The sequence below is a fragment of the Biomphalaria glabrata genome, chromosome 6 (assembly GCF_947242115.1).
Source record: "Biomphalaria glabrata chromosome 6, xgBioGlab47.1, whole genome shotgun sequence".
Lineage (NCBI taxonomy): Eukaryota > Metazoa > Mollusca > Gastropoda > Planorbidae > Biomphalaria > Biomphalaria glabrata.
This window is the reverse complement of record NC_074716.1, coordinates 54,274,051-54,416,230: the sequence shown is the minus strand read 5'-3', so window position 1 is coordinate 54,416,230 and position 142,180 is coordinate 54,274,051. Positions and strand designations below refer to the sequence as shown.

Here is a 142,180-nt window from a genome sequence, read left to right as displayed (position 1 = left end):
CACACTCTAAGAAAAGATGTCAACAACAGAGCTAGACAGGTGTTAAATTACAATTCCCTGAGAATAAGAAGCAGAGGAAGCCAAAAAAAACAAAAAAACATTGCGACACAGTTTACTATTGAAGTGATGCCCAAAATGCGGCTCGCGGGCCAGATCCGACCCACGATGTGGTTCTATCAGGCCCGGCGAAACGTCGGCACAAAGTGTAGAAAATCCTCCCTTCATGAAAAAAGAGGTTGAAAAAAATGTATCTTTGCTTACGCTAGGGTCCTCACTATTTCTCTGATGGATTGGTACCATGGCCGTTAAAATTTGGTCGTTAATGACTGGGACTCTGAATGAAGAGTCTACCAGGAAAATGGATCTTTAATTGTTTGTGGAACATGATAATAAGCCAACAAATTTGTTTTATAAAGAAATTTTGGATGCTTAATAAAAAAAACAACAGATAAACGGTATTGTGAAACAAATATGACGTCATTCTTGATTTGAACGGCAAATAAAAGATTTTTAAACTAAGCCTAGAGATTGAAAGATTTTGTAGAATATTTACCAAAAAGAAACAAGAAAATGATTCAGTAATAAAGCTAGCTACAATTTTGCTTACATTTTAAGTAGAGAAATTAAGCCGTTTTCCGTAAAAAAAAAATCAATAACTTCCACTATCCAAATCATGAATGTAAGTCTCCAATCCAAATAGTTTCAGGTTCATTTCATTTCGTTTATTTACCTTTTCTTGGATGTGACCCGCGACAATAGTGTAGGAAATTAAAATGGCCCACAGGCCGAATTAAGATGGGCATCGCTGTACTAGAGGAATCTTGAGAAGACAAGAAAGAGTTGGTAAGACTAACGAGAGACCGTGGAAAATGCAGTGTTTTTACTCAGGCCCTATGTTCCATAAGGAACACAAAGGACAGATCATGCAGATCATAAATGGACTATTGATTTGAACGATGTTCTATTGTATGACCACTTTACCTGTAATTTGAAATAATTTTCAGAACAGAAAGATTACTTTTTCGTGAAAGTAAAAGTTTCTCTTTCAGACATGGCTATCTATGAGACAGATGATGTAAAGGTCATCTGTTTCTGAGGCCGCAGTTAACGGGGATGTCATGTGGCCGGCACAACGACCAACCGTGTTTACGTTTTTTTGTTTTTTTTTTGTTCCTAATATTATTTTACTCAAAGAGTTCCTCAAGATAAGTGAATCTGAAATATTTTTATATAGCGCAGCGTTCATATTTATAACATGCTCAGTACTCTCTTGTCCAACCTCTTTTGTATGTGTGTGTGGGGGGGGGGGAGGGATTATGGGAGAGAGTTTTTAAGCTCCCTTTAGACGCTCAGCAAACACAACTCGAGTTTTGAACTCAAAATTAGTAGGTAGCCGAACGGTTTAAGCCACTCTTCTAAAAAAGCTGATCGACACACAGCCATCGCAATGTAAAAAAGAGGAGAGAGACTTTCCATTGAATCAGGTCAATATGTTCGGCTACCTATTTTCTTTTGAAGAACGTTTTCATGAACGATTCTCAAAGACTTTTGTCTTTTTACAACACAACCTTTAACCCCCAAATGTACAGTTGTACTTAATGTGAAGTATTTAACTGTTTACACTCGTTCGTAATGTTCCGGAACTGTTGTCATCCTTGTGACTGCTATCAAATTACAGTCAATCAACATCAACCTTTGATTACACTTGTTAAGTCTCCTAAAAACAAAACATGTTTGTTCACAAATGTATGCTTCTGGCACCCATTAAACTCGCGTGGAAGAACTGACTGAATCTTTTTTTCTTTTACTTGCCTGGAGAAATTCGAAGGTCTTGTTTGAAAAGATTTAACATGCACTTACATAGCAAATGCAAACAACTCATTGCTATAGCTGCCACGTAAAACATGAAATCTGTCTTCCACTCTTCATTAGAAATAAAGTCACAGTCAATGTCCTTCAAGGAACATAAATATTTCTTCCTTGAGATTTTATATTCATGTGGCCCGCGGGACGTAATTTGCCCACCCCTGATGTAGACAAAACAAGTTGAACTGAGCATTATTATTACTTGAAAAGCGAGACGTTAATGAAGAAACTAACAAATCAAGATACGGAGTGTAAGGCTGTGTTCTGTAATAACTCTCTAAATCCGAACATGTGGTTTTCGCTCGGTGTGTCTGTCGACTGCAAATTCTCGGCTGCACCAATCCAATACCAAGTGTATCTGACAGCAGTCTCGCCTTCCTCAAGATGCCATCCCTTAAGTGTACCTCAGCATGGTCAAGTTGGTTTTTGATAATGTCATCAATGTGACTGCTGATGTGTTGTTGAACTTTGCTAAGTTGGACAGAATGCAACATCAGGGATACTGATTAAAGAACAGATGAATAATTGAGGACAATTAAAAGAAAAATCAGAAACACACGAGAAATAGGCATTGATTACACATATGCAGTTTGTCTGGGTTCACTTACAGCCGTTATTTTGAGACACGCGACACAAAAGTTTTGACTTAAATTGCGAATGAATTCGTATTTCTCAGTCCATCGTGTCTCACACAAAAGAGGTAAATTTAGCACAAACGCTCTCGCTTGGAACTGTTACGGAAGAAATAGATAATCTTCTTCATGACACTGACAGCATACGTATATCTGAAACGTCATTCAGGTCATTGATAACAAAGTTAAGAATGTGAGACGGGCAACGGGCAAAGGCTGCTTTTTATATATTTTTCACCAATCCTTGTCTGAACATAGTACTAAATGCTAGCCATCACGGGCAGCCATCGTAGCCTTGGCCGAGTTGTTTGTTCATGTGTAAAATGTACACAATGTGTTGGCTGACAATGACGTTAGACACAGGCAGTGCGCCCCTCTTAACAATAGTGACAAAAGAAATGAATTCTTCTCGAATACAATCGTCATTAACAAAACCAATGCTCAAACACATCTATTCAGTGCCAGAGATATCTGCAGTTTTATCACCAAAATACCCAGTAAACGCAGTTAATTCATGATGCTTCTGCTCGTATTTTGTTTCTTGCTGCTGCCAGAGCTCCGTCGATACAAATCAACATTTGGACTCAAGACAATGGCAAGTGAAGAACTTTCTTAAGTTTCTTCTATCGTCAACTGGTGGACGTTAACCTGGTATTTTATCGAGCGCTAACACTGACTGCAACTCCGCAAATACATGTACCAAGATGACTGCACTCTTCAAGCTTGTTCAAAGAAACTCTCACATATGTCAAATCGAAAGTTAGCTGGCAAGGACTTTTCCTCCAAGGCAGAAAAAAAAACGTTTATCATATTCTAGGTGTGATGATTGTATTTGTATACAGTATTATATATAGCACTTGATAGAATCTTGGTTGTAAGATATAACGATTTCTATGTTATGATTTCATTGGTCTGTAAGTACAGTTACGACCCTTGGGAGATCGTTATTGTAATCAGAGGCATGAGTTTTGAAGTCTAATCATATAGTTTAAGTACTGTACAAGGCAGTTTGTGTATATTTAATAGTTTAACATTTGATGTATTGTCTATAATCACAGATATTCTGATTGCTTTTTATTAAATTTATATTTCTTTCTTAATCCCTGGAAGAAAAAGGTTATATGTCCATGTCAAAGCCATGCCAGGAGTTCACAACACTAGGTGTTAACTAAATATAATGGTAACTATCAGTGGCGTCACTATGGTGGGTGTCACCCGGTGCGGTCAGCTCAAGGTGTCACCCCCGCCTCCTTTAAAAAATCTTTTTTTTTTCGTTTGTTTGTTGCGCGGTAATACATATAGTTTATAATGGTACGTTCTCTCTCCTAATCGGGCCTTCTGTAAACACTGCTAAACACAGCACATCTAACGCATCAAGAACTTGACAACAAGAGCTCTGGTTAATCTGGTACTTTACTAATGAGTGAATAAGTAGATAACAGCCAATACTAGACAATTGGCAACAAACATATCAACAACTAAAATGTTACTCTGTACATCAACATACAAAACTCTACTGTCTCTATCTCGTACATAACAATTGAGTACTCAACCAGGACCGACTTCATAGCCAGACTAACAGTCCAGGTCTCCTTCGTGTCTTATCTTGAACCGCCGCCTTCTTACACACTGTGTCTCTAGTCGGCGCCTTCGGGGTCACGGAGGTCACGCTCTAGTCCACGCAGGCTTTGGATCACATGACCATAACATTGATCATATTTGCGTGTAACAGTAGTACTGTCCCTTCTCCATCGCCTGAGTTCACGTGTGTCAGCTGAACCGACAGTTAACCCTTTCGCGCCGCCAATATGGTTATAACAATAATTACCTATGTTATTTGATTTGTCAACAGCTATAGAAATACGTGTATATTAAACCTTAAAATTCAGTTGTTTATTACAAGTTATCTACATTTCACTGGGTTTGCGTAGTCATGTGAAATTATGAACGCATCCTTAATCTTTGGAATCGAAAACATTGCCATTAATATATAGTTCAATTTTGCAACAACGCAATCATAAGTAAATGTCACTTTTTTTTCTGGATTTCAAACTTGAAAAATTATCGCTAACTTTAAGTTAATGTCTGTAACGATCTCATTTTTAATAAAATTCCGCTTTGTGAAAGTGTCGTTTGTTCCGTTGTCTCAAAAAGTTCTTAATTTTAATTTTAAAAATCGTTTTTCACATGACGCCATAGATAAGCAGATGGTAAGAAACGGTGGAAGGCTTTGTTCAATGATTTAAAGATATTCTTGAAAGCCTTAGTGGCATATGAAACATGCAAATGTCCACTTTTATTTTCTTTAAGAATAACTTTTGTTGCCTTTATATCCGTTCTCAGTCATTGTATTTCTGATCGAATGTCGCCTTTTGAAAAATCATCATATAGTCATACGCGAATATTTTGAAACTAACATCTACAATACTTTGTTGGTTGTTGAACTATAGAATTTTTTGATTGGATTGCTCCATATTTATCTGCTACATCAATGATTGCTTCCAGTAAGAGTTGAAGCTCAGAAAAAAAAATGGTCAGTGCACATAAGAATGAACCCCTTTTTATCCTCTTAAATCGGCGGTTCTCAACCTTTTTTGCTCGGCGACCCCTTTTTACAATTCCTCACTACGCCGCGACCCCCCCCCCCCCCCAACAGTAAATCTGATTTTCATTGCCAAAACTTTATGTTTAATCATGAAACAATTTGTAATTATATTCTCTTTATAATATCTCTTTAAGATATGCATTTATTTATCTTACTATTTCTAATTCCTATTATTCACATTGCATACACATGTGACGTTTTTCTGTATTTAGACATGATAATGAACAGACTGTTATGCAAATAATGTATTATTGCAAATTGAAGAAGAAAATGCAACACAGACAAATTGGACAAGACTACAAACACTTGATCCAGATGTCTGTAATAGAGAAATTTTTCGCTGCATCTATATTAATGAGTTCAATAAACTATTTGTTTCCTAAACATTTTCACTTTTGACTTTCATTGGAGTTCTGGCATGTGCAAATGGGATGTTAAGTAATTTGGAAAGTTTGATGAAATTTTGTCCGCAAAGCATTAGCAAATGGCATCACTGATAATTCGACACAAATAACTTCGCTACAATTGACATACAAACTGATGGGGCAGGCAGAGGAAACATTGGTGAATGTCTTACGAGAGTGTCCAAATGCTGCGAGGAGACAACTGAAGGGTCACTTGAACTACATGGAGGCTATGAGACACTACGTTCAACAACAGAGTTTCTTACCAGCACTATGGGAGGCCCACAACAGAGTTTCTTACCAGAGCACAACGAGAGGCCCATGCTTTTCTGCCCTACTACCATTAGAAGTTCATCCAAGGTTCATGTTCTCCAATACGTTACGTATTCTATACAAAGTTTACGTATTAAAATTAAAATTTATGGATGCACTGTTCAACCTTTTTCAAAACGTACACATTTTGGTTCACATATTACAGATTTAACAACTTAGTATTTCAATTAGACACCCTATATGAACTTTATAAGTGGCGAACCTTGAAAAAAGATAATGAAAAAGGGCAGACCAAGGCTATACCCCCTGAGGTAGACGGAGAAGGGTTCGAACTAGTAAAAAGCAAAAAATGTATGGACAGTGGGAGGGGTACCCTTTCCCCTCCAAAAAAAGGCGAAAGTAGCACAGGGTCTAACACACACAAAAAAATGAAAACTGCCGGACACGCTAGATCGGAGCCTAGCTCTCCAAACAAAACAAACAGGAAAAGAACTCTTTCTCTGTCCTCTACCTCAGATGACCAGGGGGAAGGCACTGTGGTGAGAAGGGAAAGGGGGAGAACGGGAGAGGAAGTGGAAGATTTGGAAGATATCCCCAACTCTCCTGCACCTCTAGTAATCGACGAGGGGGAGGACCCTGACACACCGCCAAACACATAAACATTTTTAAATAGTAGGCACACACACACACACAACGCAAAAACCCACCAACACACAATCATGGCTGACATTACAATTCTTTCATTTAACATTCGAAGTCTGAAAAATTAACTAAAATACACAGTTCACTCAACTAAAACACGCAAACCGGACTTTTTTTTTCTCTTACAGGTATCCAATATCACTTCAATTTTCTCCAAAACACACATACATCTTAGTTACAAACAAACCCACTTAAATATAAAATCATGGAGGACATCACGGTTTTGTCTCTAAACATTCATGGACTCACAAACAAACAATAATATGTAGTATATTTATCAAGAAAGTATAAACCAGACTTTATTTTTTTACAAGAGACAAATTTAGGTACAGAACACAAAGCACACACATACACAACAGACATGGGTTTTAAGGAAGGGTGTTTTAGTTATGGTAGCGGATGCAGGGGGGTAGCCATTTTTCAGGTATCAGATAGGTTTAAAATAGTCCATAAGTATAGTGACAACAAAGGGAGAGTAGTCATCATTAAAGTAGAAACAAGAAATGAAACAATTACACTGGCTAACATTTATGCACCAACAAAAAGAACAGAGAAACGGGAATTTTTTGAATATTTGAGTGAAAAATTACACGACACATATAGAGGGGATAGTTTGATTTTAGGAGGGGATTTTAATTACATCACGTCCACACTAGACAAGCAGTACACAACAACGGTAAATCTTCCTTCACAGATGAACACTACTATTAATAATTTCTTGAAAGACATTGAGTGTGAATTTAAGTTACAGGATGCATACAGGAGTGTGAATCCCACAGGTCAGGACACTACTTCGGTGAATAAAGCTCATCCCGTAACTTCCAGACTAGATAGAATTTACGTACCAACCGAGTATCATATAAGTAAGGTAGCTCATCTAGAAGAGTCTCTGGAATATTCAGACCATAAGGCAATAATAGTTACGATAAGTACGAAAATTAAAAAAAAGACAAGGAAAACTAGTCATTGGAAATTTAATGATTCTCTTCTAGAAATACCTCTTTTTATAGAATTAATCTCAAACACACTCAATTCTTGCTTACAAGATACAAACAATCCAAACTTTAACCTAACAACAACATGGACACTAGTAAAAAAACTCAATAAAACAACAATGTCAGGTCATATCAACACTAGTACAAACACGTAGAAAACAAGAACTAGAGAAACTGAAGCACACACTATTACACGCTGAGGACGAAATAGATAGAACTCAAGCCTCATTAAAGTTGGAAGAATTAAATAACTACATCTACAAAGGAGCTGAAGTTAGATGCAGGAACTATTTAAGTCAAGAAGGCCCAAACAAACTTTTCTTGTCGATCGAACAAAATGTTCAGTCTAGTAAATGCATAACAAGTGTTCTTGATATACATGGCTCAAAAGTTGAAGACGAAGACAAAATTAAAGATGTTTTCATAAGTCATTTTAAAAATATCTACCAGTTGGAACCTATAAACAAGGAGGCTCAAGAATGTTTTCTAAAATATTGTAAACAGTTGAAGCAGACCGATGAAGAACTTTTGGAGACCCCATTAACTCTAGACGAACTCCAAACTGCACTAGACTCGACACAAAACAACAAATCTCCCGGACCGGACGGTCTGACATTTGAATTCTATAAGACATTTTTTCCCATAATAAGTCCTCTATTACTGCGACTGTATAGTGACGCTGTTAAAACAGGACAACTTCCAAAAAATTTCAACGAAGCATATATTACACTATTAGCCAAAAAAACAACAGATAACAGTTCTCCAAGTGACTACAGGCCCATCTCACTACTCAATACAGACTATAAACAACTGACAAAAATGATTTTTAAACGACTTAAACCCTTCACTCCCCAACTCGTAGGACAAGACCAATACTGCACCCACCCCGACAGGAGTATTGATGGAATGACACATTTCATTCGAGATTTTATCATGTACAGTCATGAAAAAAACTCTAGCGTTGCCTTGTTATCTGTAGACCAAGAGAAAGCATTTGATAGAGTCAGCCATAATTACCTCTTTAAAATATTAGAAAAATGTAAAATCAGCCCTTTTTTAATAAAATGCATTAAACTAATTTACACCAATGCCAGCAGTAGACTAATAATCAACCATTCTTTAAGCCAATCCTTTCCAATTCAAAGATCTGTTAGACAAGGCTGTCCTTTATCCCCCTTTTTATACATCCTTTGTCTAGAACCTTTTCTAGAATCTATTAGGTCAGATCCATCTATCAAAGGAACAAAAATCCCGGGACCCATCCCAGTAGTTAAAGTTAAGGCTTATGCCGATGACACAACATTTTTTCCCTCCTCTGAAAATGATATTAATAACATAGTTGAAAAGTTTACAATTTTTGGCCATGCCAGTGGTTCTAAAATTAACATAAATAAATCCTCAATAATGGGTGTAGGGAGGTGGACATTTAAGGAAAAATATTCTTTTAAACTTGTAAATAAAATCAAAATATGTGGTATAGAATACAATAGTAATCCCTTTTTCTTCTGTGAAGATCAGTGGAAAAATATTATTATTAAGGCATCCAATTTAGTTAACAGGTACAAGCACACAGGTTCTACTATTTTTGGTAGAGCCATCCTTATAAACAATTTGGTCATCCCAAAGATAGTCTATTTAGCCAATATTATAGAACCTCCTACAAAATACATATTTCAATTAAATAACATAATTAGAAGTTTCATCTTCAAAAACACACTTAGAAACATCAAACATACTACAATTATTCAAAACAAAGAGGATGGGGGGATCAATTTACAAGACATCAAAACTAAAATATGTGCACTCAGATTAAAATTCATAGGTCAAGTAGTTAAGAATCCAAATGATTTTCCTTTTACAATATATTATTATGGTTTGAGATTAAGCAATTTAATTCCAATACAAAACAACATTCCACACTATTTTGGCACAAACTTACATCCTTTTTATAGATCCATCTCAAGAACTCTTTCAGGCAATGAACCTTCAATACACAATAAATATAAAGAAATATACACAACATTAAAAAAACAGTTACAAGAAAATTTAGCTATTAGGATTAAATGGGGAAAAGATTTAAATATAACAGATTTTAAAGACACTTTTACTAACCTTCATAACAAACACATTGCAACAAAAGCTAAAGAAATATCTTACAGACTTATCTTTGGGATGACTCCATTTTCAAAGAAAAAACCTGGTGTAAAATATTGTAAATTTTGTCAATCTGTTAATGGTGACAATGAAAAGCATTTATATTTAGAATGTTCTTTATTTAGTAATGTTAGAAATACTGTAAGAGATTCATTAGAAGGAAATTGTGAAACCTATGTGAATATTAATTTATCTATTCTCTTAAACAAGTTGCCTAAAGCTAAACACAAGATGATACATAATTTTAACTTAATAATTTTATCAGAATACAGAAACTTAGTATGGAACAGTAGACTTAAAGCTGTGTATCATAATGTCAATTTTAACCCTAATGATTTGGATAAAATATATAGAAATATAGTTGATTTTAAAATTAAACACTATAAAGGCTAACCCCAAATGTAATTTTATATTGATCCATTGTATGTACATATGTTATATATTAAATCAAGGAATTTTTTATTTTTTTTTTATTTATTTATTTTTTTTTTTTATTTTTTTTTTCTCAAGGATTCCTTTATTTTCTTCCAATGAATTGGAAGGTTCCATTTTTATCATAAATTATCAATTCACAAAGTCTGTTTAAACAATGAAGAAAATAAGTTTTGAATGTAATGGGTGTGTGTGTTTGTATAAGTAATAACTATTAAAAATTTGCATGTGTATGTATTTAATACATCATTTATTTGCTTTAAAATTATAATTACTAAAAATTACCTAAAACTATTTATTAATTTCTTTTTTCAACAAGAGAGACAATTAGGACTGGAAGATGCAAGGTGGAAATTTCTTTTGGTTACATCCCTTTGACCAAATTAATAAATTTTCAAGACAACCCAAACAGGACAGGATTTCATGAAAATGGAGCAAATGGACTACTAAATTGTTAAAAAAAACAAAAACACTATCACAATAAATAATAATAAAAATAAATAATGAATTTAATCTTAAAATGAGTTATATTCCAAAATGAAATAATTTTGTAAGCTCTTCATACACATACTTACTTTGAGCTCTGTACTTTATAGAAACCAAATTGTTTCATAATATGTACATTTTTGTAACTCTAGCAGACCCCAGAGAATTCCTAAGGATATAGGATGGAGGTCCTTTGTCTTAGGTTCTTAAGGGAAAAATTGTTGCAAAAATAATAGAAATAAAAATAAATTTTTAATAACTCATAAGTCACTAAAAAAAAAAAAATAATAATAATTAAAAAAAAAAAAAAAAAAAGTGGCGAACCTTAAATTCACTTATATCTTATTATTATTGACGATTAATAATGACTCATGACCTTACGTACGGCATACCAGAGCTTTACAACACGAACAGGCTTATGCATTAAGCGCATTTACTTAAACTGTTGAAATTTGTTCTGCTGCGACAATTAAAATGTTTGAAATGAATTCTGATTCTGCTGTCTGCTACATCTATCTTCGAATAACAGTAAAAAATAGTAATTTCCGTTGTTACAAAAACATGTATGTGTCAAGTTTTACATTTTAGATTAGGCCATACTTTCGATGGTCTTAAACGACCCCTGACAAATTGTCAATCGACCCCCAAGGGGGTGGCGACCCACAGGTTGAGAACCCCTGTCTTAAATAGTGATATGGTAAGGTTTTCCAAAAAAAGGCCCCTGGTTAAGTTCCACGGTTCCGGTTCTACTTGCGCTGATATGTTGATCTGTTGGTGCTGGCTTCTGTCTTCAGGTCAGGAACAAAGTGACAAATGTCAATACTAAGACAAGCTGGTGGTGCTGTTTCAAGAGAGATAAAAAAAAATGGCTAAGACCAACTCTCTCTTTAAAGAATAAAATAAGCAACCTCACAGGTTGAATAGACGATCACGCAGTGTGGTAGTAGGGCATACCATCACTCGTGTGTAGATCTAGTAGATTCCAAGCTCAGCAACACTGCAACAGTCAATAACACAACAAGGTGACTCTAACGGTCAGCTTGTAAATATTGTTACGTTCTTCTCTCTCTCTCTCCTAATCAGGCGTTCTGTAAAACACTACTAAACACACAACACATCAACACAAGAACCTGACAACAAGAGCTCCAAATAATCTGGTACTTTAATAATGGTCAACTAAATAGATATAGCCAATACTAGACAATTGGCAACACAATCAACAGCTACTAATGGTGCACTGTACATCACCGTACTAAACTATACTGCCTCTATCTCTTCCTGGACTCGTACATAACACTTGAGGACTCCGCCAGGACCGACTTCATGGTCGACTCACAATCCCGGTCTCCTCCGTGTCCTGTCTTGAACTGCACTGCCTTACACACTCTGTCTCTGGTTTGCGCAGGCCTATGATCAGATGACCATAACACTCTAAATCACAAGCACAAATGTTGACCAGATCAAGTAGACACAATGAATAAACAAATGTTAATCCAGTAATCCTACAGTAATCCTCCAGTAGTGTACTTATCCAGATCAGTGGCGTAGCAAGGTACTCGTGGGCCCGGGTTCAAGAATATGTTGATGGGCCCCACCCCCCAAATGAAAGGATCATTTAAGATCATGGTTAAGTACTAGTCAGCACACTGAGCATAATGCGCCCGTGGGTGCTTTTGTTGAAACAATAACTGAAGGCTATTGTACTGTCCACTCATATTGGAAAACCATCATGGCCTTGGTATCGTCAGTAATTTAAAGAAAGATTGAGATATTTTATTACTTTAGAGTATTTGTTCAGTCAAACCTGAAGACTTCTGGTTCGGACAAATATGAAAACCTTAAAATGACTCTCTGATTACAATTTCTTTGGGTAGTTCGTCATTGGAGTTCACAAAACATTTTCAGAAAATGCAATTTTAATAAATTTGTAATTCTCTTTGAGGGCTGTAATCATGATATCAAATTGGATCTCCTTTAGTATTTCTTTTTTAAATTGCATTGCCCAACAGGTCTATTATATCTTTGAATCTGTGAGTCGAGGTAAAGGCTTATGTTTTTGATTTCTTAAGAATTTATTTATTGCTTAGATATTGTCGTTGTTACTTGTGTCACCAAAAACGACACTCTTCGCGATGACCACTAAATGAAAGGTTGTTGCATGCTTAAGTTAAAACTAACATTCACTATGCGATTAATTACTTTCAGCCAGTAATTATCAACTTCTTCAATGTGTTCTTTGTTTGCATCATCCACCGTTCTCAGTCTTTCATGTTGTCTGTATGTTTGGCAAGCTTGTTGCTGAAGTTAAGTCATTATTAGGCCTATCCTTTTTTTTTGACGATACGGTTGAAAAACAAACAACATTGATGCTGTGTCAGGATATAAACCCGAGACCATCCGAACGACTGTCCAGTGCACATACTAGACGACAAGGCAGCCATTCAAGTGAAAGACACTATTCCATGATAAATGTAATTATCGCTCTATCTAAAAAAAAAGTTTTGTTATAAGCCTCCTCCCTAATTGGTAATTAGCTAAAATGTCAACAGCTTTAACGTTTTCGTAAGTAACAGAATATGATATCTCTTTTGTATGTTTTTTTAATATCTAATTGTAAGTCTAGGCCTATATATAGATTTCTGATAATAGAAAAATGAAAACAAAAAGGATGCTTACGTTAAAAAAAAGCACAAAAAAGGTAAAACTATCAACGGTTTAATTAACATAGAGGGGAAAAAAAGAAATAATGGGAGTATAGGACCCAACGGTCACCACCAACGCACCGTCACCTACAATAAACCTGATGAAGAGAGTTCCTTACAATGACTGTAATGTTTTGAAGTTAATATGATGTTTGATACGACGTTTAGGATATTTTAAAGGGAAACTCCAATGGTTTTGACAATTTTTTATATAATATGTGTTTTGATTTACAGATAATGAATATATGTTTCTTTTTTTTTCTCTTTGCAATAATTTAGTATTTGATGTTTTTCCAACGTAATTTTCCTGCGCATCCAAAACAGACTTTCACCGGGTTTCTATGTGACGTCACAAATGTGTTTTAATCTATTGACTTATTGTATAACAGGAGACCATACAGCAAAGTTTACATTCTCGTTAAAGAAATATATCTTGGTCTATGCAGTTAGATATTGGATCTTGTAAGCAAAGAAAAAATGCGTATTAAAAGTAGATTTACATGCTTGACTAACCACGGCAGTATGTATTTTCTCGCCAGACCACTAAAAAAAACAACAAGCACTTTCGCTTGCTTGTCTTCTCATGACCGACTACACGTAGTCTCGACTAGCCTTACACTGACCAGTTTGTTCGAATCAGTCAGACACACGATCTAGTTACTTCTTGGGACAGAGAGAGGCCTAGATGAAAATGTTACTCTTTTTCTCGAGTTGATTATCCTAATGCTTCTAGATCTATCTATACATGTATATATATATAACCCTATCATAGCTCTGGACTAGGTCGTCACTAAGCCTAACAGCTACTGTAAGAATGAAGCGATACGATTGGTCAAATCTAGTTTCTCTTTCAGTATTGTTGAGGGAAGTGACGTATGAACTAGCTTAAATCAAAATCTCATTGAACCCCGTTTTTTTTTTTAGGTGTCAAGAATTTACTGACTAATTTATGAAATATAAATGTTTCTAAGTATTTAAAAAAAAGGTAAAATGTTTACTATTACAACTTTTTACGCAGAATTTAAATATGTCAATAACTCAAATTTGAAAAACCATCGGAGTTTCCATTTAAGGAAACTTTTAAATTTTGAACCAGTTGTTACAAAATTACAGTGTAGGACACGCCACAGTTGATCATTAGTCATGGGACCAAGTGATATGAAACCCCTACGCGCCATGCAGTGCCGTATTTAGAGCTGAAAAAGCCTTAACCTATTTGAGATATGGGACCCCATATAAGTCTAAATATTGTATGTAACTGCTAAATATTTCTTGGAGGCCCTAAGCTAAAGCTTATGTTGCATAGAGGTAAATCCGACCCTGGCCCATGGTTGTTACACCATCGGGTATGGGCCCCTAAATGGTCGTGGGCCCGGGTTCATTGAACCCCTTCGCGCCATGGATGCTACGCCACTGATCCAGATGTAGATCTAGATCTAGCAAACTACGAAGATGACGACCTAGCCTGTAGTCAGAGAAGAGTCTCCATTCCTGTTGATGTGTGGATAAATGTAGATGTTTTATGCGAGTTAGAACTAGACACAATCAACAGAACAGTTAAGAGATAGATTCAATAACTCCAGCTGATAACTTCAACAATTTAATGAATAAAAAGGGCCCACCAAGACGACCGAACAACAGTCCAGACCGCATACCGCACTAACAGACTAGACATATATTGCATATATCAGAAATATTATCGTTCGCGAAGATGTGACCACTGCCTTCACTATGACGTCCACCTATTGATAACTTATTGTACTAAATAACACATAATAAGAGAAGATGCTAGTTTATTTTCTATTTTCTCTTATTATTTATATAAAATAAAATCTGGTTTGATATATACAGCTCCTCTTTCGCGGTTGAAGATGAACACAATGGACTTCATTCACCAATCGTAAACAAACAACATTTAGCCACGTAATAATATTGATAAAACACATCACGTGACAGCCTTTATGGATTACGTATTTTGCATAGAAGAGATAGAGAATCACGTGGCTATATGTTGTTTGTTTACGATTGGTGAATGAGGTCCATTCGCATTTCCTGTTTGAATGTCGCCTTTTGAAAAATCAGCATATAGGCCTACGCCAATATTTTGAGTAGAGCTGAACCATAGGTTCTTGAAACTCTAGGCCAGCAAAAGCGAGCAAGAGCTCCCTCTCACCGGCCTGATTGAACCAAGTGTTCTGTCTGGCTGAGGGTCTTGTGTCAATTTTGACGCTGTCATTTCCAGTGACAGTGTCGCTGCGGACTCGCGGACTAGAGTCTCGGTCGGAGGCCGCGTACACAGGGAACCTCTGCCATTTTCCAATTAACACGAAGATGGCTACAAAGTCCATTGTCACTTTATTTTAAAAAATTCAAAATATACCTCAAGAAAAGAAACATTGTTTTAAACAAAACAAAAGACAATTTAACTTTGGTTAACAGTCTAATGCTGTTTGGAAGAAGAAAAAAATGAACCAAAAAAAAAAACAGAGCTTGAAGCTGAGATGGACCCTCCTTCCCACCACTGTAAGTGGCATCAAGTGACAACGTCGTAACTACAAAATGTGGGTTGATATAGTCCACACCACACTGCAATTATTATGATAGCATTTTATTCCCGCTGTAATGTAGAGTACAATTGTGGTCTGTTTGAAATGGGGTCAGTGGGTGAGAGGAGAATGACCCGCTGGGTCAGACGTGTCAGTTCATGAGTTCCGTCTGCACGTCTCTGATTCTGTGTGCAGCAGGCGTGTCGAGATTGAGATAATGCGTGTCAAATTTGCCGCCTTCAAATTAAGGGGACATAAATATAAGTAGTATAGGAACAAGGACAGCGTGAGAACAGTTATTATTATTATTATAAGACTAAGTAGTTTCAAATTTTATTCTTGCATACAAGCTGCTTACAATCCATTTTGTATCAAAGACTAAACACTGAGGAGTCTTACCAAATTTAAGCATATAATAGGAAGGAATACATTCAAGAACAAAATCAGCTATTATTAGCAGGATGTAGTTGCCAGACTTGTAAATTTTTGGATTTGAGTGGGTGCCATTCCCATGATTTCCATTTATGTTTTACAGGCGGCGATACCGATAATTATTCTTACCAATATTTCAAAATATTATAGGAAGGATCACAGCAGGGACCCTTTTGTAGTGAACACCAGTAATGTCCAAACATTTTTAGAACGTGGGTAAAAAAAAAAAATAATTACCGACTCATGGATCAATCCCCCCCCCCCTCCAAAAAAAAAAAGTAGAAGTCGAATCCAAGGTTAGCGAGCTTCAGCAGACTCATTCACTGTGGGTCAATGTTTCATTGGGTTGGATAGAATGGCAAAGTGGGCCGGAAAAAGCCCCCGGCCCCTATGCTGGAAATCGCTGGCCCACACAATATGACATTGCGTCAATTCATTACACTTAGATCGGAACCACCTATACGAACATCACAAGTCTATAATGACATTGTGTGCAGTAATAGCACTTAGGTCGAGACAAAGTACACCACAATGTGATAGCATGTCAACTCATCACACTTAGGTCAGGACCTTCACGTACGCCACTAAATTTATACAATAAATGTGAACAGTTATCACATCAAAATTTTATTTTAACATTAACACTATGATTGAATTTGTTTAATTTAAAAATATTTAGAAGCAAATTTATATAGCAGCTCTTTTTGCCTTTCTTAAACATTCATCCATAGAAAATACTTCTTAGAATATGTTTTATTAAAGTTAGGTGACATTTCCTATCAAAATAACTTGCAACTTTTAACTGATAGAAATCGACAAATAATGTGTTGGTCAGATGAAATGCACGTGTGATTATAGAAATACATTGTATAGCATTAATGAGACAGACATTGCTTAAGCCAAAACCTAAGCTAAAAAGAGTTGCTAAAGCCAAAATTTTAATTATCTATAATCTAAATAAAAAGTTAGGTTATAATCTAAATAGTACGAGTTGCTAAAATCAAAATTTAAATAAAAGATTTGCTAAAGACCTAATCATAGACTTATATATTATATCTAGACTGGAAACCGGAAACTAATTCTTATCTCTGATTGATCGATTCATAAATTCATATATATATATGGACTATTAATCATATAGGGCTAGGGTTAATCCTATAACTATATATTCAAGCTAATATTTGAAACAAAGCCATTTTCTGTTAGTTTCCATTGAGATAATGTTTCAAAAATGCTAGCTTGAAATAGTTCATTGTCTATTGATTTTAATCATCTATGTTCATTACCTAGATCTTTCTATATTATTTATCCAAAAATTGTAAAATAATAATTATGACACGAGAGTGCTCTTATTTTTAATGTTCAATTGCTAGATCTAAATATAAAAATTAAATTATATGTATATAATAAATAATGAAACTAAAGTGAAAACGTGAGAATTTGAACACAAACAAAAAAAAAAGAGAACAAAAGGAAAAAAAAAAGAAACATGCAGAAGAGAACATAAAAATCGGGGTAAGGTTATTAGAGATACATGGGCATTAAAAGTTTACTTCTATATTAGACTATATTGTGGTGTTGTATGTGCAATGATTGCTTGAAACTTTTGATGCAGCAAAAACTGTTGTGAATGCCTGAGAGTTTCACTTACCTTACGGCTAATTGGACTGCTCTTTCCAATCTTACAGTGGCAGACGTCAATTGCAGAACGATTAAGGAGATTAAGCATCATAGTGCGTGCGTGTGTGTGCGTGCGTGCATTATGTGTGTACGTGTGTGTCCAGGGCCGGCCTTAGATAATTGCAGGCCCTATTCAAAGTGAATTTGGTTACATTTGGTATCCCCATATCAAATCGAATAATAAAAAATAAACAGCGAAAAAGAAAATTAAGCAATTTATTTAAAACCTAGTCAGGCTAGTGTAGGCCTACACCAACAATAACATTGGGCACAAGTTTTGCTATTTTTCTTTTTAAAAAATGTTTTAAGTCCTGTGCGATGCCCACGCCAATTGAAGCCCCCTAGCCCTAGCCCTAGGCCTTGGCAGCTGTCTTGTTTGCCTATGCCAAAGGCCGACCCTGATGTGTGTTTTAAGTGCATGCGTATAATAATTAGTCATTTAAATAATTAAAAGTTCTTGGGACGGGTAAGATGCATTAGATTATATTTAAAAAAAATAGAAGAAAAAAATCTGCCTTTTAGCTATAAATAAGATCTAGAGAATGAAGAAGATCTAGATTCTAGTAGATAGACTAATAGTAAATGTATATATATATAGATCTAGACCATTAATTAGATCTATATTTCATTGAGCATCAAACGAAAACTGGAAAATGCTAAAAAGATCTATATATCTAAATAGATCTATAAACAATAAATCTACATCTAGAATCTATAGATAGATCTAGAGTCTGTAATGAGTCAGTAGATCTATATAATTTCTTCTTTATTTGTAAGATTTCAATACTTAATGTTATAGACAAATCATTTAGATCTAGAAGCTAGCAGACTCTATGTATCTTGCCTACTCTACATTTAGATAATAGATCTAGAATCTATAAAGATAGTCATGCAAATGAATTTTAAACTTACGAGGTTCAATGCTAGTTTTTTCTTCTATTTTTTATTCTAAAAAAAAGAGTCCTACCTTTGAGTAATAAATAATCCAATCTGCTCCAATAATCCGTGCTATTTCAATAATCCAAGTTGTAAGGAATATCCAATAGTTGAATCACATTAAATTATCCAAAAATGTAGATGATTGAACAAGAAATATTTGTATCCAGGAACATCAATAACAACACGTCTGCTTCCACTCAAAGTAGGTCTAGATCTAGATCTAGGTCAAACTTTTTCCGTGTCTCAAACAATATGTCTATCTCTAGAGTCTAGGCCTACATGAGAAAAAAAAAAGTTATCACAAAAATTAACTTCCGGTCAATGCAATGTTTTGCTTCGCTTGAATGAACAGAGTAACTAGGCATTCTGATCGCATGACGTTACGGGCTGGCTGTGTTCATTAATGAGCTGACCAGTGACGCGTTAACACCGCCTTTCACCCACTTGTGAAGCGCGACCTCATGATTGAAGATGACCTTGACTCAAGCAAGCATTTCACCTAGCAGCGTAGAAATGGTTGTTTCCTTTCTTTGTTACTACTGAAGGCGCGATAGATCTAGTCTGTAGTGACTATTGTCTATAAATAGAGCAATTACCAGCCTAATGTGTGGACAACACCCCTCTGGGCTCTCCCTCAGCCCTCACCTAAAATCTTCTTATTCTAACTGTAAGAGTGACTTCGCGTGGAAAGTCCGTAAATCATCTAGCTAGAAATAGTATCTAGATTTAGATCTACGTTAGATCTAGTGAATCTAGTGAAGACGATTCACACCTAACCTGAAAACTCCGTAAATTTTAGTCAATTCAATTATCTCTATGCATCTAATGTCTAGATTACTCTAGAAATACGATAGTTCTAGATTTACGCTAAATCACTAAAATGTAATGAACATAATTCGCTAAGTCCGCGAATTTTAGCGACTTACATCTTGAGTCTAGATCTACTGTATATGTAACTGTATCTTACGAGATTGAAGGATTTTAGTCTTTCCTGAGTATATTTCTTTATATTTAGAAAAATACACAATTGCCCCTCAAAATACACATTTCCAGGTCTGGGAAAACACATTTCTATTTTGGCATGTCGGCATCTCTTGAGTCTTTATAATTCGTCCTATTGCGACGGCCTAGTTCTATTGTGAGATGGTATTACTACTTCTAATCTTTAAAATAAGTAAAGCATCTTTAAATTGTAATTTATTTCTCAAGGGTGGCCAGTCTTCAGAGACGACTTTAGCATTGGATGAGGCCCTGATCGAGTGTCTTTAGGGGTACGAATATTTGTTTGATGAGCTGAAGAGGACGAAAGATTCTCTTTGTGGCGGGGCTCCGATCTCTCTCTTGCTCTCTATTTATCTCTTTCCCTTTCTATCTTTCTCTTTCTATGTCTATTTTTCTCTTTCCCTCTCTTGTTATCTTAAAATAATGATACACTCATTAGCCTAATATAACACTAAAGAACACTGCACGCTAGATACACGAGACTCTTTCATAACACACTCTCTAAAACACAGGTTACACACAACACACTTTCTTACCAAGGGGAACAACTACATACAAACACATACACATAAATAAAATGTCAACATGTCTATCTTTTTTCTCTCTTTCTTTCTCTCTGTCTCTCGTTCTCTATGCCTCTCTCGTCTGGTATGCTTTGAGTCTAGTATCCTCCTTTGGTTTCTAATAAAATTTATTTAAAAAAAATGAGGATAGCATTACTACAATAACACATTGGACGGGGCGCTGGGCGAGTATCATCGGGGCTCCAATCTCTCTCTTTTTCTCTCTCTCTCTCTTTTTCTCTTTCCCTCTCATGTTAGCTTAAATAATAATAAGGATTGTCTTCGAGTCCAAAGATTAATGAGGAATGCAATATTTCTCATGGCTACGCAGTCCAATCTGTGACCTACATATAGACATATTTTCACGGCCACGTTCAACATCTAGCCACGACTAATCCTCTCCTTTTAGTGGGAGTGCGTGGAAAAGGGGGGGGGGGGGGGCTAAAGGACATTACGCGCGTTACTTCGAGGTTTAAACAAGACCAATCGTTGTTATCGCTATAACACTAGGCAATATGTCTCGGTTTTTATGTTAATAAACTAATACAAGTATTTAGTTTATATACAATATACAATAGTAATCCAAATATCTATAGGTCTCTCTTTTTATATTAATTAAAAATGAACAATTCTACTTGGAAGATCTAATTTTGTGAGTATAAGTGTGTGTTAAAAATTTCTTTATCAATGTTTTGAGAAAAATGGTCTCATATGAATACTTATTCAGCGCTTATTCAGCGGTAGAGTTCTTACAATGAGTCAGGCTCCCTTACACAGGCGACTATCTCACAAGAAATAAAGGTTTATGTGCCGATCATCATCCACATCTTTACCGCCCCTCCCCGTTTCAAAAGTACTACCCCCCCCCCTTTTCCCTTTTCAGGAGCACTTCTTAAGGGTTAAAGTAGATGAGGAGAGAGCGATTATATTTATCACCAACACTCTCCGACATAATATACAATAAATATTTTATAATATTATTTAAACTAACGTATTTACATTGGTAACTAAACATGTACACAAATCGCGTAATTATCAATTTCAAAAACTCATCCGACAACCATAGGGGTTGGTGATGGAGGTGAAGCAATGAGCGGAGAATCATCTCTACCTCCCCTCCCCTGAATCATGTGATGTCTATATTATATAATAACTCTTAATCCGGAGTGTTTTGTTGTTTTTTTTGCCACACATTCTCATGATTATATTTTTTCCCCCGTTTTGTTTCAGGTTTTCTTTTGTAACACTCGATGCTGGGTACATCAAACTCTTTAATAACACATAACACACAATAGGAGCTTGCTTACCGAGGGGAATAGCTCTATATACAAACACATAAACACAATGTCAACATCTCTATATTTTTCTTTCTCTTATTCTCTCTCTTTGTGTGTCTCTCTCTCTCTCTCTCTCTCTCTCTCGTCGTTCGGTATGCTTTGATTCTACTATCCTCCCTTTGTTTCTACAAAACTTTATTTTTAAAAAAAAACGAAGATAGCTACAAGAGCAATTAATCAATGGCGTCTCAGCATTGCACGGGACCCTGGGCGAGTACCAAAAGGGACACGAATATTTGTACGATGGACTAAAGGTGTCGAAAGATTCTCTTTGTGGTGGGGCTCCAATCTCTCTCTTTCGTTTTCCCTCTAAGCCTTAATCTCTCTCTTATTCTCTATCTCTTCCCCCCTTTCTATCTCATTCCTTCGCTCTATCTCTTTTCTCTATCTCTTTTCCTCTATTTCTCTCCTTTTTCCTCTCTTTGACCCCCTCTCTCTCTCTCCCTCTTTCTCTCTCTCTCTCGTTGTAGTCTTGACCTGGTACGCTTTTCGCGCCATTTGTCACGTGAGCCATTTGTCGATAAACTCTTTGTCCAGTGAACTAATTATTGTTTTCAAAGAATTGTCATTGAATCTTCTTCAGAGTTAACATACGTTTTATATTTGACGGACAGGCGTGGGAGCTCCAGTTGCACACGTTCACAGACCACGGGGAATTTCAGACAGACACAAAGGACCGCCACTCCAGCCAAGGGTCTCTGATGGCGGCCCCATTTGTGGAACGGCGTGTCGGACTTTTTGAACTGGGACTGGGGTGTGTGTGTGTGTCAGGTGTACCTTTCATTCTCAACATGGAGAATAAAAAAAAAACATAAACAAAACACATAACAAAAACAAAACAAAAAACGGACAGAAGCGAGGCTCACTACCCGATGTTCGCCTATCTGCTTCCACTAACATTTCTACCGAGGCGCCACCTTAAGGTCAGGGGGATCTGGAATTAACTCGGTGTCATTGAACCAGCTGTCTCTGCACCATTTGTCGTGGCGCCTTTATTGACCTCAACCTATCCCTTGGTTTGTTAGCCCGTTGGGGCACCACTCATGATCGGTCAACCGTCTTCCTCCTTCCCTCTCTGCGATGTAAAGTTTTACCAAAAATTCTTCCAAAGACAGGCACGTCCATTCTTTTTGTTGTTTTCTAATCGCTTTCTCTGTCTGCCATAATATTTTATTTTTTTTACAGTGGTAGCAGGCCTTTATTAAACGATTATAATGTCTTGAATTACTTTCCTTATTTCCGACCCAGTGCAGTCTTGCCAATGTTGGCATTATTTTGACGAGAAACTCGTGCGCTAATGGACACACGCGATGGCTGTGTTGAAGCACGGAGATACTTTTGGGCTGTATGACACGTTGCGGGGTTGACTGCAGACGCTTGGTACTAGACTGACACGTGATATGACGTAATTATCTTCCTTTTTGAAGTAAAGTTTGTAATATGTAAATAACTTTATTGATCCAATCAAATGGAAATTCAGTTTGTCTACAATTGACACCCTCAACGTAACTACTGTACAATAACAATATAGATGCACGATATAGATGCACATACGAACAACATTCACACACGAAAAACACATACACATGCATAACCAGCGCTTTATAAATAGACTTCTATGAATTCTCAATGACAGAATGTTTTTTTTTTTTTTTATGTTAGTCATCCAGGGTTTATTATTACTGAATGTTTTAATTTTCTTCTTTGATATAATTATGTTTTCACAGAACTGGATGTACAAATTAACAGTTGTGGTAAGTTCGTCTGTCTGGGCAGTTGTTTACAAACATATCCCTATCTGTTTGCTCCAGACAACTTTGTGGCTGTAAAACAGCGTCGTCAGACCATGACTGGATGGACTGTACTTCGGGTTTTGTTGTTTTTAAAACCGGTTTGTACACGGGTGTAAGTGTGGTCCGACTCTCCGAGGGGAAATAACAATCGAGATGTGTAGGCCATTTTTATGTTGCTATAACACATGTAAAAGGTTTTATCGTGCCTTGTGGGACAATTGACATATTGACTATATGTTGGCAAGTGTTGAGCTAACGATAGATGATTGAAATCTCCCATAACTAGTCGGACAGCATCAGAACTATTTGTCCCACGCATATGTACAATGTTTAGTACCGGTTATATGTTTTGCTGCTTTCTCTGTGTTGGCTGTGGGTTTTATATACACAAGTATGATGTAAAATTGTGTAGTTCAATATCGGTCGTGCACACTTTAGTTTTGATTGAGATATTGAGATATAAGATAATATAAGGTTGCGCAACAAGATCCACTTTATTTAGAATCTTATAATGGCAAGCGATTATAGATCTAATTGTTATAACAATAAGCTACATATTAGAAATTTAGTTTTCGGTTTTTCAACACCGGGAAATATAGATCTATTTAAAATAGGAAATTTTTACAATTTATTGTAGTAGCGGTATCGTAATATTATTGGGTTGGAAAGATTCCATGTCTCTTGCAAAGAAACACCAAGTATGCAACGACATCTCCAACCATTAATAACCTTGACCTTGTGCTAGTACACGTAGGGAAAAGAATTAGGCCACCAGACGTCTGCACATCCACGCAGACAACTCTTACTACCTGTCATGTCTGAGTGTCAAGTTTTAGTCTCGCCGCATAGGGGAAGGGGGGGGGTAGAATATCTAATCAGAGACAAGATAAAAAGTTTATAATAGATTTTTAAAAAATCGGCTCATTGTAAATAGCCTACTTGGTAATGTACCGATCAATAATTCGTATCTTTCTTATCTTATCTAATACAGACTTTACTTCAAAAAAGAGGATGATTACACTATTGTAGATAATCAGTAGTGTAGCAATCAATCAGTGTTGGTAATTAACAATATACCAGTCAGTGATTGTAGGTAAAAGATTATTTGTTTTATGTTTGATAACAAAAAGCCAAGATTTGATTTGGAATAGTTTATTTTGGGAAAGGGGGCGATATGGTATGACCATTACTTTTTTTTGACGGTACGCACCGCTACGGCATACCGGCACCTTTTTCAATGTGGGCAAAAAAATTACTTTTCTTGTATTTTAACGTTTATTATTAATTTATAAATAGTTAAAAGTAAGACAACCCATCACTGAGTGCCGGCATCTAGTTTCTTTTTACAAAAATAAAAAGCAGTGGGTCAGACCATTAACTTATTGGCACGAGTTGCATGATGTTTTGCACTGAGCCGACTTCTGCACTGATCGCGAAGGACCCGCTCGGGAAAGACAGCCTTATGAACTCTCCGTGACATACGCCTTCTTCGATGTCGCGCAGCGGTTCTCAACCTTTTATGCTCGGCGACCCCTTTTTACAATCCCCCACTTAGCCGCGACCCCCCCCCTTTCGCACACACACAGCAATAGAAGAATAGACAATAACAATCAATTTTTTCAATGGTCTTTGGCTACCCCTGGCAAATCGTCAATCGACTCTCAAGGGAGTCGCGACCCACAGGCTGAGAACACCTGATGTAGCGCAACCAGAAAAAAAATCTCAAGCATAGAAGATTACTTCATAGACGGTTGTGATGGTAGACTGGCAGACGTCTGTGGCGCGGGAAGACCTGTAAGACTAAGACGGAATTGTTCGATGGGTCAACCGTACTGGACACTTCGTAACAGTATAAATGTCAGTTGGTCGACACAGGGGAACGTGGGTGGGTGCACTATGAGCTACAACCCCAGCTCCATTTTGTTTTATCCGCTCTAAAAACTCCAAGGGGGGGGGGGATAAGTACCTGTGTGGTGAAGCACTTGGCTTCCTAGGGTTCTCAGCAAGAATTTCTGAAGACTGGTAATTTTAATTTCGTGATAATTATGACGCCTGTGTCTACACAACTTTAATGGGTACCTGGCATAAAAGGGGCGGGTAAAGGAGGTTGGTCGTTGTGCTGGCCACATGACACTATCGTTAAGCGTTGGCTTTTTAAACAGACAGGGCCGGATTAAATTGCGTGCAGGCCCCGGGGCAGGATATTGTTAAGCCCCATACACTTTTTCTACAAACTTTAAAAAGACTTATATGATTATTATGAATAACAATACCGGTATTTAAATTATATCCAAAAGGATGCCATATTTTAGAAGAAATTAATTTAATCTCATTTTAAAAACAATATTTAAAATGTATATTTTAGTTTTAAAGAGTGTTAGCCTACAGTCTTGATTTTGTGGATGGTAAGGTTTTTGGTAGTCACACTGCCGTAAATCCGGAGCTACATTTACATATTATTATTATTAATGACTCATGAGCATGCAACAAGCTGGCACTTAATCACGACAATCTTGCCAGCCGACGTAAGATTGTGGTGACAAAAATACAAATAGAATGTTTGACCAAAAAAAAAAAAGTTCAGACCCGTCATAATTCGGTTATATTTTTTGTATAGAGGCTGTAGCCCGGCTGATTTCCCTTAAATCCGGCCCTGAAAACAATGGCCTTTACATCATCTGACCTACAAATGGTGAGGTCTGAGATGATACTTTTTATAATAATAAAAACAAGGGAGAGAAAGCATGTTTGCTTTCATTGAGTAGTTCCACAAATTCAGTTTTTTTAAAAAGTCTAATTATGCTTCCTAACGATTTTCTACATGTTTTACTTTTGTTCATTTCCCCATTATTATAACATGTAGTTGATACAAGTTTAGACCTGACCTTGAATTCTGAGATCCAGCTAGGCGCCCACAATCTCGGGGACTTTAAACCAGTCATGCAGACCGACCTCCGTCTCTATTTCGTAGTGTTGACTCGCACCCTCTTTTTTTCCAACACACACAAATGAAGAGATGGGGCGAGAATGGATAAGTAGGCCTATTGCAACAGTGGGCATCTGTTCATTAACAGCACATCAATCTCTGGTCAGGTGTGTTGTGGGGTCACGGAGGTCACGGTTGTGGCAGCGAGCAGTGAGAAAAGGTTACATCATACGAGATCACCAGCTGCTTGCTTCATAGTAACTTTATACATACTCATCTCTTTGCCTTTGATTCCGAAGATTGTGTGACTAAAGATGAATGCCCCATTTAACGTGGCAAAGCAGACCCAGTTGCGACCTGCATATTTTGCCACAACTTATGCATAAAAAGCAGGTTCTCTGAGGCCTACGTTCTTTTTTTTTTTTCGTCGACTGCGCTTGTCTTATCTGATGAATTACAGACGTTACTTCAAAGGAAAATTGCGGCCTTTGAGAATCCAGTTATCTAGTTAATTAGTGATATAGTATTTTCCAAGTCATTGCTTTTCCTGGCTGATTCAGACAACCCATTCCATGCTCTAATAGCACCATTGAAGAAGGAGCACTTGTACACATTTGTCCTAGCACGTGGAACAAGTAATGTGCTTTACCCTGCTGTCTTTCTGAGTATTTTATTTTGTTTTCAGAAAACTTTCAGACAATTTTTATTGATCCAATCAAATGGAAATTGTTTGTCTAGAACTGTCTTTGTCTTTGACCACCTCAAGTAACTACTGTAACAATAACAATATAGATGCAAATACGAACACCATTCACACACGGAACACATACACCCTAACAACCAGCGCTTTAGAAGTTAGACTTCTATAGACTTCACAGCCAGCGTTTTCTAAATTAGACTTCTATTGACTTCACAACCAGCGTTTTAAAAGTTAGACTTGTATGGACTTCTCGATTGAGACAGATGACCTTTCGTGTTTGTAAATTATGGTACAGCTAGTGTTATGTAGTATTGCTACTTTACTTTTTAACCTTCTGAGTGATTTTGATCATTGTGCTAACTCTAATCAAATGTATTCTTTTCTGGCAGTTGTTTTTCTCTGTCACCTCGATCAAAATGGCGCCTCATTTGATCTTTATAGCGCATGGGGGAGGGGGAGGGGGTCTCTGTTACGCCATCCTTCATTACGCTTAATTTAAAGATTGCATTTGGCATGCAATCATTCCAATACACAATACTCATATATAATATAATAATTTTGGGATTAATTTCCAATTGAATGAATAATACGTGAGGTAGATTTAGCAAATTTTATAACTAAGTGCTTAAAGAAAATAATTCCATTAGGAAAATAAGAGTTTAGATCTCAACAGTAGAAAGGTGGAAGAAATTGGTGTTAATATAAAGGCCTATAGGTCTGTGATTTGTCTCAATTTTGAAAGAAAAAAATATATCACGAGATTTTTTAATTAGGAATCACTAAGTGCGCAAACAATTCCCGAAATTCGCAAAGTAGGCCTACTTGAATTTTATCTAGTGATCTTTATCTTCGCACATTTTAAGAATTTTTAATTGAAGTAGAGCGAGAGAGAGTGTGTGTGTATCTATGATGCAGATATTCTGCTCTATGACAAAGTTCGTTGGTTATAGAGAGAAACATTTTAAGCTTCAATTTTTACCGATTAAAAAAAAAACATCTTATTATTCACTATTCACTGTGCAGAGATAACGAACGATCTGTAGATGACAGCTCTTTTATTTTTATTACGAACATGTAATGCTAATTTTAAAAAGATCAACAACGTCATAAACATAGTCAATATTTGATGAAATGGTTATTAATTATTTACGATGGGGGATTATTTACGAGGATGGTCGTGCGGTATGCGCGCTGGACTGTCGTTCGCGATGGTCCCGGGTTCAAACCCAGCCCGCTCCCCTCTCCCGTCGTCCTGAGGAAGGTTTGGACTAGGAAGTAAATTATCTTCAACTCTGAATGAACATCCGAAACATGTAAAACATTTTACAAACAAACATAATAATTTAGTGAAAAAAAGGACATGTGTAATCTAACCATCGAATTTGTCGGCACATCTGGGAAGCGTGGTCGAGAGACTAAGAACGCTTGAACTTAACTTTGCTTGGCTACCTATAAAAGGGGCTCGAGGTTCGACACCCGACTCGAGCAGTTAACAAACAAAAATGTAGGCTCAAGGCGCTGTGATAACATTACAAACATAAACAGGAGAGCTAAAATGACACAAACTAATCTAAATAAAAAGTTTTAAACAGATATGTCTTATTAATGTTCTTCTTGAATTTAGTGTAGCATGCCTGTCTGAGATCAATGGGGAGTGAGTTCCAAACCTTTGATCCGTGCACAGAAATTGCCCGCAGACCGTAGCTTGTGAGGAAGTTATAGTTCTAACATGTGTTGCCTATAGGTAAATCCTTATCTTATATAATACAGACGTTACTTCAAAAAAGAAGATGATTACGTCCTACGCGTCATGCATTTAGTCATGCATATTAACCAATGACTTAAATTCTGCCAAGTTACTGGTTTTCCTGGCTAGCTCAGGCAACCCATTCCATGCTCTAATAGCACTAGGGAAGAATCTAATCCGGCCCTGGTATAACACTAAGTTTAATTTGATGTAGGCCCCCCAACCTAAGACAAAGGTAACGGTAGTCGCGAGATTGTACTTTAAATCCTAATTATTTCAAATACTTTAAATCCTAATTATTTCAAATAAAAGTGTCCCCAGGGCTACTAACTCTGGTCAAACTTCAATTTTGTATTGTTTATATTTCTCTCTTTTGGATGACGAGTTTGCCGACCACTGGTTAGTATATTGTGTGTATGTGTATATGTCCCTTGTGTCTAATCTACGGTTCCAGGTATGTTTGCAGTGTCTTCTAGATCTAATTTAAATTTAGTAATGCCATCTTATTAGATCTATCTAGTCAATATTTACTTGCTTTGGCAACTAACTCTATATCAACTTTATGGTAATTCTGTCAAAGATTAAATAACTTTTATAAGATTCTAGAGATGTATAGGCTATAGACTATTCACTCTTATAGGGAATATAGGCCTTTAAGATAAAGTAAATTTGCTTACGTCACGATAACCGGCTCATCTAGATCTAGAGACTCTTAGAATCTAGAAGTCTAGTAAGATAAATCTAGATCTAATCTAGATTGAGATTCTAGTGGTCTATAAGCCTATCATTGGAAAGCATTTCTCAGGCTCTATCTAACTAAATAGGTTCCATTGCATTGTGATCATTTTGAAATTTTTATCGAAGTACCTATCTACATATTTATTACTATATATTTCTAGCTAAAGATCTATATATATAGTATATTATATATATATATATATATATATGTGTGGAGGCACGGTGGCTGAGCGGTAAAGCGCTTGGCTTCTGCACCTGGGGTCCCGGGTTCGAATCCCTGTGAAGGCTGGTTATATCAATTTCTGGGGTATCTCAAGTGTCCTATCAATTTTTGGTGCACCTTCATGGTCATATGTTGGGTACCTCAAGTGTGTCCTATCAGGTGTTGGGGCACCACAAGCTTTCTAACAAATGTTTGGTCACCTCAAATGCCCTTTTAATTGTTGGGGCACCTCAAATCTCTTATCAATTGTTGGGGCACCTCATTCTTCATACAAGTGTGCTCTATCAGCTGTTAGGGCACCACAAGTTTCCTAACAAATGTTTGGTCACCTCAAATAAACTGTTGGGGCACCTCAAATCTCCTATCAATTGTTGGGGCACCTCATTCTTCATACAAGTGTGCTCATCAGCTGTTAGGGCACCACAAGTTTCCTAACAAATGTTTGGTCACCTCAAATGCCCTTTTAACTGTTGGGGCACCTCAAATCTCCTATCAATTGTTGGGGCACTTCAAGTATCCTATCAATTGTTGGGCACTTCAAGTGTCCTATCAATGGTTGGTCCACCTCATCCATCATACAAACTGTTGTTCACCTCATGTGTGTCCTATCAGCTGTTGGAGCACCACAAGTGTCCTAATAACTGTTTAGGTTTCTCAAATGTCCTTTTAACTGTTGGGGCACCTCAAATGTCCTATCATTTAGTAAGGCTCATTTTCTCTCCTACCAACTGTTGGGGCACATCATGTCCAGTCATCAGTGTGAACACCTCAGGTGTCCTATCAATTTTTGGGGCTGCAACTATTAGGCTTCATAATACTTTTAGGATATATCAAATGTTGTAACCAAGATATCTCTGTGTATCTCTATGTATATTTATTTATTTATTAGTTATAATTACCATTATTCTTTTATAATCCATAGAATTTTTTAAAATTATTGTGAAGTCCTGTTCATTGCTCCCAGAACCACTTTTTTTTTTCAGTTTCATTAACAACATGTTTAATCACACTTCTTTTTACTGAAGGTTAGTTTCATTTTGTTTACAGATATCAAGCTACAAAATTAGATTCCAATTTTTTGGGGTTCTTGTCAATATCTGCAATTTAAATCCATATATAAAGTTTTGTTAACTTGGACTTGTAAAATGTTTTGTAAAATGTTTTACATAATTCGGATGTTCCTTCAGAGTTGAAGATAGTTTACTTCCTAGTCCAAACCTCCCGCAGGACGACGGGGGATGGGAGCGGGCAGGGTTTGAACCCTCGACCGTCGATAAATCCGAACGACAGTCCAGCGCACAAACCGCACGACCAGGCAGCCATCTTTTTTTTTATACAACTTTATATTTCATATTTTTTTCTTCCTGAGGTTCAAATGTATCAATTGTTTTTGTTGGCAGATATCATGGTAGAGAAATAGGAATCTACTTAAGTTTTTTAATGTTTGATTAGTCAAAATATTTCCACTATTCCTATTTCCAATATCTGCCAGTGTCTGCTAAGTGTAACTAGTTAAGATTAGGAAAATGGTGATTGCAAAGTCTTACATATGGACAAAAAGAATGCTAAAGATTGGTCTCTTGGGGCTTGATTCAGTGAAAGAATGTTGGACTAGCAGAAGTGTTATGGAGTGTGTGTGTGTTTCTATGGTGACAGTGGGAAGAGGTTAGCGATTGGTTGTGAATGATGCTAAATATGTGGCATTGTTGTCATTTTGTCTAAAATGCAGAAGACTCCAAAACGTAAAACCAAAAGGTTGTGTTTTTTTAGTGAGTTACATTTTGTTATGAAATGTTATTACTGAAGTCTACTACAGTGATTTCATTTTATCACAAGTTATTTTGTCTATGTTATAAATTTTATATTTAGTTTTGTTCACAGGGAAGTTATTCAAGTTATTTGGAGTTTCATTAGTTAAGATATACCATGCCCACAGCAGTTTAGTTGTCTACCAGCAGTTTGATGCTACAAGTCAATGACTGTCAACACCTTAGAAGACTAAATTAAATAAAGCCATGTCTATTTCTACATCATTTTGTTGCTACTAACTTAATAACAACTAACGTGAAATGGGAGAAGTAAATTATTATCTGATTCATACTCAACTCTTCAAATTCCATATCATTGTAGAGAACTGACATAAAATAAAACATTAACAAAATGTGTATTATTTTTGTAACTTTTCCTCCACTTTGCATAAATTTCCTCCTAGATTTTCATCATTTTTTCCTAAAGTCATTTCAGTTGTAAATTATTTTGTGCAACAAGTTACTGGAAAAAAGTCAAGCAAGAGAGGTCACTACACTAAGACTTTGTCTTCTCATAAGAATGGATTGTTTTCTCAAAAGAATGGATGGCTGCCTGGTCATGTGGTATGTGCACTGGACTGTTGTGGGGTCATCTTGATGCTCATATCTTGCCTGATGCCATTTATTCTGCTGGACGTTTGGTCAAGGAAGTAGATTCTCTTCAACTCTCAAGGAACATTCAAAACATGTCAAACATTTGACAAGAATATCAAGCAAGTGCAGTGTATATGTAAGTAATATTGAAACATTATCTGATCTCATTTATGCATTCTTGAAGACAATCTGCAGCCACTAAACCAGTTACATCAGATCTGGATAAAGTTGTCGCCTCCTCTTCATTAAGGCTAGAACAGAAATATTTTATTATTCTTTTACTCTACTTTCTGTCAGTGTGTTTCATAGTCATTTGTCACACCACTAAGAAACTTAGTTCATTAAGCACTGGCTGTATAAGACTGTCTGTTTATATGTTTTGTGTGTGAATGTTGTTCCTGTTTGCATCTATATTGTCATTGCTATAGTGGTAATCCTATGAACATAAAGATGTAGACCAACATGAAGATGTAGACCAACATGATGAAGATGTAGACCAACATGATGAAGATGTAGACCAACATGAAGATGTAGACCAACATGAAGAATGAAGACCAACATGAAGATGTAGACCAGGATGGCTGCCTGGTCGTGCGGTTTGCGTGCTGGATTGTCGTTTGGATTTATCGATGGTCCCGGGTTCAAACACTGCCCGCTCCCATCCCCCGTCGTCCTGCGGGAGGTTTGGACTAGGAAGAAAACTATCTTCAACTCTGAAGGAACATCCGAAATATGTAAAACATTTGACAAACATTTGAGATGTAGACCAGCATGATGAAGATGTAGACCAACATGATGAAGATGTAGACCAACATGAAGAAGATGTAGACCAGCATGATGAAGATGTAGAGCAACATGAAGATGTAGACCAGCATGATGAAGATGTAGACCAACATGAAGATGTAGGCTGACATGATGAAGAATGAAGACCAACATGAAGATGTAGACCAACAAGAAGATGTAGACCAACATCAAGATGTAGACCAACATAAAGATGTAAACCAACATGATGAAGATGTAGACCAACATGAAGAATGAAGACCAACATGAAGAATGAAGACCAACATGATGAAGATGTAGACCAACATGAAGATGTAGACCAACATGAAGATGTAGACCAACATGATGAAGATGTAGACCAACATGATGAAGATGTAGACCAACATGAAGATGTAGACCAACATAAAGATGTAGACCAACATGAAGATGTAGACCAACATGAAGATGTAGACCAACATAAAGATGTAGACCAACATGAAGATGTAGACCAACATGATGAAGATGTAGACCAACATGATGAAGATGTAGACCAACATGAAGATGTAGACCGACATGAAGAATGAAGACCAACATGAAGAATGAAGACCAACATGAAGATGTAGACCAACATGAAGAATGAAGACCAACATGAAGAATGAAGACCAACATGAAGATGTAGGCTGACATGAAGATGTAGACCAACATGAAGAATGAAGACCAACATGAAGATGTAGACCAACATGAAGATGTAGACCAACATGAAGATGTAGACCAACATGATGAAGATGTAGACCAACATGATGAAGATGTAGACCAACATGAAGATGTAGACCAGCATGATGAAGATGTAGACCAACATGATGAAGATGTAGACCAACATGAAGATGTAGACCAACATGAAGAATGAAGACCAACATGAAGATGTAGACCAATTTGAAGATGTAGACCAATTTGAAGATGTAGACCAACATGAAGATGTAGACCAACATGAAGAATGAAGACCAACATGAAGAATGTAGACCAACATGAAGATGTAGACCAACATGAAGATGTAGACCAACCTGATGAAGATGTAGACCAACATGATGAAGATGTAGACCAACATGAAAATGTAGACCAGCATGATGAAGATGTAGACCAACATGAAGATGAAATGTAAACCAAAATATTTATCAAGAGATGTATGGAATAAAAAGGTAAGCAAAGCTATGTATATCAATTAATTTTTTTTTATACTAAACCTCTAAGTAAAGCTTTGCCAAGTTTTGTGTTTTACTGACTATGAAAATGTTTTGATTGATTTTTGTTCTCTTTACAGTGAACATCTTGAGAGGGAAAACAATTCCTAGAGGCAAAGACACAGACACATTAGATACATTAGAGATTGTTTCCTTTTCTACCATCATTTAGAGCCTTTTTTGTGAGGGAACCTGCATCTGTAAAGAAATGAACATTTCCCTAATGCTACTTCAAATTCAGATCTCCTCCCAACCTCAGGCTGAGTACCTGTGTTCACCTACTTTATGTTACATTACCATAGCACTACAGACAGTGGAAAACAAATTATATGAAGGAATTCAACCACCATCAGATATTGTTGTCTTTACAGACTCCCAATCTACTCTGCTAGAACTTAACAGCAGCACCTCAAACAGCCCAAGAGAGTTGACAACACTCATTGTGATAATCCATCAGATGATATCAAAATTAAATATCAATATCACACTACAGTGGATCCCTGGACACATTGTCATCATGGGAAATGAAAAGGCAGATAGGCTATCAAAGGCAGGTTCATCTATGGAACAACCAGATAGACCTGTTAACTACCTCACCCTAAGGTCAATGTTAGTCAACAATCACAAAGAGGAGTGGCTCAACCAATGGGCATCAGGAAACACAGGCAGAGCCATGTACAAAGAAATGACTACGCCTAACAAACTGGACAGTATTAACTTCCTCCCCTGCAAAGAACATTCTACAACCTTCCAACTAAGAACAGGACACACTCCACTATTAATTACCACCTGAACAAAATAAACTCCACACAACTCCTCTTTTGCAGACACTGCGCCCACCCCTTTGAAGCCGTAAACCATATCCTCTTTGAATGCCCCTCCCTAATCCACCTTAGGCAGACCCTACTTCCACTACAGCCCAACATAACCAACACCCTGTACGGCAATGCTGAACAACTGAAGAAAACAGCACACTTTTTTCCTTGGCACAGTCTGCAAAAGAGCTTACAGCTCAGCAGCAATAAAGCTGGCTAGAGGAAGAAGAAGAAAAAGAGGTTACATTACAAGAAGTGGTCGCAAAGTCAGAAAACCTAACAGATGACAATGAATAGAACAATCATTTCTAATATAGGTACAAGTGATGTACTTTGTAATAACTATTTGGGTGGAATCACTATAATTGACTTGTATCTTCTATATTATAAAGTAGAATGTGAGGGGTATGTATGTATGTATGTTACTTATAGACATCAAAACCGCTTGACCAATCTTGATAAAACTAGGCAGGAATGTTCCTTGGGTACCAACTTAGACCGTAGTGTATGTATTGTAGCCCTAAAACAAACTTAAGACCCTCAAAAAAAAATAAAGTTGTCCGACTCTATTACAGCTATAGTATTTTATGGATCTAGGCCATGTCTACAATGTTGACATGAGAAAAGATAGAAAGGATTTAGACCTAGATCTAATTTTAAGAAATACACTTTGCGCAGATAGTTTTTTACTTTGACACATGAAAAGACAAAAGAAGATCCATTGATTTCATTATATAATAAAATTAACCTTCAATTTTGTGTTTCAAAAGCATTTTTTACATTAATTAGTTCCTTATATCTGTGGCTACAGATTCCTGACGAACATTCTTTCATTAGACAATACCGTAATGAATCGCGTACTAAAAATTAATTCGTTTAATTGTTTACTTTATAATCCCATCCCTAGATCTAAAACTCTAATTCAACTCTAAGATGATAAAACTTCTCTTCGCACAGATAGTTTTATACTTTAACACATAAACATATTAATTAAAGTCCATTCATTTCATATTTTGATCAAATAAACATTCAAATTTGGTTTTCTAAAGCTACATTCGTTTACGACAGCTGCGAAGCCAAGTTGAGATAGGCCTAGATCTATATTCATTCATGAATCGCGTACTAAAAATTATTTCGTTTAATTGTTCACTTTATAGTTTATAATACCATCCCTAGATCTAAAACTCTAATCCAACTCTAAGATGATAAAACTTCTCTTCGCACAGATAGTTTTATACTTTAACACAAAATATATTAATTAAAGTCCATTCATTTCATATTTTGATCAAATAAACATTAAAATTTGGTTTTCTAAAGCTACATTCGCTTACGAAAGCTGCGAAGCCGAGTTGAGATAGGCCTAGATCTATATTCATTCATGAATCGCGTACTAAAAATTATTTCGTTTAATTGTTCACTTTATAATCCCATTTATTTAACAAAGCTATCGCTCTTTTCGTTTTTAATAGATAAGAATGTATCGACTTCGGGTAAACCATTTTCGCAAAACTAATTTTATTTTCGTAGCGAAAGAGAAATAACGTGAAAGGATCATTAGCTACGTTTAACATACATCTAAATCCAATCCACTAGATTATTCAAAAGCAAATGTTTTAATTTTAAAAAATGGATTTAAGCCTATTAGCTATTTTGATTTGATAGCTTCATTCACAGTATTTTTACATTGACACATTCGCTTTACTCATTACATTATTATTTCGTTTAATTGTTTACAAAACACTCTCAGTGACTATATCGACAGTAATGCGCAAATAAAGACCCGCGGGTCGCGGGTAACATATGTCTAGTGTTCTATATTTAGGTAAATCTTGTCATTCAGTCCAGTCATTGTTCTTTTTCATATTCCTTTTTTTCCCCTCAATCTTCTTGTTGTTTCAGTGAAATGTTTTTATCTTTTTTGTTTTGGAGGAGGGAGTGGCTGTGGTATATTATCATTATTATTATTGGAGTCACAACACCAAAGCCTTGCTACATTATGCTTTTAATTCAATTTATTATCTCCCCTGCTTTTGTGTGCTATCATATTAATGTTCATTAGTGTCACATCCATGCACAATTTGTTCTATGCTTTTTATAGTGTAAATAGTGACTTGACATTATTTAGATCAATTATAATATATTATATTATATTTAACATAAAACTGTTAACATTTTCTATGCTATTATTAATATGAATGTTTTTTGTGTGTTGCTATGAATGCATTTTAAGTTTTAGTCTGAAATCATAAATAAGAAATTGTTTCATAAATAAAGATTATATTAATATTTAATATTGTCAGACTTCACTATAGCATTGAGTTCATCCCCATAATCTATTTAAAACTTTCAAATACTAATTCACTTTGTCTTATCTAATGGTGATCATGGGGGTATCCACTATCCATAGTCTCTGGTATGAACACTCACTGTCCTGGTTAGGGCTAGGATGTAATCTCTATTTCTGATGGAACACATGTAAAACCAAGAAAACAAACAATAGACCTAGACTTTATTAACAGGTCATGCAAGCATTTTTTTATAATTGTGAACTGATGCTCTCAGAGCTATTTTTATGTATTTTTATTTTTGCAACTTTTGTAGACTAGTGCTAAGCTGTATGCTTATACTTCCGTGTATTATTATATGGGTTAGGGCGATGCTGTTTCCTGTACTGTTGACCAGAGTGGTGACAGTTTTAATTATTCTGTACTTGGAACTGCCTTTAAGTTTCAGAATTTGTTGTTTTTTTTCTATATGTAAAGCTACTTTATATATATAGTTATATATTATGGTACATTATTTTTCTAATTGAAACAAGTCAAAATAATTGGCGGTTTTTTGTTTTAAAGTTTGTTTTAAAATGATGGCCACTTCTAATGTTTATGTACTAGATCTTTTCCTAATTTTTTTGTTTTTTTATCTGCAGTGTTTTGTAACTGCTGCTTTGCTCATTTGAATTAAAGTATCATTTTGTTATTTCTTCTCTTTCTTGATTTCTTTGGTCACAGACTGAGGTGCACAGATACAACCCACCCAGTTGACCTTCTGGCAACTGTAACTTCTTGTTAGTGCAGGCTAGACATGACCTGGGGGCCCTGCCATGCTAACATAATACTAATATTCTCTTGAATCATTCCAGACAGCATTGAGACCACCCCTGTCCCTAACAATACATAATTACCTTGCTTTAGTTGTAGAATGAAAGTTGAGCAAACAGTGAAAAGCTTCTATATAATTCACTTGGAGGTGAGGTGACTGAGCGGTGAAATACTTGGCTTCCAAACATGGGTCCAGGGTTTGAAGACTGGGATTTTTAATTTTAGGACTATTAGGCACCTTTGAGTACACCTGGTTCTAATGGGTTCCTGGCATTTCTTAGGGAAAGGTAAAGACAGTTGGTCATAGTGCCGACCATGGGACGCAAAAACAGATGACCTTTATATCATCTGCCCTACAGATTGCAAAGTCTGCAGCTAAAACCAACATGGGAAAGCCTTTTGAGCAAAAATCAGGAGTCAACCATTCAGTTAGCAGCATACAGTGCTACTCCCAGGCAGAGCCTACCATGCCATTGATCCCAAACTGTATTGGCATATTCCATTCCTTCAAATATATAGCTGTGTGGGTGACATCATTGCAACCACAACTAATGTCAGGAAAATGATTCATAGCTAATGTTTGGAAAATGAGATGATCCATCAGAATCAGATCAAAGTGAGATTTGCTAAAAATTTGCTCAAAAACAAATATTGTTACAAAGCAATTAGCTAAAGAAACCTGTTAACTTTTAACATAACTTTTTAATGACATATGGAAAAGCACTATTAAACTACTAGAAATTTATAAAAACTAGATCTAAGGGTTGCTGGAAGGGGAGGATAAAAGCGGCAATTTTTTTAGTACCAGTACCTGGTAACTATGTCAATCAACACATTGGACTAGGATAAGTTATGTAGCTTAAAGACATCCATACAACTTTTAAAGAATAAAATCACATCAGACTTCATTTAAGTTGCAGCCTGAGAGACTGAAATCCTCTCTAGCCAATGCAGTGGACTGAAACCCAGCTGTAGTGCTTCCTAGATCAGTTGAGATAGAGAGAAGCAAGTCTGGAGCAGCAAACATTAATGAGGCAAGGTTTCCTCTTTCTACCTGCATTGGGGCACTGTATCAAATTTGGCATACAAACTGCATGAAATGCTGGATATCTGGCACAAACCACTGTCAAGGGGGCTTGAGTTCAAATCCTGATTTGTTTTTGCTGAGCAAAGAAACACCAGAAATACCATTTCCCCATATAGGCAATACAAAGTAATTTGAAAAAAAAAAAAGAAAAAAAAAATGAAATTGTAAAATGAATGCCACTTTTATTACAAGGTATACATAAATATCAAAATGAGTTATTCAATTATTTAAAGTTAGCAACTTTTTGTTCAAAACTAATGTACATTGGTAGTCCTGTAGATTGTGTAGAATCAAAGTAGCATGATTCATTTAGATATTTGATTTTAAAAGGGAGACAATTTGATTAGAAGTTATTATAATTTTTAAAAATTTCTATTTAGTATGACAGTGCATCTACTGTAGAAAGATACAAAGGGATAAAACTAAATATCAGTTGTTATTCCACAAAAAAAAGAAAAATGTACATTTAACACATTAGCATATTCTGTTCCAAAAATATAAACTTGATCAAAATATTTTATTGTCAAAGATATTATTCATCGAGTTGTATACCTTAAACCTCTTACAACAGATATTCATTCATGGTATAAAACACTGCCTGGTCACTAGAAAATGAATAATATAGTAACACCAAGAACTAAAAAACTTAATAACATTGACACTACCAACAATGTTCAAATTGCAATGATTTTGATGGAATTCAGTAATTATTCCTTATGTTATTCAACCACAGAATTCCATCAAAAGCTCTTAATTTCTTTAAGACATCATCTTGTTGAAAAGTAAAATGAGGTGTCAACTCTCTTAATGCCTAAGGTCATTGACAAATATAGCTCAAAGAAATCTTTCCTTAATTTCTAACTTAAAGTCAACGGTCAAAGTAAATGAATAGTAGGCACCTGGTAAATTAAAAAACAACAACACTAAGTTGTTTTTTTTCTCTACAAGTTCTACAATTTCAGATTCAAAGACAAAGTTTATTGTTTGTCCAATAAACCTTTGACCTTATCTTTCTTGGACACTCTCAGCATAAAGAAAAATAAACCATTCATGAACAGTATTGTCTTGAGCAGCAAAATGTTAAGTGTTATGTGGTGACTACTAAAAGTTGTGTACACTTAATCTTTTATCACTCAATCGATGGAAGTCTTTCTAGACAAGTAAGCAATGGATTTCAGATATCCCTCACAGCTTCTGTGGTTGAATAATTTCCAGAGAAAAAAGCTGCTTAGAATAGTATCTGTCATGCTTGAAAAGGGCCACAGGGACTGTATAAAAAAAAGAATAAATAAAAACTAAACAGACTTGACAGGCAATGTGGCATTCAAAAACAACAACACTTTCTAACTTTAGAACCTACAAACATTAGAGATAGTAGAAAAAACAACACTTGATTTATTACCAAAACAGCTGACATATCCAAACACAAGTGAGTAGCCTTCTTTTGTAAGGTACTTGTGTAGTCAAGGAAGATCTCATATTTGTAAACAGGCTAACATTTTAGGCTCCTTAGCTGACTAATCTTTCGGACATTCTGGAAGAAATAAATGCAAGAAGGGCTTAATATAAATATCATCACCTCTTGAAATTCTATTTGCAAAAGCTAAGAGAGATCTCAAATATGAAAATAATGATCTCATAAAAAGATAATATAGATCAAAAATTAGATCATTTAGATCTCAAACAAGATAGATCACAAATTAGATCAGATAGATCTTAAACAAGATAATATAGATCAACAATATAAGATAAAATGTGTAAATAAAAAAAACAGCATAGCAGAGGAAAGCAAAATTACAAGATAGATATCATATAGTATGAATCAATTATCCTATATGCCGGTTAATAAATTTCACCAAATTTCACTGTTGATTCCCAAATGAGTATTTAAAAAATTCTGTTCAAATTTTTTTAACAAAAGAGAAAAAATAATTACAAAACTAAACAAAATAAATGTAAAGGCTTTCTTTTAGTGACTTTAGAGTAGAACAAGTTTCCTGTTCCTGTAAATACTTCATCTCCTCAACACTCCATCTCAACACTCCATCTCCTCAACACTCCATCTCTCAACACTCCATCTCCTCAACGCTCCATCTCCTCAACGCTCCATCTCCTCAACGCTCTATCTCCTCAACACTCCATCTCCTCAACGCTCCATCTCCTCAACACTCCATCTCCTCAACGCTCTATCTCCTCAACGCTCCATCTCCTCAACGCTCCATCTCCTCAACACTTCATCTCCTCAACGCTCCATCTCCTCAATGCTCCATCTCCTCAACGCTCCATCTCCTCAACGTTCTATCTCCTCAACACTCCATCTCCTCAATGCTCCATCTCCTCAATGCTCCATCTCCTCAACACTCCATCTCCTCAACACTTTATTCTGTCGTTATATGTGTCGTTAAGGTATTGCCAGGAATTGGGTACATTTAGTAATCAGCATTGAAGTACACATACATATATTAGAGAAGAAAAAGAGCCTTGACACTGTAGATCGCAAGGTCTGAAAGGGGAACTTTGCCATTATATTCCAGTTATTTCTGCTGGTTAAGTTTGTATTGCTGAACTCACTGACCTACATCAGTTCTATTCACATCAAGTTAACACTGCATGGTATCACAATGTAAGTTAAATACAAAATTAAATTAACTTTCAGAAATGGTGGTCAACTTGATAGTCCCAGATTCAGACTCAGCTCTTCTTATCCTAAAAACTTTTAAGCCAAACAGTAAAAAATTAACAGAATAAGGATTTTTTGTTCAGGAAAGATAATATCCCAAAATGATGTTAATGTTTTTGTAAAATGTTTTACATTGTTTTGGATGTTCCTTCAGAGTTGAAGATAGTTTACTTCCTAGTCCAAACCTCCCGCAGGACGACAGGGGATGGGAGTGGGCAGGGTTTGAACCATCGACAAATCCGAACGACAGTTCAGCGCGCAAACCGCACGACCAGACAGCCATCCATGTATCCATAACTCATGGTTGGAAACATCCTGAAGCCCTAAATAAAAATTGCATTCTATACTGTGATTTGAACTCAAGGCTGCAGTAGTAGCACTGTAACTTCTTCAGTATCCAATGTTAGCAAGTGCCCTATTTAAGAACGAGGCCATTTTTAAAATAGAGATGATAGTTTGTAAAATGTTTTACATGTTTCAAATGTTCCTTCAAAGTTGAAGATAATTTATTTCCTCATCCAAACATCTCAGAGGACGATAGGGAAGGGCAAGGTATGAATCCAGGACCATCAACAAGTCCAAACAACAGTCCAGCGTGCATTCTGCACATCCAGGCAGCCACCCATAGTCATAGTAAAAAGTATTTTCTAAAAGAGTTTCTATAATAACATTGTCAGATGCAGGTTCCATTTTCCCATTTTCATTCACAAAATTTGTGGCAAGTGTGGCTGAGAGGCGGGCCTACACTGCTTGGCTACAGCTTAGCCACTTACCATGGGGGCTCGATTTTGATTCCTGACTCGAGCAGAGTTGTTTTCTGAAAGCCCAAAGACAGCATGTAAACCTCCCATGTGTTCCCAATAGTCAACAAAAGGAGATTGGGCCATAGCAAAATAAGTATGCTCTAAGCATGAACTATGCACTATATCAAAAGCATTAAAAAAAAAAGATTTACATGTTTTTTTCAACTCTTTCATACCTTAACAAATGAATTTGAATAAGTAACTATTCTATTTGAAAGTGAAACAAAACTAAACACTATTTGTGAAACAAAACTGAACACTATTAAGTACAAATACTTTTTACTATGACTAAGTAATAGTAGGTATATAGAACTAATCATTATCAGGCCCAAATACTTCTTACTTTGACTATTGATGAAATAAACATGACATCAAACATAATAGCAGCACCCAGAGAGAAGAAGGTGAAGAAACTGTAGTAATACATAGATAAGTCTTAAGGAGGACTCAAACCTTGGACCTAGCTGTGACCAGATGCAAGTTAGACTTCCTGAATAACACCCCAAAAGAAGATCTACAAATCTTGTAAGATGCCCCAACATACTAAGAGATAGGTGAAGAATATTACAGACAATATCAAAGTGAGAAATCATCAAGTTAAAACAGAAAATTCAACAAAATCAAAATAATAACAACCAGTTTGATACAAATATAAACCAATCTAAACAATTAAACCCATGTTTTTTAATTCAGACTGTGTTTCCACTGATTTGGACTCCTTCACTCTTTCTTAGACTGTTCATTGGCAAATGAAATAAACTAAGAGCTTTCACAGCCCCCAGTCTATTGCCATCTTTTTGCAGTATCTCATCTTCTTATCCAAGATTATTACATCCTATGGGTGTCTCAAGGGTCAATCTAGTCATGCAAGTTAATCAATGACTTAAACTCTGCCAATTCACATGTTTTTTCTAGCTGACTCAGGCAACCCATTACATGCTCTAATAGCACTAGGGCAGAAGGAGTATAAATTTCTTCTCGCATATGGGATGAGGAATGTTCCTTTATCTTTGTGTCTTTCTAAGTATTTTTTTAAGTTTTGTTTTTGTATTTGAAGTTTATAGTTTAATGTTTTTTGTATAATTGCTACTTTACTTTTGAAGTCTTCTGTCCTGAAGGATCTCTAAATTTAATAATTTTACTAGAAGTCTAACTATAATCAAATGTGAATATTTGTTAGTTCGGAATCTCACTGCTCTATCTTGTGTATTCTAGTTTCTTAATAATGTTTTTTTTGAGTTGAGGGTTCATAAATAGAGGACTCATTATCTATTGTTCAGTTGCATCACTGCATCATCTCTACTGTTGGTTCTCTTTACTCCCCTTTGGTCTTATTCACATTTCTTTCTAGGCTCATCAAATACAGAGTACATCTTCCATGAACATTTCCAGCAGAATAAAACTTTTTGGTCTAATAACAAAGTCACTAAGTTTTGAGAATCCTCAAAAGCTGTCTATGACGATTCTCCGAGTCCAGTGTTTTCTCTGCCAAGTTGCAATTCTCTAGTTCTTAATAGAAAATCATTTTTCCACAACTGCTTATCCATGTGAAAGTGGAATCACTGGCCTACCAATTTTCCAAATATGTTTCAATTTTTTTGTTGTTTATAAATATAAAGTACCCAGTTTATCTTTTCTTTTGAAAAGGATGAAAGAGCCATTTTTGCAAACCTGGTTGTTGACATCAAAACCATGTATTTGGTGAAGTCAATACAGAGCAATGGTTTTAGCACATCCACAGATATTCCATCTTTAGTTCTTCTTTTTTTAGGGTCCCCATTTGTGTTGGATGAAAAACTAAAATGAATGGCTCTTTGGTCCATCCTAACAAGGCCTCATATCTTATAGATTACTGATGTTGCTTCAAAAAAGAATATAATTATGTTCTATGCATTTCATGTGTCAATCTAGTCATGCATGTTAATTAGTGAATTAAACTCTGCTAAGTCACTGGTTTTCCTGGCTGATTCAGGCAGCCCATTCTATATTCAAACTAGGGAAGAAAGAGCACTTGTAGGAATTTGGCCTAGCATATGGAATAAGAATATTGCCTGGATTGTGGTGTGAACAGATGAATGGGTCATTTCTCCATCCAGAATAAGACTTACTCTATTGCCATGATAGATCAATTCATATTGACTTCTCTGCTTTTTCTTCAACTTTGTCAGTTTTTTAAAGCCATTGCAGTTCCATCAGCAAATATTCCATAATCATTGGCTAAAGTGTCAAACAGTTGGACTGTTATAAAATCTGTCCATGTACACAATATTATTTTTGTTTATCAAGTGGCTAACAGCCTTAGAACAAAACTAAGAACGACATATCAATTCTGGAATCACATTCTTTGTTTTGCCTGTGTTGAATTTCTATGCTGATATAGCAATGACATTGCCATTATTATTATTTGCTTCATAAGCCATAGTTTTCATTACCAATTTGATAGGTTTGGATTTTTATATATTGCTTTGTAACAAATCAGCCTTGCCAAGGAATCATTCCTTCATCCAAAGTTGGCATGTTGAGATAGTTAGAAATAGTGCTGAGATGTTGAGATAGTTAGAAGTAGTGCTGAAATGTTGAGATAGTTAGAAGTAGTGCTGAAATGTTGAGATAGTTAGAAGTAAAGGGTGACCCAAGGCTCTCCTGACTTCTAATTGATCACCATACAAAATGTCTTGAGGAAGTCAACCTTGTGGCATTCCATGAACATGTCCAAGCTAGCCAAGATTTCTACTGCTGATAACAGTGCAAAGGTTCAGAGGAATCTTTTTTTTTTCATAAATGCACTGAACACTTCTAAAGGAAATAGATAGATGATGTTATATTTAATCATCAGAGACTTTCACCCCACAACTTTGGATGATTTTCTATTAATGAAGCATACACTCTATACTGTCCTACTGATATGTTCAAACCCTGCCTCCTGCAGGAGGTTTGGACTAGGATGTAATAATCATCAAACCTGAATTAACATGTAAAACAAACTACAAAAAGGTCCTCTCCGATGAATTGATAGGTAAAGAGTATTTGAATGAAATGGGATATATAAATAGTTTTAACTTAATGATTAACATAACATGAAACAAACCTAAATGTCTTCAAATTCATCATAGCAATGAACAAGTTGATCAGGACCACGACAGCATCAAGAATGTAAACTCCATACAAAACGTAGCCAACCACCTCAATGACTTTCAGCAGCACACTGTCTGTTATCTCTGAGTCACCATTAACCTGACTGCTATTTGCTTCTTCTTAAATAGCTGGTGCCTGAGAGTTCCCCATACCAAAGGCAGCCCAGAACAATGTCCCAGTGGTCTCTAAGAGGCTGAAAAAAAAGTCTTTGGTCAGTAAATAAAATATTTTTAAGTACATTTGGGAATAAATTAATTCCTGTAAAATCTAGTAAATTTAATATCATCTAGCTAATTTAATATATCATCTTGTAAACTTAAACATCTTAACTAGTGATCAGCTTTCAAAGTATTCAACTTAAAACACTACCAATAAAAGCCATAATTTATTTATTTTAAGTTTTAAGGTCACTTGCAGAAAAAATTTCTTTCTTTTGAGTATGTCTATACAACCTGAAGTTATTTTGCTTTGCAAAAAAAACATCCATAAATTAAATATAAAAAACCTTCACCTTGTAAGTCAAATGACTCTACCCTGCAAAGTTCTCATTCTTGGAAATACTGTATAGGCTTATTTGTCCACATATAAAGGCAATCATGACTGAAATAGATGAAGGTAAACTTGCCAACATCCTATGGAATAATAACTAGATTAAGATACTTTTCGCATAATTTCATTAAGTTGGCTATAGTAAACTTGACTTACACTAATGTTGTTATTATAATAACCTGTGTTCAAATCCTTCATATCATCATGATTAAAATATTATGCCTTGGCCAAGAATCCTTAGCCCTTCATGCAATATGAAGGAAATTGGTGGCCTACTTCTGTTTCTAACCAGGTGCAAGTAAGTTGATTTGTTTAATAGCTAAAAGTGTCATGAAATGCTTCACTGAATTGGTTGAATCTAGTGGATTTTTTTCCTAAATAGACCTACTCAATAATGAATAATCTACAGAAGATAATAAACAAAGTGAAATTGAAACACTTTAATTAACTAATTAAACAAGTAAACAAGTATAGTTATATCTTTGAATCACCAAGTTTTCAGTTCCAATGAAGAAATTTTTAAAGCCTAACTAATAATATGAGAGGCACAGTGGGGAGTGGTAAAGCACTTGGCTTATGAACACAGGTCCCAGGTTCAAATCCTAGAAGACTGAAATTTTTACTTTCAGGATCTTTAAGGCCCCTCTTAGTCAACCCAGATCTAATGCGTATCTGACATTAGTTGGGGAAAAGTAATGACGGCTATTGTGCTGGTCACATGACTTTAGCTAACCATAGGCCACAGAAACAGATGACCTTTACATCATTTGCACTATAGACATCATGGTCTGAAAGGGGAACTTACTTTTTTAATAATATGAGCTAAAATAAACCTTTGCTCTAATATTGTAATTCTTCTTATAATTATTATAATTTCCTAGAGCCTCAAGTTTCAAGAGATTCTAGACAAGTATATGTTCATCCCTGGTGATTCATCACAGCATACATTTGTTCATCCCTGGTGATTCATTACAGCATGCATTTGTTCATCCCAGGTGATCCATCACAACATGCATTTGTTCATCCCTGGTGATCATCCAATTATATCATAGAATTATAAAAGACAAATACTAATGAGCAACACATACATCTTCTTACTTTTCTGGTTGAAGGCAAGTTAAACATGGTAGAAAGGAACTCATACACATTAGGACAGTAAAAGTGCAATGTTATTGTGAAGGATATTTTTTCATCTGTATAATTTGCATTTCCTGTAGGCTCCTCAAACAGATGTAAAGATAAATCTGAAAAGCATAAATATATTTTTAAAAATCATATATTAAATGTTAAATTGGAATCCATCTTAGACCAGTTGATCTAAATGTTATCTATAACTATTGCCAAACAAATAAAAAGAGTGCCACATGGACATGAATAATTTATCAATGATTGTTATGCTAATTATTATATATTCTTATCACTAAACTATCGAGTAAATTTTACATTTACCATCATAACTGTTTTAGGTGAGGTTGGCTTTTCTATAACTCCTCTCATAAACATTGAACTTTCTTTTTATAATATATCAGAAGTCTCTTTGAATTGTACAATTTCTTCTTTCACCTTAAGACTTTATTTTTCCTTCTTTTTAACTGGCCAGGAAGCTGCATCATTATGACACTGAAAAATAATAATTGTTAGCAATACAAAATCCTTTCAGGCATAACAGTAAATTCTGGAGTATATATTTAAATTAGATAAGCAAGCTTTCATTCAGATACCATAAGTATATCTCTAATTCTATAGCATTGACAGAAAAATTACAGATAGTGATTTAATTAATAATGAAAATATGACAAAAAATAAAATATCACATATACAATTGGAATTCATTTTGTTGTTTAGTTGAAGTCCAAGATATGAATATCAATATCACTAAATGTATAAAATATACATAAGTACAATAATATATTAAATCTAACAGTGCATTTTGATTTACCATATTGAATGCCTCTTAGGGGTTTGCAAAGACCAGAGAACAGTACCAGGAAAAAGAAGAAGAGGCAGACAGAGAAAGCGATGGGAGGACAACATAAAAGAATGGACGGTACTTCCATTGAAAGAGGCTCTAACTAAGGCAAAAGACAGAGAGGAATGGAGAAAGATGATTGACAAATCTTGCATGCATGGTGCCCCATCGGTCTTACAAACTAAGGGATAGGTAAAAGTAACTCAGTTGTAAGTTAAAGTCAGTTTAGATCAGTTCATGTCAGTTGTTATTTCATTATACTAGTCAAACATTTACTTAGACAATACTGAAAATACTTGCTGTTATTTCTACTTTGCTTCAAATACTATACTGGGATACATGAGCAGTCATTTTTTTAAAATAGTTAAATGTAAAACCAATTCAAACTCACATAGAAGTCTAAAATTAACATTTTCTACATTAAGTATCACCTGAAATATTGTAGGAATAGCTGAGGGTTTCAGATTTTTCATTATATCATCAAAGTTTGCATCAATAAAATGTGTGCTGTCCACAAAGTCATACCCATCAGGGGTCCATCCTTTCCCTCTTTTCATTGCTTCAACCATTTATCTCACATGTTGGCTTATTTAAGGAATCTGCAACATAAAGAAATAATAAATAATGAATAACATACCGGTACAAAAAATGGTGACCGATAATTTCATCCCTAATTAAATATTTTTTTGTTATTCATTGTTTAATTGTGCAGTTAAGGCTTTGGCTTTAAGCCCTCATTTCATCTAATATATAAATATGATTATTTTAAATGCTTTTAAATATTTTTTTGACATGTTATAAATGTGTTTATAGTGTTTCCTCTTCCACTTCACATTCTTGATGAGTTGTACAGCTGGGAGTGTACTTAGCTACAGGGTTTCTTGTGGTTGTAAGGGATATACATGACATAATGATCAAAGGCAAAAGTGTGGTGGAAGTAGTGGAAATCTTTTGAGAGAGGAGAACGATTAGAATAATTATGACCATGGCGCTGATAACTTATCATCAAAGGCCAAGGTGTGGTGGAAGTAGGCTACCGGTAGTGGAAATCATTTAAGAGATGAGAACGATTACAAGACTAGACTAAAGAAAGTAATATCTCTCTGTCTTTGGAAAGTTTAGTTTGAGACTAGCCTCTATTTTATTTGGGGCCACCAAATCACATCGCCTAGGGACTCTACTTATCTAAGACAGGCCCAGCTATGGTGGATTATTATCATCATTGTGTTTTATTTATTCAAGGATAATACTTAAATGTAAGTCGCTATTCTATTCGAACAAGTCATTTATTTTTGTGTTTATCGCTGGATCATTTAAGTATTGAATTGGGTTTGAAAACATTAAACGCAAGGTAAATCGATTCTAACTATCCTTACTTCAGAATAAAACATGGCTGCGGAGAGAACCAAGTAGTTCGAAAACTGTAAGGCCGACGAATTGTTCTGTTTTACGACAATACCTGGGCTCAGATCTGTTAATAAAACTCTCAAAAACAACCTGGTGTTTCCATCAGACAAGGTTGTTTATCTCTGTGTAAACTTCTGCCCTGATCTTTTCCATAAAATTTCAGTTGATTGCATCAATGCCGAAGAACCTTTAAAATAAAAATAAAAAAAAAGATTGTAAAGTCAGCTGAATTATTTTTTTTTAAATAGTTTTTCTAAATAAAAATATATAAGTTAGTTTTAATAATATCAAAGAAATACAATGTGATTTCTTTTTTTATTTTTCTATATCCAGAAATTTAAGTAGTGTATTGTATAATATAGTCTAGAATTAGCCCAGCCCTATGTACAGTAAAAAAAAAAATAGATCCATTGTTGATGTTTGTTTTTTCTACAATAGTGATAACATTTATATCGAAAGTTAGAATAGTTAGATCTAGATCTATTTCAATAATAAAAATTATTTTACCTGGGTAGTTGAGTCTTGTTTCCAAAGTGAATGTCAAAGTGGTAACTAGACTAGAACTTGTAGAGAAGAAAATTAGTATTAGTTATTATCTAGTCTAGGTCTAAGTCTAGATCAGATCTTGTAGTAGTGAAACTGTTGATAATCCAGCTAGATCTAGATCACATGTGTATTTGTCCTTATCTTATATAATTGCAAGCTTTGATAGGCTTTAGGCCTACTTGATTGAGAGGCACCAGTTATCTTGTGGTAAGGATGTTTTTGTTTAGATCTAGACCTAGATCTAGTTGATGGGAATATGAATGAATAATCAAATTATCAATAATAGCGATGTCGATAGGGCCTCATCTCAGGCTCAGCCTAGCCTGCCGGCTAATAGTCTTATAATGTCTAGATCTAGAATGAGGAATCTAGACTAAGGTCTATTCTTTTTAGTTTTCATGCTAGATCTAGATTTAGAAGTTGAATAATAAGTCGACAGGTAGAGCATCTAAAACTATATCATCAATGAAACGTAAACAACCATGTTTTGTTTATGTTCAAACTAATGTCGATAGGGGCGGAAGCCCAATGCCGACCAATCATTTTGTCGGAAATAATAAGATACTAGAATCTATAAATAAATATATTTTACACTCTCGGTGACCACGGGTTTCCGTTCAAAGCCGAAACGCTATTTATATTATTTCGGAGATACGGTTATTTTAGGAAAGTGTAGGAAACGACGGTTTCATTGATGCCAAATATGCCTATGTCGAATATGACTACTCAAAAGTATTCGATGCGTTACCAAGGGTATTATTTACATGTAGATTCGGAATTAGATGAAATAAACATTATACATGCCCTAGAAAAATGACTAAAAACAATATTTAAAGTTAAAAATTACATATTTCAATGTTCAAAACTTGTAGATAAATGGATAAACTTTCAAATAATGAAATAAAAAAAAGTTCGATTTTTTAATTTTAAATATCGATATTTTGCTCCCTAGTGGTGGTCCTCCTCCCCTTAGATAGAGACTCCTCCGAATCCACACATGCTGTTCTGGCTAGTATCTTGGGTGTTATGCAAATCCACTACTATTTCATCAACTATTGTACATTAGCCAAAGAACATTACAATTAATAAGATGAACGTACTCAAGACTTTCTACTACTATAAATGATGCATTCATTAACACTTGGGATGCCTGTCTTGTCTACTTATCCGTCGTTATTTAAATATCACTAATTCTAATCAACCATGTTCTAAGCTATCGCCACATCGTTCTTCCTTGTTCGCCTATTCTCCTGCGTTATTCGTCTGTCTGACTACGTCACTGTCACTCCTTTAACCGTCGCTAAAAACAATACACAATATAATCTACCAAAGCTAACATACTCTCTAACTCAACTAGGACACAACAATGCCACGTAATTTAGGAGACAATATTACTTTCCAAAAACATATCATTGAAAACGTTCATTCTACAGGCTTATAGTTGGTTAGCCTATGCAATAATTAATTAGTGTAAATATCTTTTAACTAGTATTACACACCGACCTGTGACTGTCTAGTTATGCCGGAACATTCTCTCCTTTTAAACTTCTAATAAACTGGACGCATTTCAACCATCCACCTATTTTTGGCAGTCAATACCAGTATCTGTTACACCAGTGATGCCCAACCTAATTCGACCTGCGGGCCATTTTATTTCCGACACTCGCGTCGCGGGCCACAAAAAAAAGTAAAAAAAGAAATGAAATTGACCTGAAACTATTTGATTAGAAACCAGTGTATCTAGTACTTACATTCATCTATAGCACATTTGAAGTTTATCCCTTTTTTTTTTTTAACAAGAATGCCGGAATATTTGTTTCATAATGCCGACTTTATGGTGTTAGTTTAAATAGCTAAACTTTTTGTATAAAACAAATATGTAAGCGTATTATCATGTTCCGAAAAAAAAAAAAAGGGAAGTTCACCTTTTCTGGTAGATTTTACATACAGAGTCCCATTTCATAAAAGAACAATTGACATGATAGCAACCAATCAGATAAAAAGTGAGGGCCATAGTGTAGGTAAAGATACATTTCTGCACTTTATGTCGACTTTTCGGCGGGCCGGATGGAACCAGGTCGCGGGCCGAATCTGGCCCGCGGGCCGTATTTTGGGCATCACTGTGTTACACTGAACCGGAACGGATCGCTATCATTCTCTTTCCTTTCTTCTCTCTCTCTCTCTGGAACCCACTTTTATTTTCACCCCCAGCATTGATCACTGACCTAGACTTTTGACTTGCAATGGAACAACTCGATTGTAGTAACCTAAGCTAAGACCAAAACGTTATTGCAAGTGAAAACAAAAAGTCCGATATCGAGTAGGCAATTCTCTTTGTCAGATGTGAACAACACATACCACCGCGGGATCATAGTGACCTTAAGTTACACAATTTCAACACGACGACATAACTTGTGCATAGCTTGTTAAAGTAAGAGCCACACAGAATTAAAATGGAATTAAATGTAATGATGATTTGATGTGATAAATACATATGCATGTAAATTATTAATTAATGACAGATTTCATGGACACACTCAAAGTTAAAATGTTACAATCTCATTTCAAGTGCAAGAGATAAAAAGGTCTATTTCTGATGGCCAATCTTCTTTTTTCAGCTTAGGAGCCATATAAATCTTTATGATGACTGAACTTACTGGAGCAGGTCTTCGCCAGTGATGGCTCCTCATGTCGGCTAAGTTCTACATTTTGTCGCTGATGCGTAGGCTGTATTCTGTGAGAACGAATTTTGTGTATGTGTGTGTGTGCACGCAATTTGGTGACCCCTCTTGGTTGCTGTGTGTTTGATGACGTCCTTCTTTTTCCCGTCTTTGGGGCTTGGTGTTGAACTTCGTTGTTTAACTGCTCGCCTCGGCTCGTCGCTGTGTAAATAATTCATTCCGTTTGCAAGAACTGCTAGGTGCTGGTTCAGAGAGCCAGAGTGGAAATATCGCTCAGCTAGCAATGTTGAGGCTTGACCAACAGGCGACGTAATACGGGTCCATGTTAATTAAGTGATAGTATTACTGAGATACGCACGACTCGCACTTGTACTATAAATGATATGAATGTGTGTTGCAATCTCTTGTCACAATATTTACAGATCATTCTTCACTTTGAACAGTCATCGTATTAAATGTTCAGTGGAATCTTTCTGCCCCCTCATTCATTCATAACTAATTCAACATTATCCTTTTGTCTTCCTCATGGAACATATGGCCTCAGTAAAATTACGCCCTCTCCAAGGTCTCTTGTTTAGCTGTTAGCAGCAAAGCAGCTTAGTCGGAATGTCATTGTGAGCCAAAATATTTACACGGAATCCTGACATATACCGCGAACAAATACCAAGAGCGGAGTTGCTATGCTATATTCGTCAATTTTAAAGCGATACCCTCCCCCCCCCCTCCCTTTTTTTTTCAAACTCGCCCTGTCATTGTTTTAACTGCATTCTTACTTCAAGCCACATTTTCCCCACTGCCAGCAAACACTTTAACCCATTCGCCGGAAAATGGCTCTTATCGTGAATTGCTCGGTAGCACATAATATCGCCGCTCGTATTTTCTTGTTGCTATAAAAATTCCCAAAATCTCCGATTTATGAACCTAGAAATCTTTTCCTTGCGGCCTGAACCAAGAAAAACCTAGACACCTGTCTTTTTAAAAAAGTTTTGTTTCATATTGTCGTTAAATGTTTTGCACCTTAGAGACACACTTTCTTTGCAAATCTAAAACGTCGGGTCAACACACACATGCTAAGAGCAGGGTTCCACTTGAGTGGCTAAGAAGACTGCCCACAAAGGCGATGAAAGTTGACTGTCACATTTGATGTCAAGGACACAAGGCTGGAGCGAAAATTTCCGAAACTTAAAATAGTTGACAACTGATTGTGTAACTTATTGGAAACGTCATTACCACAGTCTACGGAATCAAAACCACGAAGATTGACACGCCCGAATGTTCAAAAAGAAATGTAGATTGTACAGCGTTGACTATTTTAAATTGGGATTCATTCCTTCTTTATCAAACAAGAGGTTGCCTAAGTGGCTTTTTATGATGATATGAAACCAATTACGTTGGAGGATCATTTGAGATGATGTCACCCTGATAAAAAGATAAAGGTTTGAAAAAAAAAAGATTCTCACAGAAAAAGTTCAAAATAGACTCACAACATATCTCTTCAACATGAGACAGAGAGAGAAGATGACGGTTTGTGAGCGTCTTACAAGATTTGTTTACTTATAGCCTAATAGCGAAAACATTAAAGATAAAACACTGATTTTACCTACTGTTAAAGTAGTTTTAAAAACTTGTTTTAACACAAACCTAAATTTGATAGTATTGAATTTATTCAAGCAACAATACAGTTTAAGGGCACATTAGTGGTGTGAGTTATAACATTAAAAGCCTATAATGTAATTCTTTGCAAACGAGATAAACAGTTTGGGATTAGCGGCCTCGCAGGCTCTGGCAAGATGTAGCGCTGTGTGCAGCAAACTGCCAAAAGGTCACCGGCTTGACGAAACATTTCCCATGTTTGGGTAGGCCTATATCTGCTAGGCAAGTTTGAATTCAGTTTTCCTTCTGCTAGGTGGGTTGCAAGCCCAGGCTAATGAGACCCTCCCGCCCAACGCTTACTGATTTAGACGACAGTTTCTCACCTTCGCCCCTTCTCCTGATTGTGAAAATAGTTCCGTATTTGAGCCAGACTTGAAAGATGAAATACACGAGAAACTGCTCCTTACGAAAACTTTTTCTGTGACACTTTAAGACCAATTAATTAATATTTAATGTTTGAAGGACTACTTCATAGTACAACAAATTCCTTTATGAAACATAATATCCGTAGCAACGGATGATGAACCTGCGACAAACAATAACACACGTTTCCAACATGCTTGGAGGTTCCAGTAATACATATCAATTGTTATTTTGGTTTATTTTAATTTGAATTGTATCAATATAAAAGATATACTAACTAGCGTTAAATTACGTATTTACCCTTCGACTTACAACTGTTAGAAATTACTAATAAAAAATGTTGTTGGTGAATTGCAAAATTGCAGTATAAGTTAAGCAGGGGGTCTACCGAAAACCAGAAAACATGGCAAGGGGTCTACGAGACAAAAAAAGTTTGGGAACCACTGATCTAGTTTAAGCCGGATTGAACGGCGCCTTCGACACGGAGGTCATGGATTGAACACGCTAAGCCAGTGGTCTTGTCAGTTCAGCAACTCTTACAAGCCTTACGGTGTTAGATGACCCCGACCACTTCCGGGGCGCTGCACAGCAGGCGACCTAATTATACTAGTCTTAGTCTTAGAATGGCCAAACAGTATATTTCTAAAGCTGCTGATATATCAAACTTTCGTTCGATAACGCACCGAGACACAGGACACATTGCGGCTGTTGCCTTTGTACGGTAGAAATCCAACGTGAAAATATTCAGATGCATATTTACGTCATTTTGCCCTAGGCTGTATGGCCTCTCTTACGTCATCGTGTCTCAGCTGACTGTCACTATTTCCATTACACTCTTGCTCTTCTTCAAATGTCAGCTTACGCTTCAAATATGTATCCATAATCTAACGGTTAGATGGGCGTGCGAAAAACAATGTAACAAACACGAAATGCTAATGTTAAACGTAATAATTAATCATAAAATGTGAGCGATTAATAACAAGACTGATATCTGTGTGTTGTGGAGTCTACTTCTTTGAATGGCGATGTAAAGCAGAGATGCTGATAGAACGATTGATTCGTTTGTAAAATAATCTAATACTCATGCGCAAAATATAATTCTATCACAGGACTGTTATTAATCATTATTGTTTTGCCACGTTGCGTCAACGATTGTCATAGAATAATTCGTAATAGACATATTAAACAGTAGTGAGGGACCAGTTGATTATTATTCAAAATATCTGGTCGGATTAAACTAGCTCAGGGGTGGGCAAATTACAATCTGCGGGCCACAAGCGGCCCGAGGAGTCTTTTAAGCGGCCCGCGGACACCTAAAGAAATCAAGTGGGCCACCTATAAATGTAAATATATTTAAAAATAAATAATTCTACATATCTATATGCATTTTAGAAAGTTCTGATTCTTATAAATTATGAGGAAGGGGCTAATGAAACATTGTCTCTATATGTCATTCTAAAAAGTTCAAATTAAACGAAGATTATTCTTATTGGCAATATTTCAAAATATAATTTTACTACATTTTTTTTGCACACATCTCCAGCAATGGTTGCTTTTTATCTTACTTATTTTCTGCTACTTTTTTTTTTTTCATTTTGATTCCAATCAACGCATCGCTACACTGTTCAAGATAATAATGTCTGTGATTTATAAAGGACTTCGTAGCGGGGCCAACTCGAGAGCATGCGACACCTCCACCAAACCAATGTTAATTCGTATGTGATTGGACATGTCATCTACTGGTCTTAGAACGCTGTTGTTGGTCTCTTTATTAACTCATCTGAATATATTCACTATACATACATTAATATCAATCACTGTAACAAATAATGGCCTTAAGTTTCTCTTTGTATGGTAATTTACTTAAAAAGAATGGGCAGTCTTCCCAACCAAGTTTATTTTAAATAAAAGAGTTTAGCTAACCGTGAGCTCCATGAGATTCAGATACACACCCGAAATCCCAGGGACCTTGGATTGTTGTCCCGCTTCCTCCCCCCCCCCCCGCCCGCCCCCTCCACAAATGAAGAGAAGGGGCACGTATGGATAAGTAGGCTTATTACAATAGAGAGGCGAGGTTCACTACCCGTTGTTCGCATAAATGCTACCAAAACAGACATTTTCACCGGCATGCAACATTGAGGCCATGGGAAGCTGGAGTTACCTCGATGTCATCGAACCAGTTGTCGGCGCCCCTTTTGTCGTGGCGCCTTAAGAAATGTCTTTATAATTACTTCCCCTTATTTCTGACCCATTGCACTCTTGCCAATGTTGACATTATTTGGACACGTCGTGCGTTAATGGACACACGTGACGTGACACCCAGAAAGCCAAGCGCTTAACCACTCAGCCGTCGCGCCCCCTCTTTGCTTATTATTCAATTTTCTTTAAGCTCAATTTTTTTCTTTTTTTTTTCCTGTATTTAAAATAAAATTTAAAAAAGCACTTACACATCAAATAGTTGAAAGATCTTAACTGACTTTCAGATGTGTTTGATAAATAAAGAACTGTACTTAACGAGCTGCAGCACTTTGAGGACAACAAGAAACATTCTATAATATTGTTCTGCCTATTGTCTAGTACAATATTGTAAGAGCAATCAATGTTGTGTCAAAAATGTTGGATAGCGAGCAGCGAGAAATACATACATCAGATAGTCAACTCAATAGGCTCTTGACTGAAGTAAATTATTAAAAAATGACTTTCAGAGTGTAAAAAAAAAAGAGGCTGCTGAAGTAGCTGGGCTGTTAATATTTTTTTTTTGCTTTACAGTGCAGTGATTCCCAAAGTGGTCTATATAGACCCCCAGGGGTCTACGAGGACTTCCAGGGGGTCTACGGAAGTGAAAAAATAAATTGGGGGTCTATGGCCTGTAAATGGGGGTCTACGATAGTGGATCTCATTGAAGCACGTCGAGACTTTTAAATTTCATTGCCCACTAATGATTTGTACCTTAAGTAATACTTTGAATTGTAAACTTGTTAGTCGAATGATTTTATTTTAAAATTTTAACATTTTTTATTAATTAACGTAATTGTGTCTACAAGAAAGTAATATTACCATGACCGTGTCTGAAAAGAACTGCAGAAAGTCCAGTGTTGGTTATTACAAATTAGGCTTCATTTCGTCCTTGTAAAACAAGCAAATACATTTGGGCTTTTTATGCAATATAGTTTAAAGTTATGTCGGTATGAAAGCGTTAAGTCTGAAACTTCTTTTGAGACAACGCCAACATGATAAAATAGATTGAGATTTGAAATACTTTTGAATACTGTAAGTTCAGAATAGAGCCACAGTAGAAAATATGTTTGATTAAACATCACAAAAGAGAAGAGGTTTGTGAACATTTTACAATACTTTAGTTTATCAAATTCTGGAAAAATGCACACTATAGGCAAAAAATAGACTTTGCCAACCATTTTACAACCTGTTTTACACAATACTTTATCTGATATCATGATAAAAATAATTACTCTATGAAACAATATTATACAGTTCAAACTAGTTCAAAGGTGTAATGGTAAGATGAGTTAGGACACTGAAAGGTTCTTATGTAATTACTTGCAAACGACATACTTCTTTAAAAAAAGCTGGACTATTTAAACATGCCCGATAATATAGTGTTATTACTATCATATTATTTGTTTTGTTATGAATCAAGATATCCATAAAGAACTTTTTGATCAATGGCTCTTCCACACTGAAGTATGATAGTTGTCGAAAAGCTTATGTGTGACTTAAACAGTGTGACTTAAACATTGTGACAATATTCTGAGTTTTTAGGTGCTAAAGATCCAATTAAAAAAATAAATAAATAAAGGACATAGTCTATTTAACAGACTTGTTTCATAAATTTAATGTGGCTAATTTGCTGCTATAAATTTTGTCAAAACCAAGTCATAATCTCAGTGTTTCTTGTGAGGATTCAATGAATGTAGCATGCATTAGACTTATTTTCCAAAATTTAACTTAGTCAAACATTATCTAGTCGAGAAGATATAACGTTAAACCTAAATTGAATCTCAATCTGGAAATTTTAGTATCAAACATTTCCACCAATAGTTTTTTTTTTTATTAGTCACATGTCATGAATATTATTTTTTCCCCTTCATTTTAATTTGAATATCATCAATGTATATATATGACCTAGCATCTGCAAGAAAAACACATTTGAAGTTAATGAATTTTCAAAAATATTCAGGGGGTCTACCGAAAACTAAAAAACTTGGCAAGGGGTCTACGAGACAAAAAAGTTTGGGAACCACTGCTTTACACAATTGCAGAAGGTTAAAAGACAATTTGATGAGCCTGCCACTAATTACAAGAAGAAAAAATTCCAAGATTCGAGAGAAGACTCTCAACATCAACGTATCCAAACGAACTATTGATGTCATTGTTTCTGAAATACGCGACAGATTTCATGGGCATCAAAAATGTCAAAACGTTTTCGTCGTTAAAAGCCCAGTTTCATTTCAATTGAACAAAAGTTATTTACAAATTTGTATGACAAAGAGCAGGTTGGCTTAATAATAATAATAATCTTTATTATCCGTAAGGAAATTTGTCTTACAATTTGTGCATTACACCAAACAAAAAACATTCTCACTTGGTGAGAAACAGACAAAAGCACTAGTTACTGACATTTCTTCTAAGAAGGCCAGATAAATATTATTAGATTAATGTTAGATTTAATTACTGTTAAAATAATGAACGTCGAATCAGATACTAGTTTGTAGCAATGTTTAATAGTTTTACACCTAGAAGTGTTTTAGGAATGTAAATGTGTATACTGGGAAATAGAACTCATAAAACATTTCTTTATTCATTTGAAACATTTCATTTTTTAAGTCGTTTAATTCTGTTAAGAAATTGTACAAACATGACTTTAAAGACACTATTACTGGAATCCTAATTGAAACAAACGTAATTGATATAATTAGCCCTACTTATTTTAAAGTACATAGAAGTCAAACTCATAAAGCGCTGGTTGTGAATGTGTATGTGTTTCATGAGTGAATGTTGTTCGAATTTTTCATCCATTTTGTTTTTGTAAAGTAGTTACGCTGAGGTTGTCAATTGTAGTCAAACTGAATTTACATTTACATTTGATTGGATCAATAAAATTATCTTACCTTATCTTAAAAAAGGGGCTACACTGCTACTGCATTAAAATGTCTTTTGGTAAATGCACCAATACATTCAATTTTTTTGTCACACACTACATTCGTCTTATTGGGGGAGGCGGTGACAACCAAGATATTCTTATACCTGGGCCCACTCGTAGGCTACCTTGCAACGCTACTAAACCTCTTTGTGGTCTTCCTCTATTAGGCTATATATCTACCCCCGCTCTTTTATGTACACATTTAACCGAATACTCTAACTAAAGTTAACATCTTAAATAGCACTTGAATAGACTAGATCCTCTAGACTCTAGACCAAGCATGTCAAACTCGTTAAGGTGTATGGGCCGCATAAAACTTACTATGACCTGAGGGGCCACAGCCAAAAACAAAACAGCAAAACAGCCTACTAGTTTTATGTAAATTAGAAACAATACAATGGAATACAATAATTAATGGCATACCTGTCCCTTAGACAGCTAAATGTGTAGTACTATTTGGTAATTAAAAATATGATTACGCATTATTTTCTATGTTCTGATGCTTGACATCTTTTATAGGATACAAGCTTATTAATGTCATGTTGAATTTTTTTTTTTACTGATAATTTCATCACTGATGACAAATATTGATGAGATAATCTCAAACGGTGAGGTGCTTTTGTAGCTTTCATTATGGCAAAGAACTGCTCACAGAGATAAGTGCTTGCAAACAGCAAGAATTCTGGCTGCAAATTTCCGCAATTCAACATACCGTTCAGGGTAAATAACTGTAAAAGTTTGGCACAGCCAATTCTATATACTTCGATTTCAACAAAGAATCTGCTATTCTATCAGCTCTAGTTGCACATTACCAGCAGCAATTTCAGAATCAAATGAAAATGGAGATACAAACAACGAAAATTCTTGCTCGTACGGAACGAAGTCACGAAAACGGTCATTGAAAGCATCTACTAACGATTCCAGGTGTAAGACATATTTACCAAATGTTGTAGCCGTATTTAATCTGTTTAGTTCCTGACACGTTGAGAAGTGAACACGATTTCCTCTTCATATTTGGTTTATCCACAGTCGTAATTTTGCTAGTAAGCACTTCACATGATTACACGCAGTTGTGACCCATTAGTCAGTTTGAAAATGTTCAACAGGTTCACCTTTCATGTTCAGAAACTATACAATTTCCTCACGCAGTGCAAAAAAGATCTCTTCAATACTTTATGACATGAGAGCCAGTGGACTTCTGTGTAGTAGAGAACACAATCCAATTCGTGTCCCATGCCATCCAGAAACATTGAAAATCGGCGATGATTTAAACTACGGGCATGAATAAAATTAAGAGTGACTGAAACCGGTCTTATGACATGTTGGAACTTTAATTTCTTTGCGCTGAATGTTTTTTGGTGAATGATGCACTGAAAATGAGGACATTTAAACTTAGCACCAGTCTCTCTTTTTTTTTTTTTTTTGCAAGTAACTTTGCATCGAAACCATTTCATTTCATGTTTGGTGCCCCATTCGTTGTTAGACTAGCTAGCAAGTAAATTGTACTGTCATATCAATCCCTGTTATTTCTCAAAACATCCGCGCTTGTTGTGGTGTTATGCATAGAACAGAGCTAAAGTAGCACCTCATGTATCTCAAAATTCCTGTCTTATCTTATATAATACAGACGTTACTTCAAAAAAGAAGATGATTGCGTCTTACGCTGTCACAGGCCTTATGAATATAACCAACTGTGCTACACCCGTTACATCAGATGACTCATGGAGAGCCAATAAAAATAATTCAAAATCTTTAATTGTTCACGCAATCTGACTGACATGTCATTTATTCTTTCTGCCACAGTGTTCCTAGTTAACGCTATTTCTGTGAATGCTTTCACCTTTTCTGGACAAATTACTTCGGCTTTAACGACACTCCTTCATACAATCACATTCACTAAATGTTGTACTATGGCTTGCAATTAAATTTGACAAATCGTAGCTTAAATTGCTTTCACTGCAACTCACTCTCGTTGTTCAGTTTAACAAATACTATTTTTCAATTCAAGTAGCTTGTCATCTCTTATTTTCCAGCGTAACAGTTTAACATTATTTCGATAATTTTTAGGTGGCTAAGCGGGCCGCACGCAAAGTGGTATGCGGCCTCCGAACGCCGAGTTTGACATGCCTGCTCTAGACAGAAGAGGCGACTCTGTGAGTAATAAACGTTATCGGATAAAGAATAGATTTTTGTTGGTTTTATTGGTTCCGGGTTCAAGCGGCACGGAGGTCACGGTTCAAGCCCAGCCTGTCTCCATTCCCAACCATCCTGCGTTACACTGCGTAAGGATGGAAACGATGTTTAGGCAGCCAGTGCTGAGTAATAATCTAGATCTATTGTCATTTCGCTACATTCAAATGGGGTTAAATAAACGATTACAATGAATAAAACCGAATTGATATTGCTTTTTGAATGGCTGCCTGGTCGTGCGGTTTGCGCGCTGGACTGTCGTTCGGATTTATCGATGGTCGAGGGTTCAAATCCGCTCCCAATCTCCGTCGTCCTGAGGGAGGTTTGGACTAGGAAGTAAACTATCTTCAACTCTGAAGGAACATCCGAAACATGTAAAACATTTTACAAACAAACATTTTATTTAGAAAACAAAATATCAAGTGAAATAAAGAAATGGGAAAGGGAATGTGTACGAAGGACCAACATTTTGTTGGTGGTGGGGGTGAGCAGCAGATAAGTAGGCCTAAATAAGTGCTACTAAAATTAACAGGCCCAAAATATGAGAGCGTGTATGTGTCGGAGGCCCATTATATATGAAACTGATCTTTCCAAATCAAGTCAAAAGTTTAATGAGTGGGAGAAATTACAATGCGCAGGTAAAAAAAAAATTGTTCCATTGAGCAAAACAGAGAGAGAGAGGGTCATGCACTTTCAATCTAAGAGAGGCTGACGGGCTTTAAAAAAAAAGTGTTAGATTGTTCGTTAAAATGAGGTACGTTTATTATAATTTTAAAAAACACAGAAAAGAAGGGGTATTCTGATCATGATAACATGGAATGGGAACATATCAACGTAGTCAGTGTACACTGACATTCACTGCCATACTCATATTACTAATACTAGTAATACTAAACTAATGGTACATCTCTTAGAATCTTAGATCTATTCATCTATCATTTATTATGTTACTAAATTAAAGTACTATCAGTATCATCATCAGATTATCATGTATCATTTTGTCGGGTAATCTATTTTCTTCTTTTAAAAAAAAAAGTGCCTTACCTTTGCGTATTAAATAATCCAAACTGTTCCAAAAAATCCATGTTATTAAGGTAGGCATATAAAGTATAATGGCTAGAATCGGCTAGATCTAGATCTATATCAACAAAAATCCAATATTTTTGAAGTATCCAAAATACGAAGCACGCTAATTTTTTATTTTTTTTAGAAGCACGCTAATTTATAGGCCTACACACACAAAATTAATTGATTGAAACAGCAAAATGAGCCGCTCTATATTAAGTATCTAGATTTAGATCTAGGTACATGTTTGCTTTCACTAAAAGTAGATCTAGGTCAAACTTTTTCCCCGTGTCTCCAACAAATCACGTGCATTTTAAGTTATAATTAGATTCTAGATCTAGAATCTAAATATGGCTCCTCATGTCTCGGAAGACAATGAGTCGGGAGGACAGGTGAGTCACTGGCTTTGATTTCGTTTTGAGATGGGGCAGAATTTTGTGTGACTGATTAAGCCTTATATTCTGGAGTGACAGAGTTTGACACAGTTCGTGCATGTATAGATCTATATATGTGTAGTGGAGTGGATATCTTATCAGGAAACACCGGCCACCCCGATATCCACGTGACCCTTCCCCCTAAATGGCACCTTGTGTCCGCGCATGACAAGGCAGACCAACATGGTCACTGTTGATTCGACCGGCATCTCCCGTATGTTACTGGACCTACGTCGTCTCCACTCCCTGTTTGTGTCTGGTTCTACACCATGTGTTTATGTATGGCTGCAGGTAATTACATTTTACTTTTTTATGTTATATTGTAATTTTATTTAGTAGTCTACATAGAATATGATCAATATCGCTACCCCCAGATTTCGTCCATGTTGTTGGACTATCGTTATTTTTAGAAAACCAGCATGTAAATGTTTCCATTTGTTAGGGTTAGGGGACCTTTAGACTTAAGTATACCATACGAATTAGATCCCATATAGAATGTTAACTCAATGAGTGCGGAGCGTCTATCCCATAGACGGTCTGTCCGCCCTAAACGCACGGAACGTCTATCCCATAATAGACGTTCTTACCCTACCTTTGTTTTGTTGCATTTTTAAATTAAAATTTTTAACTAACAACAGTGGAACTAGATCTATTTTTACTTTATAAAAGAGTTCTTCATCCTTTGTTTACATAGAAATGAGAAGCTTTCGGCTTTATTTAGACATTTATTTATTACTTTTTTTACAATGTAAAAAAACGTCGCCATGACTACGCTATTCCAAGACACACCCACAATGTTGACTACCGAAGAAACTTTATAATTATTCTAAAATTTATCACAAATAAATAGTAATAATGAAGAATTTGATCTAGATATATAGATTAGATCCAGGTAGGTCTAAATTTAGCGTATTTATATTTTTATATCTATATTATTAGTATTTAGATCTAGATACTAGATCTAAATCTATTATTGTCAGTAGGTCAGGTGTAGTCTGTAGATCGAGATTGACTAGATCTAAGCTTTTATGATACTTTTATCTATAGACTTGGACTCTAGATCTAGTCAATCTAGATATATCTCTAGATCTAAGCCAATCTAAGCTTATGGTAAATAAAAAGAAAGGAAATGGTAGATCTACATCAAATAATCATCCACTGTGGGCATTTTTTCCCCATTTTCTTTTTTTTTTTTTTAGTATTCTTTATCTGTAAAAATCTACAACATCATGGCTATGCTTGTCCAAGACACACCCACAATGTTTACTACTGAAGAAGCTTTATTGTTTTATTTATACTTCTATGAATTGTAATAATGAAGATCTTGATCAAGATTTAGCATAGGATGAAGCAGACTTGGACATTATTAGCATTTAGACTTAGATCTAGTATTGCCTTGCTTAGGCCTTAGCCTTAGACTATAGGGCTAGGTCCTGAATGTAGATCAAGGTTGACTAGATCTATGCTTTTATCTTTACACCTTTGTAGATTCCTATAGAACTAAGCCTAAGATAAATGAAAACAACAGAAATGGCAGATCTAAATCCAATATTCATCCACCATGCTAGGCCTTTTCTTGGTATATTTTCTAGCAATTTTTTTTAGTATTGCTTTTTGGTAAAAATCATCACCATCACAATACTGGTTCAAGTTGCACTCCAAAAGGTTTACTACTAAATAAAAGTAAAGTATAAAACTATTCTAAATCCATAATTTATCACAAAGGAACAGTAATAATGATCTATTAGATGTCTATATCTTAGGTAAAATGAATTAGGATTTTTATTGTCCTTCATCTAGTTAGAGATTTAGGCTTTGATCTCTCGCTAGCCTATGTCTTGCACTGGTCTAGTATTAGAATAAAAGATGTTCTAGGCAAATAAAAAGAAGACAAATCTAGATCTATATCCCATTGATTCAAATGTACATAATATTTGAGTGCATTTGGTTGATAGATTTAGTACTGGTATCTATTGTTATTGGTAGTAATGAAAAGCGCAATAATTTTCACTTTTTTTCAGACTAAAAAAAACAGGTAAAAATAATAATATAATCAATGATTCATCATCTTTTATTGACTGTTTTATCAGATTTCTTTTTGAAAATGCTGTAAATAGTCTAAATATGCTGTTTCAACAGTAATACAAAGAACAAAATCTAAATTTAGGTCTCAAAAGTTCTAAAGTTGGCATCCATTTTTTTTTCTGAGTGTCATATTATTTAGATTATAATTTGTATCTTATATTTAAATAGAAAGATGTTTACATTTTCACATTCTCCATTCATTTACCTTTACTTTGATACCAAATATGTTACTATAGCATTATTGGTACTTAAACAATAAATTTTTGTTTTAGCCATGTTTGGAACATTTTCTTATTTTTTTTTAAAAAGTAGCATTTTTATGAAAAAAAAAACACAGCAGTCAAAGAGTTAAATGTCCATCTAGTCCAACCAGTGTGTAGATACTGGCTTTTATGAACCAGTTGTTCTATTTAATTGTTAATGTCTTTTTTTTTTTGTAATGTTTCGGGTGTTCCATATAATCTCTCTTGTGTTTGTATAAGACGAGATGGTTGGTTTACACTATATGATTTTCTTTTCGTTTTTTGTTAAGATTTAGTATTTAGACTTTGATGTTGTGTCTACAACTTGGTCTAACCATTTACTGCTTATTAATTATTTTTAGTTAATGCTCATTATTGTTATTATGTTTTATGTTTGCCTTTGGCAGGTCTTAAATGTATAATAAACAGTTAGGAATCGTCCTACGAGTTCCTTTCATCATTAGAATTTAGTTGTCTTCTGTGCCAAACCCACCACATATGCATCTGTCCTACATTAGCTTTCTTCTTCTTTCTCTCGACTGATGCGATGCAGCTTCGTTTCTTTTGCACTCGGCGAAGTTCAAGATAACACAATAATCAATAATAAACCAGGTCATTACCATGTTTTGGCATCTCAAATCTCAATTGATCTAAAATATAGCCTAAATATAGCCATAGCAGATCATGTTGTTACTCGTTAAATTTGATAGTAGACCTACAATCATAGATCTATCATCATGACACATGCTGCCATGCATGATGTAGATATTTATCCTTGCATGGTTCGTGATGGGGCTAATAAATTACCGTGGTAGGTGGTGAAAAATGCTCTAGATGTCTACAGACATAATTTGATTAATTTTGATGTGCAATTAAAAATGCAGTTGAGATTCTTACCAAAAGATAAGATACATAGATTATAGTGTGTAGATCTACAAATAGTGGTAAAATGAAGTAGCTACCACTTTCTGTTCCCCACCTACCAGACTGCATTTGTTTTGAATAGTTTGAAAAGCAGATTTTAATTTTTGTCTAATTTTGTAATCAAACACTTGAGATAATTGTTCAACTTTAAATTATTTCATATCAATATGCATTACTTAGGGGGGTGTGGTGACTGAGTGGTTAAGCGCATGGCTTCCAAACCTGAGGTCCTGGGTTTGAATCTCTGTTAAAACTGGTATTTTGAGCTTCATGATTTTTAGGGTGCCCCTACTCTAATGGGCATCTGACTTTAGTTGGGGAAAGTAAAGGCGGTTTGTTGTTGTGCTGGCCACATGACACCCTGCTTGTTAACCATTGGCCAAAGAAACAGATGATCTTAACATCATCTACCCTATGCCTATGGTCTGAAAGAGGAACTTTACTTTCTCTTTACTATGCATTACTTACACTTTGAAATTCTCATTTTCTCATATTTCAACTCAATAAATAGTTATTGGATTAAATATTCTGACAGTTGTCACAAAGGGTGGGGACATAGACATTTAATTCATACATCATACTGCTTGTGCGCAACAAAGGACACATAACTAACAATTACAAAGGAATGTAACTCAAATATAACAAGTATTAACAACATTGAGTCCCAATCATGTTAAAGCATACATGATTTAAACAAATACTTTCATTCATTAATAATTATTTTGTTTTTGTTCAATTTTATGAATACTGTTAACTTTATAGTGTAAAATTAATCATCTTTCTGCTTAAAAAAATATTATTTACAAACATGATGATGACATCATTAACAGATGAAAATCTTTGTCCTCTGAGCACAACATTTAGTTTAGGAAAAATGAGCTCACAAATATATGTTACAGCTTTCTATTAAATCTAGTTCTTTAGAAACTACATTGGTTTCTCATCAAGTTTAATTGTCCCTGGGTTCAGCTTTTATATAAAAACACTAAATAACTCGGTCAAGATGAACAGTGGACTTTATTACACTTGATAGCGTATATCATATATTTCATTTTCTTTTGTTGTCTGGATGTTTAAGTTGCAACATGTGAAGTTTGTAAAAATAATGAATTCTTATGTTTGTATAGACATTGTGACTTTAAGCACCACTGAGATGGAGATATCAATTATTTAATTTGGCAACATTTACTTTTTTTTCCTTAGAAATTTTGTTTTTGATAAAATGTTTTTTAATAAGTTTTAGAATTAATTATCTTGTTTTAACTGTAGGGGATTAAACGGTGAACCTTACCAACATTCATGTGTTTAGAAAATTCATTAAAAAAATAGAGAAAAAGATAAATGCAGCTCTTTTTTTTAATATTCTATTATTTTACTGTTTACACAACCATGAATAAGATGGATATCATTTGTATTTACTTTAACTAATAGTCACATTTCAGGGTTTCAAGACATGATCTTGAATATTGAAATGCCATTTCCTTTCATTAGACTTATTCTTTTCTACAGATTGTTGAACCAGTCATTCATTGACAGTTGTTTATAGTAAACAAAGGAACAAAATGAAGACACAATGTCCAGATGCATGAATTGGAGATTTAGTAACAAAAGAAAAAGAACCTCATATGCTGAACATAAAACTTAATGGTTTTTATATGCTCTGTAAGTTCTTTATTTACAAAACCTCCATACAATAACGTTGCGTTAATCATTAAAAAAAACATCTCCATAACTCACTAACAAAACATCACTGTAATCTAGTAATAAAAGTTTGCTCTAGCCCAATGAGAAAATAGCATTTTTTTAAATATACATATGTTATAAACTTGACTTTTTTTTCTTAGCTAAATCACTTTTTAACTTGTCTTTCTGTCTGTGCCCCTAAAATTTTGCTATGAAAAAGTGCTACTAACCCATAGCCAATACGTTATGTCTGGTACTTTTCTATTCCTCTAATATTAAATCTGCCGCTGTTGGGAAACAGGTCATGTCCCACAGGACATGCGTGACGCAACTATAGTCACAATATACAAGAACAAAGGGGATCGGAGTGACTGCAACAACTATAGGGGTATCTTTCTCCTCAGTATAGTGGGCAAAATCTTTGCTAGAGTGGCACTATCCAGGCTGCAGGTGATAGCTTCTAGAGTCTACCCAGAGTCTCAGTGTGGATTCAGGAGCGGTAGATCCACTATAGACATGATATCTTCTCTACGACTACTGCAGGAGAAATTCAGAGAGAGAGACAGACCCCTTTACATTGTTTTTGTTGATTTGACTAAAGCTTTTGACATGGTCAGCAGAAGTGGCCTTTTCAAACTCCTGAGGAAAATAGGTTGCCCTCCCAAACTACTGAAGTTAATTGAGTGTTTTCACGAGGAAACTAAATGTACTGTCAAATTCAATGGAGCCCAATCAGCACCTTTTGAGGTTTGCAGTGGTGTCAAGCAGGGATGTGTGCTCGCACCTACTCTGTTTGGCATATTCTTCTCCTGTCTACTGCATTATGCGTACAGCGACATAAACGAAGGTGTGTTTCTCCATACAAGATCCTCTGGAAAACTAATGTATCAAGGCTGCGGGCAAAAACCAAGGTTAGGAAGCTACTCGTCAGGGAACTCCTGTTGATGCAGGATGATGCAGCTATTGTGGCTGATTCTGATATTCAGCTACAGTCCATGGTTGACAAACTATCTGCTGCTTGCCAGAAGTTCGGCTTAAACATCAGTCAAAGCAAGACTAAGATACTTGTCCAAAACACAAACACTGCACCTCAAGTAAGCATTAATGGCCAACCACTAGAAATTGTTGATCACTTTTGTTACCTTGGCTCCATCATATCCAACAACACTCTACTGGATAAAGACATAAACAACAGGATAGCCAAGGCAATGGCCACCATGTCACGGTTGCAGAAAAGAGTCTGGGACAACATATTGCTGACTAGCAGTACTAAAGCCCTAGTCTACCGGACCTGTGTGTTGAGCACCTTGCTGTACGGAAGTGAAACATGGTCAACCTACTCATGACAGGAAAAAAAGCTGAATGTCTTCCACCTCCGATGCCTAAGGCGGATCTTTAAAATAAGGTGGCAAGATAAGATAACCAATGAGGAAGTGCTACATAGAGCAGGATGCCAGGACATCCGCTCTGTTATCAGCAGCAGACGCCTTGGCTGGCTTGGCCACGTTCGTAGAATGCCAGTAGGTCGACTTCCACAGGACATCCTGTATGGCGATCTAATAGAAGGCAGGAGAGCCGCTGGTCGCCCACTTCAAAATCGACACTGGGAAGAGGTGGCACTGGACAGATCCACATGGAGAGAGAGCATAAAGAAAGGGTCACAGATTGCAGATGTCATACACAACAGAAGCAGAAAGAAGGGTGAAAATGCAATGGCGCCTGGTGATTATATATGCCCAACCTGCGATCGCAGCTGTGTATCAAGGATTGGCCTCTTTAGTCACACAAGAAGTTGCAAAGGGAAAAGATCGTCTCTCGAGACGTAAAATGCCACAGACAATATTAAATTTAGTAGTTATCAATATCACTAATACAGTCGACATGATTGATTCAGTCAACAACCAGATCAACAGTCCAGAGCACAAACATCAAAGTGGAAAGGAAAAACTAATAAAACATCAAAAGTTGTGTATACAAGAAAGCTACTGTAATAAAGAAATCAAAATGAACACTTGCTGGTATTAGCAAAGCTCAAGACAATTAAAAAATGCCCATGATATATTATAGTTCAAGCAGAATAAAAAATGATTTTCAATTAAAAAAAAACAACATTTGGGCATTCCTTCAATATTATTACATCCTACCCCAAATCTCCTTTAGGATGGCAGGGTATGAAACTCTGGACAATCATGGTAACATTTCACCCATCATTTTTTAACTCTTTTTGTTAATTTATTTTGTAATTCAGTATTTGATGATTTAATATATTTTATCTCAAAAATGTATGTATTGATTACAAATGTTCCTAATTTGAATCTTATTGTATCACCAGCAAAACATCAAATCTTGCGAAACCAGAGTCCTATCAATGGTCTTTTTCCTTCTATTGGATCTGACAAGAATACAAATAGAATAGCTCATGTTCAGGATTCTATTTACTGTGCAGTTGCTGTTTGGTCACTGGCTCAAGTTTATAAGTATTTCAGCTTTATCATTTCATGTTTGGTATTTTTAGCTGCTGCCTTTTTTTTTTCAAAGTCTGCCACTTTTATATTAATAGAAACTCACCTAGCACTAGTAGGGATAGAGATTTCTAAATTGAAAACCTCAAGTGGCATTAACTCCATTTGTTAGCGTTTCATAAGGAAAGATTTATGTGTCAAAAAAATTAATAGGTATTGAAGCATTTGGGATACATGTGGTATAGGGTTAAAACAGTTTATAATTATGTTTCTTTTTTTTCCAATATCAGGGTTGTATATTTCTTTTTTGACTTGAAGTGTGTATAATTCCTAATTCTAAACTGGTTTTAGTTAGTTATTATCCTCTGGTATCTACTTTTGGTCAAAGTGTCTTCCAAGTAAAGATACTGCAATGGTTACAAATAAATTGGTTCTCAAACACCAAACAAAAATCTACCCAGAAATAAGTTTCTTTATTAAACTATGAAACATAATTTCATTTCAGTCAGATTTTCATCAGAATAGATAGCAATCCTTTGTTAGTCAATGTCTCACTGTAAGTCAGATGCCAGGAGTGTTTAGTTGTTTATGATAATAAATATTTCAGCTAACAAAATAACTTGGAAAAAATTAAACCTTAAGATTGTGTTACAAAGATTTATTTTAAAGGTTAGGGTCCATTTTTTGGTCATAATTAATATTTAATTGGTGCATGTTGACTTGAAAATTAGTACAGTTTTGATGACTAATTGAAAATTAGTATCTTTGTATGCACATAATTAATTACTTGATTATTTCTATCCAGAAAGATTGATGATGACCAGGGCAGTATCATTAGTTGGGCCAAGCTGATGATAGGTATGTTGCAATGTTGGATATTCAAGTTGGCCTCCTTCAGTCTTAGAGCGACTATGGTTCATCTCAAACACTTTTCCATGTGCAATGTTGGATATGACAGGCAGATAAAGTGAGTAGTTTGTTTACAACCAAGCATAGAATATCATTGCATATCAATATTAAAATCATATTGTTTTGGTCAGTGCATAAAATAACTAGGTTTGGATTACTCCTGGGTCCCAGGGTCTGCACGTAAATTACTTAACAATATGCTTTCTTAGTTTGGAAATCCAAGACATGTGCAGCTCTAAAAAAATATTTATTGGTGGTATAAAATTTCTCTACAAATCAATAGTTGGCTCTTGGGGGAGTTACCACCTTCTACCAAGCGCGTCCCCAGGTTGCAGATAGGGGAAAGACCCTTAGATATAAGGGTTAGCTGTGAATAGCAAATAAACAGCCATGGACCAACTGGTTTGCAGTCATGGAGGATGAGATGAAGTATTCCAGTGGTTAGAATATTTACTAAAAACATCTCAGAAATCCAGGGAAATGATTGCAAAAAGCGAGTATAGGGTGCTTTAACTCTAAACCCGGGTAGATGAAACTTGTTAGCTGGGGATAGGAGTTCATCTAGGAGAGAAAACTGCCTTGCAGATGATCTTGGATGATCAAAGGCTATGGGAGCACACCCAGAAAGAAAAGCAGGCTGAAGTCGGAGTCAATGGGCCTCCTGGCGCATAACACATTGACACTAACCTCATCTATGTTGGAGTTCAGTAACCATTCTAATAGATGTGGTGTCCTGCCTGTGGAATCCCGCCGCGCAGGTAGAGGGCCCAGCTCTCCGCCTTGAAGGAGCCCACACAAGCGAGCTGGTGGTTCTTCTGTCTCTGCCTGTGGAGCCAGGAGCAGGGACAAGAAAGTAAAAACTACTGGCCAACACTCCAAGACCAAAAGTCTAAAAATCTTACAATGGAACGCAGAGGGCATCCAAAAGAAAAAAGAAGCTCTAAAAATATTTCTGCATGAGAAAGAAATTGATGTAGCTTGCATCCAAGAAACTCATTTGAACAGTAATCTTCGTTTCTCCATTAGAGGCTACACCTGCATCAGACAAGATAGAGAAATCAGACCCAAAGGAGGAATCCTAACCCTCATTAAAAATGACATCCCTACCACAGACATAACTATGCCCAACTCCTCAGAATCAGAAATAATGGGAACTAAGCTAATTCTCCCAGATGGAAATATTAATCTATTTAACTGCTACTTCCCACCAGACAAGGAAATAGAGATTGACCACATACAAATACCTGACCAAGAAGACTGTCTAATCTTAGGAGATATGAATAGTCACTCTCAGAGCTGGGGATACCCAGACCTAAATGCCAGGGGAGAAGAAATTGAAGAATGGCAAGCAGAGAACAGACTTATCTTGCTTAATAAACCTGAGGATAAACCAACCTTTTTCTCAAGAGCCTGGCTAACATCAACCACTCCAGATCTAGCCTTTGCAACTGACAACTTATCCAAAAAGTGCACCAGAGAAGTTGCAGACCAGCTATCCACCAGTGACCACAGACCCATATTGATCAGTATCGATACCTCCTTCAAAATATCAGAAAACTCCACCATCCCCAGATGGAACTACAAAAAAGCCAACTGGCACCTATTCTCAAAGCTCACAGACCTATACACAACTTCAATAAACTGCAAATCAAATCAGGTTAATAAGTCATTCTCAGCTTTCTCCAAAGCAATCCTCCTAGCAGCTAAGGAATCAATTCCTAGAGGAGCAAGAAAAGATTATATCCCCAACTGGTCTGATCACCTTCAACAACTCCACAATGCCACTATTGAAGCCAGAAACACAGTAGAAAATAACCCTTGTATAGAAAATAACATAAATCTAAAAGCAGCTAACGCAGTTTTCAGGAAAAATTACCTTTCCGCCATGAGGAAAAGTTGGCATGAAAAAACAGAACAACTAAACGTAGATAGAGACGGCCACAAACTCTGGCGTATAGCCTAATGTCTCAACCAGGAAGAAAACAGAACAACTCCTATAGTAATAGAAAAGGACAACAAACCCCTGAAAGGCCAAGAAGCAGCAAATGAATTCATTAAGTTTTTCCAAAGCATAGGACAAATACAAATTAATGAAAGTAGAAATAAAGATGTAAACTCAGAAATACAAGATAAAATTAAAGAAAACAATCCAGCTTACTCCTTGGGAATGACCACTAATCTTAAAATGAAGGAACTAGATGAATCCCTAAAAGTCCTCAAACCAAAACAAGCCCCGGGCCCAGACAAAATATCTAATGACATGCTTCTTCACTTGGGTCCTCAAGCCAAAAGAAAACTGCTACAAATATTCAATGCTAGCTGGAAATCTGGCAGAATTCCAAACAGCTGGAAATAAGCCATTATGATCCCTATACTAAAGCACGGCAAACCAAGAAATAAACTGGATAGCTACTGTCACATCAGCCTCACTAGCTGTACTTGCAAACTGATGGAAAGAGTGATAAATAGAAGGCTGACATGGATCCTTGAGTCAAATAACCTACTCACTGAAGCCCAGGCTGGCTTTAGAAAAGGCAGATCAACAGAAGATCAAATTGCCTTCATCACACAAGAAATAGAAGACGGCTTTCAAGAAAAGAAACCAACAACAATTGTGTGGGTTGACTTAGAAAAAGCATTTGACAAAGTCTGGGAACAAGGTCTCTTGCTCAAGTTAATCCAGCATCACATATCCCACAGAATGTACAACTGGATAAAGGAATATCTAAATAATAGAAAAGCCTTAGTTTGCATGCAAGGACAAAGAAGCCACACAGTGGGTATAAAAAATGGCGTCCCCCAAGGAGGAGTCCTATCCCCAACACTGTTCCTAATATTCATAAACGATCTAAATTAAAACCTACCAAGAAAAGTTAAAAGCAGCATGTATGCAGATGACCTTGCCTTAATTAGCACAGAAGAATATGTAGGAACATCGAAATTTCGATTACAGGATGCTCTCGATATACTCAATAATTGGTCCAAAGACTGGGGCATGTCCATTAACACAAAAAAGACAACATATACCATATTCTCACTGTCAACAAAACAACAAACAATAATATTAACATTAGATAAGGAAGCTTTAGAAAAAAATGACAGCCATACATATCTTGGAGTCACCTATGACCTGAGACTAACCTGGAAAAACCAAATAGATAAAACACAGAGTAAAGGTATCCAGAGACTATCCCTCTTGAAAAAAATAGCTGGCACAGATTGGGGAGCTAATCACAACATCCTGAAAAAGACCTATACCAGTTATGTAAGACCTGTACTAGAATATGGTGCCTCAGCATGGGGCTCAGCAGCCCAAACCAACCTAAGAAAAATAGACAAGGTTCAAAATATTGGTTTAAGGATTATGACAGGAGCAATCAAAACAACACCCATAAGAGCTATGGAGGAAACCGCTGCCCTGATCTCTCTGGATGAAAGAAGAGATAAAAATCCTTTCCCAATTCACTAAATTGGAAACCTTGGAAAGGCACCCACTCAGAACAAAAATCCACAAAACTGGCACAAAAAACCGTCTCAAAAGGACCAATTTCTTACAGGAATCTCTAAACCTAAAAAAGAAACACCAACTTGAAAAAATAACTCTGGAATCCTCGATACACTATAACGAATCTCTACCCTGGGACGAAAGCCCTCTTCCTACTATAAGGGACCATATTGAAAATATAAAAAGAAAATCTGATTACAGACCAACAGAGCTCAAGGAAATAGTGAACTGTTTTCTACATACCAATTACCCTAGCAATCAGTGGATCAGAGTTTACACAGATGGCTCATCCCATAAAGCCACCACAAATGGAGGAGCTGGAATACTTATCGAATGGCCAGATGGAGGAAAACTAGAAAAATCCATTGCAACTGGAGAGCTCTCTGACAGTCACAGAGCAGAAAGGGAAGCACTAGCACTAGCAGCTACCATGCTAGCAAATCATCCAAGTTCCCCTCACAGTCATATTGTCTTGCTAACCGATGCAAAAACAACCCTCCAAAGCTTGCAAAACTCTTCTTATTCCTCTTATATTAAAAACCTCAGAACAGCACTTACAAAGCTCAATAACAACAGCAAAAAAACTGTTATTCAATGGATACCAGCCCATATACAACTAGAAGGAAATGAGAAGGCTGACACACTCGCCAAGAGTGAGAGAACTAACTCTCAAATAAACTCTGCACTCTATCCAGAAGAAATGAAGAAATTAATTGTAAACAAAATAAATGAGAAATGGACGATCTCTCATCCAAATCACAAGAAAGATGACGCTTACTATAAGCTATCCCGACAAGACCAACGTCTAATCTTTCGACTCAGGACCGGACACAACAGAATGCGACAACACATGCACCAGAAGCTCAAAATTGGAACCAGTGAAATCTGCCCATGTGGAGTATCACCAGAGAATGCCGACCACGTCCTCCAAAACTGCTCTCTTTACCAAGAGGCCCGTATAAGACATTGGCCCCAAATCAGCCCAATAGAAAGAAAACTATATGGAGAGCTCCCTGATTTGGAAACCACTGCGCAGTTCATCTCATGTATTGGTCTAGTCATATGAACACTCCAACATAACAATGAGAACGATGAAGAAGAAGAAGAAGTAGTTGGCTGCATTATTAAGTTATCTTTCATTAGATATTTCTCAATCAAATAGCATTATTAACTTATGTGTCTTTAAATAAAAAGCACATTCATCATTGTTCTCAATTAAATGTCAAGTAAAAAGTTTCTCCATGGTAACAAAAAGCATATAATGTTTTCTAGTAGACTTCAAATTTAAAATGTTTCCAGTTGACATGAAATAGAAAATCGTACAAACATAACCTTAACTATTTGACAATAATGAAGATAATAAATTGAATGAATAATTTTGTCTGAATATTTTAGTGTGTTAAGTAAATATCAAATTTAAACTAGATTTGAGTACAAATGTTTTTTCTTTTTCAAAGGTAGAAAAGTTCAAATCCAATTAAGTCCAGCATATGCCCTGCACTCTACATTGGATCTTGTCACTGGTTACCCAGCATACAGAGGCAAAGTATAAGAACATTTGCAAGTAAGTTGTTTCTTGGTCATCAGGAATCTGTAGCCAAAGACACAGCCATGTAGAAAGATAAAACTATTAGTAACCTAATGTAAAAAGCAAAAGTTACATGGATAGTGCATGAGTGCTTGGACATTGATTCTAATCTAAAAATGAATAATCCTAAAACGAGTCAGTAAATTAGTTATGTTACGAGCAGATGAGACTCTTAATCTTGATTAACAAACAATAATATGTCAATTAAATTACTCCATTTTTCGGTTTCTTCTCTTCCTATTTCAACACAAATTTGCACCTTTCCACATTCACACTATGCTGCACGCATAACAAATTACCTTACAAGTGAACAATTCAGCAATATACAGAGCATATAGGATAAATGCCTGATGGAGGATGTCTTACATCCCTGAGTAGATAATAGATCATGTGCCACCAAGCAGACATAAGACCTGTTTGATCAAAATGGATTTTTTTTGTATGCCATTTGTCAGGAGTTTTAAAAAAACACCACCACAATGTTTTTCCAATTTAATAAGAACAAAAATAGAAATGCTATTTAACCTATATTTCAGATAATAAATGAACACCTTTGATTTGGATTCCTCAACTCAAGGAAACATACCAATACTAGAACAGTCTTAAAAAAACAGCAGTGAGGCCAACAACTAGGTCAGTGAAACACTAGGTTTAGAGACTTCAGGATCAAAAGACATTTAGCATTGCAACAAAAGTACATAAACTAAACAGTAGATTAACAATTAAAAAACAAAACTTGATAGAATGCTCAGAGAGACAAATAAATGATTTCTAGTTCTTTAAATTCTCAATTAATCTTTTTCAATCATGAAATGAGTCTGCCAAAGTTAGCCAATTTCATAATACAATTATGCTAACTGTACACCTGCTTTGGACTGATGGCTCTGGGTTTAAAATCTGTCTGCCACAATCCTCTCCCATCCTCCATGAGGTTTGGGATGAGAGGAAATAGTCTTCAATTTTCTTAAGTCATTAAGTGACTAATTAACATGAGCAATTCAATATATCATTTTTAAAAAGTCTGCTGGTGTGTTTGACTGATGCAAACATTTATATACTTTAAGTGTCATTAACATGATCAGTGCTTCCCTCTAACAATCTCTATTTATAACGTTTTTGAAGTAAGGTCTGTATAGTATAAGATAAGAAGATAAGATATAAAAAAGAAAAGCTTATAGCTTTAAATGTTAAAATTATCAACCAAAATCTTAAATCTACAACAAAAAAAATAATAAGTTTAGTGTTTTACAGTGTAAGAATAATACAAAACAAATCTTTAGCTTGTGATTAATTTGTGAAAGATTGTCCCATACTAAAGAACTGTGAAATGAAATTAGCATTGCTCTTCTATAATATTAGTGCAACTCTGAAAGACACTTCAGAGAGTCTAGTTGACTAGATTAAAACTGTTGTGAGAGACAACATGACCTTTCTTTTCACTGGGAAAGATCATGACAGATGGAAAACCTTTTCATAGTTATTTCAGGTTGACAAAGGGTGGGAATCTACTGGAATGGTTGAACAATAACAATATCACGCTAACCCCCACTCTATACTTATGCAGTCATTAGTCAAATCATTGTTTTATGAATGTAGAGCCTTGACACTTTAAGCTGATTCACAAATATGGATGTAAGTCTCAAGATTATTTTTTTGTTTACATATCTAAATATTTCATACACTATGCATGACACAGATTTAGAAAATAAATATAATTAGCTTTAGGAACTAAAGATCACTAAAAACAGCAGAAGACTGATACAAATGGCTCCCGGTCATTTCATTCACAGTCACTTCATCGCAGTCAATTCATCTTCGGTCACTTCATCCCCTGGTCATTTCATCTCCTGTTCATTTCATCCCCTGGTTATTTCATCCGCTAGTCATTTCATCCTCTTATCCACCAAATAATAATTGTAAAAAGTTTGAAATTAACAGTATTTCATTTTATTTCATTTACAAGACAAAAAGTGTGACACATTAAATAAGAACAGAATATAATGTCATTAAAAATATACAAATTTAACATTTATAGATATAGAGCTAATGTAAAGATTATTTTGCATGTTAATTGAAATCATTTATAGATAAAGAGCTAACGTTTATAGAGCTAAATTGTTTTTGCATGTTAATTGAAAGATAAGATAGGCTATTGAAAGTTGGTACAGAAAACAATCCATTGATTCGTATTGCTGTACATTGTTGATGGTCTATTTTGTTGATGAGTATATATATGTTAATGGTGCATGCGAGTCCATATGACACAACAACAGAATGAATCAAGAATATACTTAATAACGCAGGCTGATAACTTCAACAATTTAATGAACAATAAAAAGGGCACAGTCCTCTGTCGTCGCTAGCCTAGCGTCGTCCTCCTAGGCGTCTTGTCCGTTTTCTTCTTGTTCGTCATCCTACTCTGTTCTTACTCGTCACATTACTTAGGAAAAACCCGATTCACATCAACTTCTACGCATCTTGTGTCATTACATATTTCCTCCCCCCTTTATCAAAAAAAAAAATTTGTCAATTTTTTTTTTCAGTCTAAAACACTATCCCTACTGTCATGTCTGTACAATATACATGGCCAAAATTTTGGGGAAAGACAAAACAAACATATATCTTGATCTTGATGGACATCATCATGTTTCCCATCTTCATCAGTTCCTGGTGTCCATGTTCCTATGTCACAAAGTTCACACTGTAGTTGAATGTTGACACCAAGAAAACAATATGTACAGTTCCAATACAGTTATTAGTAAGAAAGCATCTGGTATACGGTGTTCTAATCATCACTCATGTCATTGACGATAAAATAGTATAGTCCAGTGTAATAGTTTCACCAACCAATAGTACTAAGTCCATCAAGACATGTATACAGTCCCCATACGACGATGCCTTTGTAGATTCCACAGACATAAAACAGAGTTTTTCAGAGTAAATACACATGTATATAGTCCACATACGAAGATGCCTTTGCTGAATCCATAGTCATAAAACAGAGTTTTTCAGAGTAAATACTGTCATTGGCTATACGTACATTGATCGCCTCACATCACACCAAACCTTTCCTGTCAGACAAAATGTAATATTTGTGTCAAAACAGCTTTCCAAATTATTCTACCTAACTTTTTTGTTGGGTACCAATAAGTATATTTTCTCTCCACTTACCATTTCCAAACTGACCTAGCCTTTTACTAATGAATGATAATGATTATATAAAAAAAAATAATGACTGTAAATGATCATACTTACTTTAATTTACACCTTTGACTTTAATTATTGAAAATTTTTTATATATATAATTATCTCCCTTGATTTAATAAAATTCCCAATTTATATTTTACTGAGTTATCTCCCTTTAAAGGAAAAAAATATAGTATCCATATATAAACAACTTATTCATACCCATTGACTAGAACATATACATATATATACATGCATAAACAAATCAAAATGAATAATCATTATTTACACCAGTTTATCTCACTGTAACTCTTGACAACATGTCAGCTACAATATTGATTTCTCCCCTAATAGCCTCTAATTGAAAATTATATTCTTGTTAAATTAGAAACCACCTGTATAATCTACCATTTTTAATACTTTTTTCTTGCATAAACTTTAGAGGCCTGTGATCAGATAACAATATGAATTTGTTTCCCAGTAAATAGCTTTCCAACTTAGTTACAACCCAAACAACAGCTAAAGCCTCCTTCTCTATGACACTGTATCTCTTCTCAGTATCAGATAATTTCCTACTTACATAAATTATTGGGTGTAATTTATCATACTGTTGCATCAAACAACCTCCTATAACACTACCAGAAGCATCAGTAGTGACATAGAATATTTTAGAAACATCTGGTAATCTCAATATCAAATTTGTAGAAAAAATATGCTTAACTTTCTCTATAGCTTCTACACACTTTCTATTACAAGTCACTTTTCTAGGCTGTCCTTTCTTTAATAACTGGTTTAATGGATCAACTATCTCTGCTAAATTTGGTATGTATTTTCTATAATAGTTTATCATCCCTAGTATTGATTTAATCTGTTTTTGTGTTGTTGGTATTTCTATTTCTAATATCTTCTTTACATTATCTTCAATGGGACTGATAGTATTATTTTTAACTCTATGCCCTAAAAATGTGATTTCTTCTAAGCCTATCTCTACCTTTTCTGCTTGAACTGTTAGACCATTTTGTTTAATTAACTCAAAAATCTCCCTAATTCCTTTTAAATGTTCTTTCCAATCCTCATGAAAAATGCATATATCATCTAAGTAACAGATTACATTTTTTCTATGACCTATAACCGACATCATCATCCTATTAAAGGTAGCTGGAGCATTTATAAGCCCAAAGCTCATAAAGTTCCATTGGAATATTCCATAAGGAGTGATAAATGCAGTATAAGGTTTAGCTCTATTGGTTAAAGGAATTTGCCAATATCCTTTTGTCAGATCCAATTTTGTAAATACTTTAGCATTGGACAATTTGTGTAATATGTCATCAATGTTAGGCATAGGGTAAGGATCAAATTCAGTTATCTTATTTAACTGTCTATAATCTATGCATAACCTTATATCCCCATTCTTTTTCTTTGCTATAACTATTGGTGAAGCATAAGCTGAATTGGATGGTTCTATTATTCCTAGTTTTAATAAGTTGTCTATTTCATCTTTAACTTTTCCCTGTAAGTGTAATGGAATCCTATAAGGCTTCATGAAAATAGGTTTGTCACTAGTTAATTTTATGTCATGCTTTATGATATTTGTTTTTCCTGGCAAACTGGAAAACATTTCTTTAAAATCACTGATTACATTTATTACGTCTTTTGTTTTTTCTGGAGATAAATTTTCTAAATTCAGTTTTTCCCATGTTTGATTATCTTTAGTTTCTAGTATAGGAATATTTTTAATATCATTTTCATTAGTTTCCTCATTGATTAAAACAATTAAACATTCATCTACTTGATTTTCATTTTCCACAGTTTCTGTATCTAACTTTTGAGTTTGATTTTCATTGTTTACTTCTGTATCCAAATTTTGAAATTGATTTTCATTTCTCTCATTGTATAACTTCAAATTATTTATATGATATGTTTTTATTTTTCCATTCATATTAATCTTATAGTTTACTTCACTTGTTTTATTTGTAACAACAAATGGACCCTTCCACTGTGTTCCTAATTTGTTTTTTAAGTCAATTACCAAAAGTAATACCTTGTCTCCTACCTCCAATGTTCTTAATTTTCTTTTTTCATTTAAGTTCTCATGTACTGTTTCTTTATATTTCATGTTATTCTCAAAAGCTTCCGCCCATATTTGTTTTAAATCTAATGCTGTTTCATTGTCATTTTCCTTTTCTATTTTATTTAAGATCAAACTTTCTTTAAAAATTTGTATTTCATCCCTAGGTTTCCTTCCATGTACTAACTCATATGGTGAAAATTGAGTTGCCTTATGAATATTATTTCTAAGAGAAAATAGAACAAAATTAATATATTGATCCCAGTTTTTCTGATTATTTTCTACAATTTTAGCTAAGGATCTTTTTATAACACTGTTTAGGCGTTCACAAAGCTCGTTGGCTTCCGGGTGGAATGGCGATGATTTAATGTGTTCAATACCATATTTTAATGTCCATCTTTTAAATAACTCAGATGTAAACATAGAAGCATTGTCTGATAGTAATGTTTTTGGTATCCCATGTCTGACTATGAACTTTTGATCTAAAGCATTAATAATATTTTCTGTGTCTATATTGGATAATACCACTGCTTCAGGATATCTACTGAACATGTCTACTATTGTCAATATGTACTTATTATTATGTTCTGTTTTAGTTAAAGGTCCTATGATGTCTATTGCTATCTTTTGAAATGGTTTATTTGGTTCATCCATTGACTGTAATGGAGCTTTACCTAATTTACCCTTAAGTCCCCTTCTTTGACACATATCACATGATCTTATGTATTTTGATATAGTTCCTTTCATTTTAGGCCAAAATACTTGAGTTTCTAAATTTCTAAAACATTTCTTTATACCCCTATGTCCACTTAAATTACTGTCATGTGACAAAATCATGACATCCTTCCAATACTTTTGTGGTAAGACTAATTGTTTTATTTCTCTATCATTTATTTTTGTTTTCCTAAATAGTATTCCTTCTTCTATGACATATTTCTCCATTGGGTTATTATTTCTCCTGTCACTAATTCTGTCATATGTTTTCCCAATGATATTATCTTGTTTTTGTTCTTGAGCCAATTTGTTTATTCCTTTCAATTCTTCTGTTTTCATTTCTTCAGTTCCATCTTTCTGTTTTTCTGCTTGCGTTTCGTCTTGTTTTTGACCTTGTATTTCAACTTCTTTTGTCTTTGTCTTCTTCACCATTAACTATTTCATCATTCATATCACTGAGTTTCTTGTTTTGGCTTATCCTTAGATCTGGTTATTACCATATTACTAATGTCATTTTCTGTTTTAGTATTCCTATTCTGCTGTAACCTTTCATATTTCTTTTCCCATGCTTCAATTTCCTGTCTTGAACATTCCTTCAAACCTGTTAAGTTTCCAATTAACATATCATGTCTCATGTTAGGCATGGCTACTCCCTCACAATGGCCAGTGTAAAAAGGTGTCTCAATAAACACTTTAATTCCTTTATACTGCCATCTGCCAACTCCACTTTCCTTGTATATCCCCTATAATACTGCGCCTCAATGAGATCAGCCCGAACCACGAGTGTGTTACAGCCACTATCTCGGATTGCCTTTATTGGAACATTGTTAATAAAAGCTGGGTAGAAAGCAAAATTGTTTTTATTTTCCCTAACAAAAAACACTCTGTCAGAATCTCTATTTTTATATTCCCTGCTTTTACTCCTATTGTATGTGTTATTATTGTAATTGTTGTTGTAATTGCTGTACCTATTCCTACTGTCTGCTCTGTAATTATTTCTACTATCTGTCCTATTGTAATTATGTGTACTACTTGATCTATTATAATTATTCCTACTGTTTGACCTGTTTTGTGTTCCCCTGCATCTCATAGCCATATGTCCTTTTTTTCCCACATCTATAACATGTAACATCCCTGTTGTTTGACCTATCTCTACTATTGCTATATCTAAAATGTTGGCTATCCCTACTTCTATTTCTACTTCTTTCATTGTTTTCCTGTGTATATCCCATGAGATCAATATTCTTTTTATCTTTACATGAAAAAAGGTTGTTGGGATAGGCATTTTTATATGTTCTTATTATCTCAGTAACATCATCCAAAACTTTGGGATTCCTTTCTTTGATAAATGATTGTAATTGCGGGTCACACTTAGCTACAAAATTATCAAGCAATATAAAAATTTTTAATCCCTCAAAGGTACTGTCAATCTTCTCAAATTCCAGCCATTTATTAAAATAGTCTTTTTCCAAATTTATAGTGGTTTGTGGTTCTATCTGATTGGAAGGTGTGTTTTCAAAATATTTTTTTCTGAATGTGCTGGCATTGTGTCCATATGCATTCAGCAATTCCTTTTTTAAAATTTGGTAGCTATTTTGTACAGTATGATTATGGTTTTGACAAATTGTAAGAGCTTGCCCTTGTACAAAGTCTAACAAAATTTGAGACCACTCTTCCTCCCTTATATTACAATTAACCATTTTAATTTCATATCTCTTTAGGTAATCTGAAATACAATCTCTAGCCTCCTGAAAGGGTTGTAGTTTTTTCCTCAACCTATGGTTGTTATCACTTGAAATATTAGTGTTGTATGTATGATTATTACTATTATTTGTTTCAATGTGATTGTCTGGGGCACTGGTAGTATTAGTATTAGATCTATCATTAGTACTATTGCTATTAACTTTTTGTTTATTTTGTTCAGCTTCAATTCTCAATTTCTCAAGTTCATATTGTAATTTCCTATCTGCTTCTTCTTTTATTAATTGTGCTTCCCTATCATATTGTAATTTCCTATCTGCTTCTTCTTTTATTAATTGTGCTTCCCTATCTTTTTCTTTCTCCCTTATCTGATCTATTCTATCTCTCTCTATTGTCACCATTTGCTGTACATAGCTAGTTAGGTCCTTCCCTTTAAGTTCTAATTGTTTAGCCTCAGCAATAATTTGCTGGCGAAAAGTCTCCATATAATCAAAGTTTGTAGCTGTTGCCATTATGCTTATTTTATTTTAAACAATGTCTCAATATAGTTTTGATATGGCCTTCCTATTGGCCTAAATATCACAATTTAGTTTTCACAAAAACTCACTTTCAAATACTTCTTGTAATATATAAATATTTATATATTTAAATACCTTTGCTCAATGTTATATCAACAAATATTACCTCAGTGGACTTACTCACAGCCACAATACTTGAATACAACTCCAAATTTTATATCACCTTAATTCAGTGGACTTACTTTAGGCCACATAAACAAATATCATATACTTTTATCAATACCTCAATACTTAATTCAATGGACTTACTTCTTGCCAATAAATACCCCTAGGACTATTCTAGTCACTAGTCTAGATTCAATACAACTTCAAATAGATAAATCAATATTATACCTCCAACAGTAAATCACAATCCAGTGATACTGACAAAAATTTTTTTTATTCTGACCAATTAGACGGTGTTTAAACACATCTATAAAATAATGTCAACCGATTAATCAGGACAAAAGATTTATATATATAAATACTTACTCCTTAGACTCAGTTGTCTTCAGGATAAAATAGATCTAAGGCTCTAAGGTATAACAATTTAGTTAATACCTGGAAACAATCTAGAATTTATAATCTAGATTAAACGTGGCTTACCTTATCTACTTAAGATAAAATTACTAATATATAATAAGAATAATGTAAAATAAACATAATAAGACACAAAAAAATAAATCTATTGAGATGAATCTTTTTAGAGGAAGTATACACTGAAAGAGACAAATAAAGATAACTTCACCTGACTTCTAAAAAAAAAAAATGTATGTGGATACGAACAAAACAAGACAATCTAAACAATTATCGAGACTTTATTAAATGGAGCAGGTCCACTTTCTAATGTGTCCTATAATGACGCCCTTATCAGGCAACCTGCTCTTAACAAAGATCTACTGTCCCTAATAGACTTTAATAATAATGGAGAGAAAAAATAAACTTATCTTTAGTTAGATCCCCTTTGTTCAGTCCACGGAGCTACAACGGTCAGTTCCACACAAGTTCCCCACTATCTTAGTCTTAGGCAAGGCAAGGTGTGCTCCCACAAAGGCTATTCGACAGGCAGTACTGAGTTAGGCCAATCTCTCCTGGTGCTGCCACAGTATGGTACGGTTCTCAGATAAAGTCCTCTGGTCAGGTTCCAAGGTTCCGGTTCCACTTGATGATCTGTTGGTATGGTGCTGGCTTCTGTCTTCAGGTCAGGAACATAAGTCAATACTGAGACAAGCTGGTGGTGCTGTCTCAAGAGAGGTAAAAAAAATGACTAAGTCCAACTCTCTCTTTTGATGAATATAAATTAGTCAACTTTACAAGTTGAATAGATGGTCACGCAGTGTGGTAGTAGGGTATACCATCACTCGTGTGTAGATTAGATTGCAAGCTCAGCAACACTGCAACAGTCAATAGCTTGAAAAACAAACCTGACAAGGTGACTCCAACGGTCAGCTTGTAGATACTAGATATGTAGACTCAGGTGACTTTCCGTACTCACAATAAACAGATAAACCTGACTAAATGAGGTATCTTCACTCTTGAGGTATATAGGTAGAGGTATACTGACGACGGACTGCCCTAGATCACTTCAACGGACGAAATAGTTCTGGATTCAGACACAATAGATATAGTCAATATAGATCTATATATAGATCCAGGTTCAATCTAAAAATATCCAACCTGGCTGACAAAGCTAGACGCTGGTAACGGTTTCGAATTTTCTCTAATAGAAAGTCTAGATCCACTGGAACAAAGATGCCAAAATCCAGCTGCAGTCCAGATAATTAGCACAGACGTAGGGTAGATCTAGTAGATCTAGTAGAAATAAACGAATGTTAATCCAGTACTTCTCCAGTGTACTTCGCCAAGTGTAGAACTGTAGATATATCCAGAACACGAAGTTAACTAGATTGTAGATCAAAATGACGCCCTGGCCGTCGGGGTCGCCACTTCTGTTGATGGTCTATTTTGTTGATGAGTATATATATGTTAATGGTGCATGCGAGTCCATATGACACAACAACAGAATGAATCAAGAATATACTTAATAACGCAGGCTGATAACTTCAACAATTTAATGAACAATAAAAAGGGCACAGTCCTCTGTCGTCGCTAGCCCAGCGTCGTCCTCCTAGGCGTCTTGTCCGTTATTCTTCTTGTTCGTCATCCTACTCTGTTCTTACTCGTCACATTACTTAGGAAAAACCCGATTCACATCAACTTCTACGCATCTTGTGTCATTACAACATCATTCTTAATTTCTTAGCCAGTGCTATGTATTTTTGCAGTCAGCATTTATTAGAAATTAGAAAAAATAAAATGTTATATCTGGGTTTGAAGTTGCATGCTCATATTCAAGAAAGAATGATTGACAATTAAAGATAAAATAAAAAAAGATGGCCGTCAGGAGAAAAGTTATCAGCAGCATGATCATAAGTATTTTAATTGTTTTTATCTCTCAAAAGATTTCCATCACTTTCACATTTACCTCTTTTGATAAGTAATCAGCCTAGAGCGGCATGATCATAATTATTCTAATTGTACTTGTATCTCTCAAGAGATTTCCCCTACTTCCACCACACCTTGGCATTTGTTCATAACATTAACACAAAATGTGCAGGATAATATTGGCATCCCTATAGCAAACAGAAACAATAGAACTAAATACAAAGCCTGCATTTCAATATATCTACTTATTTACATATATTATTTCACTTCTCAAAAATTATGAAGAGTGGAAGGAACACTATAATAACTGTCAAAATATCAAAAAGTGTTCTAAATAAACATATTTATATATTAGATAAACAAGGGCTTAAAGGCGAAGCCTTAACAGCACAGTTACACAACTAGAAAAAAATATTTAAATGGGGACGAAGTGACCAAGGATGAATTGATTGGGGATGATGTGACCAGGGATGAAATGATCAGTCACCAGTACAAATGTCTTGAAGTTGTGAAAAAGTTATTAGTTATTTAAAGCATAGAGAGACATGGGGAAAACTTTTAAAGGATTTTATTTCACCTGAAACTGTTTCTTAATATTCTTAATATTTTTAGATGTTATTTCATTTAGCACACTTTAGATGTAACAAATATACTTACCTAGCATAGCTCAAGATATACAACATTTTATAGGAACTTGAACTTGCTGAACCTTTGTGTGTCTTACAAGAATAAAAAAATGATATTTCTATTGTATTACAGAGTTGCACTATATCTCCTGGAATACCAGTAAATAAAAATACTATTTCAGCAAGTAATATTTTCATTTCTAATTATAGAAAAAAAAAAAGTAAAGTTCACCTTTCAGACCTTGCAGTCTATAGGGCAGATGATGAAAAGGTCATCTTTTTCTGTGGCCCACAGTTAACAAGGGTGTCATGAGGCCAGCACAATGACCAACCGCCTTTACTTTTCCCAACCAATGTCAGGTACCCATTAGAGCTGCATGGACTCAAAGGCCCCCAAAGATCCTGAAATTAAAAATTGCAGCCTTTACCAGGATTCGAACTTGGGACACCCAGCTCAGAGGCCAAGGGCTTACTGCTCATCCATTGCACCTCCATTTCTAATTATACAATTATGAATATGTCAAAGAATGAGGGAAAAAGAACTATAACCTTTTTTTTCTCCCACAATAACAATGACCTTATCAGTCACCTGCAACTAGGGATCATCTCATGGAAATTAGAGGATGGCCTGGACATTAGCTATGGTCAGAACAATGTTGTCCACATAAGTTCCCCTTGCTCCAAAAAAAGTTGTTTTTTTCCTAGGGAACACAGGTGCTGATACTGCTTGGTATTAATGACTTCACAGTTTCTGCCAGGATGTAGCATTTGTGCTGCAAGCTGCCCAAAGGTCACAAGTTCCTGATTTTTTCCACAGGTTTGACTGGTGACCGGTCACTTCATCCCCGGTCATTTCATCCCCGGTCACTTCATCCCCAGTCATTTCATCCCCTGGTCACTTCATCCCCTGGTCACTTCATCCCCCGGTCACTTCATCCCCGGTCATTTCATCCCCAATTAAATATTTTGTATATAAATATGATTATGTAGAATGCTTTTTGACATTTTATGACTTGTTACTAATGTGTTTATAGTGTTTCCTCTTCCACTTTGTATTCTTAAAGAGAAATCTTATATTATATTGTAAATCTGGGTGTGTACTTAGCTATAGCGCTTCTATTGGATGTGGGGGTTGTAATATCATAATATTATCTGGATCGAAGGCCAAGGTTTGGTGGAAGTAGTAAAAAATCATTTGAGAGATAGAAGTGCGATTACAATAATTATGACCGTGCCGCTGATAACTTATCATCAAAGGCCAAGGTGTGGTGAAAGTACGACCATGTTTCACTTTATTTTATTTTTAAATCGCTCTTTCTTGAAAATGGGTGCGTCATTTTTAGCCTTGAAATAAGGTTTTATTTTTTTCTAATAAAGGCTGAGTTCACCCATCCTCGGGATATCATGTCGCCTGTAGAAGTTTTGCTTCAATTCCTTTTAAACATTAACATCTTACAATTTTGTCATTTAAATAAAAAATAAATACATTAAATATTGCTAATTTCATGATTTTTAAAATTACAATTTGTTAGATAAAAATGATCAGATGATGAAAATATCAGAGGATGAAATGACCGGGGATGAAGTGACCAGGGTATGAAATGACCGGGGACGAAGTGACCGGGGGATGAAGTGACCAGGGGATGAAATGACCGGGGATGAAGTGACCGGGGGATGAAGTGACCAGGGGATGAAATGACCGGGGATGAAGTGACCGGGGATGAAATGACCGGGAACCAGTTTGACTACCAAAGCTATTCCCATGTTGGGCACAGCCGCAAGGCAGCAGAGTTTGGATTCTGTTTTTTCCTTCTAGGTGGATGGCAAGCTAATGAGCCTTTCCTACCTGATGATTACCTGGCTTAGTTGCCAGTTGTTCAACTTTGCCCCTTCTCTGCCAGACACAGTATCTCCTACATCATGGCACTTTCATTATTACCTGTACTTGTTGCTTGTACTCATATTGTTATTTAAATAACCAATAACAAAATCTTTCTTTTTATTGTTATTCTTGGTATTTATTGAAAAGGATTTTTTTTTTCAGTTCTCCCAATTAACAATGGTACAGTATCATGAAAGGCAACATTGATTTTAAAAAAATGTGTTGTGCCGCTCTTATCATATTTATAAGTTGAATTTGTATTTGATGATTGCAGAAATGATGCTTAAAATGAATTAATTTTTTCCTACTTTTATTTCAGGGGATTCATTCAACAGATGAAGTCAACTTCATACAGAATCTAGTTTTTTATGTGGTGAGAGCTTATAGAACACCTGACTCTGGGATGTGGGAAAGAGGAAATATAACAATGGAAGCACAGAGATTCATGCCAGGTAAATATAACACTGGAAGCATAGAGATTCATGCCAGGTAAATATAATAATAAGGACAGAGAGCCTGATAATTATAACAATGGAGATACATGCTGGTAACATAAACAATGGAAGAATAGAGATGCATGCTTACTAGATATAACAATGGTAAAAAAACATAAAAATGGAAACAGATATCCCCCAAAAAATAAATATAATACTGGATATCTAATTTTTTATTCATTGACATCTAATTTAATGAAATAGAACACATAATCTTATCTTATCATAAGCAAGAAATGCAAGATGTTTAAGAAATATATTATTGTATTTGACATCATTTCAGTTGGCATGGCTAGAGCAGCAGTAAGGCAGTCAATGAATGTAACTTATTTGGTGAGCATGGAGCCGCCTGGTCTGGGATTTTTGTTAATATTGATGCCCACCACAGGAACAGAACAATATTTGAAACTATCTTACCCTGGGAATCAAACTCTGAGGTAAGCAAAGAACAAAGCCTCTTTGTAAAAAAAAAATGACAATGGAAAGATAACAAAAGTAAAAAAAAAAGTATGTGGGCAGACTCTTGGCAAAGTGCAAAACTATGAGTCCTAATAACGTAACTAACTTGAAAGGTTCTTTTTGGGGACTTGATGGTCGAAGATATTAGCATAGTACATGGGCTCTGGTGCTGTGGCCAGTTTGGAGATCTGTTTGTATCCTTTTAAGATCTTATCTATATTTAACCATATTTTATTCACCTCTTTATAATCATTTTACCATTGTAATATGAGGCCAAAGAAAAAATAATTTATGTACTAGGTACCAGGCAGCCAGGAGGCACGGTGGCTGAGCAGTAAAGCGCTTGGCTTCTGAACCGGGGACCGGGGTTCGAATCCTGGTGAAGACGGATTTTTAATTTCAGGATCTTCGGGCGCCTCTGAGTCCACCCAGCTCTAATGGGTACCTGACATTAGTTAGGGAAAAGTAAAGGCGGTTGGTCGTTGTGCTGGCCACATGACACCCTTGTTAACCGTAGGCCACAGAAACAGATGACCTTTACATCATCTGCCCTATAGACCACAAGGTCTGAAAGGGGAACTTTACTTTACTTTTACTAGGCAGCCTAGCAGAGAGACTACATTTTTGTAGATCACTCAGTCTACAACTGCTATTAGTCTTACATCTCCTATTCTCAACCACAGCAACTCTTTCTATTTTCAGTTTGTATTCATGTTTAATAGGAACTGACATTTATTTTGAATATCCCATTATTTAGTCTCTGCACAGTCCACTACATGGTTTTCATTTTGCATGATTAACCTGGCTAATTCAGACAAACTGTTCAATGCTCTAATGACACCGGGGAAGGAATACTTGGACAAACTTGTCCTAGCATATGGAAAAAGAAATGTGCCTTTATCTTTGTGTCTTTCTTAGTTTATTATTAGGTGTGTTTTGTATTTGCAAATTATTGTTCAGTGTTTAATGTTTTATTACTACTTTACTTTTTAGTCTTTAGTTCAGAAGCATCTCTAAGTTAAGTGACTTTACCAATGGTGTTACTCAAATGTGAATAATTGTTTTTTATAAATCTCATGGCTCTATTTTGCATCATGTATTTTAATTTTATGTTTATGTTAGGTTGTTTTCATTTATTGGGGGGGGGGGGGGTGGAGTAATTGGAGTAATTACTTATACCAATTATTAAATCATACCATTTGATGAGCTATCAAAAAAATTGTTACTTGCTTTGAAAATAAGAAATATGCAGTACATATGCATTGCAAATAAATGAATCTACAGATGTAGTTGAAAATAAAGCACTTTTATGGCATAATGTGAGATCTAGTCAGTTTCATCAGGAAACCAAGCACTTTACTACTCTGCTGCCATGTATATTCCTCAAAACCTAATCTTGTGAACTTATAATGTGTAAGAATCCTGGATCTTGATATTTGCATACTCTTGTATCCTTGAACTTTTCTAAATGACTTTTTTTTTTGTATCGCAGAACACTGATGCCTCTCTTCTATTGAGTGTAAGTTGGCCTGCATTAGTCATAAATGAAGATGAGGTTAGAATGAAAACAATTGAGAAGGTCATTCGCAAGTTAAAAGGCAACTTTGGTATCAAACATTTTCCTAAAGAAAGGTACAAAACAGCTATAGAGGACAAAAATAGAAAGTATTACCGCTCTGCTGAAATAAAGGTATGAGTTTAAAAAAATAGTTCTTACTTTACACGCTATGTTTTGAGTTTGTACATTTTGTTTCAAGTTCCTCAGTACTGTTTTTTTAACTCTTCAAATGAAACACAAATATATTGTTATAAACCAGGTGGTGGCACAGATGGGGGTAGTGGTGTGAGTGTAGTCAGCCGACGCAAATCGCCCCAGGCCAGCGCTAGACGAGCGGTCAACCGTGACGAGTTACGACGGTCAGCCGAGACGAGTGTCAACAAGGCGGTTCGGGAAGGATCGACGGCGGTTCGGGAAGGATCGACGTCATGAACAGAGCTCAGGAGCGTCACGAGAGTTGTAGTCATCTGACCACCTGGAAATGTCGAGCGGCGTTCTGTCCGGTTCGAGAAGGCCAGTAGGGACCCTATATAAGAGAGGAGGTGTCGCAGTCAAGACGGTCGAGAAAAGGGGCTCATTACAGCAAGGTTCACGGCAGGGGTTCAGAGCCCGGTTCACTACAGTCCGGTCGACTACAGCACAGTTCAGCGGTGTGGTTCTGTACGGAGCATTACGACGGTTCAGTGCGGAGTACTGGCAAGTACAGTTGAGACGGCTGGCGTCTTGATCTTGGTCTGCGATCGAGTCCGACACAACGAGCCTAGTGTGTGAAGTCAGTCCTGAACTGTTGAACCCAGTGCAAGCCCGGAATGAGACGGAGAGGCCAGTGCAAGAGTTGATACGGCGGAACAGTGTTATCGAAGAGATATTTGTACAGTCTTGTGTTACGTGCTGCCAATTGTACAGTATTGGATGTTATTTATTCAACCATTAAAGTGTTACGTTACTTTGGAGCCCTGAGTTGTCAAGTTCTTTAAGTTGGTGGTGTATGGTGCAGTTTGCAGAGAGCTTGGATAGTGAGATTCGTAACAATATCAAAACGACTGTTACAATTATTATTCTCCCATTTTTTTTATAGAATTCCAAGCATTGAAATGGAAAGTAAATTATTTAAAAAGAAAAGATGATTGATTTGTCTGTATAGTCTCACTTCCCTTTATCTTAATCAGATCAAATGCATTTTTAAAACACTGGGGTTTTAAAATACTTTGTGTCTTTTATGTTGGAATTACAAAGTTGTCTTAGAATATTAAACATTTAGACAAGTATTTTTTTATTACTACTATTAGAGTTTACAGATATTGGATTAAAACCAAATTGTTATTTTTTTTTCTATCAACAGTTTTTATTAGGGGACAAAAGTTTTTTTTTCTTATAAAAAAAAATGAGTGTTTTATCAAATTATCAAAAAGTGTTTGATCAAATAAACATTTGTATTGGTCAATGAGATTATATTGTTCTATTAGCTGCTCCAATAACTTAATAATTGTGAAACATCTCTCTTCTACAGTTTTGATGGGATTGAATTTGAGGGACCAAAGGTGTCATTTTAATTTATTTACAGTAAGTTTTTTTTTCTTTTAATTAAGTTTAAAAAAAAAAAAGAGGTTGTTTCTCATTTGCCTTAATTGTTAGCACACTGATGACAAAATAATTAATCAATGTGTCATTTACTACACCATAAAGTAATAGTACATCTCCCACAATTCGAATTAATCTACCCAAAGAACCCAACTATGTTTAAAAAAAAAAGATTATATTTATGAAAAGTACTAAAAAAAAAACATTTTTGTTTAATTGGTTTTAAAAATTGTTATTTGTTCTGGTACAGGTACATTTCAACTAAGCACAAAGCCTCCCTATCTTATCTTATATAATACAGACGTTACTTCAAAAAAGAACATGATTACGTCCTACTCGTCATGCATTTCCATCCATCCCAGTGGCGCTACAGCCCATGGAGGGCTCTGGCCTGCTTTAACACATCCTTCCATTCAGATCTCTCCTGGGCCTTTCGTCTCCACGCCCTAACCCCAAGCTGCTTCAGATCTGCTTCCACGTCATCTATCCATCGCATTCGGGGTCTGCCTTTGAGTCGCCTGCCTTTTGGTTTTTGCCTGTATACGATTTTCGCCCCTCTGTTGTCTGACATTCTTTCAAGGTGACCTGCCCAACGTAGTCTGTTCTTTTTTATTTCGTTCACTATTGGTGGGTCTTCATATAATTGATATAACTCATGGTTAGTGCGTGTCCTCCACCCTGTTTCATCCTGTATGGCACCATAGATTTTCCTAAGGATTTTTCTTTCCCAAGTGTTAAGTAAATTTTCAGATGTCTTTGTCAGTGTCCAGGTCTCACTTCCATACATTGCTGCTGGTCTTATTATAGTTTTGTATATTATTTTCTTGGTTTTACTTGAAATCATTTTGCTCTTAAGTAGATGGTGGGTGCTATAAAATGCCCTGTTGCCTGCTGCTATTCTTTCCTTTATTTCTGTTAGTAGGTCATTTTTGAAATTAATAGTACTTCCTAGATATTTGAAAGTTTGGACGTTTTCAAATTCGTGGTCTTTGATTTTGATATTTTGTCCCTCTGTTTGATTGTCTCTTGTCATTGTGATGTACTTGGTTTTACTGTCATTGACCTCAAGTCCTGCTGGTCGAGATGCTTCTTCTAGTTGTATGAAGGCTCTAGCGATGTCAGAGGTTTCTTTACCCAATAAGGCAATGTCATCGGCATAAGCAAGGTATTGTAGAGGTTGGCTGTATATCGTCCCTGTTGGTTGTGGACCCATGTTTTCTCTCCTGAAGTAGTTAGTAATAGTTCCCCTTGTGTTTATGTGTATATTTCTTATAACTCTCTCCAGGGTTAAGTTGAAAAGCATGCAGGAAAGTGCGTCTCCTTGTCTTAATCCTCGTTTAATCCTAAATTCCCGTGAGTGTTCTCCTTGTATTATGACTTTGCTTTTTGAGTTGTTTAATGTCATATGTATAAGTCTTGTCAGCTTATTGGGTATTCCAAAATCCTGTAGTGTGTCATATAGGTATTTCCTTCTGATACTGTCATAAGCCATTTTATAGTCTATAAAGAGTTGGTGGATTGGTATGTTGTATTCATGACATTTTTCTAGTATACATCTTAGTGTGAAGATGTGGTCGGTTGTGGATTTGTTGGGTCTGAAACCACATTGGTAGTCACCTAAGATTTCTTCTGAATATTTTCCAAGTCTCTTAGTTATAAGCCTAGACAGTATCTTATAAGTCACATTTAGTAGAGAGATTCCTCTGTAATTACAGCACTTTAACTTGGATCCTTTTTTGTGTATTGGGGTTATAAGAGCCGTTTCCCATTCTGTTGGTATTACTTCTTCTTCCCAAATTCTTGATATTAGTCTGTGTATTTGGGAATGTAAGTCTTTCCCTCCATATTTAATTAGTTCTGCTGTGATTTGGTCCTCTCCTGGTGCTTTGTGATTCTTCATGGTCCTAATTATTTCTGATGTTTCAATGAGTGTTGGAGGGTTCACTAAGGGATCTGGTCCCCCATGCGGCAGTTCATATTCTCCATCGTCTCCATCTTCAGTGGTATTTAGGATCTCCTCAAAGTATTCAGCCCATCTCTCAATGACCCTGCTGTTTTCTGTAATAAGCTGACCATCTTTGTTCTCACACATGTGTGATCTAGGTTGAAATCCGTTCTTTTCATCTTTAGTCATGCAAATTAACCAATGACTTAAATTCTGCCAAGTCACTGGTTTTCCTGGCTAGCTCAGGAAAGGCTAGCTCCCTATTTCAGATAAATAAGTTTCTTTTATAATGTGCTTCAACAGAGCCCTGATGTTCACCTGTCCAATTCATGATGGGTTTTGAAAAAGGAAAAAACAAATATTCTTAGAATAATTGAAAATGATAGAGCCTAGCCTACTGAATGAAACCTGTCCCACATCTCTAGTGTCATTTCAACCCATACTTAAACAAAGTCAATTGCTACATTTAAGATTATCTTAAAATATTTGTTTGATTTTCAGTTTATAAGCACAGTAAGACTTTTTGATCTTTTGGCATCATTTTACATAGCTCAGGTAAGGCTCATTTTTCTTGTTTGTTTTACTTTACTACCTTAATGTAAAAGTATTTGATCAGTAGTTGTTTTTTTTAAAGGCTTAAAAATCTTTCAAAACCTTCCTTGGCTTTTTTGAAGGATCATCTGAATCATCTTCTTCTTCCTCGTTCTTATTTTTATGCTGGAGCATTCAGATGACTTAACCAATATTTTTATATCAACTGAGCAGTGGTTTTAATCAGGGATCTCTCCATATAGTTTTCTTTCTTTTGGGGTGTTTTGAGGTCAGTGTCTTGTACAGGCCTCATGGTAAAGAGAACAGTTTTGAAGGACATTCTCTGGTGACACTCCACATAGGCAGATTTCACTGGTTCCAATTTTGAGCTTCCGGTACATATGTTGTCTCATTCTGTTGTGTCCAGTCCTGAGTCGAAAGATTAGGCATTGATCTTGTCAGGATAGCTTATAATAGGCATCATCTTTCTTGTCTGAATCATCTAAAATAAAACATCTATTAACAGCTCACATCATATTTAATGTATAGTTCGTTCATTATAATTCATAGGACACATCTGTCCTCTAGGTGGCACATTCCATTTTTTTGTGCCTTTCTGATGAGCTTGGAATGTTTGGCTGCATACTGGGTAAATGTAAGGCTGTGTGGATTTCTATTTTTCTTCTTTCAAGGCTGATTTTTTTTTATCCTTTGCAGTTTGTGCTTCTATTCTCATAGTGTGGTGTCCATATGCTCTATCATTTAGAGCTAAGCTTCATGGCATGCCTTCTATACACTGTCCATGATTCAAAGTATAGAGAATTGTTGAGAGGAAAAGTCAGACTGACCTCTAGTTAAGTTTGTATGGTGATGGCTTCTCTGTGCCAGACACTTTTGGTCATTCTGTCTTAGCTATTTGGGAGTCTATGTCTAGGTATCATTATGTGTCAGAACCAAGTTTAAGCTTGACATTTTAAGTTCCTAAGTTAATTGATCAGCAAACTTCTCTACTATATCATGTAATGTATGCTAAAAATGGTTGTTGTTTTTTTTTTCAATATGTAAACAAATATTTAGTGAGGATAAGACAGTTCAAATGTTTTTTTTTTGTTTTGAAGAAGACAGAAACTGCCACACAGTCTGCTCTGAACTCCCAAGAGTACTCCAAATTACCAGGTAAAAGTTTGTGATAGGATCTAGTAACTGTTGATTATTATGAACGAATAATAAAAGACTGGATATAACTTATAAGACATGAAATCAGCTGTTTAATCTAACGCCATATTGGTTGACAACAACAGTTACAAGGGATGTTACTCCCAAACACTGATTGGTGCAACCTATATAAAACACACATCAACATCCTTCCCTTTCTATTGCTAACAAAATACATATCAGAAATATTTGCAATTAAAATAACAAACATTAATAACTCATCATATTTTATAAATATTATAACAACTAAAAAAATAAAAATAAATTTCAATTGAGAGTTTGACACATATAGAATAAATATTTCAACATGCATATTAATATTGTCATAAAAATTCTTAGTACATATCATAATCCCTATGCCACACATGTCTATTTGTTTCTCGAGTGCTAGTTCTTGTTGGCATATTTCTATCACAATTATTGTCTGGTACATGAGAAACTACTTCAGACTGTGATGCATGTTGAGAACAGTTATCAGAGAAATCTGGCTTTTCATTATCTTCATCATCATCATCCAAGACATTCCCATCATAGACATCAGTGTCTTTCAAAATAGTTTTCCTTGGCCTAATATGAAATCTGTTGCGTATGTAGAGTCCTCCATTATCTCCCTTGATCTTATAAGATCTTGGAGATGGATGTTCCCTGATCATTCCAGGATACCATCCAGTTTGACCTGGGTTTTGGTAATAAATAGTTTGCCCTAGATGGAGTTTTGGTAAATCCCGAGCTTGCTTATCATATTGTCTTTTTACTTGTCGTTTGTAATTCTTTTTCTTCTCAGCTACAACATGTTCACTTAAACACTTTGACGTGCTGGGAATCAATGTCTGAGGACTTCTTTTGAGGCACATTTCAGCTGGGCTAAATCCAGTACATTTCCGAGGTGTATTTCTGAGTTCCAGTAAAGCTTCATATGGATCATCACCATTATGTTTAGTTTTCAGTATTAAATTCTTCATTATCTTTACAGCAGCTTCTGCCTTCCCATTTGTTCTCGGATAACCAGGATCTGATCTGATGTGATTGATGTTCCATCGCCTTGTGAATCTCAAAAACTCATTTGAACTAAATTGTGGACCTCCATCTGTTATTAACATTTTTGGAGCACCAAAACGAGCAAATTGTTGTCACAGTCCAGTTTTAGAACCTCTGTGACATGATGTGACACTCAGTCACCCATTGTAATATTCCGTGCTGAGAACACATGAATAAGTTAAAGGACTCTAAAATAAGGGTCAATGTTAACTAGTTAGTGAAGAACTCCAGCAGAGAGTGGATGTACGATTTTCTCTGTCTGTAATATGTCATCATCATCATCATTCCTTTGAGTTCCTCATGGAACATAGGGCCTCGACATAAACACGCCACTCTCCACGGTCTCTTGCTAGCTTTTTGATGGTATCCCAGCTCTTCCCGGTCTTCTCTGCTTCTTCAAGTACACTGCGTCGCCATGTTCTTTTTGGTCTTCCTCTGCATCTTGTTCCCTGGGGGTTCCACTCTATGGCCTGCCTAGCTCTGTTGCTGGTATCTTTTCTAAGGGTGTGACCAATCCATCTCCACTTCCTCTCTAAGATCTGCACTTCTATATTTTTCTGTCCACTCATCTCCCACAGTTTGGTGTTTTCTACTTTGTCATACCAGTGTATTTTTAGGATATTTCTCAGGCATCTGTTGATGAAGGTCTATATTTTTTTGTTGTGGCTTCAGTTGTTCTCCATGTTTCAGAACCATACAGTAGGACAGCCTTGACATTAGAATTAAAGATTCTTAGTTTAGTCTTGTTTGAGATGTAAGGAGATTTCCAGGTTGGTTTTAGCTGTGTAAATGTCTGACGTGCTAGATTTATACGGCGTTTAATGTCTTCATCTGTTCCACCTGATATACTGACTACATAAACTAGTTAGACATCAACACCAGTCACGCCATTACATGCAGACCGAATCATTCAAGTAACCTAAATAGCTTTGCCAAAGCTATTCTACATCTGCATGCTGAGATCCATTCAACTTAATCAACTCTGTTCCTAGATCTACCTGTGACACCTGTGTGAAACCGAAAGCAGAAGACGACTCTATTCCTAACTAGAGCTACAGGTGTCGTCTGAAAGAAAGAGCATTCAAGACATCGTTTGATGACAGATACACCGCTTCATCACTAGTGCTCGCCACTATTCATCATTGGCACACTCGCACCTTGACATGGTCGTACCATTCAGGTCTTGTAGAGAAATAGCTCTCAGCTGAGACATTCTCTTACTTATGGTCAATATTTTTTTTTCAGCATACTGATTGATATCCTGATTTGATGTTATTTATTTGGGCTACTTAGGAGTAATACATAGCCTAATATACAAGTAACTGTACAAGTTCTATCTTTCCAAGAACTGGATTATATTAATTTGAACTAACAGAAGCCCCTAGTAAGTAATTATCTTGGATTACCTAGTTGTGAACTTCCTAACCACTGTGGATTATTATTTTGGAGTGCTTGACAGAACTTGTATTAATTGTAAATTTGAGCATTTGAGCCATCTTATGGCATTGAACTGGATTATTTTTCTACTACCACTTTAATGCTCATAGTGACGTGTATTCTTAAATTGGATTACTTATACATGGATTATTGAACCACTCAAGCTGTAATTGCATTTGACAAGCTACAAGAGAGAAGAGGATTAAACTACACTAGTCAACAAGAAAAGAGTCTGTAAGTCATTATTAACTAATTAAATACATGCATATGATTATAAAGTACATGGATTTTGCTTTGATATAGCAGTAATTAAACTTGATTGTTAGTAGAGTTAGTAATTGATAACTCTTGGCATTCTTGGAGCCATATTTTGATTTCATTTCTCTACGTGTTTTTTTGAGGGTGGCTGGAGAGGGACTATTTTATGAACTATCATAACAATAGGATCTATTAGGGTCTATCCTATTTGTTCTTTAACCTCTATAAGGCCCAATGCGATTGAGGCTCTCCTTGTTGGTACGGAGGTCATAGAATATAGTGGGAAAATATTTATTTAGCTGTTGAGTCTTGTTTGTATTTCTGTCAGTGTACTTAATCTGTATCTATATTGTTGTTTGTTTAAAAGTCCTGTATCCATATATCTGTATTTCTCCTGTCACATTTCTACTTTTTATTAATTTCCTTAAAAGCAGACTGTGTTGTTCTCTATATTGTTTCTGTGTTTGTCCTTTTACTTATACTGTACATATATTTCTTTCTTTTACTAATTTACATTTTTTACTATTTTACTTTGGCACGACAGCACACATGTATAACATATGTTGATATTTATGACTATTGAATTTGAATAGTTTATAATTGAGTAACTAATGAGTAAATTTTGATCTAGATCGATACATTTGTTTGACAATTCTCATTACATTCTAAGACTAAGACTAAGACTAAGACTGCTTTATTGATCCTTACGGAAATTTGTTGTGATTACAAGGACTCGTTTCTCATATAAAGACAACACAACAGAAAAATACACATAAATACAACATGTCATTACATTATAACCATTGATTGAAATTTTTTATTATTGTATAATACACACATGTAAAATAATTGACACACACTGTATTAATAAGCATAACACAGTACATTCTTCCTCACTTAATTAACTAATTATTTTGAGCACACAAAGCATTAAACATGTCTTCCTATGACAAAATTTTAGAACTAGTGAAAGTCATGGAACTAGAAGGGGATGAGAAAAAGGAATTTATCAAAAAAGAATTAGAAAAGGCTGAAAAGAGAGAAAGGGAGGAAAGAGATAGGGCTGATAAAGAAAAAGATAGAATAGAAAAGGATAAAGATAGGGAAGAAAGAGCTGCTGAAAGAGCTCATCAAAAAGAATTAAAAGAACTAGAAACTAAACAAAGAGAAAGCCAGGACAAATAGAGTTAGCCAAACTAGAAGCTGCCAAAACAAATCCCAACATTATAACCCAACAGTCTACAACAAAGCCATTCATCTCTAAATTCCATAAATACAATTCAAAAGATGAAACACTTGAAAACTATTTACTCCAATTTGAGCATATTGCCTCAACTTATAATCTTAACAATGAGGACATGGCCAAACACCTACTAGCAAACTTGTCGGGAGAACCCCTCAACATCATTTCCACTTTAACTGTAGACCAAAAGAAAGACTATGCGGCAGTAAAGACTAGATTACTAGAGCACTTCGGGAAAAATTCAGACTTCTATCGTAGGCTGTTCAGGGACACTAAATTGAAAAAAGATGGGGACTTTAATAGAATAATATTCGACATGAGGACTAATATGATAAAATGGTTAGAGCTAGCAAAATGTGACATCAAGGACCCGACACAAATCCTAGACATGCTACTTATTGACAATGTCCTCAACAACGTGACAGACTTGGTATTTACTTTCCTTAAAGAAAAAAAAGATCAAGACAGAGACTGAACTGATAACGAATCTAAATCTAAAGATAGTCACCCTGGACACACCATTGACAAAAGAGACCTATACCAACTTGCAGCCACAGCAACAACATCCAACAACAACAACAATGATAAATACAAATGGTCTAACACCAAGACTTGTTTCAATTGTGGGAGAAGAGGTCACGTGAAAAACCAATGCAAAGCTCCCATAAACTACAATAACAATTATAGGTACAGAAGCTACACTAATTTCTACAACCCAAACAGCTATAAGCACAATAATAATTACAATAATAGACCATATAGACCACACCAGAGTGCAAGTCCCAATGAAAGAAGAAATTTTACAAACAGTTACCAACACAATAACTATAATAGAAACAACAGACAATCTAGAAGGGACCAATTTAACTACCACACAAACAACCACCCAAACAACTACAATAGCGGAAATAGAAACAATAGAAACAACAATGGCAATAACACCAACACCCATAGAGAGGAAAATGTAGCCTATATGCAATCAAATAAGTCCAAAATAAAAGTCTTTCCATCCTATGTCAATTCTAAAGAAGTAGGATCAATTCGTGACAGTGGAGCCACGGCAATAATAGTTAAAGCCTCTTTAGTTGAACCAGGACAGTATCTGGAAGTTACAGTAAAAGTGACCTATGCAAACATACAAAAATTTGATATTTGCAAGACCGCTAAAGTCCTAATAGAATCACCCTGGATTACAGGAGAACTAGAAGCCATAGTCATGGACACCCCAGCACAAGATCTAATAATAGGCAATGTAGAAGGTGTAAAAGATCCAACACTAGAAGAAGTTATGCAATGGGCGGAAGATAGACAAAAGTATTCCCTATTCAAACATGAGGCATTATTAGTTGAAACCAGATCACACAAAAAAATAACACCAGAAATAGAATGCCCCACTGTATTACTTAATGAAATAGGCATAACTAGGGAGGAACTAATAGCTATGCAGAAAAATGACACCACAATACAAGACCTCTTAAGCAAAGATTATAACAAGATAAATTTAAATAATCACCATATAGAAATTAACAACTTAGCCATTAGATATAACAGGAAAGAAAACTGTACTAGACTTCAAATCCTGATCCCTAAAACTTTAAGAGCTAAAATATTAAATATGGCACATGACGACCCCACAGCAGGACACCTAGGAAAAAAAAAAGTATATGCTAAGATAGCCAACAAATTCTTCTGGCCAAAGATGGGAAAGGACATTAAGAACTATGTAAACAGTTGCACAGAATGTGCCAAACAAAAAACAGTGACTAGAGCCCCATTAGAAAAATCAGATAAATCTCACTATTTTTGGGACAAAATTGCCATGGACATAATGGGACCCCTAACTACCAGCAGTAAAGGGAATAAATATATTTTGGGTATCATTGACATGTCCACTAGATGGGCAGAGGCATTTCCTCTAAAAGATATAAAGGCTATTGACATATGTAATTGTTTAAAAACGTTTTTTCTTAAATTTGGATTCCCTAATAAGTTACTGTCAGATAATGCATCAAACTTTAAGTCCAACCTTAACCAGGCATTTGCAGAAATGACTAACATCCGCCTAGTCCATAGTACTATCTACTCACCACAGGGAAATGGAGTCATAGAGAAATGGAACAGAACTGTAAAACAGATGATATATAAGCTAGAAAGAGACTCAATGAGCACCTGGGACCAGACTCTTAGTTATGCTATATTTGCCTACAACACAAGCATCCATGAAACCACCAAATTCAGCCCCTATGAGCTTGTATTTAACAGAAAACCTAAAGGACCGTTAGAGTTATGGGCCGACAACATGTTAAACTTAGAGAACATAGAACAGTACCATCCTTGGATAATTCAGACCAAACAACAGCTTAGACAAGGAATAAAACTAGCAGAGATAAACATGGACAAAAATCTAGAAAGGCATAGGAAAATAAAAAACAGAAATAGAAAACTAAGAACACTAAATGTAGGTGACCAAGTTTTTGTTAAGATAGAAAACAAACACTGTAAAGATAAGAATGAGGGACCATTTAAAGTTGTAGAGAGAATTAATAACAAAGTGTACATCATTGATAAAGATGGTAGAGAATGCAAACTCAATATTGACAAACTTGTTAAATTGGATAAGAGACAAATAACTGACACAGATATAATTGAACCTGATGTAGAAACCAAACACAACATACAAGAACATATAGTAAGCACCATAAACACCACACACAACAGTAGTCCAAACATTGAAAATGATATGTTACAGAATTTGACAGTTAATATAGTGATGTAATTACACAAAAGCTAGGATGTACCAATCTGATAGAACACACAATAAAACTCAACAAAGCACTACCAACTAAGACGAAAGCCTATAGTATCCCCAAAGCATATGAGGACTTAGTTAGGACAGAAATGACCAACTTAATTAAAGATGGGAAGATAGAGAGATCTGAAACATGTAAATATGCATCACCCATGGTCATTGTAAAAAAGAAAGACAGTGGAGTAAGAATCTGCTGTGACTTTAGAGAAATAAACAAATGCACAATCATAGACCCAGAACCCCTACCAGACACTGACAGCATAATTACAACTTTAAGTAAATCATCCCTATTCACAACAATGGACTTAAACAGAGGTTTCTGGCAGATTAAAATGGACCCTGACTCTAAGGAATATACAGCATTCAAATGCACTATGCCAGGCCTGGAAGGTATCTATGTCTGGAATGTCATGCCATTCGGCTTAATAAATAGTACAGCCACATTTCAGAAATGCATGTCAAAACTATTAGAAGGCATAAATAATGTATTGTCTTATGTAGATGACATTTGTGTTTTCACCAACTCACAACAGGAACACATTCATGTACTAGAGCAAATATTTTCAAGACTAAGAACACACAACATGACATTAGCCCCCAAGAAATTAAACCTAGCCAAGCCTGAAATCTTAGGATATTGCATTACCAATGACAAAATTACACCCACTGAAACAAACCTAACAAAGATTAAAAACATAAAAGAACCTAGGACTAAGAAAGACATGAGATCATTATTAGGACTTTGCAACTTTTATAGAAAGTTCATTCCAAATTATGCACAGATAATTGAACCCCTTGTTGAATTTACTAAAAAGAAGCATGTAAACACAATTTGTATGGATGAAAAAAGTAGACTAGCATTAAGCAACTTAAAAGACAAATTTAATGAGAAACTAGAATTAGCCAGTATTGACCCAACATCAACACTATCACTATACACATGCCTCCAACACTGGTATTGGGGCATGCTTACTACAGCAAAGAGAGTCATTTTTTAAGCCAATAATACACATCAGTAGAACACTGACTGAAACAGAAAGAAAATACTCAGTGATTGAGAAAGAATTATTAGCCATTGTATGGTCAGTTGTAAAACTCAAGAATTACTTGCTAGGAAGATTTTTTAGCATCAAGTGTGATCATAAACCATTACTGGCACTAAAAAGAAAAGAGCTAAAAAATGACAGGATAAACAGATGGACACTCATTCTCTCAGATTACAAATTTGATTTACAAAGCATTCCAGGACATGAAAATGTAATAGCTGACTTTCTATCCAGATACATAATACATGAAAATGAAGCAAGTTGAAATAATGACATTAAACACATCAGCCAGGACATTCTGATAGAGTAAATAAGCGGTACAAATCACTTAGAAACAAGTAGCAGTAGTCAACTAAGTCAAATTAACATTCTACACATTTTTCAAACAAGTCATGACACTTTATTGTTACACTTTTCTTTTGGGTCATGATGACATTTATGCTTATGATCAATAACAGATCATCTATTTGCTCATTGTATTTTATTGTCAACTTGTAATACCAGATGTGTTTATTTTGTGTGTATATATTGTATTTTATTATTGATCATGCACAGCAATGTAAACAATGAGATGTAAACAACAGTGAACTACTTGAACTGTTGACCTATATTTTTTTTTCAAAACAACTCACAGATGTAAATATTTAAAATTTTTTACACACCTGAATACTACAATGAATGTTTATAAACATGGAAATTTGTTTACTATGGTACTTCAATACTACACTCAAGACTATTTATAGTAGTCTTATGCAAGGTCAACCTTGAACTGGATTGACATGTCTCTGAATTTTTTTTCCTTTTGATGATGGCAAAACTTAGTATGATATATTGACACAACACATCAGTATTGTAAATAAATATGAAATTTTTTTCTGTATTCATTTTAAGTAAATTTACTCAGTGTGTCAAATGATACACATTGATAATGTTGTACATCTATAATTATAGTAAAACATTGGATGTGGAATAACTTGTATATTTTTTCCTTTTTTATATTGATTAGCATGTGATTGTTTGTACAAAAAAATTTTTTCTTTCAGTACAAATGTATGCATAAAGCTTGTAAACACTTGATGGAGGTACTTTTCATTACAATTAGTGTGACATTTCAGTGATTTTGCTCTCAGTGAATTAAGTATATAAATGATTATACATTTTGGACTCAGTAATTTATATGATGTTATACATAATTACTAAGATTATATAAGATGATATGAGCAATTGAAGTGAACTTACAGCACTTCATGGAATAAGGTACTAAGCTCATATATATATTTTTACAGTGATATTGATGTAAAATATACTTGTCAAAGATTTTTGGACAAAAATCTTTTTGGAGTGTGGGGCGTATGTCACAGTCCAGTTTTAGAACCTCTGTGACATGAAGTGACACTCAGTCACCTATTGTAATATTCCGTGCGGGCAAGCACGAGGTTATGTGAATAAGTTAAAGGACTCTGAAATAAGGGTCAATGTTAGACAGTTAGTAAAGAACTCCAGCAGAGAGTGGATGTACGATTTTCTCTGTCTGTAATATGTACCTTAATGAATTTGATCTTATGTTAACTTGAGAGATTTCTTCGGACTTATATTGTGAACATTTTATTGATGTGATTGCTTGTTCTACATGGCATGAGCAGCCAGTATTTATTGGTCTATATTTTGTGACGGCTGAAGTCGCCAATATCTTTTGTAATTTATCTATATATATAATAAATTTCACGTCTGCTACCAGTGTGTTTATCAGTAATTCTAAATGTTGTCGTTGGAGACTTTAGTATACTAGTATTGTTGCGCACTTGCAAATCCAGTGCGTCTAATAAAGTACATCGTTAAGAGGAGTATTATAGCCGTACCAGAAGAGGTACCTACAACACACGGACACATCCACGTCGCCACGCCTACAGCCAAAACCAGGTAGCGACAGTCAGGCTTTATGCCTTGTGCACTAATGCAGTGTCCCATGAAACTTATCTGGTCTTGTTTCTATACTGTTTTCGTTTCATTTGATTTAATGTGTTTCTCTCTTAATCTCTTCAGTTTGTCAGAGTGATCTTTTTCTGCTTCTTCTTTGAACTGACCACATCCCACAATCACGATATCATCAGCCACATTAATGCATCCTTCTAATCCTAACAATGCTGTTAACTTCTTCTGGAATATTTCTCCACTTACACTTAGTCCAAAAGGAAGTCTTGACCATCTGTACCGCCCATATGGTGTGATCATGGTTGTTAGTAGACTAGACTTTTCATCTAGACGTACATGCCAGTAAGCCTCCTTTACGTCCAATTTAGAAAATATTTTAGCATTTAGGAACTGTGGCATTACAGCTTCCAAAGTTGGTAACTTAAAATGTTCTCTTTTTAAAGCAGTGTTTAGATGTCTTGGGTCAATGCAGATCCTTAAATCCCCATTTGGCTTTTGAACCACAGCCATCTGGCTGACCCAATCTGTTGGCTCATTTACAGGAATTAATATTTTCCTTTTTACTAATGTCTCTATTTCTGCTTCCACTTTCTTTTGAAATGCAAATGGTATATTACGACAAGGTGATACCACCGGAGCTATGTTCTCATTGATAGTTAATGATGTTTCACCTAAATCTCCCAGATGACGATCCATTGTAATAGTCGTGTAATTTCTTTAGTAAAATTTGCGGGTCATTTACGTCTTCATTCTCATCATGCTGCAACTGCTCACAAATCTCTTGGGCCTGAGGTCCAGCACAATGTAATATTATTGCTTTTTGTCTGATTTTAGGTTTTTCTTCAGCTTCTATTGCTAACAGTAACAGTTCCACTTGTCTTCTCCATTGGCGAAAGTTTTCACTGACATTACCTTCAGTCACTTTTAACTCTGTTGGTGGTTTAAGTAGACCTTCTGCCATCTTCCACGAAAACTTCACTATAGTATATCTACCGTAACTGAATAACCCCGAGCCTCTCTATATATATTTAATAATATTCTAGACTGAGACTCTGGAATCTACTAGATTCTAGATCTACACTTTAGATCTATTTTTTTTTTTTTTAAATTTAACTAGATTTATATCACTGATATAAATCTAAATATAGTTCTTGTTACCGCTGCCACCATGTTGATTATTATGAACAAATAATAACAAGACTCTGGATATAACTTATAAGACTTGAAATCAGCTGTTTAATCTAATGCCATATTGGTTGACAACAACAGTTACAAAGGATGTTACTCCCAAACACCGATTGGTGCAACCTATATAAAACACACATCAACAGTAACTATAATATATTTGTAAAGTTAACAATAGCTCTAATATAAGTGTTTGTATAAAATTATGCAATGACATTTTAACATGAGTTGTAAATTGTTTTTTTTTAAGGCCCCTTCATATGTTGACCTAACAAAGTCAAAATTGCCAAGGAGAGTTGAGTAAATAGAAGGTTTGTGAATAAACATTTATATAAGTTGTTTATAGACATATTTTACTATCTTGCCCTGGATGTGGCAAAATATGTAGGACACAGCTGGGGCTGTGTAGCCACGGGAAATACTGCATTCCTCGCTAATCTTCGGACTCTTAAGACAAGCCTTATTATTACTGGCTTACAAAAATGGAAGAGCTGCTATTAGTTTTGTGTGGTAGTATGACCATCTGACTGTCATGTTTAGATCTCAAAAACTAGAAAAACTGATTTTATGGTATTTTGCAACTTGCTAAGTTTATATTCAACAACTAATAATTGCCTTGTCATAAGGAGTCCTTTTTTTAATCTTAAGTATCTAATCAGTTTTCTGTAAAAACTTTTCTTTTTTTTCTGTTATCTTTGAAAGATTCTAATTTGTTGAATCTGGGAAGAAATGGGCATATTGAATGGTTATCATTATGATAGTGTCAAGATGTATTTAATAATTATATACAATTCAAATAGCTAGTAACTAATTACATATTTGTATCATTATTTTTCAGCGCAAAAGTTTCATTTATTAACTTTTAAAGCAATAACACAGTTGAATGTTCAAGTATCCACCTGACTGATGAATGTTCAAGTATCCACCAGACTGATGAATGTTCAAGTATCCACCAGACAGATGAATGTTCAAGTATCCACCAGATAGATGAATGTTCAAGTATCCACCAGACAGTTGAATGTTCACGTATCCACTAGACAGATGAATGTTCAAGTATCCACCAGACAGTTGAATGTGCAAGTATCCACTAGACAGATGAATGTTCAAGTATCCACCATTTCATTAATTATCATATTTCTCTTTTAGGAAAATGTTTCTGTTTTCACTTTATTTTATTTTGTACCAGTCTAGTATTTTGTACCATTAAAAATTTATATTTCATGTTAGTAAAAAAGATGTTTGAAATTTTGTTTCAAAATTTATAAAAAAAATCTATATATATATATTAAAATAGTAATTTACTCAACCTTGGAATCCTATCACTGAACTGGGAAAGCTAGCTTTGATTGTTTTTGTTGTTGTAAATATATATGGCTCCTTTTGTCTCGAAAGGCAATGGATGCGCCCAAGTGAGTCACTGGTTTTGGCTTAATCTTGAGACGGGGCAGAATCTGGTGTGGCTAATCAAGCCAATTCTAGAACGGCAGACTTTGCCACAATTCGTACATTTGTATGCCTCTGATTTAGGGCTAGCAGACAGGGCAGCTTTCTTTTTTTCCCTCTTGATTAAAGCCGCTTCAATTCTTTTGTTCTCAGCAAGGGTTGTCCCAGCACGCACAGTCTGTCTCCATGCACTCCGGTCTTTGGCTATGTTTTCCCACATACTTTCACTGATGCCTGAGGCTCTCATGTCTCGCTTGCAGACATCTCTATATGTTAGTCTTGGGCGGCCCTTGGGTCTGACTCCTTCCACAAGTAAATATCCATATGGATAGTGTGTATATTATGCAAAGGTTGATTATTTATTAGCTGTTAAGGTTGGAGTTTTCCTTTTTTTTTATTTTTACATGATTTCAATGTTAAATACCACTGTAGTTGTCTTTCTGATAATGATGCTATGATGTGGTCTTGGTATATTTTTTCTGTGATTAGATGTTGTAACATATAGATATTGACAATGTAAAAAAGTTTATATACAACCAAGTTCATACATTAATCTATTTCACAATCATACAAACTATAAACTGCGTAAAGCTTTTTGTTATTATTAAAAATATAAACTGTAAAGTATTGGATACTAAAATGCATTTTAATTGATTCTTCCCGAGCTATAGTTTATTGCATCTTCATTTTGTGTGTGCACAATCTATTGAATTAATAATGTAATTTTTTGTGAGATGATTTGTGTTGGTCACATGTATATGTCATTAGTTTCTATCATGATTTTTTTAAAAGTATTTGTGTAAAACCAGAGAGGTTTCATTAAATTTGTACTTTATTAATTTTTTATTTTACATTTTTGTTTAGTTTTAATTTTACTTACAAGCTGAATTTGTATACATAGCTATGATTTGATGGAATTCTTCTTTTTATAAAATTTTACATGGTCTAAGGTTTTTGAGTTCATTGAAGCTTTTTTTCAAAACTCTGAAGAGTTGAACTGAAGGCTTGTAAAACTATAGGCCAGCAAAAAATAAAAGCTTCCTCTCACCAGCCTGACTGAAATGATTGTTCTGTCTGGAAGAGATCCTAATTGATGTCTGTATCACACTACTATTTCCAATGCTTCAGAAGCTCCAGACACGGGGGCTAGAGATTGGCAGACTGCTAAGCACACCAAGAACTCCTGCCATCTTCCTGCTCTTTACCACACTCAACAATCCCCATTCCATTTGTGAAACAGAATGTTGGGATTGTTGACATGGTCATAAAGACTCTCTTCCCAACCAAGACTTGAGCAATGCTTTTCCATTCCTAATGAAGTCTTGTTTTCTTACTTCCTTGAAGCCTAATTGTTTTGACCCAGGGGTGGGGGGGCACTATGTTGTAGACTGGGATGTTTGCTTTCTGACAGCATTGTAGAATAATTATATTGTAATAAAATATTTTTCAAATAAAAAAATTAAATGAAACAAAACCTACATCTTGGCTATTAAAATCCAGGTTAATACTGCTATTTGTTATATAATGTATGTGTCACTGTCATGAGATGTATACATTGGATGCTTACATAAACATTGGTTTTGTGAAACATCAGTCAATTGTATTTATGACCCTACTCTAAATGGCCTAGAATGTTGAACATAAGAGTACCAGTTCAATGTTAGAGAAAATAATAGTAAGTAGGGGAGACAATAAAAGAGTTTTAATATGTTCCATCTTCTTGTTTAGTCCACTTTTGTGAATTATAGTTGAAGTTTAATTGTGTTTAATCAGATTAGCCACCCAACTCTATTGTAAAAATCGTATTATACAATGCAACTTTTATCTACAGATAATGACCCTGTAAGAAGGTAAAGTACCACAATGACCAACCAGCGTTACTTTCCCCAACTACTGTCTGGTGCCCAATAGATTTGGTTGGACTCTCAGGCATCATTCTATGGCCTCCTATGGATCATCTCAGTGAGATGAATGCCTGGGCATTAGCTGTGGTCAAAACAATGTTGCCCACACATCAGTTCCCCCCTCTCCATGCAGCTGATGTATCCAAAGGAACGGCAGTGCCGATACAGTTTGGGGTTAGCGGCGTCGCAGGTTCTGCCAGAGTGTAGCACTGGGTGCTGCAAACTGCCTAAGGGTCGCCAGCTCCTGATTTTTCCTCAGGGTTGACTCCCGAAGCCTTTTCCATGATTGGGTATAGCTGCAAAGCAACAGAGGTTTGAATTCAGAGTTTTCCTTCTCCTAGGTGGGTAGCCAGTAAGGTTGTCATAGCCGGAAGTGGTAATGGATGAAAGCACTCCACTACCTATAAAATTCTTCCAAATGGCATGCATCTCGAATAGCCTCTGACAACCAGTCCAACTCATGGCCTTCATGTGTGGCTCAGATATTGAGTCCGGCGGAACTGTTCTCACTAACAGGAGAAGGGGCAAAGGCGAGTAACTGGCGCCTTAACCAGTAAGCTTCGGGCAGGAGGGGCTCAGGCATCATAAGAATCAAAGATCCCATTCTTCAGCAACATTTGAACCCTTAGATCCCCTCAGTTTGGAAGACAAGCACTTAACCTCTCACCCACAGCATCCCAAAGTTAAAATTTATTTAGCATAAATATTTAAATGTCTAGATCCTCTGTTACTATTTGCAGCACGTTTTTCAGCATTATTACATTTTCAACTAACTGTTAACTGTTACACAAGAAATGCTCAAATCTTATTGATTTAAGCAAGTACTTATATATATACAATGCAGCCATTGTAATAGTAATTAGAAGCCTAATTTTACAAACTTGAATGACAGCAATTTGGTTTGGAACCTAATTGTCTAAATTTTTAAAAATATATTTTTATGTTTTAAATAAGCTCAAGACATGCCAACCTATTTACCCAAAAAATTATTTCTGTACACTTGATTTTTGAAGAATTATTTTCATAATGCCTTCTAGTGTCTTTATCAATTGATATTAAGCCACATCTGGGTACTGTTCATGCATTGCTTTTTAATGCCCTGAGTATCAAGCACACTGATCTAGTTCATTCATGTTCAGATTCTATTAGCTACCCTACTAGATGAAATGCCCATACTCATTCCCAGCTATCCTGCAGGAGGTTTGGGATGCAATAATCTTAAATTGCAAAGGAACATCCAGATGTAACAAATTACTGACAAAAGTAAAAACCACACTGACAACATATTTAATAAGAAAGATACCATGATTTAATAAGTTGAAATAAAACATCATTAATACAAACAATGATTCACTTAAGTTTAAAATCAGATCAGTGAGTAAACACAAGTTCTGTACTGATTCTCTAGTAGACATTTCTATCAAGCTACAATTGATTTCATTGTAAGTCATGTAGCAAGGAGTTGCACTAGATTTGGCGTAGGCTTTGATGACTTTATTTACTGCTTCCAGAAAATCTTTCTCTGTAGCCATCTTCCTATGAACCCTGATAGCAAACATTCCAGCTTCTGTGCCAACACTACGAATTTCCGCTCCTATTGATAAAAGCAAATAAAAAAGTAAAAATAAAAAAAACAACAATAGACCTCTTTTGTTTTTTAACCAATGCATTAACAAACAAATGATTAATTCAAAACTTAGAAAAAAAAGCATAAAAACACAGACAATATGGAGTCACTATCAAAATAATCAGTATGACAAGATTCTAAATAAATACTATTCAGATTTATTTCTCTTATAACCAAGGCATGGGGGGGCTCAGCAGCCCAAACCAACCTAAGAAAAATAGACAAGGTTCAAAATATTGGTCTAAGGATAATGATAGGAGCAATGAAAACAACACCCATAAGAGCTATGGAGAAAACCGCTGCACAAAACTGGCACAAAAACCATCTCAAAAGGACCAATTTCATACAGCAATCTCTAAGCCTAAAAAAGAAACACCAACTTGAAAAAATTACTCTGGAATCTTCAATAAGCTATAATGAATCTCCACCCTGGGACGAAAGCCCTCTTCCTACTATAAGGGACCACATTGAAAACATAAAAAGAAAATCTGTTAACAGACCAACAGAGCTCAAGGAAATAGTGAACTGTTTTCTACATACCAATTACCCTAGCAATCAGTGGATCAGATTTTACACGGATGGCTCATCCCATAAAGCCACCACAAATGGAGGAGCTGGAATACTTATCAAATGGCCAGATGGAGGAAAACTAGAAAAATCCATTGCAACTGGAGAGCTCTCGGACAGTCACCGAGCAGAAAGGGAAGCACTAGCTGCTACCATGCTAGCAAATCATCCAAGTTCCCCACAAAGTCCGATTGTCTTTCTAACCGATGCGAAAACAACCCTCCAAAGGTTGCAAAACTCTGATTCCTCTTATATTAAACACCTCAGAACAGCACTTACAAAGCTCAACAACAACAGCAAAAAAACTGTTATCAATGGATACCAGCTCATATACAACTAGAAGAAAATGAGAAGGCTGACACACTCGCCAAGAGTGGGAGAACCAACTCACAAATAAACTCTGCACTCTATCCAGAAGAAATGAAGAAATTAATTGTAAATAAAATAAATGAGAAATGGACGAGCTCTCATCCAAATCACAAGAAAGATGACGCTTACTATAAGCTATCCCGACAAGACCAACGTCTTTTGACTCAGGACTGGACACAACAGAATGCGACAACACATATAACGCAAGCTCAAAATTGGAACTAGTCATATGAACACTCCAACATAACAATGAGAACGAAGAAGAAGAAGAATTTCTCTTTTAAAGTAAGTTGATTCAAATGGAAATCTAGGTTTACTTCTGTATACCATTATCAAGAGTAGATGAGAAGACATTAACATTAAGAGTGTTTGTTGAGAGGAAAGAACATAGTTTGTGAGAGAATTAAATTTGTAAACAATAACGATCATTGTGGTAACTACATTATGATGAATACACAGTTTCTAAAGCTAATGTACATTAAAATGAAGTAATTGCTATCATACATGAATTTGTCAATAATAGAAATAGTATCAAGTATTAGATTGCAGAGTGAAAGTATAAACTTGAATGGAAGAAAGAGAAAGTAGTCAAGTCTAAACATCAAAGTATAACTAGGAAAATCTCAATGTAATGTCTCAACACCAAATATGACTAGCAAAGTCTCATCTCAACATCAAATAGGATTAGGAAAGTCTCACTGTAATATCTCAACATTAAATTTGAGTACTTCTTTGAACCCAGCTTGGTAAAATAGTTTCAATAGCTCTAATAACTTTATGGAGTCTTATGTTCTAAGCAAGTTGCAATCAGGCAACTGATTGTTGGCTTAAAAGGCTAAAAGGCAGCCATAAATGTTTTGTAGTCATTGATTGTCATATGGTTAGGGTTAGTGAATGTTTTATGTAGTGGCTGATTATAAGCTTTCAATAAAGTTTCGCTACTTTGCATTTTAAGGGTTCTTATTTAGGATTTTAATGTATTAATCTGGAGTCATTTAATTTTTTACCAAATAAATACCCTTGCTCTTTCCATTCACTACAAGGTATTCCTTTATTTTTTTAATTATTTTTTTATAGAGCGCATCTTTCATGCTTATAACATGCTCATGGTCTAATCTCATTTAGTGGAAACTTGGAGTAAAAAGGTTTCTGTACTGCATTTAGAGGCTCAGCAAACACAACTAAGCTCAAGTAAGATTTGAGCTCAAGCCCCATTGATAGGGAGCCAAGAGATTTTATCCAAAACAGCTACACATCCCACTTCTTTTAACATTGTTAATTACCCCATAAATATAAACATAATAATGTGAATACATACCTGTACTGTTTGGGCATAATCTAGCCAGCAGCTCATAACGAATATCTTTCTCTTCACTCATAGATCTAGCATGTATTTTACATATATGTGTACGGCCCTGCAAAATGATAAGTGTTATGTAATAATTCATGAAATGTTAATATTCAATGAAAAAAAAGTTATAACAAATAAAAAGTTGTAGTAACATAAAGAAAAACTAAACATTTTATTTTCTGAAGACAGGTATTTTAATTTCGGGATCTTTAGCATACCTCAGAGTCCACCCAGCTCTAATGGGTACCTAATATAAGTTAGGGAAAAGGAAAGGCGGTTGGTCATTGTGCTGGCAACATGACAACCTTGTTAACCATGGGCCACAGAAACAGACCTTCATCATCTGCCAATAGACTTTATTTTACTTTTTAGAAAGCAAATGCTTCCAATTAATGCAGTTTAGTTCATAGCCAATTGATAAATCTAAAAAAAATATTGGTGGGGCACTGACCATTTGACCCTAATGCTGAGGTTCCAATGTCTATAACATTGAAACAATAAAGCAATTGTTGGCAACATAAATATCAGACATTTTTAATACAATTGTGTGTCTTTGGACATTTTGTGTATTAAATTATTGTTAATTATTATTATTAATTGTTATTATTAATTATATATCAGTTATAAGCATTCTTGGCTACCAAGTGAAAGTACATTTTTACACCAACAATGTTGCCAACAATACACTAACATTCCTTACATATTTCAAAAAGAATAAAAATTAAAATCCTTAAGTTTCTTTCTTTAAATCATAAAAAAAAATCACACATATAAACATAACACATTATACAATTTATAAATGCTAAGCTATAAACTGCTTGAGTATGTATGTGAGGAGAGCTTCAATTGAAATCACATTGTAGACAAGGTATTTTTGATTTGATTCCACGTTGTGCTTGCTGAGAGCCTAAAGGAAGGACTCACCAATATCCTCCCCCCCCCCCCCCCCAATATGTCAACAAAAGTTATTGAACCAGAATGCACTGTGCTTGCTATAGGAGCATGGAAGTTGTGCTAATCAAAAGCAATAATAAACTACTGGCCAGAGATGAAGGCTTCAATTCAGCTTTCATCACTAAATTTTGAAAAGCATGAACTAAAAATGTAAGTCATTCAGTGTTGCCAGACATAAGCACTGTAATGAACATCTTCACCATCACTTGTTCCACAAGTTTGATGGATCACTGGGTCAACAGAGATGCTGCCCATCAAAGCTTTTCTGCTTTTCTCTTAGTGATAAATCTGAAATGTTGACAAATTACCTTTCTATGTTTCTCTGCTGGCTCAAAACCAAGGACTTTACCAACAAAATAAAACTCTCCATCTAATGAGGTTTGTATCGTCTCTGCTTTTTGATAGCCATGTTGCTTCCCTAAAAATGCAAAATATTTAAAATTTCTTTAGAAAATGTTATGTACTCTTGTTTTCACTATTTTTGTCTAACAGCCTATAAGCATAACTGACACAACTAGAATGACAATTTAAAGTCAAAACTAGGAAAGTTTATATCATACAAAGCAAGATAGAAAAAGGTTCATCATGGTCCACTAGCAGGTTACTAGAGACAGTTATCTATCTTAGAAATAATTTTTTTAGAGTGATTATATGTGTACCAAAAAAAAACAAATTATGTTTCATATCACATTAACAAGCAGTTTGTGACACTTATGCATCAATGAAGTTGCAAGCATAAAAAAAAGATTCTACTTCTATAGTATACTAGCATTACCCTTGGTTCTTCCGCCTGATTTGTTCTCAGGCTATACATTGTTTATTTTGGCTAAAAACTCTTTTTTTTTTCTGCACTTCCAATAAAATTTCCTGCATTTTATTTTCAGCCCAAAAAGCCTAGTATCAATTACATTGAATTCATAAAGACACATACTTTTGGTGTTTGAATTCTAAGAACACTTTTCTCCCCATCCTCAAAGAAACAAAAATGGTACATACAATCTTCTTTCTTCTTCCTTCTCATTTTTTTATTGGAGCATTCAGATGACTGGACCAGTATATGAGATTATTTTCGCAGTGGTTTCCAAATCAGGGAACTCTCCATATAGTTTTCTTTCTATTGAGGTGTTTTGGGGCCAGTGTCATGTACAGCCTCTTGGTAAAGAGAGCAGTTTTGGAGGAGATGGTCAGCATTCTCTGGTGACACTCCAAATGGGCAGATTTCAGTTTCTGATTTTGATCTTCTGATACATATGTTGTCGAATTCTCTTGTGTCTGGTCCTGCAGAAAAAAAAATGATTTTAGATGTTTTTCTCCCATGAAACAGTTCTAAAGGCACATCACTATTCATGATTTAGTTTATCTTTATATATGAATTTTGTAAAAATTTGGTCAGTTGTAGCACCTTTATCTGGAGATGCATCTTATACACATTTAAACATATTTGACACTTATATTTATAGCCTATCAAGATAAAAAAGCCTGGGAACGACATGGCCTAAATTGTGCCCATGTGCCTAAACTCAAAACTCAAACCCTGATTACCACAAACAGGGAGGTGCGGTGGCTGAGTAGTAAGGCGCTTAGCTTCTGAACCAGGGTCCATGGCTCAAATCCTGGTAAAGACCCAGCTCTATTGGGTACCTGACATTAGTTAGGGAAAAAGTAAAGTGGTTTGTCATTTTGTTGGCCACATGACACCCTCGTTAGCCGTAGGACACAGAATCAGATAACCTTTACATCATCTGACCTATAGACTACAAGATTGGAAAGGGCAACTTTATTTTTTTTTTTTTTTTACCACAGTTTACACAAACCCCCCCCCCCCCCTCTCCAGAAAAGAAAAAAACTTTTTTACTTTCATAAATAAAAAGGATGGTAAATGTTATGTCTATAAAACATTACCTAGAAACAAACATTGCAGTCCTTTTGCTTTAACTGCCTCATCTCAGCTTCGTTAAGGGGAACTACCTATGCACAAAATAAACACAGTTAAATAGATTGAACTCAAATTCTAGAAAGTCAATGAAATTTACATAAAAAAGTTATTTAGAAAATGAACTTTTCTCCAAGTCTTCATCCAGCCTTTCCTTCTGTTTTAATCTGAAATTGCATTGATATTGTCATTACAAGTCCTTTCAAAATGTTTTGAGTCAAGTCTAACTCTATTTTTCAATTATCACACTTGAGATTTTGCTGCTAATCTTTTGCCCTTTGTCAACAATCAGCCTAATGTGTGGAAGACATTTGTATAGGCCATGCAGAGCTGAGATTGTCATCTGTGACATTTGTTTTTACACATCAATATTATGCAAAGCCTCTTTCTCCATGCATATTTTTCATCATCTGATGCAGACAAAGCTGTTGTCCTTCAAGGATCCAATTGTTTCCTTTTGAATTTTGCACCTGTCTTTCAAAACAGGTTTTATTTTGGCCTTAAATGTGTGTTCCACTGCCTTCTTGAGAGCTTAATTGTCTCTATCAGAAAGCATCAGTTGCCAGCTCCTCTCATCTACACCAGTGCCAGTGTTGATATTACCTTCTGTCCTCTAATTTGCAAAAAAAAATTATCACTTTTTAGCATGAGACGAATAAAAAAAATGCCAGAGGTAGTAAAAAGATAAATCTGATTCAAACCTTATCTTCAACTCCTTGAAAGAAACCCATTGGTGCTTGAATGTTGTGTGATGGATGGGAGACCTATCCTTATAAAGTTCTTTGCCATCTTGATCTAGAGGAGCTAAGAAAATATCCAAGATACCGGCTTTCAAATCTGAGAGTATCTAGCATCGAAATCTCAAGATCACTGCTCCCAAAGTGACTAAACATCTGACAGTAAATAAAAAAAATATAAAAAACAATTAATATTTATTTTTTCTTGTATTGGACAAAGCATGTATTATTAATATTATATTATTATAGACAATAAGGTCTGAAAGGGGAACTTTTTTTTATGCTTTTTTTTAAAGAAAATTCTAAATAATGAACTGATAGTGAGCTTAACAATGATCATGTATAAGGCTTGTCTTGGAGTCCAAAGATTAGTGAGGAGTGCAGTATTTCCCATGGCTGCGCAGCCCCAGCAGTGACCTACATATTTTGCCACATCCAGGGCAAGCATAACCATTATTTGCAGGTGGTTAATTCAGATTTTCTTTTCGCCGTCTGCATTTGTCCTCGGCAGCGGATTTTTTTTTTGGTCTCAAATGTGTATCCCGCGGCCTTCGTGAGTGACCTCCAGCTGTATCCTTCAGATGCCACATGCAACCAGGTGCTTTCTTCTATGTCAGCCAAGGAAAGCTGATGCCTAAGTTGGTCTTTGAAATGTTTCCGTGGGGCGCCTCTGTTACGTCAACCACCTTTTAGCTCACCAAAAAAGACTGCCTTTGGCAAACGTTCATCTTCCATACGGGATACATGCCCTACCCAGCGTAAGTGCCGGACCATAATACATGATCATGTATATTGAGACATCAACCAATCAACTCCCTGCCTACAACTAAAATAAAAAAACTACTTAAATTCATTAATGCATGGCTAAAGCTAGAGCCATGTATCAAAGTTCTTTTCTAAAACTCTATTACAACTGTACAGAAATAAAGTTAAAATGCTGTCAATATGATAATTTGAGTCACTATCTGCTTCATATAGTATGTCAATGTTTCCCAAACTGTTTGCCCACAGAAAGCCTGACTAGGTGTTTCACAAACTACTGGAATAATTAACTAGTACATGAATTAATTATTAAGCAAAGCAGAAAAAAAAAACAATTTGATTTTATTAGTCCTTCTCCATAAGGGAAATTCTTTCCTTACAACATCACAATGGACTTTGAACTGATCTAGTTTCTGACAGATCATCCATTAAATGATCTCTGGTCAAGTTTGTCTGAATCCATAACATTTCAAACAATTTATACAAGCTATCATTACTTCAGTTTCCTACAGTCTATTTAAGTGCAGCAGGATTTTCTGATTATGTTGTAACAAAGTCAAAGTCTAAAAACAGGCTTGAGTCCACAACACATTTTACAATTCATTTGACAAATATCATTCCTGATATTGACAAAAATATGATCATCAAGTATACAATTTCATCAAAGTTAATCAACCTAATTTTTCACATGTTTTTGTATGCATTTTATGAAGGTCTAGATGTATATTTAAAAATAAGTATTAAATATGAATATGGTTTATTAGTTTTATAGTTTAATTTAAATAAAAGGAAATAATCCATCCTAAAAAAATAAGCTAAGTGTTCCCCTAAATTCTCCAACTGTATGAAGTGTTGAATAAAACTATTTAGTGAGCCTTTAAGAACATAATTCACTTTTTTTGTAAAGCATAATAGTAATAAGAATTATGTTTACACAACATTTGAATAGTAACACAACGATTATATAGGAAACTAAAAGCAGTGATAAATCTAGGAATAAAAAATACTGATAACAGTGAAAATAATTTCACAACAGTTTTACAAGTTTTAATTAATCTTTTAGACATTTAAAACAATGTTTAATGATTATAAATCTGTCTACTAAAGCAAAAAAAAATTACTTTAATTTTCAAATTAAATTATTGTGACCAAGAAAGCTATCACCCTAACTTCAATACTGCTTACCAAGACAGATTGCAACTTATAGTTCGTCCATTGTGGTTCGATGATGACCACTTTGTCATCCAGGGGGCTGAGGGCTTTGCACTGGGTTTTTATGCCTCCTCATGTGGCTGGTGAGACCTATGTGAGCCCGGAATGTTCGGCCGCACACTGGGCAGGTTATTCCAGCTGAAGCTAGTGTCGTGGGCCTTGCTTTTCTTTTCTGGCGTTTTTCTTCTGCCAGCGTTGTTCTTTTTTCCCCAGCAACCTGTGCGCCAGTTTTCACCAGCGCGACGCCATGATGCTCTGTCATGTGCCTCTGTCTCCCAGGTGCCTGGGTCTATGCTGAACGCCTTCAGAGAAGCTTTGAGGGTGTCCCTGAAGCGCTTTCTTTGACCACCTTGCGAGCGCTTTCCTTCGCTTAGTTGGCCATACAGGAGTCGTTTAGGGATGCGGTGGTCTTCCATTCTGTAGATGTAACCTGCCCATCGCAGCTGGGACTGCATCAGGATTGTGTGGATGCTTTGCAGACACGCTCTTCGAAGGACTTCTGTATCTGGTATTTTGTCTTGCCATTTGACATTTAGTATTTTTCTCAGACATGTCATGTGGAAGTGGTTTAGTTTCTTTGCATGTTTACTGTACACTGTCCATGTTTCTGAGCCATATAGCAATGTAGGGAGGATGACGGCTCTATAGACCCCTAGCTTGGTGTTTGTGGTGATACCACGTCTGTTCCAGACATTTGTAGACAGTCTGCCGTAGGATGCACTGGCCTTGGCGATACGCAGGTCGATTTCACTATCGATTTTTCCATTTCTGGAGAGTGTGCTGCCAAAATATGTGAATTTGTCCACTGCATTTATATCCTGTCCATTTATAGTAATGCTTGGATCCGAGTAGGCTTTCCCAGGAGCAGGTAGATATAAGACTTCAGTCTTGTTCGTATTGATGGTAAGGCCAAAGTCTGAGCATGCTCTTGAGAAGTCACTGACGATGATCTGCAGATTGTTTTCAGAGCAGGCATTTAGGGCACAGTGGTCAGCAAATAGCAAGTCTCTGATTACTGCTGCATTTGTTTTTGTTTTTGCTTTAAGCCGCCTCGGGTTGAATAGGCCACCATCAAATCTGTATGATATATTTATCAAGACAGATTGCAACTTAGTTTCTGGATCAATGACAACAACCACTTCATGATTTTCTCATACAATGTAGATCAGAGATTTCTGTGTAAAGAAAGAAGATTCAATTCAGAAGTTGCAAGTCAGAAATACAAAAAGCAACACAAATATGTATTTGCAAATACAGACAAAAATATACCACTCAAGGGTGAATTCATTCATAGAAATTTATGGAAGAATACATAGAAATATGAGAAGTAAATAGCTTGATAGACAGAAACATGACCTGTAAATTACTTGATAGGGTTAATGTTATAATTGAAATTTAACAGTAGACTTCAAATAAGAAAAGAATGTTAATTACAGGTTTCACTAGTTTAGCTAATAGCAATTTGAATATTATTTTACACTTGGTAACTACATGCTTCAACTTTACTCTGTGCAAAAGTGCAGTCCTACCTTGATTTCTATCAAGTGATCTCCAGCCTATATGTTTCAGTTCTTTACCAGCCATTAACATAAGACAATCAAAGCCATATTGTAAATCATGTGAACTATCTGAATTGTTCTTCTCTTCTACAGCAAGATGTCTTCACTCAATGCATAATTCCCCTAGAATGAAGAAGATAAGATAATCCATGCATTGTTAACAGAAAGATGTCAATTAACTGTGATGTCATCCTCTGAGCTGAGTCAGCTAGAGCTGCTCCCAATGTTTATCCCTGTCAAGAATGCCATGCTTTGGCAAGTCTTTCAAAACCTTTTACAACTTACACCTTCAAGTGTCTTTCAATGAACAAATCATGTTGATCATCTGCCAACATAAAGAAGTATACATAGATATTAGCATTTCAAGTCATGGGCCAAAAGCTCAGTCATTTTTCATTTCGCTTCTATATCAATATTTTGATTTTTTGTCGGCTAAATGATTTGTGTACCTCATAGGAAAACAATGGGGTCCAGGGTTTGAACCTCAATGAAGATTGGGATTTTGAATTTTTAGGGTGCCCCTCAGTCCCCCAACTCTAATGGGTAACTGACTTTAGGTGGGGAAAATTAAGGTGGTTAGTTATTGTGCTGGACACATGAGGACCTGCTCATTAACCACTGGCCATAGAAACATTCCCTTGACATCATTTGCTCCATAGATCGCAAGGTCTGAAAGGTAAACTTTACTTTTTGTAATACTTTTTTTAAAATTAATATCCACTGTGCATACTCCATCCCATTACTTCTTACTTATGTATAATAGATTTCTCTTTTCCCTTCCTTGTGTTTCTTGAATCAAGTTCCTTTTTATAGAGCATTTTGATACCTCCACAAAGCCAATGGATTATATTATTTGTCATAATGTCCAAAAGTAGAAACTAATTACTTTATAATGAGAGTGTGGGTATAAGTGTTGTCTATCCAGTATCCAAAACTACACATTTTTCAAGAAAAAATCAACAAATTAAACATATTGAAAAGGTAATAAAAAATTAACAAGGATTATGTGAAGGTCTTTCCAAATTGTATTAATATTTGTGGTTAAACAGTAGAGTTCTTTTTATTTGTTTAAATAGATCATTAAGTGTAATACTTCAAGACCTATATCTAGTTCCTAATCTTCAGACAGGTGATCATGGATAAAATCTGAACATTTTCATTTCAATGTATGGATTCTATGGTGGAAAAATGTTCTACATCTTCTGCAAAGATCATGCTCTGTTTTATCCACCATGGTCAAACACATCAACCTTAGACAAACAGTATCCACCCTAGACAAACAGTATCCACCTTAGACAAAAAGTATCCATTTCTAAATAAAAAAATACATACATATAATTTTCTTTACATATTTAAAAGAAAAAGAGAAAGATTACCTGAGGTGACAGACACCATCAGTATAGCAATATTTTTTTGAGATATCAGTTACTGGTTCGGAAACTGCAGATGGATCAGTCACTGTACAAACTTGGTCAGTAAAATTTGAAAAGTAGACAACTCCATGGTAAACAATAAAATTACCACCTGAAAACACAAATAAACAATAAGAGGATGTAGACACACAAATTATTACAATGTATGATTTTAATTCAATGTGAGCCAAAGGAATAGTTATAACCTTATATAGCCTTAAACACATCAAACATTTGAACTAGTGGCCAATAGTGCACCACATTTTAAGGATAAATGTATAAAATATACAGCTATTTTACTTGAATAAATGTGAATATTAAAGTCAATATAAACAAATATGAGACGTGTGACAAAAGTTTAACTTAAATATTACATACTGTTTGCGTTTTTTTTTTCTCTGTGTTCTCATTATAAATTGTAGGGTTCAGATATATATATATTTATCGAAGATGAACTCCATTCTTTTCAGATCAGGCAGCTTTCCATACAATCTTTATTCTAAAGGACTGTTGGGGGGCCAGTATTTTGTATGGGCCTCATGATAAAAAAAAATAAAAAAATACATGTTTTGTAAAATGTTTTACTTATTTCGGATGTTCCTTCAGAGTTGAAGATAATTACTTCCTAGTCCAAACCTCCCGCAGGACGGCGGGGGATGGGAGCGGGCAGGGTTTGAACCCCTGACCATCGATAAGTCCGAACGACAGTCCAGCGTGCTTATCCAGATCTCTTCACTTATAATCTTGTTCTACTGAAAGTGCTTACACAATCACAAAGGATGAGTTCAAGGTATTCCGAATCAATTTTATTGTTAGACCTAGATTAGATCTAGATCTACTAATAACTAATCTATACTAGATTCTAGATCTATATTCTAACTATTTAAGTTAGCATATCTAGACTACTATATTCATAATATTGTTTGACATAAATGTAGAATCAGATTGAATAGTCAATATTTATTATTGTCGAGGGCAGTGTTTCTCAAACTGTGTGCCGCCGAAGATTTGCAGGTGTGCCGAGGAGTTTTCAGAATGCCACACGTGCAGCGTTACACAGGTTTGCGTACTATTAATTTTTTATTTTACCTTGCGACGACATCCCAACTTGCAACGACCAGTAATAGTAGTGGACCGCTACATTATGACAGAAAGGGGTGTTAGCTCTTCTCTGATTCCCTTCATATTAAAAACCTCAGAACAGCACTTACAAAGCTCAACAACAACAGCAAAAAAACTGCTCAAAATTGGAACCAGTGAAATCTGCCCATGTGGAGTATCACCAGAAAATGGCGACCACGTCCTCCAAAACTGCTCTCTCTACCAAGAGGCCTGCATAAGACATTGGCCCCAAATCACCCCAATAGAAAGAAAACTATATGGAGAGCTCCCTGATTTGGAAACCACTGCGCAGTTCATCTCATGTACTGGTCTAGTCATATGAACACTCCAACATAACAATGAGAACGATGAAGAAATGTGGCAGACACTTTATTTATGCTGGAAGCCAACACCAGGCTAAAAGAGAGTAAGACAGTTACAGGCTTGTTATCTTACTGGATAAATCCATCAGAGCTTAAAAAAGTGTTGCCAACTAAGGTTTCTGAGATTGATATCACCTCATTAAAAAACAAAAAAGTTAAATTTGATTCTCTTGTGAACAACATCACTTCTAAAAATAAAAATTTAAAGGCTATTAAATCCAAAGAAACTATAAAGCTTAGTATAAATACTTTTAATTCATTTATTGAAAGTAATGAGTTCCAATCAGATTTTACTGTGTTGTGCTAATAGGAAGAATAGGTTTGTGCCTGTGCTTTAACGCTGCTAGGTCTCTCAATGAAAATTTCAAAACAGTCATTTATTACTGTCATCTTCCTGTCATAAGTACAAATAAATTTTTTGGGCCTGAGACTCTCCTTATTGGGCCAGAAAATCAAATCGGATATGTCGACATACATAACATCCAAAACAGTACATGAATATCTTAGATCAGGGGTGGGCAACCTTTTTGTATCGAGGGCCGCATTATTTTAAAAATTGGGAATGGCGGGCCGCATATTTATATACAACTTATAGAGACACTCTAAGCTAACTGTGTAGAATGTCTTTTAATTCATATTTACACTGTATTATATTCACGTTTCTTTTTTTTCCCCACACTTCACGTTAAGGAATTACAACAAGAGTTAGCAATTATTTAAACCAATTTTACGATTTTTTTTTTCAAATTGTTGTTGTCATTTTACATTAAAATATCCTGACAAATATACAGTTGTACTTAATGTGCAGTATTTTACTTTTTACACTCGTGCATGATGTTCCGGAACTGTGGAACTAGCTTACTAGTTTCTATCCTTGTGACTGCTGTCAAATTACAGTCAGTCAAAATCGACCAGTAGTAATGCTTGTTTAGTCTCCACAAAGGAAAAGGCTTGTTCACTGAATGAGACAATATATGTTCTGGAAGTTAAATGTCGGGACTAGAGAAACTTGCCCATCACCAGAGAATGCTGACCATGTCCTTCAATGGTGCATTCTAAATCAAGAGACCCGAACAAGACTTTGGCCCAAAAACCCTCCTAAAGAACAAAAACTAAAAAAACAAATAATTTTTATTTGTTACTACTAGGTCTAAATCTATTGACTAGATCTAGTGAAATCTAGTCTAGATTATTCTAGATCTACTTGATTATCTATCCTTTTCTAATTCTAGGGCTCTACTCTAGTCACACTAGATCTTGTATATAGTTCTAGATCTAAAATAATTTAAGAGTCTACTAGTACTAGTCTAGATCTATATCTAATAAGTCCTCTATGTCTAAGAACACAGATTATAATAATTATATTAGAGATCTAAATATTTATGTCTAAATCTATAGTCTATAATAGACTTATTAAGAACTAAATTTACATAATGATACATAGAAATCTAGAATCTAGAGATCTATCACCTTCTAAGTCTATTTCTAGATCTAGTGCTAGCCCTACTTCTAGATCTAGAAACTAATTTAGACTATGTAATAAGAAAAGTAGATCTAATAGCCTTATTTAGCATGATCTATGAAAGTATGATAATCTATCAAATCATCTAAAATCTAAAAAACAATCTAGACTAGATTAGATCTATTGAAATCTATTCATTCTAATCTAAATCTAGTCTAGATTCTAGATCTAGAAGTCTAGTGACCTAGACCTATCTAGTAGCCTAGTCTAGACTAAGACTAGATTCCTAGATTGTCTAGGTCTAGAGTCTAGATGATGATAGATAGATCTAGACTAGATCTAGATGTAGTAAATTCTAGTAGAGTACTGTAGTAGAGCCATTGTCGTGAAAAGAAAGGGATTTTAATGGAATATTTGGCTAATTAGCACTTACTAGATTCTAAGAATAGATCTAATTCTAATATCTAGACCTAGACTACTAGATCAGTAGATCTAGAGATCTATGTCTAGAACTAGATGTAGATCTAGTCTTCAACCATTTCTTCGTAAATTTAGGACACACCGGGTCCGGAAGTAGATGAAATGTAAACAATAAACACAGACCTATATATATATTTTATTTTGCACTCAGTATTTTCAATTCGCACTATTAATAAATAATAATAAAATGGCAATTTTTTTTTAGTGTCGGAATTCAGACTTGGAACAAAAAATCGTGAATGCGGAACGGCGGAACATGTGAGCTTTTTTTGATGATTTTGCGGGCCATTTCCGCATAATGCGGGACTATAGGCATGTCTGCTGTAGGTGTCAGCAGGCCGCATAAAACATTCCGCTGGGCCACATTTGCCCACCCCTGTCTTAGATGCAGTTGTGGGATGAATTTTAAACATATCAGCTAATACATAGGCTGGTTGAACAGCACTCACAAAGCTCAACCACAACAGCAAAAAAACTGTTATTCAATGGATACCAGCTCACATACAACTAGCAGGAAATGAGAAGGCTGACACACTCGCCAAGAGTGGGAGAACAAACTCACAAGTAAACTCTGCACTCTATCCAGAAGAAATGAAGAAATTAATTGTAGATAAAATAAATGAGAAATGGACGAGCTCCCATCCAAATCACAAGAAAGATGATGCATACTATAAGCTATCCCGACAAGACCAACGTCTAATCTTTCGACTCAGGACCGGACACAACAGAATGCGACAACACATGTTCCGGATGCTCAAAATTGGAACCAGTGAAATCTGCCCATGTGGAGTATCACCAGAAAATGCCGACCACGTCCTCCAAAACTGCTCTCTCTACCAAGAGGCCCGTATAAGACATTGGCCCCAAATCACCCCAATAGAAAGAAAACTATATGGAGAGCTCCCTGATTTGGAAACCACTGCGCAGTTCATCTCATGTATTGGTCTAGTCATATGAACACTCCAACATAACAATGAGAACGATGAAGAAGAAAAAAGAAGAATAGGCTGGTTTACCTAGAATATTTGAAATAATGTGTGTTAAAAAAAATAATTTGTGTACATTCATAATTATAGTAGTTAAATTATATATAAATATGTGTAAATGTGAGACAGTGTATTTTTTTTTTTGTACCTGTATTATATCCAAGCTATCCAATGAGAAATATTTATATAATTTAATATATAGATATATTTATTCAAATCATAATATGCATTCATTTATTTGTGGAAATAAAAGAAATGAATTGAAGTATTGTTTGTATATTAATTATTATTATCTTATCTATTAGTATGAAAATTGTAGATCTATTCATTCAAAAGAGGCCCTTAGTGAAACCTGCAGTACCAGGTTCGAATCTCGTTAAAGACTGGTATTTTGAATTTTGGGATACCTCTGAGTCCAACCAGGTTTAATTGGTATTTGACATTAGTTGGGGAAAAGTAAGGTGGTTGTTCATTGTGCTGGCCAAGACATCCTCGTTAACCGTGGTCCACAGAAACAGGTGACCTTTACATCATCTGCCTTATAGATCGTAAGGTCTTTAAAGTTAACTTGTTTATTTTAAAAAAAAAAACATTTTATTTCAAGATCAATTTTTTTAACTATGTAACTGTTTGAATAACAATGGACGCCAAGAACTAGTTGTTGTTTTTTATAAAGTATCTTAGTTAGTAATTCAAATCAAGATATCTGCCTGGTCATGCATTTTGTGTGATGGACTGTTCAGACTTACCAATGGTTCCGGGTTTAAACCCTGCCCATTCCCATCCCCTGTGGAAATCGGTTCTAAAAAGTTAAATCTAAATCTAATCTAGATTGAAAGATTTTAGTCAAGATTATTTTCATAATTTGCCTGTTCTGTATTATGCATACAACAAAAGAAACAATGAAGTTCATTTTAAATAATAAATCAAAATATTTAGAAAAACAACTTGCCTTAAATTTTCTTCTTTGCTGCTTGTTGTTTTAATATGTAGTTTTCAAGTCCTTCCTGTTACTCAAAAAAGCTGGTTTTATTAATCTGTATGTGGCTCTGTTCCAAATGCAATATAATGAAGCCCGCTATGCATCTTCATCTGAAAAATATAAAATGTGATGAATGTTGTGTTGGACAGAGTTTAAGTCTTAGAAAATGAAAGTTTTACTATTTATAGATTCTGAAAAATTCTAGCTTTATAAATGCAATGTCAATAGACTCAAGTCGTATCGAAATAATTTCTTTTACCATCATTTTTATTAGAAATCAAAAATTAGATCTAACTCTATATTCTAGACTGCCGATACAAAAAATAAAATGTGATTTATTTTTTATTTATATTATATATCCAGAGATTAAGTATCTATTGTATATAGAATTAGAACAGGCCCAGCCTGTGTGGGGGGGAACGAGTTGATGGTGCTACTGTGCACTGAACATAATTTCTTAAAAAAAAATAGATACAAAAATCACTTAGATTTAGATCTAAATCTATACAGACTCTATGTTTGTTTTTTTCTACAATAGTGCTAACATTTATTTATAGATCTATATAGATCTATTTCAACAATAACAAATGTTTGACCTGAGTAGTTGATGTCTTATTTACAAAGTGAATATCAAAGTGGTAATTAGATCTAGACCTAGAATCTAGACTAGTCATCTTGTAGAAGAAAATTAGATCTAGATCTATACATATCTATGGGATAGGACCAATAGCGAACGCTTTTGTGCCAGTTTTTAGTTTAGAATTTTATAATGAAAACATCTGCGGACTCCTCAGCTATTGGGCTATAAAACTAAATTTGACTCTTTTTTCCATATCAGCTATTAAATTTATAATTCAAGTCAACTTGCGGTATGGGTCGGACATAATCAGCTAACGCAATTTTCGCGGGAGTCATAATGAGCGAAAGGCCGTAAAAAATAGCGAAATAGCATGTTAAAACATAGGAAATTATGCTTCAATTAGTTCTATCATCTAACTTCTTCCATGAAGCATTATAACTATTGTCCTCCTTGTGGCATAAAGCCTCAATTTGTTTTCACTTTTTCGTGCTCCACATCTCCTTTCTCTGCTTGGAACTGATGTCTATATAGCCTACGAAACTTGCGATCAATTTTTTTTCTTAAAAGAAATAAAGAAACTACAAAATTCTATCACGCCACCTTCCTATAGGCTACTCCACGTCCTACTACTCTCCATTTCATAAACTCTCGTTACTCAACTATTTTTTTTTTAAGAAATTATGTTCAGTGCACTTAAGCGCCATCAACTCGATCCCCCCCACACACACAAGCTGATTGACCCAAAGGCAGATCCTGAATCCGATGGATTGATGATGTATGGAGACAGATCTACAACAGCTTGGTTTTCGGGCATGGAGACGAAAGGCTCAGGAGAGATCTTGTAATTTTATAAATGTATATTATATGGTAACTCTTATATTTATTACTAAATATATAGTTCGCGTTTTTTCCTATCCTGAAATCGAATATTTTCTCCTGGAAAACTGTTGGAGATCTGAAAACCTAATCTCAGAATGGTGGGGTAACCCAGTGAAAATGAATTCTGCACTTCTTTTAAACATTTATACACATAATTATCTCATTAATTAGTAACAAGAGGTTAACCAGACAGTTAAAAAAAAAGGAGGAGGGCAAAACAGAGGTCCCCCCCCCCGTATCCCGTATAAGCGCTGTTAAGATCAACTGAAGCGTCATTTCACCCTCACTGGCATAGAGGAAAGTAGCTGCCAGCATATGACCTTTGAGAGACTGTTGGAGAGCTGCGAGTCAAACATTTTAGACGGAAAGAAAATGCAGGAAAATATGCTGGTCGCAACTGGGCGTAGTCATGTGAAACACGTAGTGATGCACTCATCCTTAATCTTCGAAATCGAAGACGTTGGGTTAAGGTTAAAAATAGGCCTATTATTTTAATATTTCAGTTTACAAACAATAACAATAGATAAGACAAAAAGAAAAACAGATTAAATCAGTAACTAAATTATTATTAATGGCTTTTTAAGCTTATAATAGGGGTTTCGCTGAAAAGGTTTTCAGTTTAAAAGGTCATTTTGAGCGAACACCCCATAATATTTTTTTTTCTACGGAATGAATAGCCTTAGCTATTCTAGCTAACTATTTCCTCGTCAATTTAGAAGCATAATATTCAAATCGCCTTAAGTTCAGACCTATTCTCGTTTATCTGGAAATGTTTTGAGAATGAAATTTCCATACATGTCAACTTTGACCTTTAGCTACGCTTTATTTTATTGAGGGAAAACAAAAGTGAATATGTGGGAAATGTAAAAAAATGTCTTTGTAACACCATTTTATTAGTTCTGCAGTTACTTTTGAAATAAATAAGAATGGATAAAAAATACCGGGAGGTGTTCGCTTTGTATGCCATTTCGCTGATGGGCCTTTCCTATAGATCTAGATCAGATCTTGTACTACAACTTGTAGTAGTTATACTTATAGATCTAGTAGTGAAATCAGATCCACTGAAAGTGAAAGCGAACTGTTGATAATCTAGATAAATCTATAGATCTAGTCTAGAATTAGATCACATGTGTATTGCAAGCTTTGATAGGCTTTACTTTTCTAATTATTTCTAAGTTTTGATTGAGAGACATCAGTTATGGCAAGGACTAAAAAAATGATAATTTGTTTAGTTGATCATCGAATTGCCACATTAATTTAATAGCCCGGAATAAGGCCTCTCTCAGCCTAGCTTGCCGGCTAAGTCTTGGTCTTATAAGTTCTAGATCTAGATTTACAAATCTACAAGGTCTATTTATTTTTAAGTTTTTTGCCTACATATAGATTTAGAAGTTGAATAATAAGTCCACACGTAGTGTACAGAAAACTTTATCAGCAGTCGTCAATCGAACGTAAACCAATATGAATATGGTTGTTTATATTGGTAAGGGCGAAACCAAATACCGGAAATATCCAAATGTCGGAAATAATAGGATACTAGATCTATAAATAAATATTAGGAGATTATAAGACTTGTCTTCGAAAATCAAGATATCTCTTAAACTGTCGCTTCTATTTATTTGAAATTTCGTACACATGTTTCTTTTACCTCCTAGATGCTTACTAAGAACGGGTTTCGATAGAATCAAAACGTTGGGACCACAATTTGCGAAAAACCACAGGCTTGCTATCAAAGCTTTGTATTTTATTATTGGTATTTCCCAAATCAACTTAATAAGGAAATTATAAGGCTTGTCTCCGAAAATCAATATATCTCTTAAACTGTCGCTTCTATTCAAGTGAAATCTAGTACACAGGTTCCTTTTTACCTCCTAGATGCTTATTAAGAACGGGTTTCGATAGAATAAAAACGTTGGGACCACAATTTGCGAAAAACCACAGGCTTGCTATCAAAGCTTTGTATTTTATTATTGGTATTTCCCAAATCAACTTAAAATAAGGAAATTATAAGGCTTGTCTCTGAAAATCAAGATATCTCTTAAACTGTCGCTTCTATTCAAGTGAAATCTAGTACACAGGTTCCTTTTACCTCCTAGATGCTTACTAAGAACGGGTTTCGATAGAATCAAAACGTTGGGACCACAATTTGCGAAAAACCACAGGCTTGTTATCAAAGCTTTGTATTTTATTATTGGTATTTCCGAAATCAACTTAATAAGGAAATTATAAGGCTTGTCTCTGAAAATCAAGATATCTCTTAAACTGTCGCTTCTATTCAAGTGAGATTTAGTACACAGGTTCCTTTTACCTCCTAGATGCTTACTAAGAACGGGTTTCAATAGAATCAAAACGTTGGGACCACAATTTGCGAAAAACCACAGGCTTGCTATCAAAGCTTTGTATTTTATTATTGGTATTTCCCAAATCAGCTATAAATAAATATTAGGAGATTATAAGACTTGTCTTTGAAAATCAAGATATCTCTTAAACTGTCGCTTCTATTCAAGTGAAATCTAGTACACAGGTTCCTTTTACCTCCTAGATGCTTACTAAGAACGGGTTTCGATAGAATCAAAACGTTGGGACCACAATTTGCGAAAAACCACAGGCTTGCTATCAAAGCTTTGTATTTTATTATTGGTATTTCCAAAACAACTTAATAAGGAAATTATAAGGCTTGTCTCCGAAAATCAAGATATCTCTTAAACTGTCGCTTCTATTCAAGTGAAATTTAGTACACATGTTTCTTTTACCTCCTAGATGCTTACTAAGAATGGGTTTCGATAGAATAAAAACGTTGGGACCACAATTTGCAAAAAACCACAGGCTTGTTATCAAAGCTTTGTATTTTATTATTGGTATTTCCCAAATCAACTTAATAAGGAAATTATAAGGCTTGTCTCCGAAAATCAAGATATCTCTTAAACTGTCGCTTCTATTCAAGTGAGATTTAGTACACAGGTTCCTTTTACCTCCTAGATGCTTACTAAGAACGGGTTTCGATAGAATCAAAACGTTGGGACCACAATTTGCAAAAAACCACAGGCTTGCTATCAAAGCTTTGTATTTTATTATTGGTATTTACCAAATCAACTATAAATAAATATTAGGAGATTATAAGACTTGTCTTTGAAAATCAAGATATCTCTTAAACTGTCGCTTCTATTCAAGTGAAATCTAGTACACAGGTTCCTTTTACCTCCTAGATGCTTACTAAGAACGGGTTTCGATAGAATCAAAACGTTGGGACCACAATTTGCGAAAAACCACAGGCTTGCTATCAAAGCTTTGTATTTTATTATTGGTATTTCCAAAACAACTTAATAAGGAAATTATAAGGCTTGTCTCCGAAAATCAAGATATCTCTTAAACTGTCGCTTCTATTCAAGTGAAATTTAGTACAAATGTTTCTTTTACCTCCTAGATGCTTACTAAGAATGGGTTTCGATAGAATAAAAACGTTGGGACCACAATTTGCAAAAAACCACAGGCTTGTTATCAAAGCTTTGTATTTTATTATTGGTATTTCCCAAATCAACTTAATAAGGAAATTATAAGGCTTGTCTCCGAAAATCAAGATATCTCTTAAACTGTCGCTTCTATTCAAGTGAGATTTAGTACACAGGTTCCTTTTACCTCCTAGATGCTTACTAAGAACGGGTTTCGATAGAATCAAAACGTTGGGACCACAATTTGCGAAAAACCACAGGCTTGCTATCAAAGCTTTGTATTTTATTATTGGTATTTCCCAAATCAACTTAATAAGGAAATTATAAGGCTTGTCTCCGAAAATCAATATATCTCTTAAACTGTCGCTTCTATTCAAGTGAAATCTAGTACACAGGTTCCTTTTTACCTCCTAGATGCTTATTAAGAACGGGTTTCGATAGAATAAAAACGTTGGGACCACAATTTGCGAAAAACCACAGGCTTGCTATCAAAGCTTTGTATTTTATTATTGGTATTTCCCAAATCAACTTAAAATAAGGAAATTATAAGGCTTGTCTCTGAAAATCAAGATATCTCTTAAACTGTCGCTTCTATTCAAGTGAAATCTAGTACACAGGTTCCTTTTACCTCCTAGATGCTTACTAAGAACGGGTTTCGATAGAATCAAAACGTTGGGACCACAATTTGCGAAAAACCACAGGCTTGTTATCAAAGCTTTGTATTTTATTATTGGTATTTCCGAAATCAACTTAATAAGGAAATTATAAGGCTTGTCTCTGAAAATCAAGATATCTCTTAAACTGTCGCTTCTATTCAAGTGAGATTTAGTACACAGGTTCCTTTTACCTCCTAGATGCTTACTAAGAACGGGTTTCAATAGAATCAAAACGTTGGGACCACAATTTGCGAAAAACCACAGGCTTGCTATCAAAGCTTTGTATTTTATTATTGGTATTTCCCAAATCAGCTATAAATAAATATTAGGAGATTATAAGACTTGTCTTTGAAAATCAAGATATCTCTTAAACTGTCGCTTCTATTCAAGTGAAATCTAGTACACAGGTTCCTTTTACCTCCTAGATGCTTACTAAGAACGGGTTTCGATAGAATCAAAACGTTGGGACCACAATTTGCGAAAAACCACAGGCTTGCTATCAAAGCTTTGTATTTTATTATTGGTATTTCCAAAACAACTTAATAAGGAAATTATAAGGCTTGTCTCCGAAAATCAAGATATCTCTTAAACTGTCGCTTCTATTCAAGTGAAATTTAGTACACATGTTTCTTTTACCTCCTAGATGCTTACTAAGAATGGGTTTTGATAGAATAAAAACGTTGGGACCACAATTTGCAAAAAACCACAGGCTTGTTATCAAAGCTTTGTATTTTATTATTGGTATTTCCCAAATCAACTTAATAAGGAAATTATAAGGCTTGTCTCCGAAAATCAAGATATCTCTTAAACTGTCGCTTCTATTCAAGTGAGATTTAGTACACAGGTTCCTTTTACCTCCTAGATGCTTACTAAGAACGGGTTTCGATAGAATCAAAACGTTGGGACCACAATTTGCAAAAAACCACAGGCTTGCTATCAAAGCTTTGTATTTTATTATTGGTATTTACCAAATCAACTATAAATAAATATTAGGAGATTATAAGACTTGTCTTTGAAAATCAAGATATCTCTTAAACTGTCGCTTCTATTCAAGTGAAATCTAGTACACAGGTTCCTTTTACCTCCTAGATGCTTACTAAGAACGGGTTTCGATAGAATCAAAACGTTGGGACCACAATTTGCGAAAAACCACAGGCTTGCTATCAAAGCTTTGTATTTTATTATTGGTATTTCCAAAACAACTTAATAAGGAAATTATAAGGCTTGTCTCCGAAAATCAAGATATCTCTTAAACTGTCGCTTCTATTCAAGTGAAATTTAGTACACATGTTTCTTTTACCTCCTAGATGCTTACTAAGAATGGGTTTCGATAGAATAAAAACGTTGGGACCACAATTTGCAAAAAACCACAGGCTTGTTATCAAAGCTTTGTATTTTATTATTGGTATTTCCCAAATCAACTTAATAAGGAAATTATAAGGCTTGTCTCCGAAAATCAAGATATCTCTTAAACTGTCGCTTCTATTCAAGTGAGATTTAGTACACAGGTTCCTTTTACCTCCTAGATGCTTACTAAGAACGGGTTTCGATAGAATCAAAACGTTGGGACCACAATTTGCGAAAAACCACAGGCTTGCTATCAAAGCTTTGTATTTTATTATTGGTATTTACCAAATCAACTATAAATAAATATTAGGAGATTATAAGACTTGTCTTTGAAAATCAAGATATCTCTTAAACTGTCGCTTCTATTTATTTGAAATTTCGTACACAGGTTTCTTTTACCTCCTAGATGCTTACTAAGAACGGTTTCGATAGAATCAAAACGTTGGGACCACAATTTGCGAAAAACCACAGGCTTGCTATCAAAGCTTTGTATTTTATTATTGGTATTTCCAAAACAACTTAATAAGGAAATTATAAGGCTTGTCTCCGAAAATCAAGATATCTCTTAAACTGTCGCTTCTATTCAAGTGAGATTTAGTACACAGGTTCCTTTTACCTCCTAGATGCTTACTAAGAACGGGTTTCGATAGAATCAAAACGTTGGGACCACAATTTGCGAAAAACCACAGGCTTGCTATCAAAGCTTTGTATTTTATTATTGGTATTTCCAAAACAACTTAATAAGGAAATTATAAGGCTTGTCTCCGAAAATCAAGATATCTCTTAAACTGTCGCTTCTATTCAAGTGAGATTTAGTACACAGGTTCCTTTTACCTCCTAGATGCTTACTAAGAACGGGTTTCGATAGAATCAAAACGTTGGGACCACAATTTGCGAAAAACCACAGGCTTGCTATCAAAGCTTTGTATTTTATTATTGGTATTTCCAAAACAACTTAATAAGGAAATTATAAGGCTTGTCTCCGAAAATCAAGATATCTCTTAAACTGTCGCTTCTATTCAAGTGAGATTTAGTACACATGTTCCTTTTACCTCCTAGATGCTTACTAAGAACGGGTTTCGATAGAATAAAAACGTTGGGACCACAATTTGCGAAAAACTTTGTATTTTATTATTGGTATTTCCCAAATCAACTATAAATAAATATTAGGAGATTATAAGACTTGTCTTTGAAAATCAAGATATCTCTTAAACTGTCGCTTCTATTTACGTGAAATTTCGTACACAGGTTTCTTTTACCTCCTAGATGCTTACTAAGAACGGGTTTCGATAGAATAAAAACGTTGGGACCACAATTTGCGAAAAACCACAGGCTTGCTATCAAAGCTTTGTATTTTATTATTGGTATTTCCCAAATCAACTATAAATAAATATTAGGGGATTATAAGACTTGTCTTCGAAAATCAAGATATCTCTTAAACTGTCGCTTCTATTTACGTGAAATTTCGTACACAGGTTTCTTTTAACTCCTAGATGCTTACTAAGAACGGGTTTCGAAAGAATCAAAACGTTAGGACCACCATTTGCGAAAAACCGTAGGCTTGCTATGAAAGCTATGTATTTTATTTTTGATATTTCCCAATCAACTTAATAAGGAAATTATAAAGCTTGTCTTCGAAAACCAAGAAATCTCTTACATTGTCGCACCTATTAAAAAGAAATTTCTTGCACAGGTTCTTTTTACCTCCTAGATGCTTAGTAAGAACAGTTGTTGACAGATTCGAAATCTTGGAACAACCTATAGTGATAATCTGCAGGCTTGCTTTAAAGCTTTTGTATTTTATTTTTGGTATTTCCCGAATGATCTTAATTAAGGACTTAATAAGGCTTGTCTTCGAATCAAGAAATTTCTTAAATTAATTGTTGTTTGTAATCCATTTATTTTTTTTGTGATTGCTTTTTCGGAATCGACATTTTTGTAATGACTGTTTTGAATCGGACCTATGTTGTTTTTTTTTTTGTTTTTTTTTGTGGTTATTTAGAATCAACTTCTACTCTTTTGGGGGTGGCTGATTGAATAGACTTGTGCATTTTTCATATATGAACATTATTCGTAGTTTCTGTTTTGAATCGACCTGTTTGTTATTTGTAGTGGCTATTTGAAATCGGCTTGTGCTTTTTTTTTGGGGATGGATCTTTAAAATCGGACTTCTGCGTATTTAAGGGGGATGCACAGTGAGAAAACATCGATCTAGGTCAAAAATATCGATATTTTAAAATTAATTGATTTTAATAGTTTAAAATGTCTAGAAAACGAATTCCCTATCAGAATACTAAAAAAAACTGCGCTTTATACATCAATTTTGTATTTTAAAAGTAGATGTATAAGCAAAATTTTGATGTTTTGGTTAAAAATCAACATTTTGTAAGCTAAAGTTGATAAGCTAATGTACGCTCTTATCCCTAACAGATGGTATCGATACAAAGGTCTACTTTTCTAGTTCCGATTATGTGCATGGTTTCTCATTCTATAAATATAAACTTTCAAAATACGTCACTACCTCTTTTTTTTCCCTATATCCTCATATACACACTCACTAAGCCATATTTACGCATGCGCACTATCAAAGCTACATTGGTAACTATGACAACAAAATTTACACGCATGCGCACATGACGTGAACCGGTCCTTCTTCTGTAAACATTTGAAAGCCTCGATTCATTATTCAAACTCAGAAATGCCAACAAAAGGTTATATGTTTGGAAAGAAAAAACGTTACTGTAAGCCCAGAGGAAGACATGCTTCAAAGACAAATGCATAATTACAAAGGTAAGTCTAAATCTAGAGTTTTTTATTTACTAGACCAGCGTGTGCTTACACATAAAATAATGAGATAATGTGATAATCACTTTGCTTCATCAATCTTTGAATTCGACAAACGCAACGTGTTTATCATATCAATGAATCACATCTATATATAGTCTATAGATCTAGACATTAAATAAATATCATGAAAGTGATTGCAAACATAGAGATCTATCCTTTTTTAGATCTAGTATAGATTAGAGACATAGATCACATTAGAACTAGAATGACTAGATATTCTAGATTGACTAGATTAGCTCTGACTAGATCTAGACATCTAGTCTAGAATCTAGATTCTAAATCTAGATTATCATGTAGTTGTAGGACTTCAACTTGGTCTTTTTTTTTTTTTAAGATCTAATACATATATTATGATATATCAAGGTTCGTACGCGGTCTGGAAAAAGTCTGGAATTTCAAAATTCAGATTTCAGTCTTAAAAAGTCTGGAAAATTGCTACTTTTCGATGCAATTTTGTTAAATGTCTGGAATTTGAAAAAAAAATAATCCGATGTCATTCAGCCCTCAGGCGCCGTAACCGGTAAAACGCTAGGCTGCTAGATCTAGTTGGGCATAGAGGCTTCCATTAATAGGCCTACTAGATCTATCTATTGTGAAAGCATGCGCAATCCACGGCATGTCAGTGAAATGCCAGCCAATTTCTAGACTGTGTACTGTAGACTTAAATCAGATTTAGTAATAGATCTAGTCCTAGACTAGTAACTAGTTTATTATGACTGCTGTTATCTTATCTTATATAATACAGACGTTACTTCAAAAAAGATGATGATTAGAAGATGTTATTCTATATTATCTAGATGGTCGATCAAATTTCAGTTAGGCTACCAAAGGTCGGGAAGTTTTTGGCCTAGATTTATTTATGCATGGGCGAAACTCCCCCCCCCCCCCTTTTTTTAAATAAAGAAAACAAATATATCTCGTCAATGACGTCAATATAGAATATATATAGAGAGTCTAGATCTAGATCTTGAGTCTAAACCAAAAATATTTGGCAACAAGAATGACTTACTAGATCTAGGTCTACTACTAGATTTAAAAGTCTCAATCTATTCGCGACTTAGATAGTTTACTAGATTTAGGTCTACTACTAGATTTAGTCTCGATCTATGACTATGCGCGACTTTTATTACTAGATCTATATCTGTTCTAGGTCTACTAGATCTACTAAATTCTAAATTCTACTAGACTAGATTACTAGATTTAGTCTTGATCTATGCGCCACTTCTTAATAGATCAAGGTTTTCTACTAGCCTAATGTTAGCCTCGATCTATGTGTGATTACCCCCACACACACACACACACACACACATTAAATAAAGAAAACAAATTATATTATAATATATCTAGTCAACATAGAATATGCGTATAAGATCGGTAAAACTTCCCATCGAAGGCCCCTAGTTTTTTAGGTTAATTATTTGGCAGCTGTCTATGCGCACTTGAGTCTAAACTAAAAGACTAGGCCTTTAGAATGACTTCCATTACTAGGTCTAGAATTAGATTTAGTCTTCATCTATGCGCAAATTAGATTACTAGATCTAGGTCTACTACTAGATTTAGTACCTAATTTAGTCTCAATCTATGCGCGATTTCCCCCCCCCCCTCCCCATTTAAATAAAGAAAACAAGTTATATTATATCTAGTCAACATAGAATATAGATCTAGATCTTAGTCTAAACTAAAAGATAAAAGACTAGAGCACAAGAATGACTTAGATTACTAGGTCTGCAACTAGATTTAGTCTCGATCTATGCACGATTACCCCCCCCCCCTTTTTTTTTTCCCCAAATCTATTCAATGTAGAATATAGATCTTGAGTCTAAACTCAAAAACTAAAAAGACTTAGAATACTAGATCTACTACTAGATTTAGTCTTGATCTAAGTCTAGATTTAGATCTAGCATACTTAGCATATAGATCTATAATTATAATCTAGTATGGTTATGATATAGATTTAGATCTAGATATCAATATTATC

The 142,180-nt window shown here is 35.2% G+C and overlaps 2 protein-coding genes and 5 long non-coding RNA genes across 16 annotated transcripts; 4 read left to right on the top strand and 3 right to left on the bottom strand.

Moving 5' to 3' along the window:
• Positions 1 to 6,880: 6,880 nt before the first annotated feature.
• On the bottom strand, positions 6,881 to 10,385 carry LOC129926769 (uncharacterized). Its single transcript, XR_008778506.1, has 2 exons — positions 9,417 to 10,385; positions 6,881 to 8,450 (listed from the first exon to the last, which is right to left on the bottom strand). It is a non-coding gene; the product is annotated as an uncharacterized LOC129926769 (long non-coding RNA).
• LOC129926775 (uncharacterized) lies at positions 6,901 to 10,502 on the top strand. The gene is made up of 2 exons (XR_008778513.1): positions 6,901 to 7,261; positions 10,383 to 10,502. It is a non-coding gene; the product is annotated as an uncharacterized LOC129926775 (long non-coding RNA).
• A 20,755-nt stretch (positions 10,503 to 31,257) lies between these two features.
• On the top strand, positions 31,258 to 32,831 carry LOC129926774 (uncharacterized). Its single transcript, XR_008778512.1, has 3 exons — positions 31,258 to 31,542; positions 32,113 to 32,415; positions 32,754 to 32,831. It is a non-coding gene; the product is annotated as an uncharacterized LOC129926774 (long non-coding RNA).
• Positions 32,832 to 33,047: 216 nt separating this feature from the next.
• On the top strand, positions 33,048 to 38,067 carry LOC129926772 (uncharacterized). Its single transcript, XR_008778510.1, has 2 exons — positions 33,048 to 34,234; positions 34,357 to 38,067. It is a non-coding gene; the product is annotated as an uncharacterized LOC129926772 (long non-coding RNA).
• A 1,376-nt stretch (positions 38,068 to 39,443) lies between these two features.
• Positions 39,444 to 63,696, bottom strand: LOC129926765 (uncharacterized). 5 transcript variants are annotated; one of them, XR_008778499.1, is made up of 10 exons: positions 63,458 to 63,696; positions 50,327 to 50,382; positions 49,789 to 50,006; positions 48,844 to 49,011; positions 47,893 to 48,063; positions 47,542 to 47,687; positions 46,406 to 46,494; positions 45,848 to 46,087; positions 40,679 to 40,810; positions 39,445 to 40,544 (listed from the first exon to the last, which is right to left on the bottom strand). It is a non-coding gene; the product is annotated as an uncharacterized LOC129926765 (long non-coding RNA). The 5 variants fall into 5 exon arrangements; XR_008778498.1 differs by lacking the exon at positions 63,458 to 63,696 and having other exon boundaries at positions 47,532 to 47,687; positions 50,327 to 51,796; XR_008778496.1 differs by lacking the exon at positions 63,458 to 63,696 and having other exon boundaries at positions 50,327 to 51,795.
• Positions 63,697 to 63,795: 99 nt separating this feature from the next.
• Positions 63,796 to 112,376, top strand: LOC129926760 (probable phosphorylase b kinase regulatory subunit beta). 6 transcript variants are annotated; one of them, XR_008778487.1, is made up of 14 exons: positions 63,796 to 63,870; positions 68,673 to 68,825; positions 71,179 to 71,323; positions 72,114 to 72,275; positions 77,180 to 77,286; positions 77,847 to 77,943; positions 90,809 to 90,941; positions 91,267 to 91,420; positions 92,935 to 93,132; positions 94,511 to 94,563; positions 97,028 to 97,081; positions 98,176 to 98,233; positions 109,471 to 109,531; positions 110,059 to 112,376. XR_008778487.1 is itself a non-coding variant. In XM_056032624.1 (7 exons), the coding sequence occupies exons 2-6, from the start codon at positions 68,789 to 68,791 to the stop codon at positions 77,181 to 77,183; spliced, it is 399 nt and encodes a 132-aa protein (XP_055888599.1). In that variant the 5' UTR covers positions 63,945 to 64,203; positions 68,673 to 68,788; the 3' UTR covers positions 77,184 to 77,286; positions 77,847 to 78,309. The 6 variants fall into 6 exon arrangements, 1 of the variants encoding a protein (XP_055888599.1); XR_008778485.1 differs by lacking the exon at positions 63,796 to 63,870 and adding an exon at positions 63,938 to 64,203; XR_008778486.1 differs by lacking the exon at positions 63,796 to 63,870 and adding an exon at positions 64,601 to 64,804.
• Positions 112,377 to 113,724: 1,348 nt separating this feature from the next.
• LOC129926895 (uncharacterized) lies at positions 113,725 to 128,580 on the bottom strand. The gene is made up of 8 exons (XM_056033371.1): positions 128,430 to 128,580; positions 125,015 to 125,162; positions 120,070 to 120,261; positions 119,338 to 119,403; positions 118,432 to 118,713; positions 117,744 to 117,853; positions 116,449 to 116,545; positions 113,725 to 114,161 (listed from the first exon to the last, which is right to left on the bottom strand). The coding sequence occupies exons 5-8, from the start codon at positions 118,454 to 118,456 to the stop codon at positions 113,725 to 113,727; spliced, it is 669 nt and encodes a 222-aa protein (XP_055889346.1). The 5' UTR covers positions 118,457 to 118,713; positions 119,338 to 119,403; positions 120,070 to 120,261; positions 125,015 to 125,162; positions 128,430 to 128,580.
• Positions 128,581 to 142,180: the final 13,600 nt, after the last annotated feature.

Excerpts from the sequence above, each read along its gene's own strand:
- LOC129926895 (XM_056033371.1), bottom strand. The coding sequence starts at position 118,456 with ATGAGAAGGAAGAAGAAAGAAGATT. Across the intron at positions 116,546-117,743 it reads CAGCAGAGAAACATAGAAAG|GGCCGTACACATATATGTAA; the intron begins GTAATTTGTCAA and ends ATCATTTTGCAG. Across the intron at positions 114,162-116,448 it reads ATTATGCCCAAACAGTACAG|GAGCGGAAATTCGTAGTGTT; the intron begins GTATGTATTCAC and ends TTTTATCAATAG.
- LOC129926760 (XM_056032624.1), top strand. The coding sequence starts at position 68,789 with ATGCTGAACATAAAACTTAATGGTTTTTATATGCTCT. Across the intron at positions 68,826-71,178 it reads TAATGGTTTTTATATGCTCT|CAAAACATCAAATCTTGCGA; the intron begins GTAAGTTCTTTA and ends TTGTATCACCAG. Across the intron at positions 71,865-72,113 it reads TTGTTAGTCAATGTCTCACT|AAAGATTGATGATGACCAGG; the intron begins GTAAGTCAGATG and ends ATTTCTATCCAG.